We start from the raw sequence: 144,179 nt of genomic DNA on the forward strand, positions 1-144,179 counted from the left end.
TTCTGTCCTGTTTGTCTTTCTGTCTTCCTTGCCTGTTCCCAGCCCCATCCCCTCTCGCTGTATCTTCCCTGTCCAGCTGGCTCTGCCTTTTCTTGGTCTTCTCATCCTCTTTCCTGCTCCTCAGCCCTCTTTTCCTCTTCCTCCAGCTCATTGCTGCATGTTTTCCCTTTCCAGTCTCTTCATTTTGATCTAAACTTTGCTTGTTTCTCAGTCCCTTTGTTCTCTTCCCTTCCTGTTGCCTCTCAGTGGGCAGTGACGACCTGGTTCAGAGACAGCACGGCGACCACATCCCAGGTCGCTCGCTCCATCAGCACACAGACGCCACTGTGCTGGACAGCAAATGGCGTTTATTAACAAGTAACACAGCGTTATATACCTTAGGTTTGCAATGACACGTCCATCTGCTTGCCTCACATACTCCTACCTACCTAGGGAGGGGCTACTATCTTTCTGTACAGCGCGAGATCTTCCGGCCTCCAGACCCTAAATACCTACAGGTATGCGTCACAACCCCCCCTGGACACCGTTTGTGTCACAAACGCCCCTGGACAGGGTGTGTCTCACAAACCCCATTGGACAGCATGTGTCACAACCCCCCCTGGAAACTGTGTGTGTCACAAACACCCCTGGACAACGTGTATGTCACAAACCCCATTGGACAGCGTGTGTGTCACAAACCCCATTGGACAGCGTGTGTGTCACAAACCCCATTGGACAGCATGTGTCACAAGCCCCCCTGGAAACTGTGTGTGTCCAAAATATCCCTGGACAGCGTGTGTGTCACAAACCCCGTTGGACAGCGTGTGTGTCACGAACCCCCCTGGACAGCGTGTGTGTCACAAACACCCTTAGACAGGATGTGTGTCACAAACTCCATTGGAGACTGTGTCTCTCACAAACCCCATTGGAAAGGGTGTGTGTCACAAACCCCATTGGAAAGGGTGTGTGTCACAAACACCCCTGGACAGTGTGTGTGTCACAAACACCCCTGGACAGGGTGTTTGTCACATACCCCATTGGACAGTGTGCATGTCACAAACCCCATTGAACAACGTGTGAGTCACAAAGCCCATTGGACACGGCGTGTGTCACAAACCCCATTGGACAGCGTGTGTGTCATAAACACCATTGGACAGTGTGTGTGTCACAAACCCCACTGGACACACAGATGACTACAGTAAAAAACCAACACTGAACGTATGCAGGTCTTTATTTCTTCTAGTTGAGGGGATCAATAAGAGATTTAGCTGCTTGCACTGTTTTTGTTACTCACACACTGATGATCTAGTATAGAAGCTACAAACCTCACAAGAAGCAGACCCAGAACCTCATTTAAGTGCCCTAAGGTCAAATTAAGAAGTCATTTAGCTGGTTTTCTCAGTGACCCCCCTGCTCTGAGGTTCCTCCTTGCACAGTGACTATCAACGCCAGAAGGAAAATTTACTTTAATCCCGCACGCAGGTGAATTGTGGGTTTTTAAGTTTCTTTCCTTAAATGAATGATGTATTTCTCTCTTATATGGTTAAGTAAAGGTTCACAAAAAAACCGCATTTCTTTGCTGGGCTTTTGTTTCTTTTCAGTGGCAAAATTTGTCACTGTACAAATATTGGATCAGATGGCAACTAAAATATCATGAAGTTAGTTGACATTCCTCCAATACCCATCTATAGAAACAGATTGTTATCAGTTACTAAAATGGTTAAAAATCAGTCTTACTGCTCGTCAGTTGTTATTAATGAGAAAACTGTTTTACATAACTGACCTAAAATGCAGATGAATCCAGAAGGAAAAAAAGCCTCATTGTATGAAGACAAGTTATCTGTTTGGGCATAAACTGCATAAATGGACGTATGAGAACAAGAGCATTCCACATAGTCTGATGTGTCGTCAACCACTTTGCAGAACCCGCTGTCGGACAGCCAGCTGCAAAACAAAATGTTCACAAAGCTGGAAATCGACTTGTCTAATTCACGCGGTAAACAGGCTTGAAAATTGTTGTATCTCTGAAAACACCAGGTTTTCTAAACTACTGCATAAGTTTATCTTCATCTATTGCACATCTTTCCTGTGCAGTTTTTAGAATAGCATATTTACATGAAATTAAAACAGCTTTAAAAAAAATATATTATTAAAAAAATATAAGTATATAGTAATGAACTTTGTTTTTCTGCTAGAAATTTTTTTTGTGGCCATGTTTTAAAACTTACACAAGATTCACAGTCCCATCTGAATTTTTAACTAGTGTGTTGCTTATACTTGCACAGTGCTTTAGCCCATTCTGAAGAACACTTGCTGTTTGCTGTTTTGAAACTAAAATACATGTTCTCCTTCAGTATTGCTGAAAATTTTGGAAAGGGATACTACAGGTGACATCCTAAGCCATTTCTAGTGGAAACCACATTGTTCTGTGATACAATGTCTAGATAAAAGCAGAGTATGCAGGTAAATTCTGCTGCATCTCCTTCCTGAATAGTTTATATCAGTGACAGACTGATAGAATCCAGACCATCTAATGAAATCATATCTAAACTAACTAGTTGTCTGCAGGATATAGAATGTAACTCTCTCTAATTTCATTTATACTGTGTGAACAGGAAAGAAATAGGCAAATCAAATAATAGGACATTGAAGGGAATACACAGAAAACTTTAGCACATCACTTGCAATGGTGTGAGTAGCAATAAGAATGGAAAATGATCAGCAGTTCACCACTTCTGAAAAGCAGGATACATCAAGTCAAGCTAGCAGCAGCAATATTAAAAACTACCAGGAGATGGCTTTTCTGTCAAAAAGTAAGAGCCCTACAGAGATCATCGTCAAAAGTTATGCCAAAATTCTGGATATTAGCAAATAAGGAATATTCTGTTTCAGTGACTTGAAGCAATACCAGAGACGCAGGTTTAATTCTTTGTAAGAATGGACTCGAAATGTTGTCTGATAACAACTGTAAAGAGTACAAAAGACGCTAATATTAATGAAGTGATGCCATTCTGGAATTTATGGCCTCTCAGCATTGCCCAACACATCATTACGTAAACTAAACAGTACTGTGATGAAAAAAATCAATAGTAGAAGTCTGAGAAATCTCTAAGTTAGAATAACTACACATTTTATTATACAGAATGTTTTACGTGCTGGTACAAAGGCCAGAAAAGTTAAGGGAAAAAGATGGATAAGAAATAGATCAGTTTCGTACTTGCAGGCGATCTGATCGGACTTGATGGGATTTTATACAAATACACATGGTAGAAACTGGAAAACTAAACAGATTAATAAAACAACCTTTCAGCAGCTTGGCTCCAGAGGAGACATAGAGACTTTTGTGGAACAATCCGACTTCCTGTAGCATAAATCCGATAAACAACTTCATTGTTATCTTTCAAAGGGTATGAACTCCGACCCTTCAAACTCATCGAAAAAGCCTGAAACAATACACACAACATAAACACAAACTTAATATTAAAATTCAACAGTCAGTGCTCATTTTAACCACAAACACACTAAAACGCTCACATTATTTTAAAGATATTTAAGATGGTTCGAGTAATATATAAATTAATTTATTGAAAAAATAAATTGCATTATCTTCCAACCTTGTTCTTCAAGGCAAGCTCTTTGTCTCCAGTAAGGAACCACTGCTGACTGCTATATTCTGTGAACTGTACAGATTCACAGCTCTCTTCTTGAAGAGGGGATAACACAACAGAGACCTTTAACAAATGTTCAGGTACTTGAATAAAATCTCCATCTTTTCCATCAAATCTGTGTCCGTTGATTTGCTAAGGAAACCAGTTGTGAGCCATTATTGCAATGTACGGGCAGCTGTCAAGGCTATTTTTACCTCTGTTGAAGAGGAAAAGCAACAGGGCTGGTAAGTGGAACTGAACTTTCACTATGCTTCACATAATTACTCTAAAATGTATGCGTAATTAATATTTTATTCCTTCATCATTTTAGGCTTTGTTACATTTAATAAAAAGACAGCTTCCGTTTCTGTGAAAAAAGGAGGGGCGGAATTATGATGTATTTTGGCTTCTCCATTTCTCCTCTGGATTTTGCTCACTATGATCTGTAAGAAAAACCATCCCATGGTAAAAGAGGTTATCATAATATTCATCTTTATAACTTGATGTAGAGAAGAGTCAATAACAAGGAGAAGCATTAAAATGGATGATCTAGCTCTTATTCCCAAGAGATGACACAAAAAACTTGCAATAAGGAATTTGAACTTTCAAGTTCTGGACACTGTTCCAGATAGCACTGTTATTTATGCCATTTACTGTCTTTTGGCTGAGATGGGCATCTTAACCCCTATAACTTATGCAATGTCACAGAAAGTTACATCTCCAAAAGAAACTGAGAAAGAAATCTAAAGCATGCTGATTTTCACCTGACGGGAAAAAAGAAAAAAGGTATTTTTTTATTCTAGATTCAACTACCAGTTTTTTAATAGGTTCACAGTGGGAGAAACCCACTGTTGAGAAGTGTTTGTGTCATAAAACTGTCATTTGTTTCTGCAGTCATCTATTTTCCCTGCCCATTAGCCTGGCCATAGCTTATGATGCACTTGCAGAAAAAACTAGGAATTTGAAACTACATGTGAAAACTATGAGTTGCTTTCAGGCAATTCTAAATAATGTTCAAGTGAGCAAAACCATGTACACAGAAATTAGAGAACGCCAGTAGAAATTTTGGGTTACTTACTGTCACCTACATCTTAAAGCATAGCTCTCCATCATATAATTACGTTATTTTCTTAGCAAGATTAATTAATCCTTTTCTAAGCAATATTTAAGCTAATGGTGACTTAATACATCCCAGATCTCCTGACTTCTACTCTCAGAGCTACCCCGCATTTGTGACACCAGCTCTTAGAGCTTTGTAAGATTCCGACAGAGTGCAACACGTTTTCATACAGGTAACAAGTCCCTTTTCTAAAAAATATCATTTACATTTTTACTGTATTAGCTTTCTGGTATTTTCAAAACATATTTTGAATTCAAGGTTACTTACCTTTCTCCCGGTGACCCACACATCACCCCTGTCAACAGGGAAAAGGCAAATTTCTCGGTCACCGCAGCAAGCAGGCTATATCCTCGTGTGTCCTCGCGCTTTGGGCTAGCCAGGGTGCAGAGTGTCTCATAGAAAAGGCTTCTACTTTTATCAGTGAGTAACTGTTTCTCACCAACATCTGTCACCTAAAGGGAGGAGAAGAAATGGAACATTTTATGCACACAAGTCTGCTTGTAACATTTCCTCATAAAACGAACATTTATCCCAGTGTTCATTCTGAAAGTTCAGCATATTTTTCATTTCTTGATCACTGCGGCCAAGGCATCAGGTGCAGTCTGTGTCAAAACTACACAAAGATATCCTTACTAATGTGGATTTATTAAAGAAACCATGTGGGACTTTTCATTCCTTCGCAAGTCAAAGATCGTTGCGCCCTGAGGATTCTTGATATGATTTCTGTGTCAAAATGGCAACAGTCACAAATGAATTATTCTTCATTAATGTTTTTATACTTTTTTGTGTCTAGGTATTTAAACATTTTCCAGCTCCACATTTAAACACTTTCCAGATGCATTTTGCATTGCTCCACAAGTCCAGAAGAGCCAGGAAGCCACAAAACTAGTCCCAGGGTTTTCACAGAACTCAGGGCAATGCTGAAGTGCTCAGGTACTTGCCAGCCCGATTGCCAGAGATAATGCAGAGGGGAAAAAAAGGAAAAGAATATGCAGGCCTGGTTAAGACAACAGCAGAAGACTCCGGCTGGTCCTGGTAGGACTTGCTGGTGTGTTGACTGTATTCAAATGTGAAGATAAGAACAACCTATCAGAGAGCAGTGTAGGGGAAAGGGACCTGGGGGTCCTGGGGACAGCAGGGTGACCATGAGCCAGCACTGGGCCCTTGTGGCCAGGAAGGCCAATGGGACCTGAGGTGGGTTAGAAGGGGGTGGTCAGTAGGTCAGAGAGGTTCTCCTGCCCCTCTGCTCTGCCCTGGGGAGACCACACCTGGAATCTTGTGTCCAGTTGTGGCCCCTCAGTTCCAGCAGGACAGGGAACTGCTGGAGGGAGTCCAGCGCAGCCACCAAGATGCTGAAGGGAGTGGAGCATCTCCCGTGTGAGGAAAGGCTGAGGGAGCTGGGGCTCTGGAGCTGGACAAGAGGACACTGAGGGGTGACTCATTCATGGGGATCAATATGGAAAGGGGGAGCGTCAGGAGGATGGAGCCAGGCTCTTCTCGGTGACAACCAATGGTGGGACAAGGGGTAATGTGTGGAACACAGGAGTTTTGGAGGTTCTGCTTAAATTTGAGAAGAAACTTGTTCCCGGTGAGGGTGGCAGAGCCTGGCCCAGGCTGCCCAGGGAGCTTGTGGAGTCTCCTTCTCTGCAGACATTCCAACCCACCTGGACACCTTCCTGTGTAACCTCATCTGAGTGTTCCTGCTCCATGGGGGGATTGCACTGGATGAGCTTTCCAGGGCCCTGCAACCCCTGACATTCTGTGAATCTGTGATTCTGTGAACCCTGAGCCTCACTGCCTTGTGCCAGGGCTAAAACCAACAAAGGTATGCCCTGAGAATCAAGAAATCGTAACAAGCTCTGTGAAAGCGTGACACCGAAGGGAAAATGTGGCACAGCACAAAACATCGTGCTATAGGTACATACACAAAATCAATACCAGTTGTTCTTTTCAACCTATTTGATTGTTGATTGCCGGCCACCATCCTAACTTGTAGCAGGCAAACGTCTTCCATGACTGGGACTTCACAGCTTCTATTTTTACCTTTGTCTGTGTCCCTGGATCCCTGGGTCCCTGCTGTGGATGCTGTCCTTGATCTTATCACAGGCCTGTGTGTTATTTTACTCTTATTAAAGTCATTGGTCATTCAAGAAAGAGCAGGAAAGGTTTACCTTATCTATTATATGCATCACAGCAGTAAGCTGCTCTTCTGTGGTTTCTGTAGCCACTTTGACATTCAGATTCTGGAGGACTCTGTGTAAGATGGTGTCATCAAGAGGCTGATGGAGTTGATCAATGAGCCCCCAAGCTGGCAAGGAGTCCAAATCTGACACAATGGTGACCTTAGCAATGCCATACACGTCATCTGCCCTGGCACCGCCTGTGGGATTAGCAAGTACAACCTGGAAACGCTTTGGAAATGGGTTTAAAGATCCTGTCTTTGGAGTCAGGGTCACATCCAGGAACATATTTCTCTGTCCAGGTTCAAAAGTCAATAAACCCTCAGATCTGGCAAAATCTTGTCCTGCCACAGCTGGAGATATGAAGGTCCGGCCAATAGGTTCAGGTTTCTGTAGCTCCTTAAAACAAATCAGAAGAGTTTGGGGTAACATTATGATAGATACAATCGTTCAAAAACAGCTGCTGTAGAACTCCTGTTGTAAATAGGTAAAATTTAAGTGTGTAAAAAAAGAAACCCTCTTTCAAAATGCAGTTAAGAATTATATAACAATTACCTTAAATGAAATATCTCCCTGAAGTAGCAATCTGTCACCTGTAATCACTGACTACCCAGGGAAAGAATTATATATATTGTCGATAGTGTACAGGATCCCTCTCGTTCTTTTGCAAAACAAAAATCACAAAGCTTTTTCTGGGTGAACAGATGTTACAGAAACGTCAGCACATCTGTAAGGTGAATTCCAGAGGGCAACAATGTAAGTTTAGGTCTGTAGCATGAAATTCCCTCGGTTCAGGGTACAGGCAGGCGTTACAGATACATAAAAACTAAACAAAAGGAAAAAAATAAACCACTCTGGAAACCTGTGCCCAAATTAATATCAGTTCATGATATTTTTAGTCCCAGTAAAGATACCTAGGAATGCTATAGGGCCTCATTTCTTCTGTGAAGTAGCACTCTTTTCACCTTCCACGAGGTCTGCAGATTCTTCATATCCCTACTGGTTTTGTCAGTTGCCATAACCCTGGTATTATATCTCGTAATATAACAAACTTTCCTTAAGTGGGCTATTATTCAAATTCAATAGTATTTCTTAATTTAGTAAGAACTGATTGTATACTGACTATTAAGCAAAGGTGTTTATTTGTGAAATACTAGACCGCTTTTGAAAACATTTTGCTTTAATTAGTAGAGTTTACTTATGGAATAAATCAGAATTTTTTTTTGAGTTCAGAGAACTTAGTAAATCAATGCAGTGTGTATCTCTTTCAAAATTGCTCTAGAACAAAATCACATCATCTGTGCAAATTTCAGTAAGAAGTTGCCTTTTGTTTACCCCTTCCAATCGAGAACTAGGAAATGGAGCAATAAGTGGTAATAAAAGCACCAGTGGCAACAGCATTGTTTAAGAAACCTTTGTAGAAATGAGATAAACATCTGTTTCCTGTCTGCCACGGCTTCTTATTTTACAGGTACCAAGAGCACCAATAATTTGGTGTGTGGTCACGCACACTCATTACCTAAAAATATCCAAAGAAGGGTTGCTATATAGAAATTATAAACAGGTAAAGAAATGCTCCCTATATTTCAGCCTAAATATACACTGGACAGTAGCAATTTCTTCTCCATTTAACATCTAAATTATAATGAACTTTTGGCTGGAAAGAATGTGAAAATTTGTTATCACGCAATTCAACAAAAATTGTACTGGTCAGCTATAAGAAATGGATGGAAATATCACGTAATCCCATGCAGTTGAAATAAATACGCATCCAATACAGCAATAGAATGCAAAGCATTTTATTGTAAAGGTTGATGGAATTACACCCCTCTTGCAGCCTGTTCCTTGACATTGAAATCAAGGAAGGAATCATGTTTTTGCAGTTGTGTTACTTCTGCTAAAGGAGAATCTTCATAATCTGTCAGTTAATAATGAGGTAGTCATTTAGAGATAAAAGGGTCCCAAATTAGAAGTGTCTGATGTTACAGCTGTAAACATAACCAAAAAAATGAAAGGGGATGGTAAAATAGGCTTAAGCACGTGAGATTTTTTAATCAGATAATTTTAGTTTAGAACTTCAAGAAAATGCAATAAAATCTGATGAAAGCGCTCCTTCTCTTTTCCTCAGTGTGCTCTGTGTATTAATACATTTTCCACCTAAAACAGCAAGTGTGTTGGCACCTGAATCTTGACAGGCATACATATAATAAAAACTTAATTTGAGAGAAAAAAGCCTCAAAAATTTGAGTATTTCAAGAACTTTAGGACAAAGAAAGAAATGTATTTAATGCCTGCCTGCCCGTTGTCTTTGAGGTAACTGAAAGGTACTATGAAACAAATCACTCTTGATAATACAAGAGTGAACAAGGCCTTTTTACTAGTGGAAAACAAACAAAATTATAATGTATGGGCCCAGCAAATGCTTGACGGCTTCCTGAAAAAAATGCTAATTACAGCCAGATTCACTTTACAGAATGAACGATTTACTAGCAAAAAAATAAGTTAAATTATAAAAGCAGCAACAGACGCTTTACCTGCATGCTGGAGCTGACCACTGTGGTGACCGATGTACTAGAATCTCTATGCACTTGCAGGCTGATTAAAGTTGTCTTCTTGTGAGCCACAGCAAAACGAGATCCCACAGCAAAATACACTAAACCACGAGGAGCGTCGCTTTCAAGGACGGTTATAAAAGCAAATCTGGCACTGCTGTTCAATGCAGCTCCTGTGCTTACAGCATAAAGCTCAACAAAAAAATACGTCTCAAATTCAGGTACCTGTAAAGGAGGGATGATTTTCATGTCATTATAAGACCCACTAATTATTTGTTTTTAAAAAGTTTGCATTATTTTGTATGCACAATGGATACTAACACCATAAGCATGCCTCTTGAAATGTGCAGTAAGTGCAAGGAAGTATTAATATATCCTAAAAATAATAATGTTGCAGCAATGCCACGTGCAATAATGACATTGTGAATTTTTGCATGGGACTCTACCGCAATAAAACAGCTATTTGTATACTACACGTATTGTTACCGTAAATTTGCCATAAGACAAGATGGTAAATGCTTTAAGAGCTCAATTTTCCAGATTATGGAGTTACACAGCTGTACATTTTGTAAGGAATTTGCTCTTTCACTTAATTTTTGCCCTATGAAAAGGCATGTACCCACCTTCTTACCTGTGTAAAAAACTCCATAGAAGAGTGAGTATGCAGTTTTGAATCTTCAGTTAATATTGACTGTATTTTTATATTGAACTCTGCTAACCACAGTTTTGAATAGTCTGGAAATACAGGCTATTGAATTTCAGCGTTCACATGTCAAAGAATTAGTCTAGGAATTTCTACAAACTGAATGCCTGTTTATTGAAAATAAGGTAGCAATATTAAATTACACTATGACGTGTTGCCCTACCTTTGATTTTCTATCTACACTACAGATATAACATGTTTAGAAATAGATATCCGATTCCTGAGATTCCATAAATAATTGGAAATATGGCATCCGAACCTATTAGATGCACTGAGGAAGCAGCAAACCAGCAAAAAAACCTCCATAGTTCTTTACAAGACAACAGCATTATAAAAAAAAGTTGGTAATTGAAGACGATTTCAAGTCTAGATTTTTGTTCCGGGTCTGGATTTTTGGAAATTCTACTGTAATTCTAGGAAAGCAGGATCCAGCTCTTAGCAAATGAAGTCAGTGCAACTGACCAAGCAAAAACTTTCTAAAAGCTAGATGTCACACCGTACGCCATAAAAACGTAAAATATTTATTGAATGCATTTATTACTTCGTCATTTCATAATGTATTTGTTGCTAATTTATAAGCTATTTTATGGAAGAAGAACTGGAAGAAGAATTAAAGAATATTTGGGGGGGCTAAACAGCATATATTTTTAATCGAGTAGTCATCAAGTAATTATTTACATGGAATGATCTTGACTAATGGATGACAGGCACAAATTCACTGTAGCGCCACAGAGAACTAACCTTCCATTAGCACCTGTTTGAGTGGCACACGCTTGTGCTTCATGTGGTATAAATGCATGTTTCTAACGCTGCCAGTCCGCTGTCATTAAATAATGAAGACACTCCTCTGGAATAAACAGGTTCAAAATCCCAGTTTGCTCAGCGAGGCCACCTGTGATCCACTCATGCATATATTTTATTCCTTGGCTCTGTAATTTAAAAATTACATCCGAAGATGCAGAAGGAAAATAGCCCTCTGAGCTAAGGGAATGCACACAGTTCCCTAGTGGGAAATGATTGTTTCCCACATCCTACATCTTGCGTTGTTTTCTAAAGTGTAGTCAGACAAACTGTAGAAACCTTCTCATATTGTCTTTCTTCCATTCCCCAGACCTCAGCTTTGCCACTAGCCTGACGGTTCAGATAGTTTATCGGAAAATTTCAAACTCTTCACTCTGAAAGAATGACAAACATTAATCTTTCCTTTCTTAAGGGACTGTTCTAAGCACCAGGTGTTCAAACAAAATTATTTTTTCCTTTTGTTTCCAGTAAAAATTGTTGCAATAAAAGTGTTTTGGTTTTTTTTTTGTAGAATGAGGTGGTGTTAGTCGCAGGATATGCTTTCTATAAAACACCCTAAGAAGTCCTTTAACTGATTAAAAATTTACTGTGTGGAGGATAAGAATGCAGCAAATGAATACACATCTCACTGAGATAACTCCATTCTTTTTTCTTATGGTTCTATAAAAGATCTGCATTTTACTCTTCAAATTAAATACTCATCTTCCCAAGTTTTTAGCAGTCACCATGGACGCAGCACAAGCCTGTAAATAAACATGTATTTGCAGAGGAGCTGAGCAGATGTCAAGTTACCATCTCCAGACTGTGTCCCACACATCACTTCCTCCAGATCAGAGGGTTTTTTCAGTCTTGATAAGCTGCAATTCAACACCACAGGGCTATACACAAATGAGTAATAATTACTTACATTCTCAGGCTTTAGTTCAATGGAGATGTTGCACAACGTTTGACCTGCCATGCAGGTAGTGGATCCCACCACGGATACAAGTTCATTCTCCAAGTTCACGCCATCCTTCAGAAGGACAACAGCTGTTTTATTAAAGGTCACACGCCAAAAGATCTTCACCTCTTCAAAAGCCCGATAAGCAAATCGAGAGTATATATGTACTGAAGGAGATCACTATTGTTTTAGGAAACATAAACCACGGAGGTAACACACGTTTTCTGTTATGATTCAAAGCTTATCACCAGGGAACAAACTGCTGTAGGATGAAAACTTCTCTTTTTTAATTTAAATTCCTTCACCTGACATGTGTTTAGATCACAAAAACATCACACAGGAAGAAAATAAAGCAATTACACGGAGCTAGATTATTCTCAAGTTTTATTTCAGAAAACATGACATTAGCTGCATAAGAGACACTGGTTCTTGGAAGGGAGTTGCCCGTGTACCTTCCTTAATACTACAGTGACCGTTCGCCTGGAAAACCAGGTAGGATTTGTCTTTCCTCTAAGTTTAAGGAACGTGAAGTACTTGAGCATATTTGATTAAAAGTACACATCAATGTGCAACATATATAGATATACATATACGTGCTAATTAGAAAAAATATAGTGTCTGTGTGACTGAAAACATTATCATAGTGCTGACACTCAGGTGCCTTCTTAATTGCTCATTTTAGTATTCATACCTACATTGTACTACACGGGGAGTTGAGAATTTGAATTACACCTCGAGCAGGGCAAATATTTTAACTCAAGCAAATCTTTCACACTTGTAGCCTTATAGTGTAAGTTGGAAAATACTTGTTTTTCCTGTCTCTGCTTTATCACAGTAGAGTGACAGACCTAATCACATTCACAACTTAAAGCCAGTTCATCAACTTCTGAGAAGTTACTAAAGCAGCTGAAAGGCAGATTTATTTTAAAACTCTTTGATAAACTCTTCCACTAACAGCAGCTCCTGTGGTTAACAACACAGCACGTTACAACATGTGGGAAGCACACTGGAATCGGCTGTTGCCTGCACCTGTTTGGTTGCCTTGTGACAATCAGCAGCACCTCTCTGTTCTCCGAGTCTTCATCAAGTACGAGAGCGCTTTGTACTTCTGGAACAAATCCCAAAATGCCATTCTGGAGATCACTTCCTATAGAGGAAACAGTCCATGAAAGTAAGCAAGAAAGTTAAGCTGAGACTAAATTATAACCTTCATGTGAATAACCACTAAAAAAAATTTAAAATAGGTATCAAAACAATGCTACAAAGTATCATCTGGGGACACCTTGAGAAAATTTATTATAATATTTCTGGGTTTAATTTACACTACATAGTTATCCAGAACTTTAAATGTTGGCATTTCTAAATTTTATTTTAACCAGTAGAATAAGTACTTTTGAAAGCAGATATAGTAGGGTACGGGATGAAGATGGGCTTCCAAGGACAGCTTTCTTATTCGTCCCACTCATACTCTTGTTGAAGCCATTAATTTTTCCAAATTGTCACATCAGCTTTTCTTCTGCATCTTTAATTCCGTGTGTGCAAGTATGGAGCTGCACAATACTTCACTGTTCTCATGGGAATGTAAACATCTTTGGCAAAACAGCAGTGTATGGAAAAAAAATCCAGGTTTCATGAGGGGAAGCTAATGTCTTCACAGTGTCCCATTAAATCTTGTTACTAAAGGATTTCTCCTTTACAGGTAGCAATGGCTTTACTTACCAGTGCATGCTGAATGTCAATATAGAGACTGATACTTTGCACAAACCCCATTGTATGTAAAAGTGACAAAATGGCAAAAGTAAAAATCTAAAATGCCTGCAATGCTACTGGATCTACATAAAAACTACTCAAGATTAGTCTTTTCCCTTAAAGAGTAAAACAGGGCAAGAACAGAGAGAAGCATAATCTCTAAATGTATTTTGAGCTACGTTGCTAAGGGACGCGTAGTAGCTTTGTACATTAGATGCTTCCTCTGCTCTGGAAAACTCAAGATTTCACAATAGAATACCCTGCTTATCGTCAAATAGATTGCCAATCTTTACATGAAAATTGCTATGAAAACATAGTCATGTACTGTTATTAATTTTCCCAGGGAAATAATATTACCTGCAATAATTACTGTTGCAAAAGCAGCAAATCCATATTCATCCTTTCCTTCTACAATCTGAGCTCCATATTCAGGATTTGAGAGGAAAACATAAAACAATTCCTGTCCTTCAGGCTCATCATCGTCAAAAATCTTTATGGACACCCTGCTTTCTCTTTGTCCATCCAGCAAAGTCAAAGAGACTGACTGTTCCTCAAAATCTTCCCCTTCCATTGCCCAAGTGAAGTTGGATCTTCCATAAACGGAAGGAAATCCTTCATAAAAGGATATGAATCTGCTCCCCTTTGTGCACTCACTCCCCCAAAGGTTTTAATGGTTACTTCAACATCACCAGTAAAACCCTTGGTCCTTCTGATATGAAGTATCGCTGTGTTGGGGGTACTGTTGTTGGCATCTTCTTCAACATAAATAAACTCTGGCCCCAAACTTAGTATTCCATGAAGAATATCATTAGCGAGGATATTAACGGCTGCAACACTGAAAGCTGGATTCAGACGTGGACTCCAGGCAAGGTTCACAGGTTGAACATCCAAAATTTCCACACAAGTCAAATTTACAAAAAAAAATTCCTCAATTTCAGAGACAGAGTCATCAATTATTGATATTTCTATCACAGCGTTTGTCTGAAAATGTAAAAACGTAAGCTCTCCATTGTAGATGGGTACAAAGTCCTCTAGTGGTTTGGCACTTCCTGGAATGGTCTGATATGTCAATTTAGTGAGATTACTTTGAAAACCAATCAATCTTTGGACATGTAGTGTGACTGCCCAAACATCATCTTCAACTGAAACAGACCTTGAGTTAAGAGGAAACTGGAAGATCCCCATTGGCTCAATTTCAGCTGTTGTAAAACCCGATCTGAAACAGAAAAGACACCAAAGTTGACAGAGGAAATACGAAGCGTGAAGAAAAGTAAAACACTGAAGCAGAATAATTTCCAGTGAACAATCAATGATGGCTGTAAGAAAGCGGATTAAACAAATGTCTAATAGCAGAGGGAAGAAATAGCAACCATACCAAAGCAAGATGTAACATGATTGCCTGAAAAATGATTTTGTAATAATAGGATCGAACAGCCCTCCTCAGATGCAATGCACCCAAATCAGCACAGGATACAGAGTAAAGTTTAAATAAAATAAAGTCTTCCTGAGAAAACGGAGAAGCAAAGTAAAGTATGATGTTTTTCCGTTGTGGACACAATGAAAGAAGATACATTACAATACAGCCACCCCGAGTAACACCAGTTTTATCTATAGAACAAACTTCCCATTTCAAAGGAAAACTGAGGGATAGACAGATCCTAACAGATCTACAGTTAGAGCCAGGAAGCTAGAGAATGAGAGGAAGTTATTTTAAAACTTACAGTGGGGCTTTGAAATACTAACTGCCCCCTCACAGGAATTTTTTTTCCAGATCTGAGCCCTGTGATCAATATAAACTTAAGCTCTACTTCATTCATATTAAATAGATCCCTTTCTTATTAGAAAATAAGCATAGAGGCAAAACTCTTCGTTAAATCTTGTGTCTTATACCTGTCTGCAGAGCTGACCTATTATTCAGTGCTAGAGGCTATCAAATGGCACTAAAATTACAGTGATTTTGGTCAAAAAACTAGACCATTTCCACCACTAAGGGAGCCAAAAGCTCTTCAAAGTCACCTTTACCCTCCATGGGATGTCATCTTCAGTTTTCTAGGAAAGGTCATTCTCACATACTTAATGTATTTGATTCACAGGGTAAATAGGGGCTCTGAGGACACCAGTCCACAGGACAGACAAGCCCAGGAGAAGGGCTCAATCTCAGGATTTATCCATCCATTTCACTCCTGACTTCCTTCAGATTTGCCACTGTAATTGTAACATGGCGAAGCCAAAACTTTTCTCCATACGTGGTGTTACTCCATGTCCATTCTTTTTATACCACTTCTAGCTATCAATGGCTAAGGATGAATGAAAATAAAATAGCTTGAAGAATAGATAACTTATCTGAGATGGAAAACTACATTAAACGTAATGGTTTTGTTTTTTTAAAAAATAAAAAGGAGGTTTATATAAATTAGGTATTTTCAGAACATTTCTTGTTTTATTTTTCTTATTATAAATAATTTGTTATGTAAGACCTTCTAAATATGGATTTTTAGGGACACGAATGAAAACTGTTAAGAGTTGCTTTCAGTCTTCAGCTTCCCGGCTAAAACTGTTGATCTTCATTGTCTTGACTGTCTCCGTTATTCTAGGCACCTATGAAATAGACTGGAGTTGGATAAAAGCCTCAGTTCTGAACAGGTCAGATCTAGATCACTTTGTTCTCACCTGAGACAAGCTATACAAATTTATCAAAGAATGGACTACAAGTTACTAGCTGCCTATAATAATAACAACAGGGATTTGTATAAGTTTTGTATCTGTACACAGGTCATAATTCTTATGGCATTGGTGCGACTCAAAAATACAAGTAGCATCCTTACCTCAGGCGAGCCCCACCAGACACATTGCTGTGCGCTGCTGTTAAAGTGATGGCAAATGACTCACATTTATTTAGGCTTGGAGTGGCCTGAAATGAAATCACTTTACTTTGCTCACCAGAGGAAAATGCAACAGTACCTGAAGGAAAGAGAGAGTGAGAGAGAGCAAAAGTCAAAATAATCCAATAGGAATCCTCTTTTTATCTGAGAATGCGCTAAAGTACAGACTTTAATCACAATTCCACTCCATTTAGGAAGAAGAAAACTGGATAAGGGTCTTTCCTATATGAAGCTGTCCTTCATGGCCACAGCATCGTGCCTGCCTCCCAGACATGTATCTATGGAGTTGAAGGGTTTTTTTGCTTATAAAATGCACACATCCCTTATAGCTAAAAATTAGACCATACCATTTCAATCTAATGACGCTTTATTAATAGAGAGAGCATACAGAGGTATATATAACTAAAAGGTGGTATCATCACTTATGCAACTTTCGTAGCTGTTTCCTCAGACTGTTACTCACCAAACAGAGGAGTAATATTGCCTGACTGAGCAAAGTCAGTGATCAGGTCTGCTGGGTATCCTGAGATCCAGCTCACGATGACAGAGCCATAAGCTCCTTTTCTGGTGATGACAGCCTGGCCTGTCCCTGCTATAATGTCTGTAAGTCGTAAAATCACAGATTCAAAGCCAACCTGTGGAAACATAATGGATTTTGTTATAGAAAATGGAATAAAAGTGGACAATAACATATATGAAAGAGTACTATATTTTGTAAGGTAGGCATCTTAACAGTAGTTACACATGCATATAAATACATGTATGTACATGTCTATATATGTTTGTGTATATATATATATAAATGCTTTCTTCACAACTCTTCAACATTTCTAAATCTTAGACTTCTGAGAATTAGATATCAGGGAAAAAAAGGAACCAGTATGAATGACATTTTGGTACTGAAAACACTGACTATAGCATTTTGTGTCTGTCATTCAAAAGGAAAACAAACCAACCTGCCCTTAATGCTCACATGCAATGGCTGTGGTACCATACAGATACACACAGGTCTAAAATAAAGTATCATTTGTCTATCCAGTGAAAGTAAGTTGTTGTCACATTACATTGTTCACAAAAACATTCTTGATAGTATGATGTACTTTTCTTTCTTTGACCAAAAAATGGGAATGAAAAGATAATTCACACATTCTAAAATGATAAGTGGATGTATGGTAGTAAACAATGTTTACAGAAAGACCATTTGAATTAAGTTCAATTCCAAATTGAAAGACAAAACAGTGTGTCAAGAGAATTAAAATCATTACATAAAGACTTCAATAAAATTTAAGAGACAAAAACTCAGCATGCTGTTGTCTTTGCTTGCCACATAAAAAGGGAACTGTAGCACATATGCCATATTGGAACAGGTATAGTATATTTTTTCTGTCTCATACAAAGCAGACAAATGGAAAATTCCCCACTCAGTGATTAGTCAAAGGTACTGTCAACTGCACTAAAACGCAGCATGACCTCCACTTCTTTTTGCACGTGATACTGCATGCATGCTCTTATCTACTTTGGGGCTGCTGTACTTAAAGGAATAACATCGTCCAGAACTAGCTATTTTCCTCTAAGTCTCAGAACTTCCACTTCATGTAAACAAAAGCATAAGTAAATCATCATATTTATGCTATTTACATTTTATAGATGAAGAGACCTTTTCAAACTGCATTTACACATCTCTATATGAATTTGTATCAGAGAAAAGACAATATACAGTACAAGTAATAACTGGAACAGTCTTGTTGGTCATTAAATTGGTTGCAATGATGAAAACTTTAAGGAGCAAACTGAATTCTTATAGCGGCTGACTTTTGTAATGAAGCGTACCTTCCTTCTGCGGTAGAAAATTACACTGCAGTCAGTCTACTGACCTGTGAATTGGCAGCTTCCTCAGGAACAACCAGAATGGCTGACTTCGCTTTTCCTAATATTTTGGCACATCCTTGGCACTTGTCCCAACCAGGCTTACGTTAGTCAGTTCCAGGGTAAAATTCAAGCCCAGTACAATAAACGCCTTTGAGAGGAAGAATGCAATTAAAATGGTGGCAATGGAATTCCACTGAAAACACGATAACCACCAGTTCAAAGAGTTAAGTGGCAGAAAAATCAGCAGATTTTGTTGTTTGCATGAAAAAGCAGTGTTTTCAAGTCAAGCATTTTGTTGATTATCTTTCTATAAAGAAACACAGTTAAAACAGCAATATTGTGATTGTAATTTACCAGCAGTTAATTGAAAGGTGAGTTTATAGAGCAAGTATTGCCATTTTACTGAACTGTATCTAACATAGTGGGTCTCAGCTTGATCTTAACTCTTAGGGTTAATAAGAATATTTGAATACATAAAATAACAAAATATTGAACTGATAGTAACACAAAGCAATGATGGAAGGAAACACTGGATATTTGAACGCATGCATAGAGTGATTTTGCAGTTATTACCTGAAAATGTGATATTTGAACCCACTTCTAGTCCATAAATAGGAAATTCATTATACCAAAACTCTCTTTTCTGCTTCTTGACAGTGGACAGTATTGAGAGTTCAGTATCTTATTCCAGCACATTTGTATTGTGATGAACACAAATGGAAACAATAGATACCACGTGACTTAAAAGGATAATACAGACCTGGTTGCTTATTGGCACTCTTTTCACTCCAAAGCTGGCACCGTCTTTTATTGTGAGGTATCCCACCTCATTCTCAGGCTCAATTAGTGCTTCTTCACAATGAGATGTGATATGGTACTCCACAATTGCTTCTCCAAATGCCCCAGCATGCCGAGTTACATTGATCTGAACATACCGACGATCCAGGTTCCTCTCTACGAGTACTGACTGCTGGTCAGAGTACAGGGCGAACACTCCATAGGGGTCATCATTTGCAAACACATTGATTTCCGAAATTCTTTTCTCTTGGTCTAAATCTGCTCCACCTTCTACTGAAATCAGCTGCACCACATAGTTCTCAAGCAGTCCTGGAACATCGTCAGGTAACAGGTAGATGATTATCTCAGCTGTGCTCTCCTGGTCAGCAACGACAACAGATCCCTCTGTCCTAAGAAAGTCACCCGTGATGTCAGATTCACTACGTATTTCCCAGTAAACCTGAAATTTATTTAGAAAATGCACAAAATGAAGGCAATATCACCCACAGAGTCGGAAACTTTCACATTCATGGTTCAGTATAGATTGCATACGGAATAGGTTGGGTTTAAATGGGTAAAATAAAAATTTGTTTAAGTATGCATAGAAAGAAGCACATAGACTATCTTACAAAGTGGTGTGTTGTTCTTCCAGCAGTACTGTGAATGCAAAGATTACCTTTGTATATCTTCTGGACACCTACGTAAAACTATACGGAATCTCTGAACAATTGCTTGAAATTATTTCTATTTTTACACCAAGATATCCTTGCTGTTTTTCCAGTTTCCAGAATTCCTCACGACAGAAAGGTGTGAAGAGTTCTCATTAAACACATTAGATGCTTTTTATTAATTTTTTTTTTTTTAAATAAATGAGTACTTGTGAAAATGCTGACTCGCAAACAACTTTAGGTAAAGACAATGTAAGTGATGATTCTAAAATGTCTGATTCTTACCTTTACATATGGCTGAAAAAGAGTAAATTGTGAGGATCTCAAAGAAAGCTCACTATGAAAGTCTGGTCTCTCCTGTTCTCCCATCAAAAGCACAGGAGCAGAGGGAGAGAGAAAGCAAGACAAGCACTCCAGTGCTGGTTTTCTGGTTTTTTCACTGACCAGGGGAGACTGAATCTGACTCTACAAACCACAACTACTAGAGCTGAGCCCTTGCTAAACTCAGTCTAAAAGGCGACATTTCAAAATTTGAGAAATACGCAATTGAAAGGCACAGAATAAGATCTCCCTCCATGCATTGATACAGAGGATTATTTCAGATTATAATGTTGATTAGGAAGAGAGTGAGAATACCGTTACGTTTCCCATGGTGCCCTGGATTCGTCTGACAAACAGTGTAATACTTTGTGGCCCTTCCACTGCAGAGGGTTCTGTGAAGTTTTTCTCAGTTAACGATTCAGGAGCAAACTGTACCATTCCGTTGGGATCACCAAACTTCTGTATCTTTAAGGAAGTAATTGAATAAAAAAAAATTAAACAATCAGAAATGTAAAGTGAATAGTATTATTCTTTGAAACATTGAGATTTTCATTGCTAGATGCTATAGGGAATGTATCAATTAGTTCTTCCTCTTGAGTTTTCTCCTCTTAAGAAGACTCAAGAGTACATCAGTATTTAGAAGAGAGTCTGAGAGAGTCTGCTCTCTAATAGGTCATTTCCCAACTTATACTGCAACCTGGGGTTGTTCCTGCCCAGACACAAGACTCTACACTTGCCCTTGTTCTATTTCATTAAATTTCTCCCTGCCCAACTCTCCAGCCTGTCCAGGTCTCCCAATGGCAGCACAGCTTCCAGGGTCAGCCACTCCTCTCAGCTTGGTGTCATCAGCAAACTTGCTGACAGTCACTCTGTTCCCTCATCCAAGTCATTGATGAATATATTGAATAATACAGGCCCCAGTACTGACTCTTGAGGGACTGCACTAGATACAGGCCCCAACTGGACTCTGCCCCGTTGACCACGACCATCAAACCCATGTAGTAGGGGAGGCAAAAGAAAAAGAGGCAAATGACAAGCTATTCAATCATTATGATTACCCTTCAAAGCTTTGCAGGATAAATACCAATACCAGAGATCTCAAGAGGAAGAAAAGCAATAATGACTTACTATTAGTGTAATGCTGTTTGCCTTAGGATCTAGTTCTGCTTCACCTTTCATAAGGCTCAGCCTAATAATGAAGATCTCCTGAACTTCAACTTCTTCACGAGGATGGATTTGTAGATTAATAGTTCTCAGCCCTCCTTCCCCTTCTCCAAAATAGAATGATCCGTTCACAGGGTCACCAATGTCACTATTCGGGGGAGATAAAACCTCTTCTGCATTGGGTCCCAAGATGTCCCAATTAATCTGTGGAAGATACCAGTTTCAGATTTACAGTAGTGACATATTATAACTGCCTCCCAGGTCGGGGGAAGTGACAGAGTAACACAAGCGACATAAAAATTCTTGCATCTGCTAACAAGCTACATTTAAATATGTGCTCTTTTTACAGAACACAACATATTAATAATTGATTATATGTGGGAAAATATAGAATCCTTTGGAGAAAAATAAACATTCAAAATAGAAATTCTGAAGTGCTAGTTAGCCACAATGCCATTTTATTAAATTCTAGATATTAGTTACAGAAAAGAAAATAAACTGAGGTTTCTGTAGCACGTAACAGGAAATGCACACAAATACTTTTATTTTCTGACAGTTACCACTGAAGATTTTTGGTCACACTTTTTCAAACTATATCTGCAAAACTGGCAGTTTTTTCACAGAAATGTGGGTCTTTCGCTTTTTCTTTCACATTTTATCTTCTTCTTTGAGTTTCATGTGATTTGACAACTTCTATGTAATGGATGGACTTTCAGCTTTAATAAATCTGAATCAGCAAAATCTTAAAATTAATGTTGAAAGAATTTGGATTGCCATACATCCAATTTGTATTATTATTACTATTATAGCTGCCATATGAAATTTTACAGTAAAACACCTGAAATCCAGCGGTGCCTTTATGCAGGTAGATCAGATTCCAAATACAGTTTGATCTCCTGCTTTTAATTAATTTTATCTTATAATTAATTTTATCTTGACCTTCCTTGGAGTTCCACTTTGGTAATCATCACTGAAAAGTCTTCAGGACCTTCAGGAAAGTCGTCACCATGAATTTCAACCGAAATCATTCTACTCTCCTCATGTGGTTCAAATAACAGTTCCCTTACTGTGGGGGTGAAATCAACTCCCTCCTCTGCAGTCCCATTTATTCTCTGCAAGCAAAGACGCACTTTGCCATAGGATCCCCTTGAACGCAAAACAGTGATGTTAACCTGAGGGAGAGAGGACATTTGCTTTAAAAAATGGCTTTGCTTTTCTGTTACCATTCTGAGACTGTTCTATAGGCACCTTCTCAACGGTTCTGCCAGGTGACAATTTGCTGCAGTAAGTGCAGAATACACATAATTTAACAGACAGGCATCTTCCTCAGAGTATTAAAAACACCAAAAGCCTCAGATGGGCTATGCTATGATAAATGCAGAATAAATCTCTGCCTTTTTTTTTTTTCCTAAAGTTAAGTATAAATCTACCGACAATATTGATATCTATCGCTATTTTACGTAAGAAGGAATTTTAACCATATACCCATTTTTCTTCTTCTGTTGTCAGCAATATTTCTCGTGAAAATGTAAACTCTCCGTATGGAAAATCACTGGAGGCCATGGTAATATTTGCTGTGCTGCTAGATTCATTTATGAGTCCTCCATCACTGATCCCAGTTAATACAAATGAGTAGTAACGCTTCTCCTCAGGACGGTTATCATCGACAGCCTAGGGAGAAGAACCAATTAACCATTTCCAGGTAGAGAGGTATAACTAATTTCTAATCAAGATGCTGGCTAGATAAAAGGAAGAACCTGAAAGAGCTACTGGTGTAAAATCTCTTGTACCTGTATCAGAACCACTGCTGCACACTGCCTGTCTCGCATTGTCAAGGTCCCCGACGTCTCAATAAATTCTGTGTGATGACGGAGTGTTATATTCCAATATATTATGATTTCACCAAAAATCCCTGGGCCACGTGTCAGGCTGCAGAATGCAAACACAGATTTAATCTTCTACCTTTAATATTTGATACCAAATCCAGAGATATAAAGCATAGATATTGTTGTGCACGGAAGAAATGTTACCAGCACTGTGAAGCTTGAATTTTAATCTATTAAGTCACTATTAAGATCTTTACCGTAACCTCTTCAGAGCAATAACGTGTCTGCAGTTCTGATTTACTTCCCCGTGTTGGGAGGCATCTTGAGCTGTATTTTTACCCAGAGCACTTTATAGTTTCTTTGTGCATACAGCCCAAAGTTGGCAGCTGAAAACTGAGCTGTCTTTCTGCTTTTCAGGAAACAGACATGCAAAACAGAAGGGAAATGGGACTTACGGGTAGCACCCAGAGGTAATTTGGTTTTGAAGGCAGAAAGATACGAGAATAGTACTATGAGATCACTTGAGAAATGTTCTGTGTGCTGCTTGTCTAAAAAGCTAGAGGCTAATCCTACTCATGACATTCTCGGTGAACTGAAGCATGGCAAGAAATTGTCTATACCATGATCTAGTACATGTTCTAAACTGGTGCTGCACAAAGCATCCCTTTGTCTGTTGGGATTCTCAGGGCAGCATGAGAATCTGTTTTCTTGCTTCTATTTGCTGTTTCACTAAGGGAAAGTGTTGTAATACTTTTTCTCCAATTCTGTTAGAAGGTATGGTAACATTGTGATTTCTTCATCTTGTTTTCAGCTGACTGAATGCAGTGAAAGAATTGCATCTTGTTTCAACTAAGACCCAGTGCTGCTTTGGTTATGCTGATCATCGTAACAATGTACCGAATTTCAGCTCAAGCACCAATCCTGAACTGAATCCTGAAAAGCACAAAGCATCTTCAAATATAATTGACTGCCTTCCCCTATTCCTTTGATTAGAATCCTCTTTCCTTTAATGAATCTATGTTGTAAATAATTGGAAGACATATCTAAAGCTCCTCAGCAATACTGAAAAGACACCTACGTAGTATGTTCTGCCCTTCTTAAAAAACAAGCATCTAATTTTAAAAATACTTATGATTTTAGAAGTGATAATGAAATGCAGCATTCAATTAATTCTTGCCAAATGTGGAGCCTCATAGCTTTTGAAACAGAGCTGTTTTGGATAAATGAGTGATGTACTCACCTAATAAGAGCAGTCCCATTATAATTTCCTGAAGGTTCTCCAATCAGAACATGCTGGGATGAATGTGCTATCCCAACCACCCCAGAAGCTCCTTCATCACCCACAATAATGATGGTTGCAACACCTAGGAAGAGAACAAAAGCTTCTCATGGTAAAACAAAGCTAACTAGTGAGGTATTTTTTTAGCATGTTTGGTGACACAAATGGTTAAGCACCAGCTTCCCGGGGAGCCCATGGAATCCCCAACCTTGGAGATACTCAGAATTTCAGTAGACAAGGCATTCAGTGACCTGATCTCATTGTGAAGGCAATTCAACAAGGTGACCCCCCTAGATGGTCTCTTACAAACGAAATTATTCTATGCTTCTTACAGGTCTGAACCTGGTTTTGGTTTCTGCTTGTTTTGGTTAAACAATTCTTTACAGACAATGTTGATTATCTGAACACAAAAGTCTACGCCAACACTTGATTTAGACGGAAAAAATACCATCTAAAATTCTCTTTGATTTCTTCAGATAAGGAAAAAACTGAGGGAAAAATACTGACCTCCTTTTGTCACAGGAGCTCTGCTAGCTCGTTTCTTCTCTGTTGTTTCTGGGGGGAGTTGGGTTTTATTTACGGGGGGGACGTTTGAGTCGATTCATGTGAAGATACACAATGCTGCACTAGCTTTTAAGAAATGTGTCTTTTTTTCAGGCCACTTCACTCCTTCACAGAATATCAGTTCTAACTATAACATTCAGCACATATTCGGCTCCTCTCTTTGACTTGTAGAACGAATCCCAAAAGACACATCTCCTTAGGACTGAGGGCGTCTAGCACACAGACAGCCGCGGCGCGAAAGCCGCGCCCACAGGACACAGAACCCGTCGCGCCTCGCCCCGAGCTCCCGCCGAAGCGGCGCCCCGCTCGCCACGCCACCGGCTCTGCTTTTCAACGTCCCCCCGACTAACGGGGGCTGCGCCGCTCCCGGAGGGACCGCCGGACCGGGCACGGGCGCTGCGCCGGAGGGAGACACGGCTCCAGACCGCCAGCCTTCGGCGCACCTGCCCGCAGGGTCACACGCCTCCCGCCAGCTTCGCCCGCTCGGCGGGGGGGAACCGGAGACGAACGCCTCCGCGCCGCGCCGGCAAATCCCGCCCCCCCCGTTCCACCGGCACGGTCACCCCCGCCGCGGCCGCACTCACCTGCCGCCTCTTTCGCCGCTCCGCTCCGGCCAGGCGCTCGTGCTTTGGGCATGCGCGGTAGCGAGACCGCAGCACCCGCCCCTTGCCGCGTCCCGGTTGGCTGCCTAGGACACGTCAATCACCTCTCTCGCCGCCTAGCAGCGCTCGCGAGTCGGGCATGCGCAGTACGGAGACCTCAACGCCCGCCCCTCTGGCAACCTAATAGGCGGACAGAGTGGCGACTGACGTGCCTGGGCAGCCAACCAGCGCTCCGCCCCTCCAGCCCTCCAGCCCTCCCGCGCCAGCAGCCGCGTTGCAAGGGGAACAATAAACCGCGCTCCCCTGCTTTCCGCTGAAAAGGGGGGCGGCTGGGTCCCCGCAGCAGAAGAAACCCTTCCGTCCTGCATTGCCCTTCGCCAGTACAACTGCACAGCTGGGAACTCGGCAACGTCAAGCGGCCGTCTGACAGACGCACACTCGGAACTTGACTCGGCTGGCGATTTTGGCTGGCTTACACACACGGACTTGCACTTCTCTGAGGAAACTAATTCTTTTTTAAGCACAGCCTCTCCCTGGGGAAGAAAAAACGCCCCCTCCGAGCTCCCAAACACTAGGCAGCCGTGGGGAAACCACCGAAAGCCAAGACCGACAGCAGCAACGTCGAGTGCAATCTGGCTTCAATTCTGATCACGCACTTAATGGCCTCTCCCAGGCCTACCAATGACTGCTCCTTTTCTGGAAGGACAAACTGAACGTCCTAAACTGAAGACTGCACGGAACACAGCTCCACTGGCAGCCAATTCGCCTCTTCTCCGGCTTCCACGGGGAATATCTTGTAGCGTCCTCCAACTCGCAAACGTTCTTCCTCAGTCCACGGCCCCAGACGCGGAATCTCCTGAGCAGCGAGCGGAAACAACCGCGCGGGATTTTCTTCACGGCACCGAGAAGGCGGCGCTGGCAAAAAAGCAGGCCAAAGCACCTGAACCCGTCTGCCAGCCCCAGCCTGCGGCCAAGAGACCGGGAGCACCCTGCCCGAGGGGCCGCGCACCCCGCAGCTGTACTTGGACGACCGTGTGCGTGAAAGCATGTGTGTCTACAAACGATTGTCTGTCCACATGAGTGTGCCTTTTTGCAGGCTCCATTCGTGCTTAAGCGCGAGTGAGTGCACAGCTGCGCCGTTTGTTGGCAAAGCTCCCCGTGTCGCACGACGTTGCCCAGTCCTGCATTTCTCACGCAGACAGATACACGGGAGCTCTGCTAGTAAAGGAGCAAAGACAGTCGTAGGCACAACTGAATGCTGCTCCGAGCTACTTCTCACCTATGGCAAACGCTTCACAGAGGCCCGAGGAAAGGCGCTCAGCAGCCGATCTACAAGAGAAACGAAACAGATCATGCCTTAACGCGAAAGAGCAACAAGACGTCACTGCGCAAGCTTGTCCCTGATCTACAGCTGAGAGCGAACACTTGTGTGCTTGTCGGAGAGATTGTGTCTTGCCTGTAAGTGTCTGGGAGTTTGGGGCAGGTCAGTGTGGCTGGTTCGATAATCAACGTCTAGGATAGCTGCAGAGCGGTCCCTGTTGGTGTGGGGACAGTGTGCCTGTAGGTCAGTCTGTGTTCCTGGCGCCTGCTGTATCGATCCGTCGCTCCACACGCGTGTGAGTCCATGTCTTTCTCTCCACAAGCATGTGTGCTGATTTCGTCGAACATGTGCATCTGTGCTAGTGTTGAGCTCAGCGGAGTGTGTCTCTGGACACTTGGTGTGCGTTGGCTGTGCCTGTGTGTAACGCAGCACAGCCACGACTGTTCCGGTGAAGAGAGACCAGGGAAATCATCTAGGCAGAGTCAACAAAGGAAAACCGAAGACGCGTTGACGTGTGCTCGACAGAGACGGATTCCCTGCGCTGACATTTCTCAGTAACGCCAGAAGAAAGCTGAGCGGTAGATCGACCGGAGAAATGCTTCCCTAGACGACATTTAGCGAATGAACTGCATTGTGCGCGGCTTTCGGGATTGTGCCTGAAAAGTGCGAAAACCAGCAGAGCCTGTGCTCAAAAGCTGGTGGCTGTGTGGCTGCATTGATGCACCTTCGCGTGTCTGCGAGTGTATAGACGGCTGTTTCACGTTCACACAAATGCATCTAGTCGGGTTTTTCTTCTGTGCGTGCACACGCGTTTCCGTTGTCTCTTCGGAACAGACGTAGCTCTCTGCATGCTGAACGACGTGGTAAAACGCGTCTGCCTATATTTTGGTAAACAATCGAGGGTGCGTGTTCCGTCAGCGGCATTTCCGCAGACGACTCCGCAGAGCCAGTTCTGAAAGCTCCGCACACCAGGACTGAATGTAGAACCAAGCAATTGCACCGGTGCGCTCGTAACATATTCTGACGGACGTCTTTTATGCCATAGCATTATGAACGTATTAGCGTTCAAGCAAGTATCACAAACAACGTGTGAACCGAGGATCTGTGGGTATTTTCTCCGTACGGCATGCTTCGTGGTAGCTTACTTGCCGATCGCAGGCTTAGCGGTTTCTATACAGGAATCCATAAAGGGAGAGAAAGAGAGTGCATCGGAAAACTTGCGTTTTCTGAGCTGGAACTGAGTTGCTATGCATTGTTTTTGTCCACGTGAACACACACGATTTCGCACTGAAAACCAAGCAGAAACCATTCCACAAGCTCCCAGGTAGGCGCACCCACCACCTCGTGCACGCGAACGCAGCTAGAGAAAAGCACCTAATTTTCCACACTGATGCTTAAGCAAACGCCTGGCCACACACAAGCACACATCCGCAAGCGCGCCCACTCCCATCTATGCACAGAGAGAGGTGCGAGAAACGTGCTTACATGCTGGAGGGTAAACAGGTGTGCTTTGATGGTTGGCGTACTGCATCACGCATACGTGGCTGCACGAGAATATTCTTTTGGAGGGTACGTGCAGATACGTCCCTGTACTTGGACGACTGTGTACATGGAAGCATATGTGTCTACAAACGATTTTCTGACCACATGCGTGTGCCTTTTTGGAGGCTCATTTCGTGCTCAAGATGCAGTGAGTGCAGAGCTGCGCCGTTTGTTGGCAAAGCTCCGCGTGTCGCACGACGTTGCCCAGTCCTGCATTTCTCACGCGGACAGATGCAAGGGAGCTCTGCTAGTAAAGGAACAAAGACAGTCGCAGGCAGAATTGAATGCTGCTCCAAACAACTTCTCACCCTTGGCAAATGCTTCACAGTGGCGCAAGGAATAGTGTTCCGCAGCCGATGGACAAGAGAAACGAAAGAGATCATGCCTTAACGCGAAAGAGAAACAGGACGTCACTGCGCAAGCTTGTCCCTGATCTACAGCTGAGAGCGAACACTTGTGTGCTTGTCGGAGAGATTGTGTCTTGCCTGTGTCTGGGAGTCTGGCGCAGGTCAGTGTGGCTGGTTCGATAATCAACGTCTAGGATAGCTGCAGAGAGGTCCCTGTTGGTGTGGGGACAATGTGCCTGTAGGTCAGTCTGTGTTCCTAGCGCCTGCTGTATCTATTCGTCACTCCAGACGCGTGTGAGTCCATGTCTTTCTCTCCACAAGCATGTGTGCTGATTTCGTCGCACATATGCATCTGTGCTAGTTTTGAGCTCCGCGGAGTGTGTCTCTCGACATTGGTGTGCGTTGGCTGTGCCTGTGTGTAACGCAGCACAGCCACGACTGTTCCGGTGAAGAGAGACCAGGGAAATCATCTAGACAGAGTCAACAAAGGAAAACCGAAGAGGGATTGACATGTGCTCGACAGAGACGGATTCCCTGCGTTGACATTTCTCAGTGACGCCAGAAGAAAGCTGAGCGGTAGATCGACCGGAGAAATGCTTCCCTAGACGACATTTAGCGAATGAACTGCATTCTGCGCGGCTTTCGGGATTGTGCCTGAAAAGTGCGAAAACCAGCAGAGCCTGTGCTCAAAAGCTAGTGGCTGTGTGGCTGCATTGATGCACCTTCCCGTGTCTGCGAGTGTACAGACGGCTGTTTCACGTTCACACAAAGGCACCTGGTCGGGTTTTTCTTCTGTGCGTGCACACGCGTTTCCGTTGTCTCTTCGGAATAGACGTAGCTCTCTGCATGCTGAACGACGTGGTAAAACGCGTCTGCCTATATTTTGGTAAACAATCGAGGGTGCGTGTTCCGTCAGCGACATTTCCGCAGACGACTCCACAGAGCCAGTTCTGAAAGCTCCGCACACCAGGACTGAATGTAGAACCAAGCAATTGCACAGGTGCGCGCAATCACATATTCTGAGGGACGTCATTTATGCCACAGCAGCACGAAGGTATTTGAGTTCAGGCACGTATCAGAAACAATGTGTGGACCGAGGATGTGTTGGTATTTTCTCCGTACGGCACGCTTCGTGGTAGCTTACTTGCCGATCGCAGGCTTAGCGGTTTCTATACACGACTCGGTATAGGGAGAGAAAGAGAGCGCATCGGAAAACTTGCGTTTTCTGCGCTGGAACCTAGTTGCTACGCATTGTTTTTGTCCACGTAAACACACACGATTCCCCACTGAAAACCAAGCAGAAACCTTTCCACAAACTCCCAGGTATGTGCACCCAAGACCTCGAGCGCACTAACGCAGCTAGAGAAAAGCACCTACGTTTTCACACACTGATGCTTAAGCAAACGCTTGGCCATACACATGAACATATCCGCAAGCGCGCCCACTCCCATCTTTGGACAGAGAGAGGTGCGAGAAACGTGCTTACATGCTGGAAGGTAAACAGGTGTGCTTTGATGGTTGGCGTACTGCATCACGCATACGTGGCTGCACGAGAATATTCTTTTGGAGGGTACGTGCAGATACGTCCCTGTACTTGGACGACCATGTGCGTGAAAGCATGTGTGTCTACAAACGATTGTCTGTCCACATGCGTGTGCCTTGATGCAGGCTCCATTCGTGCTTAAGCGCGAGTGAGTGCACAGCTGCGCCGTTTGTTGGCAAAGCTCCGCGTGTTGCACGACGTTACCCAGTCCTGCATTTCTCACGCAGACAGATACACGGGAGCTCTGCTAGTAAAGGAGCAAAGACAGTCGTAGGCACAACTTAATGCTGCTCCGAGCTACTTCTCACCCTTGACAAATGCTTCACAGGGGCGCGAGGAAAGGCGTTCAGCAGCCGATGTACAAGAAAAACGAAACAGATCATGCCTTAACGCGAAAGAGCAACAAGACGTCACTGCGCTAGCTCTTCCCTGATCTACAGCTGAGAGCGAACACTTGTGTGCTTGTCGGAGAGATTGTGTCTTGCCTGTAAGTGTCTGGGAGTTTGGGGCAGGTCAGTGTGGCTCTTTCGATAATCAACGTCTAGGATAGCTGTAGAGCGGTCCCTGTTGGTGTGGGGACAGTGTACCTGTAGGTCAGTCTGTGTTCCTAGCGCCTGCTGTATCGATCCGTCGTTTCATACGCGTGTGAGTCCATGTCTTTCTCTCCACAAGCATGTGTGCTGATTTCGTCGAAATTGTGCATCTGTGCTAGTGTTGAGCTCAGCGGAGTGTGTCTCTGGACACTTGGTGTGCGTTGGCTGTGCCTGTGTGTAACGCAGCACAGCCACTACTGTTCCGGTGAAGAGAGACCAGGGAAATCATCTAGGCAGAGTCAACAAAGGAAAACCGAAGATGCATTGACGTGTGCTCGACAGAGACGGATTCCCTGCGCTGACATTTCTCAGTAACGCCAGAAGAAAGCTGAGCGGTAGATCGACCGGAGAAATGCTTCCCTAGACGACATTTAGCGAATGAACTGCATTGTACGCGGCTTTCTGGATTGTGCCTGAAAAGTGCGAAAATCAGCAGAGCCTGTGCTCAAAAGCTGGTGGCTGTGTGACTGCATTGATGCACCTTCCCGTGTCTGCGAATGTACAGACGGCTGTTTCACGTTCACACAAAGGCACCTGGTCGGGTTTTTCTTCTGTGCGTGCACATGCGTTTCCGTTGTCTCTTCGGAACAGACGTGGCTCTCTGCATGCTGAACGACGTGGTAAAACGCGTCTGCCTATATTTTGGTAAACAATCGAGGGTGCGTGTTCCGTCAGCGACATTTCCGGAGACGACTCCGCAGAGCCAGTTCTGAAAGCTCCGCACACCAGGACTGAATGTAGAACCAAGCAATTGCACAGGTGCACACAATCACATATTCTGAGGGACGTCTTTTATGGCACAGCAGCACGAAGGTATTTGCGTTCAGGCACGTATCAGAAACAATGTGTGGACCGAGGATGTGTTGGTATTTTCTCCGTACGGCATGTTTCGTGCTAGCTTACTTGCCGACCGCAGTCTTAGCGGTTTCTATACACGACTCGGTATAGGGAGAGAAAGAGAACGCATCGGAAAACTTGCGTTTTCTGCGCTGGAACCTAGTTGCTACGCATTGTTTTTGTCCACGTGAACACACACGATTCCGCACTGAAAACCAAGCAGAAACCTTTCAACAAGCTCCCAGGTATGTGCACCCACCACCTCGTGCGCACGAACGCAGCTAGAGAAAAGCACCTACATTTTCACACACTGATGCTTAAGCAAACGCTTGGCCACACGCATGCACACATCCGCAAGGGCGCCCACTCCCATCTTTGGACAGAAAGACGTAAGCGAAACGTGCAGACATGCATGAGAGTAAACAGGTGTGCGTTGATGGTTTGCGTACTGCATCACGCATACGTGGCTGCACAAGAATATTCTTTTGGAGGGTACGTGCATATACGTCCCTGTGCTTGGACGACCGTGTGCGTGAAAGCGTGTGTGTCTACAAACGATTTTCTGTCCACATGAGTGTGCCTTTTTGCAGGCTCCATTCGTGCTTAAGCGCGAGTGAGTGCACAGCTGCGCCGTTTGTTGGCAAAGCTCCCCGTGTCGCACGACGTTGCCCAGTCCTGCATTTCTCATGCGTACAGAGGCACGGGAGCTCTTCTAGTAAAGGAGCAAAGACAGTCGCAGGCACAACTGAATGCTGCTCCGAGCTACTTCTCACCCTTGACAAATGCTTCACAGTGCGCGAGGAATAGCTTTCCGCAGCCGAAATACAAGAGAAACGAAACAGATCATGCCTTAACGCGAAAGAGCAACATCAGGGCGTCACTGCGCAAGCTTCTCCCTGATCTACAGTTGAGAGCGAATACTTGTGTGCTTGTCGGAGAGATTGTGTCTTGCCTGTAATAGTCTGGGAGTTTCGCGCAGGTCAGTTTGACTAGTTCTATAATCAACTTCTAGGATAGCTGCAGACCAGGGAAATCATCTAGGCAGAGTCAAAAAAGGAAAACCGAAGACGGATTGACGTGTGCTCGACAGAGACGGATTCCCTGCGCTGACATTTCTCAGTATCACGAGAAGAAAGCTGAGCGGTAGATTGACAGGAGAAATGCTTCCCTAGACGACATTTAGCGAATGAACATTGTGCATTGTGCGCGGCTTTCGGGATTGTGCCTAGAAGTGCGAAAACCAGCAGAGCCTGTGCTCAAAAGCTGTGTGACTGCATTGATGCACCTTCCCGTGTCTGCGAGTGCACAGACGGCTGTTTCACGTTCATACAAAGGCACCTGGTCGGGTTTTTCTTCTGTGCGTGCACACGCATTTTTGTTGTCTCTTCGGAGCAGACGTAGCTCTTTGCATGCTGAACGACGTGGTAAAACGCGTCTGCCTATATTTTGGTAAACAATCGAGGGTGCGTGTTCCGTCAGCGACATTTTCGCAGACGACTCCACAGAGCCAGTTCTGAAAGCTCCGCACACCAGGACTGAATGTAGAACCAAGCAATTGCACAGGTGCATGCAATCACATATTCTGAGGGACGTCATTTGTGCCACAGCAGCACGAAGGTATTTGAGTTCAGGCACGTATCAGAAACAATGTGTGGACCGAGGATGTGTTGGTATTTTCTCCGTACGGCACGCTTCGTGGTAGCTTACTTGCCGATCGCAGTCTTAGCGGTTTCTATACACGACTCGGTATAGGGAGAGAAAGAGAGCGCATCGGAAAACTTGCGTTTTCTGCGCTGGAACCTAGTTGCTACGCATTGTTTTTGTCCACGTGAACACACACGATTCTCCACTGAAAACCAAGCAGAAACCTTTCCACAGGCTCCCAGGTAGGTGCACCCACCACCTCGCGCGTGAAAGAACGTGTGTCTACAAACGATTGTTTGTCCACATGCTTGTGCCTTGGTGCAGGCTGCATTCGTGCTTAAGCTGGAGTGAGTGCACAGCTGCGCTGTTTGTTGGCCAGGTTCCGCGTGTTTCACGACGTTGCCCCGTCCTGCATTTCTCACGCGGACAGATTCAAGGGAGCTCTGTATAGACGGCTGTTTCATGTTCACACAAAGGCACCTGGTCGGGTGCATCCCAGATTCAGCATCCCCGATACAGCTTCCCGGATACAGCATCCCAAATACAGCGTCCTAGATACAGTATCCTAGATACGGCATCCTAGATACGGCATTCTGGATACAGTATCCCGGATACAGCATCCCAGATACGCCATCCCAGATACAGCATCCCAGGTATAGCATCCTAGGTACAGCGTAATAGATACAGCATCCCAGATACAACATGTCGAGCTGTGCTCCTCTCCCACACCAAGTGCTGATCGTGGGGCTCAGGGTGAGGGGGGGCAGCGAGGGGGTCCGTGGACTGGAATAAGTTTTGTTTGGGGTTTTTCAAACGCCTCTGCTGACACGTCGTATAAAAACCGATTGCTGCAGGGCTAAGGAATGAACAGGAGGTTGAGCAACAGACTGCAGAAACTGCTTGCGTTTTGGTTTATTGAAAAATTCTTATTGAACTCAAAAAGCAATACGATCTTGCAGTGGTCTTCTAATACCTAGTGACAGCTTTTAATGTACTGGTTTGGAACTTGGAGATGAGATTTGAGATGAAGGGCTGTTCCATTGTGGAATATTGCAGGAGTAAATTTCAGGCATTTCAGCATGCCTGGCAGATCTGCAGCTTGCTAAAGACCTCAGGCTGTTTGGTTTAATCAGACTTTTGTAGATGCCACCTTCACTGGTCAAAGCACCGGCTGCCAATGTGTTTTCTGGTGTTGTCACTTCTTTCTGACCAAAGACGGCAGAGGCAGCAGCTCTACTGGTGGTGTCTGTTTTATTGAAACATGGGGATCTACAGGAACTTTAACCCGAAAGCTCAGGAAGCTGTGGTCCGTGGTCTATCTTTGTAAGGTTTGTAGATTGTTCTGCAACGTTTGTGAGTGTGAACTGCTGTGCAGGTAGAAGGAAGAAAGCTGTGTGAGCTAAAGCAGCAGGAAGGCTGCAGCCGTGTAAGGCGGGGGTGCAAGCGGCACGAAACGGGCTGCAGCGGCGGAGCCCTCGGTCCCGGGCCGTCCCGGGCAGGCGCAGCCCGAGCGCTCCCGGCCCCGCTGCCGCTGCCCCGCCGGGGCCGGGGCCGCGCTGCGGGCGGACAGCGCCGCTCTGCGGCCGCCGGCGGCTCCGGGCCGGGAGGGGGGGCGGGGCCCGGTGGCGGGCGCGGACGGGATTGGCTCCTGCGCCGGATGGGCGGGGCCACGCTGCGTAAGTGCGGGGGCGGGGGAGTGCGTGCCGCCGGTGCGGCGGCGGGAGGAGCGCGCGAGGAGCGGCGGGGCCGGCGGTGAGCGAGGGGCGGGCGGACAGACACCGGGGAGACCGGCCGGGGCCGCCCCGGTCCCGGCTGAGGGGGGAGGCTGGAGGGGGAGGGACGGGCTGGTTTGGGCAGGAGGAAGGCGAGGGGCAGGCAGCCGCAAGAGCGCGGCCCCGGGCCGGGCCGAGCAAGGGGCGAGGGGGAAACACGCGGGCGGCTGTGAGGGAAGGGAGCCCCGGGCTGAGCGCTGCGCGGGGCTCGGGCGGGGCCGTGGGGCGGAGGGGGGAGCCCATGGTGCCACAGGGCAGAGGGAGGAAGGCGAGCGGGAGGGGGCGGCGCCAGGGGGCGCGAGGGGCGGGGGAGGTGCGAGGGGCGGGGGCGGTGCGAGGGGCGGGGGCGGCGCTGCCGCCGGGAGGGGCCGGGAACGGGGGGAGCGGCGGAGGAGCCTGAGGGCGGGACGACGCGGAAGGAGCTTGGGCGGGAAAGGCTGAGGGACCTCAGGGAGAGGGTGACATCGGGGAGGCTTTGGCGGGAAAGGCTGAGGGACCTCAGGGAGGGGGTGACATCGGGGAGGCTTTGGCGGGAAAGGCTGAGGGACCTCAGGGAGGGGGTGACATCGGGGGGGCTTTGGCGGGAAAGTCTGAGGGACCTCAGGGAGGGGGTGACATCGGGGAGGCTTTGGCGGGAAAGGCTGAGGGACCTCGGGGAGGGGGTGACATCGGGGGGGCTTTGGCGGGAAAGGCTGAGGGACCTCGGGGAGGGGGTGACATCGGGGAGGCTTTGGTGGGAAAGGCTGAGGGACCTCGGGGAGGGGGTGACATCGGGGGGGCTTTGGCCGGAAAGGCTGAGGGACCTCGGGGAGGAGATGACGTCGGAGAGGCTGCAGAGGGCAATGCTGAGGGAGCTCAGGACGGGATGGCACTCAGGTCTGGTTTCAAAGGGAAATGCTGAGGTACCTTGAGGAATGGACGCTGGGCTGGGAGCTATGAACACATCAGACTGGTTAAGAGAGTGTTCATGACAGAAATTTGTGCAGTGAAGTATTCCAGCAAAGAGCGGGAGAAGAGCCAAACTTAGATCAGGCCTCCTAGGACGCCTGCAGGTTTGGGGACAGGGATGACGAGGTTGTTAATCCGGTCCTAACTGTTTCTTTCTCTGTCCCTCTCTTGCAGCACCTGACTGAATGGAGGAGCAAGCGGACGGGAAGTTCCTGCGCCACACACAGATCACATTTATCGCTCTCGCCCTCAGAGACCCGGAGATCCAAACCGCTCGCATCGTGCCTTGAAGCAGCCTGTGCTCATGCGCTTCTCCCAGGGAGAAGGCGGAATGGCAGTGACTGGCCACGTTAAGCCACAGGGTGCACGCTGTGCAGCTGTCAAGCCCAGCTCTGCGTTAGCTCACACCTGCGGTTTTGCGCCGCACACGCACATTTGAGTTGTCGCTGGTTGTTGCAGCGTTTGGCTTTGGTGAGGACAGCGTGTGTTTGTCAGCAGTTGGTGTAGGTGGGATCTGGAGGAGAAAGCGATATTTCCGTGCCAGAACCGTTTGGTGTTTGCATGGTATTGTGGCGGTTGTTCCCGCAGGCGATGAGTGCTGTAGTATTATTGCAGGATGAGGGGATTTTGGAGGCTTGTCTGTGAGATGCACTAGAGGCAGCAGTTGAAAGCGAAAGGCTGAGATTTGGAGGGTTTGTCGGTGGGTTTTGGACGGTTGTCAGCTGAAGAGTTGGCTGTTTGCAGGTGAGGTGTAGGGCAGAGGGTGAAGCTGACTTTGCCTGGGCGGCGCAACTGGCTGGGTGTGCAGAGCTGAGGAGAGCGGGCTGCTGCGGGTGACCCTAAAGCTGGAGAACCAGCCGGCAGCTCCAGACGCTCCCGCTGCCGGGCAGGGCCGTGCAGGCCAGTGCCCTGGGGCACAGCGACGTGACCCTCCGCAAGTACCAAAGAGCAGGTGAGGACCGTGGGCATTTGTACTGAGCTGTGACATCTCTAACCCGTGACATTGGGGTCCAGCCTGAGCAGGGCACGTGCGGAAGCTGTGCTGCAGGGAGGGCAGAGCTGAGGGGAAGGGCTGTGCCAGGGGCTGGTGCCAAGGCAAGGTGGGCGCGCTGTGGGGTGTGGGGAGGTGTCAGCCCCGGACTCAGCCCCTGTTGACTGTAGTGCCCTTGGGCTGGTGTAGCTCAGTCCTCTGTGTGTTTCTCTTCAGGGGGAGCAGCATGCAAAGGAAAAGCAAGGAAGGAGGTGAACCCATGAGGAAGAGTGATGGATAAAGAGAGTTGGAGCGCACCTGCCAGTCAAGAGGGATCAAGAAAGAAGACACCAGTGGTGGAACCGCAGGTCAGGAGAGCTCAAGGAGGGAGAAAGGTGACTGTGGCCGTATGGGTTTTTCTAGCTCACACACCAATGAAAACAGTTTGGATAATAAAAGAAATGTATGCAAAACCGATAATTAAAGGCAGAGAACGTTTATATGCTATGTATGGGGTAGACCTGAAGGTATATTTCTTCCTACAACGAAGGAGAATTCGCAATACATGCTGCTGTCAGCAACGACCAGTAAGCGACAAGACTCTATTTACTGATGCCTCTGGTCGCTCACATAAAGTTGTAATTACATGGCTAAACTCAGATACCCAGTGCTGCAAACACAAGGTAGAAAAAGAGACCAAGAGTCAAACAAGTTCTTGAGCTGACAGCTGTTAGGATCGCTTTGAGGTGTTCTGTAACAAGCCTTTGAATGTTGTAACTGGCTCATATTATGCGGCTGGCATACTTAACGGCCTGGAAGCTTCTTTTCTTAAGGAAGAGGATAATCCTCTTTTGATGGCTGAATTGAGAATGCTATGGTTTCTAATAAATCATAGACATCATAGGTATTATGCAATGCACACCCGCTCTCGCAGTGGCCCTTCCAGGACCACTTGCGGAAGGCAGTAGGAGGGCCGATGCACGAGCTGTGCCGCTCACTGTGCCTAAAGCCTTGGAGCAAGCTAAATGATCACATAAATTCTTTCACCAGAGTGCAAAGGCGTTAAAACGACAACTTCAAATGACAGTGGATCAGGCCAGGAGCGTTCTTATGTCCTGCCCTGATTGCCAACAGTTGGCACCCGCGCCATCCACAGAGGGTGTTAATCCAGGAGGGGTTACTGCCAATGAAGTACGGCCAGCGGATGTAACGCATTGTTCTGAATTGGGTAAATACGTACGTGTTTCTGTAGACGCTCATTCCAGATTTCTCGTTGCTGCTGCACACGCTGGTGAAAGAGCACGAGACGTCTGTAACATTGGTTGGCATGTTTTGCTGTTTGAGGAGTTCCACGATCTGTAAAACCAGAGGAGAGCGGAACGCACACTCGATTAGAGGAGCGATCCCCCAGCGCGCTGTAATAGAAGTGCCTGCTTTTTAACACTTTCAAAACAGTGTTAAAGAGTCTGTTTGACGACTTTTCGGTATCATTTCTGGCGACGAGGATGGGATAATCTGCCTGACCTCCCGTGGATCCCAGGATCTCTGGGACCTTGTGCCGGCACCGGGGAATTCCTGGAAGGGACCACAGCTCCTCGGACCAGCTCGGGACGCGGGTAAAACCCCATCAATGAGATAAGGCACTTTCATTGTCTGGTTGCGTTGGCACGCTGCCTGCGCGAGACGTGCGCGACAGCAGCGCGTTGGGTCTGCGCATTCGCGTCTGCGCATTTTGGTAAACTGGGTAACTTAAAAAAAGAAAGAAATACAAAATTAAAGAGGAAAATGAGAAAACAATAAAGAGAAAAACGAGGGAACAGCAATTTGATAAAGGTACCTTTAATGATTTTGCTGTTTGTGCCTTAGCAATTGTATAATTGTTTCTGGCTTTAGTGGTTTGTTGTTGTTGTTACTTGTGTCTTGGGGGATTTTATAGTCCAGTACTTAGGGTTCACCAATTGTCTGTTATTGTGATTGTGAAGTAGGTAGTGGACAATCGGCAGGAGGATTCGTGAGAAATCCCCCCCAGGCTGTGTTTTCTGACATTGGAAAAGGATCGTTTGCTGTTCAACAGGGCGTCAACCAGGGAGAATCTGATTGAATATTGTAATTAATGGTGGCCACTGTAAATAATATTAATATGCTTCACAGGTCTAGGTGGGTATACTTTGAGATCTGTAGTATAGTAATGTGCTGCATGTAATATGTAGTAAGATATCTATTTTAAATCATATATTGCCTATTACATAAGGCATATTACACAATATATAATGTTACATATGCATTGTCTTTATCCTCTTCAGATCCATTTGTTTTGAAAAAGGATAATCAGGGAAAGAAATGCAAACCAGTAAAAGGTTTGTTGAAGAACAGCTATTGGTGTAGAATACACAGAGAACATGAGATCAAAACTGTCCCTCGGTCAGTCCAGGGTGGGATCCTGATATCCTTATATCGGGGCACAGGCTGCATTGGTATCGCCAGTGCATTTTATACGGGATTAGACACGCTGCGCCTAAAGCTGTAAATATGCCAAAACCTTCTGAGATTAAACAGGATTGTGAGGAGTCTCCCACTGAGTTTTTACACGGTCTTAAACCGACAGCTCAGAAATATATTAATATAGATCCTGACTTGGAGAACAGAGAAATAGAATTCTTAGTTGACTGGGAGCTCATTATTCTGTGTTAAACACTATGCAGGGAATATTAAGTAGCGATTCTGTAACAGTTATGGGTGCCACAAAAATTGCAAGACACGGCCCTTTAACCTGCTGCTTAGAATGTTTGTATGTGGAGTCTGTACTTATTGATTGTGTACCATGTGTCTTCTCTTGTGCACAACGAATGGTTGAAAAAAGCTTTAATGGTGCAATGGCTGTGCAGTTACACGCTGCTGTGGCTGCAATTGTTAAACAAAGAAGGGGAGATGTGGCAGGGTTGTGACATCAGGCCCGTGAGAAATTGCAAGAGTCACAGTGTGAGAACAAGCGCTGGTGGAACAACACAAGCAGCAAGGACTGTGTGGGACATGAATCATCAGGGACAGAGGGATTGGTACATCAGGGACAGAGGGATTGATACGCGGTGGGTACATCAGGGACAGAGGGATTGATACGCAGTGGATACATCAGGGACAGAGGGATTGATACAGGATCGGTACATCAAGGACAGAGGTCCGCGATGTTTCAAATGCAAACCTGAGTTTGTATTAAATGTCTCTCTGCATCCTAAAGAGAGTCTGTGCCTCATCTGCTACACCCCTTTATCTGTTTCCCAAATTACGATTTAGACTGTATTTACCGTTGTAAAAACAAAGCTTTCCCCCCTTAATTTTTGTCACGCGTTGTAGTTAGAATTAATAGAGATATTGGAGCCCATCGTAGCTAAACTGGAAAAAGACAGCAGCCGTGTGTATTTTTAAATAAAGACTAAATCAAGTGTGCTAGCTCATTATCTTTAAGTGTTTTACTGTGATCACCTCTCTCCCAAGGTTTTGTGTCTGTTGTATCAAGGCCTGACACCCACGGCCACAGTGGATGAATCACCATGGGCACAACACCAGGAACCTGCCTGTTCGTGTCCAGGATATCCACTCCAGCAGACACGTTTTAATTGGTACTTGCATTATGGATTAGATGCAACAAAAATCCATACTTTCTTTTGTCCTTTGCTATAGAGGAGGGGGTTGAACTTTTCTATAGCAGATTCAATCACTTGTTGTAAAGCAATGAAATAAATAACTTAGGCTTTTTCTATGGATAAACAACGTTTAATTCAATTCCTTAATTGTATTCCTTAAACACTTGTTCGTTAGACCATAAGCAAAACAGCGCTGGGTGTTAGTTCGTTAGTAGGCCCTTATTATGTGGTTGGTTAACCCTGAAAATGTTAGTTCCCTCTATCAATATAACCTCATAAACAAGTTTCAAAATTTTTATGTAGAACTTACCCACCTTTTCCTTTTTGCAGGTTCAGAGCCCGAGCCTCATTTGGTTGTATCTGTAAACATCAAACGTCTCAGCACAAATCACAACTGCATTTCTCACAGACAGAAGTGCCTGATCTCCACAGCTTGCCTGGCAGTGCAGAGAGCAGGAAGTGCGGTGAGTCCTGGGCCTTTGGGGACATTTCACCCTGTTTTGTGTCCCAGTCCCTCCCTGCTCCCTCCTCTTTCCTGCTGTGCCCTTCTTCCTCTTCATCTCTTCTCCCTCTGTTCCTCTGCTGCTTCCTCACCTATTCCCCCACCCTTCTGAATCTCTGTGCAGGGTTTCTCGTATCTCCCTCTCCGTCTCCACCCCTCTGTGTTCTCATCATCCCCGGTTTCTCTTTGTCGTCATTCTTGTCTGTTGCTCTGTCCCGCTCCGTGCCCCATCATTTCTCACTGTATCCCTCTGTCCTGCTCCCTGCGCCTATTCCTGCCCCTCTTCTTTTTTACTCCCTCTTCCTCTGGCTGCCCACCCCAGGATTTTTTTCCAATCTCTATCCTGCCCCAACCCTTATTGTTCTTTCTCTCTCTTGCTCCCTCTCTGTCTTTCTGCCTGTCTGCCCTTTGCCTGCTGCTTCTTTCTCCATCTCTGTCCAGATTACTGCCCCTTTTCCTTCTTGATGTCTTTCTGTCCTGTTTGTCTTTCTGTCTTCCTTGCCTGTTCCCAGCCCCATCCCCTCTCGCTGTATCTTCCCTGTCCAGCTGGCTCTGCCTTTTCTTGGTCTTCTCATCCTCTTTCCTGCTCCTCAGCCCTCTTTTCCTCTTCCTCCAGCTCATTGCTGCATGTTTTCCCTTTCCAGTCTCTTCATTTTGATCTAAACTTTGCTTGTTTCTCAGTCCCTTTGTTCTCTTCCCTTCCTGTTGCCTCTCAGTGGGCAGTGACGACCTGGTTCAGAGACAGCACGGCGACCACATCCCAGGTCGCTCGGTCCATCAGCACACAGACGCCACTGTGCTGGACAGCAAATGGCGTTTATTAACAAGTAACACAGCGTTATATACCTTAGGTTTGCAATGACACGTCCATCTGCTTGCCTCACATACTCCTACCTACCTAGGGAGGGGCTACTATCTTTCTGTACAGCGCGAGATCTTCCGGCCTCCAGACCCTAAATACCTACAGGTATGCGTCACAACCCCCCCTGGACACCGTTTGTGTCACAAACGCCCCTGGACAGGGTGTGTCTCACAAACCCCATTGGACAGCATGTGTCACAACCCCCCCTGGAAACTGTGTGTGTCACAAACACCCCTGGACAACGTGTATGTCACAAACCCCATTGGACAGCGTGTGTGTCACAAACCCCATTGGACAGCGTGTGTGTCACAAACCCCATTGGACAGCATGTGTCACAAGCCCCCCTGGAAACTGTGTGTGTCCAAAATATCCCTGGACAGCGTGTGTGTCACAAACCCCGTTGGACAGCGTGTGTGTCACGAACCCCCCTGGACAGCGTGTGTGTCACAAACACCCTTAGACAGGATGTGTGTCACAAACTCCATTGGAGACTGTGTCTCTCACAAACCCCATTGGAAAGGGTGTGTGTCACAAACCCCATTGGAAAGGGTGTGTGTCACAAACACCCCTGGACAGTGTGTGTGTCACAAACACCCCTGGACAGGGTGTTTGTCACATACCCCATTGGACAGTGTGCATGTCACAAACCCCATTGAACAACGTGTGAGTCACAAAGCCCATTGGACACGGCGTGTGTCACAAACCCCATTGGACAGCGTGTGTGTCATAAACACCATTGGACAGTGTGTGTGTCACAAACCCCACTGGACACACAGATGACTACAGTAAAAAACCAACACTGAACGTATGCAGGTCTTTATTTCTTCTAGTTGAGGGGATCAATAAGAGATTTAGCTGCTTGCACTGTTTTTGTTACTCACACACTGATGATCTAGTATAGAAGCTACAAACCTCACAAGAAGCAGACCCAGAACCTCATTTAAGTGCCCTAAGGTCAAATTAAGAAGTCATTTAGCTGGTTTTCTCAGTGACCCCCCTGCTCTGAGGTTCCTCCTTGCACAGTGACTATCAACGCCAGAAGGAAAATTTACTTTAATCCCGCACGCAGGTGAATTGTGGGTTTTTAAGTTTCTTTCCTTAAATGAATGATGTATTTCTCTCTTATATGGTTAAGTAAAGGTTCACAAAAAAACCGCATTTCTTTGCTGGGCTTTTGTTTCTTTTCAGTGGCAAAATTTGTCACTGTACAAATATTGGATCAGATGGCAACTAAAATATCATGAAGTTAGTTGACATTCCTCCAATACCCATCTATAGAAACAGATTGTTATCAGTTACTAAAATGGTTAAAAATCAGTCTTACTGCTCGTCAGTTGTTATTAATGAGAAAACTGTTTTACATAACTGACCTAAAATGCAGATGAATCCAGAAGGAAAAAAAGCCTCATTGTATGAAGACAAGTTATCTGTTTGGGCATAAACTGCATAAATGGACGTATGAGAACAAGAGCATTCCACATAGTCTGATGTGTCGTCAACCACTTTGCAGAACCCGCTGTCGGACAGCCAGCTGCAAAACAAAATGTTCACAAAGCTGGAAATCGACTTGTCTAATTCACGCGGTAAACAGGCTTGAAAATTGTTGTATCTCTGAAAACACCAGGTTTTCTAAACTACTGCATAAGTTTATCTTCATCTATTGCACATCTTTCCTGTGCAGTTTTTAGAATAGCATATTTACATGAAATTAAAACAGCTTTAAAAAAAATATATTATTAAAAAAATATAAGTATATAGTAATGAACTTTGTTTTTCTGCTAGAAATTTTTTTTGTGGCCATGTTTTAAAACTTACACAAGATTCACAGTCCCATCTGAATTTTTAACTAGTGTGTTGCTTATACTTGCACAGTGCTTTAGCCCATTCTGAAGAACACTTGCTGTTTGCTGTTTTGAAACTAAAATACATGTTCTCCTTCAGTATTGCTGAAAATTTTGGAAAGGGATACTACAGGTGACATCCTAAGCCATTTCTAGTGGAAACCACATTGTTCTGTGATACAATGTCTAGATAAAAGCAGAGTATGCAGGTAAATTCTGCTGCATCTCCTTCCTGAATAGTTTATATCAGTGACAGACTGATAGAATCCAGACCATCTAATGAAATCATATCTAAACTAACTAGTTGTCTGCAGGATATAGAATGTAACTCTCTCTAATTTCATTTATACTGTGTGAACAGGAAAGAAATAGGCAAATCAAATAATAGGACATTGAAGGGAATACACAGAAAACTTTAGCACATCACTTGCAATGGTGTGAGTAGCAATAAGAATGGAAAATGATCAGCAGTTCACCACTTCTGAAAAGCAGGATACATCAAGTCAAGGTAGCAGCAGCAATATTAAAAACTACCAGGAGATGGCTTTTCTGTCAAAAAGTAAGAGCCCTACAGAGATCATCGTCAAAAGTTATGCCAAAATTCTGGATATTAGCAAATAAGGAATATTCTGTTTCAGTGACTTGAAGCAATACCAGAGACGCAGGTTTAATTCTTTGTAAGAATGGACTCGAAATGTTGTCTGATAACAACTGTAAAGAGTACAAAAGACGCTAATATTAATGAAGTGATGCCATTCTGGAATTTATGGCCTCTCAGCATTGCCCAACACATCATTACGTAAACTAAACAGTACTGTGATGAAAAAAATCAATAGTAGAAGTCTGAGAAATCTCTAAGTTAGAATAACTACACATTTTATTATACAGAATGTTTTACGTGCTGGTACAAAGGCCAGAAAAGTTAAGGGAAAAAGATGGATAAGAAATAGATCAGTTTCGTACTTGCAGGCGATCTGATCGGACTTGATGGGATTTTATACAAATACACATGGTAGAAACTGGAAAACTAAACAGATTAATAAAACAACCTTTCAGCAGCTTGGCTCCAGAGGAGACATAGAGACTTTTGTGGAACAATCCGACTTCCTGTAGCATAAATCCGATAAACAACTTCATTGTTATCTTTCAAAGGGTATGAACTCCGACCCTTCAAACTCATCGAAAAAGCCTGAAACAATACACACAACATAAACACAAACTTAATATTAAAATTCAACAGTCAGTGCTCATTTTAACCACAAACACACTAAAACGCTCACATTATTTTAAAGATATTTAAGATGGTTCGAGTAATATATAAATTAATTTATTGAAAAAATAAATTGCATTATCTTCCAACCTTGTTCTTCAAGGCAAGCTCTTTGTCTCCAGTAAGGAACCACTGCTGACTGCTATATTCTGTGAACTGTACAGATTCACAGCTCTCTTCTTGAAGAGGGGATAACACAACAGAGACCTTTAACAAATGTTCAGGTACTTGAATAAAATCTCCATCTTTTCCATCAAATCTGTGTCCGTTGATTTGCTAAGGAAACCAGTTGTGAGCCATTATTGCAATGTACGGGCAGCTGTCAAGGCTATTTTTACCTCTGTTGAAGAGGAAAAGCAACAGGGCTGGTAAGTGGAACTGAACTTTCACTATGCTTCACATAATTACTCTAAAATGTATGCGTAATTAATATTTTATTCCTTCATCATTTTAGGCTTTGTTACATTTAATAAAAAGACAGCTTCCGTTTCTGTGAAAAAAGGAGGGGCGGAATTATGATGTATTTTGGCTTCTCCATTTCTCCTCTGGATTTTGCTCACTATGATCTGTAAGAAAAACCATCCCATGGTAAAAGAGGTTATCATAATATTCATCTTTATAACTTGATGTAGAGAAGAGTCAATAACAAGGAGAAGCATTAAAATGGATGATCTAGCTCTTATTCCCAAGAGATGACACAAAAAACTTGCAATAAGGAATTTGAACTTTCAAGTTCTGGACACTGTTCCAGATAGCACTGTTATTTATGCCATTTACTGTCTTTTGGCTGAGATGGGCATCTTAACCCCTATAACTTATGCAATGTCACAGAAAGTTACATCTCCAAAAGAAACTGAGAAAGAAATCTAAAGCATGCTGATTTTCACCTGACGGGAAAAAAGAAAAAAGGTATTTTTTTATTCTAGATTCAACTACCAGTTTTTTAATAGGTTCACAGTGGGAGAAACCCACTGTTGAGAAGTGTTTGTGTCATAAAACTGTCATTTGTTTCTGCAGTCATCTATTTTCCCTGCCCATTAGCCTGGCCATAGCTTATGATGCACTTGCAGAAAAAACTAGGAATTTGAAACTACATGTGAAAACTATGAGTTGCTTTCAGGCAATTCTAAATAATGTTCAAGTGAGCAAAACCATGTACACAGAAATTAGAGAACGCCAGTAGAAATTTTGGGTTACTTACTGTCACCTACATCTTAAAGCATAGCTCTCCATCATATAATTACGTTATTTTCTTAGCAAGATTAATTAATCCTTTTCTAAGCAATATTTAAGCTAATGGTGACTTAATACATCCCAGATCTCCTGACTTCTACTCTCAGAGCTACCCCGCATTTGTGACACCAGCTCTTAGAGCTTTGTAAGATTCCGACAGAGTGCAACACGTTTTCATACAGGTAACAAGTCCCTTTTCTAAAAAATATCATTTACATTTTTACTGTATTAGCTTTCTGGTATTTTCAAAACATATTTTGAATTCAAGGTTACTTACCTTTCTCCCGGTGACCCACACATCACCCCTGTCAACAGGGAAAAGGCAAATTTCTCGGTCACCGCAGCAAGCAGGCTATATCCTCGTGTGTCCTCGCGCTTTGGGCTAGCCAGGGTGCAGAGTGTCTCATAGAAAAGGCTTCTACTTTTATCAGTGAGTAACTGTTTCTCACCAACATCTGTCACCTAAAGGGAGGAGAAGAAATGGAACATTTTATGCACACAAGTCTGCTTGTAACATTTCCTCATAAAACGAACATTTATCCCAGTGTTCATTCTGAAAGTTCAGCATATTTTTCATTTCTTGATCACTGCGGCCAAGGCATCAGGTGCAGTCTGTGTCAAAACTACACAAAGATATCCTTACTAATGTGGATTTATTAAAGAAACCATGTGGGACTTTTCATTCCTTCGCAAGTCAAAGATCGTTGCGCCCTGAGGATTCTTGATATGATTTCTGTGTCAAAATGGCAACAGTCACAAATGAATTATTCTTCATTAATGTTTTTATACTTTTTTGTGTCTAGGTATTTAAACATTTTCCAGCTCCACATTTAAACACTTTCCAGATGCATTTTGCATTGCTCCACAAGTCCAGAAGAGCCAGGAAGCCACAAAACTAGTCCCAGGGTTTTCACAGAACTCAGGGCAATGCTGAAGTGCTCAGGTACTTGCCAGCCCGATTGCCAGAGATAATGCAGAGGGGAAAAAAAGGAAAAGAATATGCAGGCCTGGTTAAGACAACAGCAGAAGACTCCGGCTGGTCCTGGTAGGACTTGCTGGTGTGTTGACTGTATTCAAATGTGAAGATAAGAACAACCTATCAGAGAGCAGTGTAGGGGAAAGGGACCTGGGGGTCCTGGGGACAGCAGGGTGACCATGAGCCAGCACTGGGCCCTTGTGGCCAGGAAGGCCAATGGGACCTGAGGTGGGTTAGAAGGGGGTGGTCAGTAGGTCAGAGAGGTTCTCCTGCCCCTCTGCTCTGCCCTGGGGAGACCACACCTGGAATCTTGTGTCCAGTTGTGGCCCCTCAGTTCCAGCAGGACAGGGAACTGCTGGAGGGAGTCCAGCGCAGCCACCAAGATGCTGAAGGGAGTGGAGCATCTCCCGTGTGAGGAAAGGCTGAGGGAGCTGGGGCTCTGGAGCTGGACAAGAGGACACTGAGGGGTGACTCATTCATGGGGATCAATATGGAAAGGGGGAGCGTCAGGAGGATGGAGCCAGGCTCTTCTCGGTGACAACCAATGGTGGGACAAGGGGTAATGTGTGGAACACAGGAGTTTTGGAGGTTCTGCTTAAATTTGAGAAGAAACTTGTTCCCGGTGAGGGTGGCAGAGCCTGGCCCAGGCTGCCCAGGGAGCTTGTGGAGTCTCCTTCTCTGCAGACATTCCAACCCACCTGGACACCTTCCTGTGTAACCTCATCTGAGTGTTCCTGCTCCATGGGGGGATTGCACTGGATGAGCTTTCCAGGGCCCTGCAACCCCTGACATTCTGTGAATCTGTGATTCTGTGAACCCTGAGCCTCACTGCCTTGTGCCAGGGCTAAAACCAACAAAGGTATGCCCTGAGAATCAAGAAATCGTAACAAGCTCTGTGAAAGCGTGACACCGAAGGGAAAATGTGGCACAGCACAAAACATCGTGCTATAGGTACATACACAAAATCAATACCAGTTGTTCTTTTCAACCTATTTGATTGTTGATTGCCGGCCACCATCCTAACTTGTAGCAGGCAAACGTCTTCCATGACTGGGACTTCACAGCTTCTATTTTTACCTTTGTCTGTGTCCCTGGATCCCTGGGTCCCTGCTGTGGATGCTGTCCTTGATCTTATCACAGGCCTGTGTGTTATTTTACTCTTATTAAAGTCATTGGTCATTCAAGAAAGAGCAGGAAAGGTTTACCTTATCTATTATATGCATCACAGCAGTAAGCTGCTCTTCTGTGGTTTCTGTAGCCACTTTGACATTCAGATTCTGGAGGACTCTGTGTAAGATGGTGTCATCAAGAGGCTGATGGAGTTGATCAATGAGCCCCCAAGCTGGCAAGGAGTCCAAATCTGACACAATGGTGACCTTAGCAATGCCATACACGTCATCTGCCCTGGCACCGCCTGTGGGATTAGCAAGTACAACCTGGAAACGCTTTGGAAATGGGTTTAAAGATCCTGTCTTTGGAGTCAGGGTCACATCCAGGAACATATTTCTCTGTCCAGGTTCAAAAGTCAATAAACCCTCAGATCTGGCAAAATCTTGTCCTGCCACAGCTGGAGATATGAAGGTCCGGCCAATAGGTTCAGGTTTCTGTAGCTCCTTAAAACAAATCAGAAGAGTTTGGGGTAACATTATGATAGATACAATCGTTCAAAAACAGCTGCTGTAGAACTCCTGTTGTAAATAGGTAAAATTTAAGTGTGTAAAAAAAGAAACCCTCTTTCAAAATGCAGTTAAGAATTATATAACAATTACCTTAAATGAAATATCTCCCTGAAGTAGCAATCTGTCACCTGTAATCACTGACTACCCAGGGAAAGAATTATATATATTGTCGATAGTGTACAGGATCCCTCTCGTTCTTTTGCAAAACAAAAATCACAAAGCTTTTTCTGGGTGAACAGATGTTACAGAAACGTCAGCACATCTGTAAGGTGAATTCCAGAGGGCAACAATGTAAGTTTAGGTCTGTAGCATGAAATTCCCTCGGTTCAGGGTACAGGCAGGCGTTACAGATACATAAAAACTAAACAAAAGGAAAAAAATAAACCACTCTGGAAACCTGTGCCCAAATTAATATCAGTTCATGATATTTTTAGTCCCAGTAAAGATACCTAGGAATGCTATAGGGCCTCATTTCTTCTGTGAAGTAGCACTCTTTTCACCTTCCACGAGGTCTGCAGATTCTTCATATCCCTACTGGTTTTGTCAGTTGCCATAACCCTGGTATTATATCTCGTAATATAACAAACTTTCCTTAAGTGGGCTATTATTCAAATTCAATAGTATTTCTTAATTTAGTAAGAACTGATTGTATACTGACTATTAAGCAAAGGTGTTTATTTGTGAAATACTAGACCGCTTTTGAAAACATTTTGCTTTAATTAGTAGAGTTTACTTATGGAATAAATCAGAATTTTTTTTTGAGTTCAGAGAACTTAGTAAATCAATGCAGTGTGTATCTCTTTCAAAATTGCTCTAGAACAAAATCACATCATCTGTGCAAATTTCAGTAAGAAGTTGCCTTTTGTTTACCCCTTCCAATCGAGAACTAGGAAATGGAGCAATAAGTGGTAATAAAAGCACCAGTGGCAAGAGCATTGTTTAAGAAACCTTTGTAGAAATGAGATAAACATCTGTTTCCTGTCTGCCACGGCTTCTTATTTTACAGGTACCAAGAGCACCAATAATTTGGTGTGTGGTCACGCACACTCATTACCTAAAAATATCCAAAGAAGGGTTGCTATATAGAAATTATAAACAGGTAAAGAAATGCTCCCTATATTTCAGCCTAAATATACACTGGACAGTAGCAATTTCTTCTCCATTTAACATCTAAATTATAATGAACTTTTGGCTGGAAAGAATGTGAAAATTTGTTATCACGCAATTCAACAAAAATTGTACTGGTCAGCTATAAGAAATGGATGGAAATATCACGTAATCCCATGCAGTTGAAATAAATACGCATCCAATACAGCAATAGAATGCAAAGCATTTTATTGTAAAGGTTGATGGAATTACACCCCTCTTGCAGCCTGTTCCTTGACATTGAAATCAAGGAAGGAATCATGTTTTTGCAGTTGTGTTACTTCTGCTAAAGGAGAATCTTCATAATCTGTCAGTTAATAATGAGGTAGTCATTTAGAGATAAAAGGGTCCCAAATTAGAAGTGTCTGATGTTACAGCTGTAAACATAACCAAAAAAATGAAAGGGGATGGTAAAATAGGCTTAAGCACGTGAGATTTTTTAATCAGATAATTTTAGTTTAGAACTTCAAGAAAATGCAATAAAATCTGATGAAAGCGCTCCTTCTCTTTTCCTCAGTGTGCTCTGTGTATTAATACATTTTCCACCTAAAACAGCAAGTGTGTTGGCACCTGAATCTTGACAGGCATACATATAATAAAAACTTAATTTGAGAGAAAAAAGCCTCAAAAATTTGAGTATTTCAAGAACTTTAGGACAAAGAAAGAAATGTATTTAATGCCTGCCTGCCCGTTGTCTTTGAGGTAACTGAAAGGTACTATGAAACAAATCACTCTTGATAATACAAGAGTGAACAAGGCCTTTTTACTAGTGGAAAACAAACAAAATTATAATGTATGGGCCCAGCAAATGCTTGACGGCTTCCTGAAAAAAATGCTAATTACAGCCAGATTCACTTTACAGAATGAACGATTTACTAGCAAAAAAATAAGTTAAATTATAAAAGCAGCAACAGACGCTTTACCTGCATGCTGGAGCTGACCACTGTGGTGACCGATGTACTAGAATCTCTATGCACTTGCAGGCTGATTAAAGTTGTCTTCTTGTGAGCCACAGCAAAACGAGATCCCACAGCAAAATACACTAAACCACGAGGAGCGTCGCTTTCAAGGACGGTTATAAAAGCAAATCTGGCACTGCTGTTCAATGCAGCTCCTGTGCTTACAGCATAAAGCTCAACAAAAAAATACGTCTCAAATTCAGGTACCTGTAAAGGAGGGATGATTTTCATGTCATTATAAGACCCACTAATTATTTGTTTTTAAAAAGTTTGCATTATTTTGTATGCACAATGGATACTAACACCATAAGCATGCCTCTTGAAATGTGCAGTAAGTGCAAGGAAGTATTAATATATCCTAAAAATAATAATGTTGCAGCAATGCCACGTGCAATAATGACATTGTGAATTTTTGCATGGGACTCTACCGCAATAAAACAGCTATTTGTATACTACACGTATTGTTACCGTAAATTTGCCATAAGACAAGATGGTAAATGCTTTAAGAGCTCAATTTTCCAGATTATGGAGTTACACAGCTGTACATTTTGTAAGGAATTTGCTCTTTCACTTAATTTTTGCCCTATGAAAAGGCATGTACCCACCTTCTTACCTGTGTAAAAAACTCCATAGAAGAGTGAGTATGCAGTTTTGAATCTTCAGTTAATATTGACTGTATTTTTATATTGAACTCTGCTAACCACAGTTTTGAATAGTCTGGAAATACAGGCTATTGAATTTCAGCGTTCACATGTCAAAGAATTAGTCTAGGAATTTCTACAAACTGAATGCCTGTTTATTGAAAATAAGGTAGCAATATTAAATTACACTATGACGTGTTGCCCTACCTTTGATTTTCTATCTACACTACAGATATAACATGTTTAGAAATAGATATCCGATTCCTGAGATTCCATAAATAATTGGAAATATGGCATCCGAACCTATTAGATGCACTGAGGAAGCAGCAAACCAGCAAAAAAACCTCCATAGTTCTTTACAAGACAACAGCATTATAAAAAAAAGTTGGTAATTGAAGACGATTTCAAGTCTAGATTTTTGTTCCGGGTCTGGATTTTTGGAAATTCTACTGTAATTCTAGGAAAGCAGGATCCAGCTCTTAGCAAATGAAGTCAGTGCAACTGACCAAGCAAAAACTTTCTAAAAGCTAGATGTCACACCGTACGCCATAAAAACGTAAAATATTTATTGAATGCATTTATTACTTCGTCATTTCATAATGTATTTGTTGCTAATTTATAAGCTATTTTATGGAAGAAGAACTGGAAGAAGAATTAAAGAATATTTGGGGGGGCTAAACAGCATATATTTTTAATCGAGTAGTCATCAAGTAATTATTTACATGGAATGATCTTGACTAATGGATGACAGGCACAAATTCACTGTAGCGCCACAGAGAACTAACCTTCCATTAGCACCTGTTTGAGTGGCACACGCTTGTGCTTCATGTGGTATAAATGCATGTTTCTAACGCTGCCAGTCCGCTGTCATTAAATAATGAAGACACTCCTCTGGAATAAACAGGTTCAAAATCCCAGTTTGCTCAGCGAGGCCACCTGTGATCCACTCATGCATATATTTTATTCCTTGGCTCTGTAATTTAAAAATTACATCCGAAGATGCAGAAGGAAAATAGCCCTCTGAGCTAAGGGAATGCACACAGTTCCCTAGTGGGAAATGATTGTTTCCCACATCCTACATCTTGCGTTGTTTTCTAAAGTGTAGTCAGACAAACTGTAGAAACCTTCTCATATTGTCTTTCTTCCATTCCCCAGACCTCAGCTTTGCCACTAGCCTGACGGTTCAGATAGTTTATCGGAAAATTTCAAACTCTTCACTCTGAAAGAATGACAAACATTAATCTTTCCTTTCTTAAGGGACTGTTCTAAGCACCAGGTGTTCAAACAAAATTATTTTTTCCTTTTGTTTCCAGTAAAAATTGTTGCAATAAAAGTGTTTTGGTTTTTTTTTTGTAGAATGAGGTGGTGTTAGTCGCAGGATATGCTTTCTATAAAACACCCTAAGAAGTCCTTTAACTGATTAAAAATTTACTGTGTGGAGGATAAGAATGCAGCAAATGAATACACATCTCACTGAGATAACTCCATTCTTTTTTCTTATGGTTCTATAAAAGATCTGCATTTTACTCTTCAAATTAAATACTCATCTTCCCAAGTTTTTAGCAGTCACCATGGACGCAGCACAAGCCTGTAAATAAACATGTATTTGCAGAGGAGCTGAGCAGATGTCAAGTTACCATCTCCAGACTGTGTCCCACACATCACTTCCTCCAGATCAGAGGGTTTTTTCAGTCTTGATAAGCTGCAATTCAACACCACAGGGCTATACACAAATGAGTAATAATTACTTACATTCTCAGGCTTTAGTTCAATGGAGATGTTGCACAACGTTTGACCTGCCATGCAGGTAGTGGATCCCACCACGGATACAAGTTCATTCTCCAAGTTCACGCCATCCTTCAGAAGGACAACAGCTGTTTTATTAAAGGTCACACGCCAAAAGATCTTCACCTCTTCAAAAGCCCGATAAGCAAATCGAGAGTATATATGTACTGAAGGAGATCACTATTGTTTTAGGAAACATAAACCACGGAGGTAACACACGTTTTCTGTTATGATTCAAAGCTTATCACCAGGGAACAAACTGCTGTAGGATGAAAACTTCTCTTTTTTAATTTAAATTCCTTCACCTGACATGTGTTTAGATCACAAAAACATCACACAGGAAGAAAATAAAGCAATTACACGGAGCTAGATTATTCTCAAGTTTTATTTCAGAAAACATGACATTAGCTGCATAAGAGACACTGGTTCTTGGAAGGGAGTTGCCCGTGTACCTTCCTTAATACTACAGTGACCGTTCGCCTGGAAAACCAGGTAGGATTTGTCTTTCCTCTAAGTTTAAGGAACGTGAAGTACTTGAGCATATTTGATTAAAAGTACACATCAATGTGCAACATATATAGATATACATATACGTGCTAATTAGAAAAAATATAGTGTCTGTGTGACTGAAAACATTATCATAGTGCTGACACTCAGGTGCCTTCTTAATTGCTCATTTTAGTATTCATACCTACATTGTACTACACGGGGAGTTGAGAATTTGAATTACACCTCGAGCAGGGCAAATATTTTAACTCAAGCAAATCTTTCACACTTGTAGCCTTATAGTGTAAGTTGGAAAATACTTGTTTTTCCTGTCTCTGCTTTATCACAGTAGAGTGACAGACCTAATCACATTCACAACTTAAAGCCAGTTCATCAACTTCTGAGAAGTTACTAAAGCAGCTGAAAGGCAGATTTATTTTAAAACTCTTTGATAAACTCTTCCACTAACAGCAGCTCCTGTGGTTAACAACACAGCACGTTACAACATGTGGGAAGCACACTGGAATCGGCTGTTGCCTGCACCTGTTTGGTTGCCTTGTGACAATCAGCAGCACCTCTCTGTTCTCCGAGTCTTCATCAAGTACGAGAGCGCTTTGTACTTCTGGAACAAATCCCAAAATGCCATTCTGGAGATCACTTCCTATAGAGGAAACAGTCCATGAAAGTAAGCAAGAAAGTTAAGCTGAGACTAAATTATAACCTTCATGTGAATAACCACTAAAAAAAATTTAAAATAGGTATCAAAACAATGCTACAAAGTATCATCTGGGGACACCTTGAGAAAATTTATTATAATATTTCTGGGTTTAATTTACACTACATAGTTATCCAGAACTTTAAATGTTGGCATTTCTAAATTTTATTTTAACCAGTAGAATAAGTACTTTTGAAAGCAGATATAGTAGGGTACGGGATGAAGATGGGCTTCCAAGGACAGCTTTCTTATTCGTCCCACTCATACTCTTGTTGAAGCCATTAATTTTTCCAAATTGTCACATCAGCTTTTCTTCTGCATCTTTAATTCCGTGTGTGCAAGTATGGAGCTGCACAATACTTCACTGTTCTCATGGGAATGTAAACATCTTTGGCAAAACAGCAGTGTATGGAAAAAAAATCCAGGTTTCATGAGGGGAAGCTAATGTCTTCACAGTGTCCCATTAAATCTTGTTACTAAAGGATTTCTCCTTTACAGGTAGCAATGGCTTTACTTACCAGTGCATGCTGAATGTCAATATAGAGACTGATACTTTGCACAAACCCCATTGTATGTAAAAGTGACAAAATGGCAAAAGTAAAAATCTAAAATGCCTGCAATGCTACTGGATCTACATAAAAACTACTCAAGATTAGTCTTTTCCCTTAAAGAGTAAAACAGGGCAAGAACAGAGATAAGCATAATCTCTAAATGTATTTTGAGCTACGTTGCTAAGGGACGCGTAGTAGCTTTGTACATTAGATGCTTCCTCTGCTCTGGAAAACTCAAGATTTCACAATAGAATACCCTGCTTATCGTCAAATAGATTGCCAATCTTTACATGAAAATTGCTATGAAAACATAGTCATGTACTGTTATTAATTTTCCCAGGGAAATAATATTACCTGCAATAATTACTGTTGCAAAAGCAGCAAATCCATATTCATCCTTTCCTTCTACAATCTGAGCTCCATATTCAGGATTTGAGAGGAAAACATAAAACAATTCCTGTCCTTCAGGCTCATCATCGTCAAAAATCTTTATGGACACCCTGCTTTCTCTTTGTCCATCCAGCAAAGTCAAAGAGACTGACTGTTCCTCAAAATCTTCCCCTTCCATTGCCCAAGTGAAGTTGGATCTTCCATAAACGGAAGGAAATCCTTCATAAAAGGATATGAATCTGCTCCCCTTTGTGCACTCACTCCCCCAAAGGTTTTAATGGTTACTTCAACATCACCAGTAAAACCCTTGGTCCTTCTGATATGAAGTATCGCTGTGTTGGGGGTACTGTTGTTGGCATCTTCTTCAACATAAATAAACTCTGGCCCCAAACTTAGTATTCCATGAAGAATATCATTAGCGAGGATATTAACGGCTGCAACACTGAAAGCTGGATTCAGACGTGGACTCCAGGCAAGGTTCACAGGTTGAACATCCAAAATTTCCACACAAGTCAAATTTACAAAAAAAAATTCCTCAATTTCAGAGACAGAGTCATCAATTATTGATATTTCTATCACAGCGTTTGTCTGAAAATGTAAAAACGTAAGCTCTCCATTGTAGATGGGTACAAAGTCCTCTAGTGGTTTGGCACTTCCTGGAATGGTCTGATATGTCAATTTAGTGAGATTACTTTGAAAACCAATCAATCTTTGGACATGTAGTGTGACTGCCCAAACATCATCTTCAACTGAAACAGACCTTGAGTTAAGAGGAAACTGGAAGATCCCCATTGGCTCAATTTCAGCTGTTGTAAAACCCGATCTGAAACAGAAAAGACACCAAAGTTGACAGAGGAAATACGAAGCGTGAAGAAAAGTAAAACACTGAAGCAGAATAATTTCCAGTGAACAATCAATGATGGCTGTAAGAAAGCGGATTAAACAAATGTCTAATAGCAGAGGGAAGAAATAGCAACCATACCAAAGCAAGATGTAACATGATTGCCTGAAAAATGATTTTGTAATAATAGGATCGAACAGCCCTCCTCAGATGCAATGCACCCAAATCAGCACAGGATACAGAGTAAAGTTTAAATAAAATAAAGTCTTCCTGAGAAAACGGAGAAGCAAAGTAAAGTATGATGTTTTTCCGTTGTGGACACAATGAAAGAAGATACATTACAATACAGCCACCCCGAGTAACACCAGTTTTATCTATAGAACAAACTTCCCATTTCAAAGGAAAACTGAGGGATAGACAGATCCTAACAGATCTACAGTTAGAGCCAGGAAGCTAGAGAATGAGAGGAAGTTATTTTAAAACTTACAGTGGGGCTTTGAAATACTAACTGCCCCCTCACAGGAATTTTTTTTCCAGATCTGAGCCCTGTGATCAATATAAACTTAAGCTCTACTTCATTCATATTAAATAGATCCCTTTCTTATTAGAAAATAAGCATAGAGGCAAAACTCTTCGTTAAATCTTGTGTCTTATACCTGTCTGCAGAACTGACCTATTATTCAGTGCTAGAGGCTATCAAATGGCACTAAAATTACAGTGATTTTGGTCAAAAAACTAGACCATTTCCACCACTAAGGGAGCCAAAAGCTCTTCAAAGTCACCTTTACCCTCCATGGGATGTCATCTTCAGTTTTCTAGGAAAGGTCATTCTCACATACTTAATGTATTTGATTCACAGGGTAAATAGGGGCTCTGAGGACACCAGTCCACAGGACAGACAAGCCCAGGAGAAGGGCTCAATCTCAGGATTTATCCATCCATTTCACTCCTGACTTCCTTCAGATTTGCCACTGTAATTGTAACATGGCGAAGCCAAAACCTTTCTCCATACGTGGTGTTACTCCATGTCCATTCTTTTTATACCACTTCTAGCTATCAATGGCTAAGGATGAATGAAAATAAAATAGCTTGAAGAATAGATAACTTATCTGAGATGGAAAACTACATTAAACGTAATGGTTTTGTTTTTTTAAAAAATAAAAAGGAGGTTTATATAAATTAGGTATTTTCAGAACATTTCTTGTTTTATTTTTCTTATTATAAATAATTTGTTATGTAAGACCTTCTAAATATGGATTTTTAGGGACACGAATGAAAACTGTTAAGAGTTGCTTTCAGTCTTCAGCTTCCCGGCTAAAACTGTTGATCTTCATTGTCTTGACTGTCTCCGTTATTCTAGGCACCTATGAAATAGACTGGAGTTGGATAAAAGCCTCAGTTCTGAACAGGTCAGATCTAGATCACTTTGTTCTCACCTGAGACAAGCTATACAAATTTATCAAAGAATGGACTACAAGTTACTAGCTGCCTATAATAATAACAACAGGGATTTGTATAAGTTTTGTATCTGTACACAGGTCATAATTCTTATGGCATTGGTGCGACTCAAAAATACAAGTAGCATCCTTACCTCAGGCGAGCCCCACCAGACACATTGCTGTGCGCTGCTGTTAAAGTGATGGCAAATGACTTACATTTATTTAGGCTTGGAGTGGCCTGAAATGAAATCACTTTACTTTGCTCACCAGAGGAAAATGCAACAGTACCTGAAGGAAAGAGAGAGTGAGAGAGAGCAAAAGTCAAAATAATCCAATAGGAATCCTCTTTTTATCTGAGAATGCGCTAAAGTACAGACTTTAATCACAATTCCACTCCATTTAGGAAGAAGAAAACTGGATAAGGGTCTTTCCTATATGAAGCTGTCCTTCATGGCCACAGCATCGTGCCTGCCTCCCAGACATGTATCTATGGAGTTGAAGGGTTTTTTTGCTTATAAAATGCACACATCCCTTATAGCTAAAAATTAGACCATACCATTTCAATCTAATGACGCTTTATTAATAGAGAGAGCATACAGAGGTATATATAACTAAAAGGTGGTATCATCACTTATGCAACTTTCGTAGCTGTTTCCTCAGACTGTTACTCACCAAACAGAGGAGTAATATTGCCTGACTGAGCAAAGTCAGTGATCAGGTCTGCTGGGTATCCTGAGATCCAGCTCACGATGACAGAGCCATAAGCTCCTTTTCTGGTGATGACAGCCTGGCCTGTCCCTGCTATAATGTCTGTAAGTCGTAAAATCACAGATTCAAAGCCAACCTGTGGAAACATAATGGATTTTGTTATAGAAAATGGAATAAAAGTGGACAATAACATATATGAAAGAGTACTATATTTTGTAAGGTAGGCATCTTAACAGTAGTTACACATGCATATAAATACATGTATGTACATGTCTATATATGTTTGTGTATATATATATATAAATGCTTTCTTCACAACTCTTCAACATTTCTAAATCTTAGACTTCTGAGAATTAGATATCAGGGAAAAAAAGGAACCAGTATGAATGACATTTTGGTACTGAAAACACTGACTATAGCATTTTGTGTCTGTCATTCAAAAGGAAAACAAACCAACCTGCCCTTAATGCTCACATGCAATGGCTGTGGTACCATACAGATACACACAGGTCTAAAATAAAGTATCATTTGTCTATCCAGTGAAAGTAAGTTGTTGTCACATTACATTGTTCACAAAAACATTCTTGATAGTATGATGTACTTTTCTTTCTTTGACCAAAAAATGGGAATGAAAAGATAATTCACACATTCTAAAATGATAAGTGGATGTATGGTAGTAAACAATGTTTACAGAAAGACCATTTGAATTAAGTTCAATTCCAAATTGAAAGACAAAACAGTGTGTCAAGAGAATTAAAATCATTACATAAAGACTTCAATAAAATTTAAGAGACAAAAACTCAGCATGCTGTTGTCTTTGCTTGCCACATAAAAAGGGAACTGTAGCACATATGCCATATTGGAACAGGTATAGTATATTTTTTCTGTCTCATACAAAGCAGACAAATGGAAAATTCCCCACTCAGTGATTAGTCAAAGGTACTGTCAACTGCACTAAAACGCAGCATGACCTCCACTTCTTTTTGCACGTGATACTGCATGCATGCTCTTATCTACTTTGGGGCTGCTGTACTTAAAGGAATAACATCGTCCAGAACTAGCTATTTTCCTCTAAGTCTCAGAACTTCCACTTCATGTAAACAAAAGCATAAGTAAATCATCATATTTATGCTATTTACATTTTATAGATGAAGAGACCTTTTCAAACTGCATTTACACATCTCTATATGAATTTGTATCAGAGAAAAGACAATATACAGTACAAGTAATAACTGGAACAGTCTTGTTGGTCATTAAATTGGTTGCAATGATGAAAACTTTAAGGAGCAAACTGAATTCTTATAGCGGCTGCCTTTTGTAATGAAGCGTACCTTCCTTCTGCGGTAGAAAATTACACTGCAGTCAGTCTACTGACCTGTGAATTGGCAGCTTCCTCAGGAACAACCAGAATGGCTGACTTCGCTTTTCCTAATATTTTGGCACATCCTTGGCACTTGTCCCAACCAGGCTTACGTTAGTCAGTTCCAGGGTAAAATTCAAGCCCAGTACAATAAACGCCTTTGAGAGGAAGAATGCAATTAAAATGGTGGCAATGGAATTCCACTGAAAACACGATAACCACCAGTTCAAAGAGTTAAGTGGCAGAAAAATCAGCAGATTTTGTTGTTTGCATGAAAAAGCAGTGTTTTCAAGTCAAGCATTTTGTTGATTATCTTTCTATAAAGAAACACAGTTAAAACAGCAATATTGTGATTGTAATTTACCAGCAGTTAATTGAAAGGTGAGTTTATAGAGCAAGTATTGCCATTTTACTGAACTGTATCTAACATAGTGGGTCTCAGCTTGATCTTAACTCTTAGGGTTAATAAGAATATTTGAATACATAAAATAACAAAATATTGAACTGATAGTAACACAAAGCAATGATGGAAGGAAACACTGGATATTTGAACACATGCATAGAGTGATTTTGCAGTTATTACCTGAAAATGTGATATTTGAACCCACTTCTAGTCCATAAATAGGAAATTCATTATACCAAAACTCTCTTTTCTGCTTCTTGACAGTGGACAGTATTGAGAGTTCAGTATCTTATTCCAGCACATTTGTATTGTGATGAACACAAATGGAAACAATAGATACCACGTGACTTAAAAGGATAATACAGACCTGGTTGCTTATTGGCACTCTTTTCACTCCAAAGCTGGCACCGTCTTTTATTGTGAGGTATCCCACCTCATTCTCAGGCTCAATTAGTGCTTCTTCACAATGAGATGTGATATGGTACTCCACAATTGCTTCTCCAAATGCCCCAGCATGCCGAGTTACATTGATCTGAACATACCGACGATCCAGGTTCCTCTCTACGAGTACTGACTGCTGGTCAGAGTACAGGGCGAACACTCCATAGGGGTCATCATTTGCAAACACATTGATTTCCGAAATTCTTTTCTCTTGGTCTAAATCTGCTCCACCTTCTACTGAAATCAGCTGCACCACATAGTTCTCAAGCAGTCCTGGAACATCGTCAGGTAACAGGTAGATGATTATCTCAGCTGTGCTCTCCTGGTCAGCAACGACAACAGATCCCTCTGTCCTAAGAAAGTCACCCGTGATGTCAGATTCACTACGTATTTCCCAGTAAACCTGAAATTTATTTAGAAAATGCACAAAATGAAGGCAATATCACCCACAGAGTCGGAAACTTTCACATTCATGGTTCAGTATAGATTGCATACGGAATAGGTTGGGTTTAAATGGGTAAAATAAAAATTTGTTTAAGTATGCATAGAAAGAAGCACATAGACTATCTTACAAAGTGGTGTGTTGTTCTTCCAGCAGTACTGTGAATGCAAAGATTACCTTTGTATATCTTCTGGACACCTACGTAAAACTATACGGAATCTCTGAACAATTGCTTGAAATTATTTCTATTTTTACACCAAGATATCCTTGCTGTTTTTCCAGTTTCCAGAATTCCTCACGACAGAAAGGTGTGAAGAGTTCTCATTAAACACATTAGATGCTTTTTATTAATTTTTTTTTTTTTAAATAAATGAGTACTTGTGAAAATGCTGACTCGCAAACAACTTTAGGTAAAGACAATGTAAGTGATGATTCTAAAATGTCTGATTCTTACCTTTACATATGGCTGAAAAAGAGTAAATTGTGAGGATCTCAAAGAAAGCTCACTATGAAAGTCTGGTCTCTCCTGTTCTCCCATCAAAAGCACAGGAGCAGAGGGAGAGAGAAAGCAAGACAAGCACTCCAGTGCTGGTTTTCTGTTTTTTTCACTGACCAGGGGAGACTGAATCTGACTCTACAAACCACAACTACTAGAGCTGAGCCCTTGCTAAACTCAGTCTAAAAGGCGACATTTCAAAATTTGAGAAATACGCAATTGAAAGGCACAGAATAAGATCTCCCTCCATGCATTGATACAGAGGATTATTTCAGATTATAATGTTGATTAGGAAGAGAGTGAGAATACCGTTACGTTTCCCATGGTGCCCTGGATTCGTCTGACAAACAGTGGAATACTTTGTGGCCCTTCCACTGCAGAGGGTTCTGTGAAGTTTTTCTCAGTTAACGATTCAGGAGCAAACTGTACCATTCCGTTGGGATCACCAAACTTCTGTATCTTTAAGGAAGTAATTGAATAAAAAAAAATTAAACAATCAGAAATGTAAAGTGAATAGTATTATTCTTTGAAACATTGAGATTTTCATTGCTAGATGCTATAGGGAATGTATCAATTAGTTCTTCCTCTTGAGTTTTCTCCTCTTAAGAAGACTCAAGAGTACATCAGTATTTAGAAGAGAGTCTGAGAGAGTCTGCTCTCTAATAGGTCATTTCCCAACTTATACTGCAACCTGGAGTTGTTCCTGCCCAGACACAAGACTCTACACTTGCCCTTGTTCTATTTCATTAAATTTCTCCCTGCCCAACTCTCCAGCCTGTCCAGGTCTCCCAATGGCAGCATAGCTTCCAGGGTCAGCCACTCCTCTCAGCTTGGTGTCATCAGCAAACTTGCTGACAGTCACTCTGTTCCCTCGTCCAAGTCATTGATGAATATATTGAATAATACAGGCCCCAGTACTGACTCTTGAGGGACTGCACTAGATACAGGCCCCAACTGGACTCTGCCCCGTTGACCACGACCATCAAACCCATGTAGTAGGGGAGGCAAAAGAAAAAGAGGCAAATGACAAGCTATTCAATCATTATGATTACCCTTCAAAGCTTTGCAGGATAAATACCAATACCAGAGATCTCAAGAGGAAGAAAAGCAATAATGACTTACTATTAGTGTAATGCTGTTTGCCTTAGGATCTAGTTCTGCTTCACCTTTCATAAGGCTCAGCCTAATAATGAAGATCTCCTGAACTTCAACTTCTTCACGAGGATGGATTTGTAGATTAATAGTTCTCAGCCCTCCTTCCCCTTCTTCAAAATAGAATGATCCGTTCACAGGGTCACCAATGTCACTATTCGGGGGAGATAAAACCTCTTCTGCATTGGGTCCCAAGATGTCCCAATTAATCTGTGGAAGATACCAGTTTCAGATTTACAGTAGTGACATATTATAACTGCCTCCCAGGTCGGGGGAAGTGACAGAGTAACACAAGCGACATAAAAATTCTTGCATCTGCTAACAAGCTACATTTAAATATGTGCTCTTTTTACAGAACACAACATATTAATAATTGATTATATGTGGGAAAATATAGAATCCTTTGGAGAAAAATAAACATTCAAAATAGAAATTCTGAAGTGCTAGTTAGCCACAATGCCATTTTATTAAATTCTAGATATTAGTTACAGAAAAGAAAATAAACTGAGGTTTCTGTAGCACGTAACAGGAAATGCACACAAATACTTTTATTTTCTGACAGTTACCACTGAAGATTTTTGGTCACACTTTTTCAAACTATATCTGCAAAACTGGCAGTTTTTTCACAGAAATGTGGGTCTTTCGCTTTTTCTTTCACATTTTATCTTCTTCTTTGAGTTTCATGTGATTTGACAACTTCTATGTAATGGATGGACTTTCAGCTTTAATAAATCTGAATCAGCAAAATCTTAAAATTAATGTTGAAAGAATTTGGATTGCCATACATCCAATTTGTATTATTATTACTATTATAGCTGCCATATGAAATTTTACAGTAAAACACCTGAAATCCAGCGGTGCCTTTATGCAGGTAGATCAGATTCCAAATACAGTTTGATCTCCTGCTTTTAATTAATTTTATCTTATAATTAATTTTATCTTGACCTTCCTTGGAGTTCCACTTTGGTAATCATCACTGAAAAGTCTTCAGGACCTTCAGGAAAGTCGTCACCATGAATTTCAACCGAAATCATTCTACTCTCCTCATGTGGTTCAAATAACAGTTCCCTTACTGTGGGGGTGAAATCAACTCCCTCCTCTGCAGTCCCATTTATTCTCTGCAAGCAAAGACGCACTTTGCCATAGGATCCCCTTGAACGCAAAACAGTGATGTTAACCTGAGGGAGAGAGGACATTTGCTTTAAAAAATGGCTTTGCTTTTCTGTTACCATTCTGAGACTGTTCTATAGGCACCTTCTCAACGGTTCTGCCAGGTGACAATTTGCTGCAGTAAGTGCAGAATACACATAATTTAACAGACAGGCATCTTCCTCAGAGTATTAAAAACACCAAAAGCCTCAGATGGGCTATGCTATGATAAATGCAGAATAAATCTCTGCCTTTTTTTTTTTTTCCTAAAGTTAAGTATAAATCTACCGACAATATTGATATCTATCGCTATTTTACGTAAGAAGGAATTTTAACCATATACCCATTTTTCTTCTTCTGTTGTCAGCAATATTTCTCGTGAAAATGTAAACTCTCCGTATGGAAAATCACTGGAGGCCATGGTAATATTTGCTGTGCTGCTAGATTCATTTATGAGTCCTCCATCACTGATCCCAGTTAATACAAATGAGTAGTAACGCTTCTCCTCAGGACGGTTATCATCGACAGCCTAGGGAGAAGAACCAATTAACCATTTCCAGGTAGAGAGGTATAACTAATTTCTAATCAAGATGCTGGCTAGATAAAAGGAAGAACCTGAAAGAGCTACTGGTGTAAAATCTCTTGTACCTGTATCAGAACCACTGCTGCACACTGCCTGTCTCGCATTGTCAAGGTCCCCGACGTCTCAATAAATTCTGTGTGATGACGGAGTGTTATATTCCAATATATTATGATTTCACCAAAAATCCCTGGGCCACGTGTCAGGCTGCAGAATGCAAACACAGATTTAATCTTCTACCTTTAATATTTGATACCAAATCCAGAGATATAAAGCATAGATATTGTTGTGCACGGAAGAAATGTTACCAGCACTGTGAAGCTTGAATTTTAATCTATTAAGTCACTATTAAGATCTTTACCGTAACCTCTTCAGAGCAATAACGTGTCTGCAGTTCTGATTTACTTCCCCGTGTTGGGAGGCATCTTGAGCTGTATTTTTACCCAGAGCACTTTATAGTTTCTTTGTGCATACAGCCCAAAGTTGGCAGCTGAAAACTGAGCTGTCTTTCTGCTTTTCAGGAAACAGACATGCAAAACAGAAGGGAAATGGGACTTACGGGTAGCACCCAGAGGTAATTTGGTTTTGAAGGCAGAAAGATACGAGAATAGTACTATGAGATCACTTGAGAAATGTTCTGTGTGCTGCTTGTCTAAAAAGCTAGAGGCTAATCCTACTCATGACATTCTCGGTGAACTGAAGCATGGCAAGAAATTGTCTATACCATGATCTAGTACATGTTCTAAACTGGTGCTGCACAAAGCATCCCTTTGTCTGTTGGGATTCTCAGGGCAGCATGAGAATCTGTTTTCTTGCTTCTATTTGCTGTTTCACTAAGGGAAAGTGTTGTAATACTTTTTCTCCAATTCTGTTAGAAGGTATGGTAACATTGTGATTTCTTCATCTTGTTTTCAGCTGACTGAATGCAGTGAAAGAATTGCATCTTGTTTCAACTAAGACCCAGTGCTGCTTTGGTTATGCTGATCATCGTAACAATGTACCGAATTTCAGCTCAAGCACCAATCCTGAACTGAATCCTGAAAAGCACAAAGCATCTTCAAATATAATTGACTGCCTTCCCCTATTCCTTTGATTAGAATCCTCTTTCCTTTAATGAATCTATGTTGTAAATAATTGGAAGACATATCTAAAGCTCCTCAGCAATACTGAAAAGACACCTACGTAGTATGTTCTGCCCTTCTTAAAAAACAAGCATCTAATTTTAAAAATACTTATGATTTTAGAAGTGATAATGAAATGCAGCATTCAATTAATTCTTGCCAAATGTGGAGCCTCATAGCTTTTGAAACAGAGCTGTTTTGGATAAATGAGTGATGTACTCACCTAATAAGAGCAGTCCCATTATAATTTCCTGAAGGTTCTCCAATCAGAACATGCTGGGATGAATGTGCTATCCCAACCACCCCAGAAGCTCCTTCATCACCCACAATAATGATGGTTGCAACACCTAGGAAGAGAACAAAAGCTTCTCATGGTAAAACAAAGCTAACTAGTGAGGTATTTTTTTAGCATGTTTGGTGACACAAATGGTTAAGCACCAGCTTCCCGGGGAGCCCATGGAATCCCCAACCTTGGAGATACTCAGAATTTCAGTAGACAAGGCATTCAGTGACCTGATCTCATTGTGAAGGCAATTCAACAAGGTGACCCCCCTAGATGGTCTCTTACAAACGAAATTATTCTATGCTTCTTACAGGTCTGAACCTGGTTTTGGTTTCTGCTTGTTTTGGTTAAACAATTCTTTACAGACAATGTTGATTATCTGAACACAAAAGTCTACGCCAACACTTGATTTAGACGGAAAAAATACCATCTAAAATTCTCTTTGATTTCTTCAGATAAGGAAAAAACTGAGGGAAAAATACTGACCTCCTTTTGTCACAGGAGCTCTGCTAGCTCGTTTCTTCTCTGTTGTTTCTGGGGGGAGTTGGGTTTTATTTACGGGGGGGACGTTTGAGTCGATTCATGTGAAGATACACAATGCTGCACTAGCTTTTAAGAAATGTGTCTTTTTTTCAGGCCACTTCACTCCTTCACAGAATATCAGTTCTAACTATAACATTCAGCACATATTCGGCTCCTCTCTTTGACTTGTAGAACGAATCCCAAAAGACACATCTCCTTAGGACTGAGGGCGTCTAGCACACAGACAGCCGCGGCGCGAAAGCCGCGCCCACAGGACACAGAACCCGTCGCGCCTCGCCCCGAGCTCCCGCCGAAGCGGCGCCCCGCTCGCCACGCCACCGGCTCTGCTTTTCAACGTCCCCCCGACTAACGGGGGCTGCGCCGCTCCCGGAGGGACCGCCGGACCGGGCACGGGCGCTGCGCCGGAGGGAGACACGGCTCCAGACCGCCAGCCTTCGGCGCACCTGCCCGCAGGGTCACACGCCTCCCGCCAGCTTCGCCCGCTCGGCGGGGGGGAACCGGAGACGAACGCCTCCGCGCCGGCAAATCCCGCCCCCCCCGTTCCACCGGCACGGTCACCCCCGCCGCGGCCGCACTCACCTGCCGCCTCTTTCGCCGCTCCGCTCCGGCCAGGCGCTCGTGCTTTGGGCATGCGCGGTAGCGAGACCGCAGCACCCGCCCCTTGCCGCGTCCCGGTTGGCTGCCTAGGACACGTCAATCACCTCTCTCGCCGCCTAGCAGCGCTCGCGAGTCGGGCATGCGCAGTACGGAGACCTCAACGCCCGCCCCTCTGGCAACCTAATAGGCGGACAGAGTGGCGACTGACGTGCCTGGGCAGCCAACCAGCGCTCCGCCCCTCCAGCCCTCCAGCCCTCCCGCGCCAGCAGCCGCGTTGCAAGGGGAACAATAAACCGCGCTCCCCTGCTTTCCGCTGAAAAGGGGGGCGGCTGGGTCCCCGCAGCAGAAGAAACCCTTCCGTCCTGCATTGCCCTTCGCCAGTACAACTGCACAGCTGGGAACTCGGCAACGTCAAGCGGCCGTCTGACAGACGCACACTCGGAACTTGACTCGGCTGGCGATTTTGGCTGGCTTACACACACGGACTTGCACTTCTCTGAGGAAACTAATTCTTTTTTAAGCACAGCCTCTCCCTGGGGAAGAAAAAACGCCCCCTCCGAGCTCCCAAACACTAGGCAGCCGTGGGGAAACCACCGAAAGCCAAGACCGACAGCAGCAACGTCGAGTGCAATCTGGCTTCAATTCTGATCACGCACTTAATGGCCTCTCCCAGGCCTACCAATGACTGCTCCTTTTCTGGAAGGACAAACTGAACGTCCTAAACTGAAGACTGCACGGAACACAGCTCCACTGGCAGCCAATTCGCCTCTTCTCCGGCTTCCACGGGGAATATCTTGTAGCGTCCTCCAACTCGCAAACGTTCTTCCTCAGTCCACGGCCCCAGACGCGGAATCTCCTGAGCAGCGAGCGGAAACAACCGCGCGGGATTTTCTTCACGGCACCGAGAAGGCGGCGCTGGCAAAAAAGCAGGCCAAAGCACCTGAACCCGTCTGCCAGCCCCAGCCTGCGGCCAAGAGACCGGGAGCACCCTGCCCGAGGGGCCGCGCACCCCGCAGCTGTACTTGGACGACCGTGTGCGTGAAAGCATGTGTGTCTACAAACGATTGTCTGTCCACATGAGTGTGCCTTTTTGCAGGCTCCATTCGTGCTTAAGCGCGAGTGAGTGCACAGCTGCGCCGTTTGTTGGCAAAGCTCCCCGTGTCGCACGACGTTGCCCAGTCCTGCATTTCTCACGCAGACAGATACACGGGAGCTCTGCTAGTAAAGGAGCAAAGACAGTCGTAGGCACAACTGAATGCTGCTCCGAGCTACTTCTCACCTATGGCAAACGCTTCACAGAGGCCCGAGGAAAGGCGCTCAGCAGCCGATCTACAAGAGAAACGAAACAGATCATGCCTTAACGCGAAAGAGCAACAAGACGTCACTGCGCAAGCTTGTCCCTGATCTACAGCTGAGAGCGAACACTTGTGTGCTTGTCGGAGAGATTGTGTCTTGCCTGTAAGTGTCTGGGAGTTTGGGGCAGGTCAGTGTGGCTGGTTCGATAATCAACGTCTAGGATAGCTGCAGAGCGGTCCCTGTTGGTGTGGGGACAGTGTGCCTGTAGGTCAGTCTGTGTTCCTGGCGCCTGCTGTATCGATCCGTCGCTCCACACGCGTGTGAGTCCATGTCTTTCTCTCCACAAGCATGTGTGCTGATTTCGTCGAACATGTGCATCTGTGCTAGTGTTGAGCTCAGCGGAGTGTGTCTCTGGACACTTGGTGTGCGTTGGCTGTGCCTGTGTGTAACGCAGCACAGCCACGACTGTTCCGGTGAAGAGAGACCAGGGAAATCATCTAGGCAGAGTCAACAAAGGAAAACCGAAGACGCGTTGACGTGTGCTCGACAGAGACGGATTCCCTGCGCTGACATTTCTCAGTAACGCCAGAAGAAAGCTGAGCGGTAGATCGACCGGAGAAATGCTTCCCTAGACGACATTTAGCGAATGAACTGCATTGTGCGCGGCTTTCGGGATTGTGCCTGAAAAGTGCGAAAACCAGCAGAGCCTGTGCTCAAAAGCTGGTGGCTGTGTGGCTGCATTGATGCACCTTCGCGTGTCTGCGAGTGTATAGACGGCTGTTTCACGTTCACACAAATGCATCTAGTCGGGTTTTTCTTCTGTGCGTGCACACGCGTTTCCGTTGTCTCTTCGGAACAGACGTAGCTCTCTGCATGCTGAACGACGTGGTAAAACGCGTCTGCCTATATTTTGGTAAACAATCGAGGGTGCGTGTTCCGTCAGCGGCATTTCCGCAGACGACTCCGCAGAGCCAGTTCTGAAAGCTCCGCACACCAGGACTGAATGTAGAACCAAGCAATTGCACCGGTGCGCTCGTAACATATTCTGACGGACGTCTTTTATGCCATAGCATTATGAACGTATTAGCGTTCAAGCAAGTATCACAAACAACGTGTGAACCGAGGATCTGTGGGTATTTTCTCCGTACGGCATGCTTCGTGGTAGCTTACTTGCCGATCGCAGGCTTAGCGGTTTCTATACAGGAATCCATAAAGGGAGAGAAAGAGAGTGCATCGGAAAACTTGCGTTTTCTGAGCTGGAACTGAGTTGCTATGCATTGTTTTTGTCCACGTGAACACACACGATTTCGCACTGAAAACCAAGCAGAAACCATTCCACAAGCTCCCAGGTAGGCGCACCCACCACCTCGTGCACGCGAACGCAGCTAGAGAAAAGCACCTAATTTTCCACACTGATGCTTAAGCAAACGCCTGGCCACACACAAGCACACATCCGCAAGCGCGCCCACTCCCATCTATGCACAGAGAGAGGTGCGAGAAACGTGCTTACATGCTGGAGGGTAAACAGGTGTGCTTTGATGGTTGGCGTACTGCATCACGCATACGTGGCTGCACGAGAATATTCTTTTGGAGGGTACGTGCAGATACGTCCCTGTACTTGGACGACTGTGTACATGGAAGCATATGTGTCTACAAACGATTTTCTGACCACATGCGTGTGCCTTTTTGGAGGCTCATTTCGTGCTCAAGATGCAGTGAGTGCAGAGCTGCGCCGTTTGTTGGCAAAGCTCCGCGTGTCGCACGACGTTGCCCAGTCCTGCATTTCTCACGCGGACAGATGCAAGGGAGCTCTGCTAGTAAAGGAACAAAGACAGTCGCAGGCAGAATTGAATGCTGCTCCAAACAACTTCTCACCCTTGGCAAATGCTTCACAGTGGCGCAAGGAATAGTGTTCCGCAGCCGATGGACAAGAGAAACGAAAGAGATCATGCCTTAACGCGAAAGAGAAACAGGACGTCACTGCGCAAGCTTGTCCCTGATCTACAGCTGAGAGCGAACACTTGTGTGCTTGTCGGAGAGATTGTGTCTTGCCTGTGTCTGGGAGTCTGGCGCAGGTCAGTGTGGCTGGTTCGATAATCAACCTCTAGGATAGCTGCAGAGAGGTCCCTGTTGGTGTGGGGACAATGTGCCTGTAGGTCAGTCTGTGTTCCTAGCGCCTGCTGTATCTATTCGTCACTCCAGACGCGTGTGAGTCCATGTCTTTCTCTCCACAAGCATGTGTGCTGATTTCGTCGCACATATGCATCTGTGCTAGTTTTGAGCTCCGCGGAGTGTGTCTCTCGACATTGGTGTGCGTTGGCTGTGCCTGTGTGTAACGCAGCACAGCCACGACTGTTCCGGTGAAGAGAGACCAGGGAAATCATCTAGACAGAGTCAACAAAGGAAAACCGAAGAGGGATTGACATGTGCTCGACAGAGACGGATTCCCTGCGTTGACATTTCTCAGTGACGCCAGAAGAAAGCTGAGCGGTAGATCGACCGGAGAAATGCTTCCCTAGACGACATTTAGCGAATGAACTGCATTGTGCGCGGCTTTCGGGATTGTGCCTGAAAAGTGCGAAAACCAGCAGAGCCTGTGCTCAAAAGCTAGTGGCTGTGTGGCTGCATTGATGCACCTTCCCGTGTCTGCGAGTGTACAGACGGCTGTTTCACGTTCACACAAAGGCACCTGGTCGGGTTTTTCTTCTGTGCGTGCACACGCGTTTCCGTTGTCTCTTCGGAATAGACGTAGCTCTCTGCATGCTGAACGACGTGGTAAAACGCGTCTGCCTATATTTTGGTAAACAATCGAGGGTGCGTGTTCCGTCAGCGACATTTCCGCAGACGACTCCACAGAGCCAGTTCTGAAAGCTCCGCACACCAGGACTGAATGTAGAACCAAGCAATTGCACAGGTGCGCGCAATCACATATTCTGAGGGACGTCATTTATGCCACAGCAGCACGAAGGTATTTGAGTTCAGGCACGTATCAGAAACAATGTGTGGACCGAGGATGTGTTGGTATTTTCTCCGTACGGCACGCTTCGTGGTAGCTTACTTGCCGATCGCAGGCTTAGCGGTTTCTATACACGACTCGGTATAGGGAGAGAAAGAGAGCGCATCGGAAAACTTGCGTTTTCTGCGCTGGAACCTAGTTGCTACGCATTGTTTTTGTCCACGTAAACACACACGATTCCCCACTGAAAACCAAGCAGAAACCTTTCCACAAACTCCCAGGTATGTGCACCCAAGACCTCGAGCACGCGAACGCAGCTAGAGAAAAGCACCTACGTTTTCACACACTGATGCTTAAGCAAACGCTTGGCCATACACATGAACATATCCGCAAGCGCGCCCACTCCCATCTTTGGACAGAGAGAGGTGCGAGAAACGTGCTTACATGCTGGAAGGTAAACAGGTGTGCTTTGATGGTTGGCGTACTGCATCACGCATACGTGGCTGCACGAGAATATTCTTTTGGAGGGTACGTGCAGATACGTCCCTGTACTTGGACGACCATGTGCGTGAAAGCATGTGTGTCTACAAACGATTGTCTGTCCACATGCGTGTGCCTTGATGCAGGCTCCATTCGTGCTTAAGCGCGAGTGAGTGCACAGCTGCGCCGTTTGTTGGCAAAGCTCCGCGTGTTGCACGACGTTACCCAGTCCTGCATTTCTCACGCAGACAGATACACGGGAGCTCTGCTAGTAAAGGAGCAAAGACAGTCGTAGGCACAACTTAATGCTGCTCCGAGCTACTTCTCACCCTTGACAAATGCTTCACAGGGGCGCGAGGAAAGGCGCTCAGCAGCCGATGTACAAGAAAAACGAAACAGATCATGCCTTAACGCGAAAGAGCAACAAGACGTCACTGCGCTAGCTCTTCCCTGATCTACAGCTGAGAGCGAACACTTGTGTGCTTGTCGGAGAGATTGTGTCTTGCCTGTAAGTGTCTGGGAGTTTGGGGCAGGTCAGTGTGGCTCTTTCGATAATCAACGTCTAGGATAGCTGTAGAGCGGTCCCTGTTGGTGTGGGGACAGTGTACCTGTAGGTCAGTCTGTGTTCCTAGCGCCTGCTGTATCGATCCGTCGTTTCATACGCGTGTGAGTCCATGTCTTTCTCTCCACAAGCATGTGTGCTGATTTCGTCGAAATTGTGCATCTGTGCTAGTGTTGAGCTCAGCGGAGTGTGTCTCTGGACACTTGGTGTGCGTTGGCTGTGCCTGTGTGTAACGCAGCACAGCCACGACTGTTCCGGTGAAGAGAGACCAGGGAAATCATCTAGGCAGAGTCAACAAAGGAAAACCGAAGACGCGTTGACGTGTGCTCGACAGAGACGGATTCCCTGCGCTGACATTTCTCAGTAACGCCAGAAGAAAGCTGAGCGGTAGATCGACCGGAGAAATGCTTCCCTAGACGACATTTAGCGAATGAACTGCATTGTGCGCGGCTTTCTGGATTGTGCCTGAAAAGTGCGAAAATCAGCAGAGCCTGTGCTCAAAAGCTGGTGGCTGTGTGACTGCATTGATGCACCTTCCCGTGTCTGCGAATGTACAGACGGCTGTTTCACGTTCACACAAAGGCACCTGGTCGGGTTTTTCTTCTGTGCGTGCACATGCGTTTCCGTTGTCTCTTCGGAACAGACGTGGCTCTCTGCATGCTGAACGACGTGGTAAAACGCGTCTGCCTATATTTTGGTAAACAATCGAGGGTGCGTGTTCCGTCAGCGGCATTTCCGGAGACGACTCCGCAGAGCCAGTTCTGAAAGCTCCGCACACCAGGACTGAATGTAGAACCAAGCAATTGCACAGGTGCACACAATCACATATTCTGAGGGACGTCTTTTATGGCACAGCAGCACGAAGGTATTTGCGTTCAGGCACGTATCAGAAACAATGTGTGGACCGAGGATGTGTTGGTATTTTCTCCGTACGGCATGTTTCGTGCTAGCTTACTTGCCGACCGCAGTCTTAGCGGTTTCTATACACGACTCGGTATAGGGAGAGAAAGAGAACGCATCGGAAAACTTGCGTTTTCTGCGCTGGAACCTAGTTGCTACGCATTGTTTTTGTCCACGTGAACACACACGATTCCGCACTGAAAACCAAGCAGAAACCTTTCAACAAGCTCCCAGGTATGTGCACCCACCACCTCGTGCGCACGAACGCAGCTAGAGAAAAGCACCTACATTTTCACACACTGATGCTTAAGCAAACGCTTGGCCACACGCATGCACACATCCGCAAGGGCGCCCACTCCCATCTTTGGACAGAAAGACGTAAGCGAAACGTGCAGACATGCATGAGAGTAAACAGGTGTGCGTTGATGGTTTGCGTACTGCATCACGCATACGTGGCTGCACAAGAATATTCTTTTGGAGGGTACGTGCATATACGTCCCTGTGCTTGGACGACCGTGTGCGTGAAAGCGTGTGTGTCTACAAACGATTTTCTGTCCACATGAGTGTGCCTTTTTGCAGGCTCCATTCGTGCTTAAGCGCGAGTGAGTGCACAGCTGCGCCGTTTGTTGGCAAAGCTCCCCGTGTCGCACGACGTTGCCCAGTCCTGCATTTCTCATGCGTACAGATGCACGGGAGCTCTTCTAGTAAAGGAGCAAAGACAGTCGCAGGCACAACTGAATGCTGCTCCGAGCTACTTCTCACCCTTGACAAATGCTTCACAGTGCGCGAGGAATAGCTTTCCGCAGCCGAAATACAAGAGAAACGAAACAGATCATGCCTTAACGCGAAAGAGCAACATCAGGGCGTCACTGCGCAAGCTTCTCCCTGATCTACAGTTGAGAGCGAATACTTGTGTGCTTGTCGGAGAGATTGTGTCTTGCCTGTAATAGTCTGGGAGTTTCGCGCAGGTCAGTTTGACTAGTTCTATAATCAACTTCTAGGATAGCTGCAGACCAGGGAAATCATCTAGGCAGAGTCAAAAAAGGAAAACCGAAGACGGATTGACGTGTGCTCGACAGAGACGGATTCCCTGCGCTGACATTTCTCAGTATCACGAGAAGAAAGCTGAGCGGTAGATTGACAGGAGAAATGCTTCCCTAGACGACATTTAGCGAATGAACATTGTGCATTGTGCGCGGCTTTCGGGATTGTGCCTAGAAGTGCGAAAACCAGCAGAGCCTGTGCTCAAAAGCTGTGTGACTGCATTGATGCACCTTCCCGTGTCTGCGAGTGCACAGACGGCTGTTTCACGTTCATACAAAGGCACCTGGTCGGGTTTTTCTTCTGTGCGTGCACATGCGTTTCCGTTGTCTCTTCGGAACAGACGTGGCTCTCTGCATGCTGAACGACGTGGTAAAACGCGTCTGCCTATATTTTGGTAAACAATCGAGGGTGCATGTTCCGTCAGCGACATTTTCGCAGACGACTCCACAGAGCCAGTTCTGAAAGCTCCGCACACCAGGACTGAATGTAGAACCAAGCAATTGCACAGGTGCATGCAATCACATATTCTGAGGGACGTCATTTGTGCCACAGCAGCACGAAGGTATTTGAGTTCAGGCACGTATCAGAAACAATGTGTGGACCGAGGATGTGTTGGTATTTTCTCCGTACGGCACGCTTCGTGGTAGCTTACTTGCCGATCGCAGTCTTAGCGGTTTCTATACACGACTCGGTATAGGGAGAGAAAGAGAGCGCATCGGAAAACTTGCGTTTTCTGCGCTGGAACCTAGTTGCTACGCATTGTTTTTGTCCACGTGAACACACACGATTCTCCACTGAAAACCAAGCAGAAACCTTTCCACAGGCTCCCAGGTAGGTGCACCCACCACCTCGCGCGTGAAAACACGTGTGTCTACAAACGATTGTTTGTCCACATGCTTGTGCCTTGGTGCAGGCTGCATTCGTGCTTAAGCTGGAGTGAGTGCACAGCTGCGCTGTTTGTTGGCCAGGTTCCGCGTGTTTCACGACGTTGCCCCGTCCTGCATTTCTCACGCGGACAGATTCAAGGGAGCTCTGTATAGACGGCTGTTTCATGTTCACACAAAGGCACCTGGTCGGGTGCATCCCAGATTCAGCATCCCCGATACAGCTTCCCGGATACAGCATCCCAAATACAGCGTCCTAGATACAGTATCCTAGATATGGCATCCTAGATACGGCATTCTGGATACAGTATCCCGGATACAGCATCCCAGATACGCCATCCCAGATACAGCATCCCAGGTATAGCATCCTAGGTACAGCGTAATAGATACAGCATCCCAGATACAACATGTCGAGCTGTGCTCCTCTCCCACACCAAGTGCTGATCATGGGGCTCAGGGTGAGGGGGGGCAGCGAGGGGGTCCGTGGACTGGAATAAGTTTTGTTTGGGGTTTTTCAAACGCCTCTGCTGACACGTCGTATAAAAACCGATTGCTGCAGGGCTAAGGAATGAACAGGAGGTTGAGCAACAGACTGCAGAAACTGCTTGCGTTTTGGTTTATTGAAAAATTCTTATTGAACTCAAAAAGCAATACGATCTTGCAGTGGTCTTCTAATACCTAGTGACAGCTTTTAATGTACTGGTTTGGAACTTGGAGATGAGATTTGAGATGAAGGGCTGTTCCATTGTGGAATATTGCAGGAGTAAATTTCAGGCATTTCAGCATGCCTGGCAGATCTGCAGCTTGCTAAAGACCTCAGGCTGTTTGGTTTAATCAGACTTTTGTAGATGCCACCTTCACTGGTCAAAGCACCGGCTGCCAATGTGTTTTCTGGTGTTGTCACTTCTTTCTGACCAAAGACGGCAGAGGCAGCAGCTCTACTGGTGGTGTCTGTTTTATTGAAACATGGGGATCTACAGGAACTTTAACCCGAAAGCTCAGGAAGCTGTGGTCCGTGGTCTATCTTTGTAAGGTTTGTAGATTGTTCTGCAACGTTTGTGAGTGTGAACTGCTGTGCAGGTAGAAGGAAGAAAGCTGTGTGAGCTAAAGCAGCAGGAAGGCTGCAGCCGTGTAAGGCGGGGGTGCAAGCGGCACGAAACGGGCTGCAGCGGCGGAGCCCTCGGTCCCGGGCCGTCCCGGGCAGGCGCAGCCCGAGCGCTCCCGGCCCCGCTGCCGCTGCCCCGCCGGGGCCGGGGCCGCGCTGCGGGCGGACAGCGCCGCTCTGCGGCCGCCGGCGGCTCCGGGCCGGGAGGGGGGGCGGGGCCCGGTGGCGGGCGCGGACGGGATTGGCTCCTGCGGCGGATGGGCGGGGCCACGCTGCGTAAGTGCGGGGGCGGGGGAGTGCGTGCCGCCGGTGCGGCGGCGGGAGGAGCGCGCGAGGAGCGGCGGGGTCGGCGGTGAGCGAGCGGACACCGGGGAGACCGGCCGGGGCCGCCCCGGTCCCGGCTGAAGAGGGAGGCTGGAGGGGGAGGGACAGGCTGGTTTGGGCAGGAGGAAGGCGAGGGGCAGGCAGCCGCAACAGCGCGGCCCCGGGCCGGGCCGAGCAAGAGGCGAGGGGGAAACACGCGGGCGGCTGTGAGGGAAGGGAGCTCCGGGCTGAGCGCTGCGCGGGGCTCGGGCGGGGCCGTGGGTCGGAGGGGGGAGCCCGTGGTGCCACAGGGCAGAGGGAGGAAGGCGAGCGGGAGGGGGCGGCGCCAGGGGGCGCGAGGGGCGGGGGCGGTGCGAGGGGCGGGGGCGGTGCGAGGGGCGGGGGCGGTGCGAGGGGCGGGGGCGGTGCGAGGGGCGGGGGCGGTGCGAGGGGCGGGGGCGGTGCGAGGGGCGGGGGCGGTGCGAGGGGCGGGGGCGGTGCGAGGGGCGGGGGCGATGCGAGGGGCGGGGGCGGCGCTGCCGCCGGGAGGGGCCGGGAACGGGGGGAGCGGCGGAGGAGCCTGAGGGCGGGACGGCGCGGAAGGAGCTTGGGCGGGAAAGGCTGAGGGACCTCAGGGAGAGGGTGACATCGGGGAGGCTTTGGCGGGAAAGGCTGAGGGACCTCAGGGAGGCGGTGACATCGGGGAGGCTTTGGCGGGAAAGGCTGAGGGACCTCAGGGAGGGGGTGACATCGGGGGGGCTTTGGCGGGAAAGTCTGAGGGACCTCAGGGAGGGGGTGACATCGGGGAGGCTTTGGCGGGAAAGGCTGAGGGACCTCGGGGAGGGGGTGACATCGGGGGGGCTTTGGCGGGAAAGGCTGAGGGACCTCGGGGAGGGGGTGACATCGGGGAGGCTTTGGTGGGAAAGGCTGAGGGACCTCGGGGAGGGGGTGACATCGGGGGGGCTTTGGCGGGAAAGGCTGAGGGACCTCGGGGAGGAGATGACGTCGGAGAGGCTGCAGAGGGCAATGCTGAGGGAGCTCAGGACGGGATGGCACTCAGGTCTGGTTTCAAAGGGAAATGCTGAGGTACCTTGAGGAATGGACGCTGGGCTGGGAGCTATGAACACATCAGACTGGTTAAGAGAGTGTTCATGACAGAAATTTGTGCAGTGAAGTATTCCAGCAAAGAGCGGGAGAAGAGCCAAACTTAGATCAGGCCTCCTAGGACGCCTGCAGGTTTGGGGACAGGGATGACGAGGTTGTTAATCCGGTCCTAACTGTTTCTTTCTCTGTCCCTCTCTTGCAGCACCTGACTGAATGGAGGAGCAAGCGGACGGGAAGTTCCTGCGCCACACACAGATCACATTTATCGCTCTCGCCCTCAGAGACCCGGAGATCCAAACCGCTCGCATCGTGCCTTGAAGCAGCCTGTGCTCATGCGCTTCTCCCAGGGAGAAGGCGGAATGGCAGTGACTGGCCACGTTAAGCCACAGGGTGCACGCTGTGCAGCTGTCAAGCCCAGCTCTGCGTTAGCTCACACCTGCGGTTTTGCGCCGCACACGCACATTTGAGTTGTCGCTGGTTGTTGCAGCGTTTGGCTTTGGTGAGGACAGCGTGTGTTTGTCAGCAGTTGGTGTAGGTGGGATCTGGAGGAGAAAGCGATATTTCCGTGCCAGAACCGTTTGGTGTTTGCATGGTATTGTGGCGGTTGTTCCCGCAGGCGATGAGTGCTGTAGTATTATTGCAGGATGAGGGGATTTTGGAGGCTTGTCTGTGAGATGCACTAGAGGCAGCAGTTGAAAGCGAAAGGCTGAGATTTGGAGGGTTTGTCGGTGGGTTTTGGATGGTTGTCAGCTGAAGAGTTGGCTGTTTGCAGGTGAGGTGTAGGGCAGAGGGTGAAGCTGACTTTGCCTGGGCGGCGCAACTGGCTAGGTGTGCAGAGCTGAGGAGAGCGGGCTGCTGCGGGTGACCCTAAAGCTGGAGAACCAGCCGGCAGCTCCAGACGCTCCCGCTGCCGGGCAGGGCCGTGCAGGCCAGTGCCCTGGGGCACAGCGACGTGACCCTCCGCAAGTACCAAAGAGCAGGTGAGGACCGTGGGCATTTGTACTGAGCTGTGACATCTCTAACCCGTGACATTGGGGTCCAGCCTGAGCAGGGCACGTGCGGAAGCTGTGCTGCAGGGAGGGCAGAGCTGAGGGGAAGGGCTGTGCCAGGGGCTGGTGCCAAGGCAAGGTGGGCGCGCTGTGGGGTGTGGGGAGGTGTCAGCCCCGGACTCAGCCCCTGTTGACTGTAGTGCCCTTGGGCTGGTGTAGCTCAGTCCTCTGTGTGTTTCTCTTCAGGGGGAGCAGCATGCAAAGGAAAAGCAAGGAAGGAGGTGAACCCATGAGGAAGAGTGATGGATAAAGAGAGTTGGAGCGCACCTGCCAGTCAAGAGGGATCAAGAAAGAAGACACCAGTGGTGGAACCGCAGGTCAGGAGAGCTCAAGGAGGGAGAAAGGTGACTGTGGCCGTATGGGTTTTTCTAGCTCACACACCAATGAAAACAGTTTGGATAATAAAAGAAATGTATGCAAAACCGATAATTAAAGGCAGAGAACGTTTATATGCTATGTATGGGGTAGACCTGAAGGTATATTTCTTCCTACAACGAAGGAGAATTCGCAATACATGCTGCTGTCAGCAACGACCAGTAAGCGACAAGACTCTATTTACTGATGCCTCTGGTCGCTCACATAAAGTTGTAATTACATGGCTAAACTCAGATACCCAGTGCTGCAAACACAAGGTAGAAAAAGAGACCAAGAGTCAAACAAGTTCTTGAGCTGACAGCTGTTAGGATCGCTTTGAGGTGTTCTGTAACAAGCCTTTGAATGTTGTAACTGGCTCATATTATGCGGCTGGCATACTTAACGGCCTGGAAGCTTCTTTTCTTAAGGAAGAGGATAATCCTCTTTTGATGGCTGAATTGAGAATGCTATGGTTTCTAATAAATCATAGACATCATAGGTATTATGCAATGCACACCCGCTCTCGCAGTGGCCCTTCCAGGACCACTTGCGGAAGGCAGTAGGAGGGCCGATGCACGAGCTGTGCCGCTCACTGTGCCTAAAGCCTTGGAGCAAGCTAAATGATCACATAAATTCTTTCACCAGAGTGCAAAGGCGTTAAAACGACAACTTCAAATGACAGTGGATCAGGCCAGGAGCGTTCTTATGTCCTGCCCTGATTGCCAACAGTTGGCACCCGCGCCATCCACAGAGGGTGTTAATCCAGGAGGGGTTACTGCCAATGAAGTACGGCCAGCGGATGTAACGCATTGTTCTGAATTGGGTAAATACGTACGTGTTTCTGTAGACACTCATTCCAGATTTCTCGTTGCTGCTGCACACGCTGGTGAAAGAGCACGAGACGTCTGTAACATTGGTTGGCATGTTTTGCTGTTTGAGGAGTTCCACGATCTGTAAAACCAGAGGAGAGCGGAACGCACACTCGATTAGAGGAGCGATCCCCCAGCGCGCTGTAATAGAAGTGCCTGCTTTTTAACACTTTCAAAACAGTGTTAAAGAGTCTGTTTGACGACTTTTCGGTATCATTTCTGGCGACGAGGATGGGATAATCTGCCTGACCTCCCGTGGATCCCAGGATCTCTGGGACCTTGTGCCGGCACCGGGGAATTCCTGGAAGGGACCACAGCTCCTCGGACCAGCTCGGGACGCGGGTAAAACCCCATCAATGAGATAAGGCACTTTCATTGTCTGGTTGCGTTGGCACGCTGCCTGCGCGAGACGTGCGCGACAGCAGCGCGTTGGGTCTGCGCATTCGCGTCTGCGCATTTTGGTAAACTGGGTAACTTAAAAAAAGAAAGAAATACAAAATTAAAGAGGAAAATGAGAAAACAATAAAGAGAAAAACGAGGGAACAGCAATTTGATAAAGGTACCTTTAATGATTTTGCTGTTTGTGCCTTAGCAATTGTATAATTGTTTCTGGCTTTAGTGGTTTGTTGTTGTTGTTACTTGTGTCTTGGGGGATTTTATAGTCCAGTACTTAGGGTTCACCAATTGTCTGTTATTGTGATTGTGAAGTAGGTAGTGGACAATCGGCAGGAGGATTCGTGAGAAATCCCCCCCAGGCTGTGTTTTCTGACATTGGAAAAGGATCGTTTGCTGTTCAACAGGGCGTCAACCAGGGAGAATCTGATTGAATATTGTAATTAATGGTGGCCACTGTAAATAATATTAATATGCTTCACAGGTCTAGGTGGGTATACTTTGAGATCTGTAGTATAGTAATGTGCTGCATGTAATATGTAGTAAGATATCTATTTTAAATCATATATTGCCTATTACATAAGGCATATTACACAATATATAATGTTACATATGCATTGTCTTTATCCTCTTCAGATCCATTTGTTTTGAAAAAGGATAATCAGGGAAAGAAATGCAAACCAGTAAAAGGTTTGTTGAAGAACAGCTATTGGTGTAGAATACACAGAGAACATGAGATCAAAATTGTCCCTCGGTCAGTCCAGGGTGGGATCCTGATATCCTTATATCGGGGCACAGGCTGCATTGGTATCGCCAGTGCATTTTATACGGGATTAGACACGCTGCGCCTAAAGCTGTAAATATGCCAAAACCTTCTGAGATTAAACAGGATTGTGAGGAGTCTCCCACTGAGTTTTTACACGGTCTTAAACCGACAGCTCAGAAATATATTAATATAGATCCTGACTTGGAGAACAGAGAAATAGAATTCTTAGTTGACTGGGAGCTCATTATTCTGTGTTAAACACTATGCAGGGAATATTAAGTAGCGATTCTGTAACAGTTATGGGTGCCACAAAAATTGCAAGACACGGCCCTTTAACCTGCTGCTTAGAATGTTTGTATGTGGAGTCTGTACTTATTGATTGTGTACCATGTGTCTTCTCTTGTGCACAACGAATGGTTGAAAAAAGCTTTAATGGTGCAATGGCTGTGCAGTTACACGCTGCTGTGGCTGCAATTGTTAAACAAAGAAGGGGAGATGTGGCAGGGTTGTGACATCAGGCCCGTGAGAAATTGCAAGAGTCACAGTGTGAGAACAAGCGCTGGTGGAACAACACAAGCAGCAAGGACTGTGTGGGACATGAATCATCAGGGACAGAGGGATTGATACGCGGTGGGTACATCAGGGACAGAGGGATTGATACGCGGTGGGTACATCAGGGACAGAGGGATTGATACAGGATCGGTACATCAAGGACAGAGGTCCGCGATGTTTCAAATGCAAACTTGAGTTTGTATTAAATGTCTCTCTGCATCTTAAAGAGAGTCTGTGCCTCATCTGCTACACCCCTTTATCTGTTTCCCAAATTACGATTTAGACTGTATTTACCGTTGTAAAAACAAAGCTTTCCCCCCTTAATTTTTGTCACGTGTTGTAGTTAGAATTAATAGAGATATTGGAGCCCATCGTAGCTAAACTGGAAAAAGACAGCAGCCGTGTGTATTTTTAAATAAAGACTAAATCAAGTGTGCTAGCTCATTATCCTTAAGCGTTTTACTGTGATCACCTCTCTCCCAAGGTTTTGTGTCTGTTGTATCAAGGCCTGACACCCACGGCCACAGTGGATGAATCACCATGGGCACAACACCAGGAACCTGCCTGTTCGTGTCCAGGATATCCACTCCAGCAGACACGTTTTAATTGGTACTTGCATTATGGATTAGATGCAACAAAAATCCATACTTTCTTTTGTCCTTTGCTATAGAGGAGGGGGTTGAACTTTTCTATAGCAGATTCAATCACTTGTTGTAAAGCAATGAAATAAATAACTTAGGCTTTTTCTATGGATAAACAACGTTTAATTCAATTCCTTAATTGTATTCCTTAAACACTTGTTCGTTAGACCACAAGCAAAACAGCGCTGGGTGTTAGTTCGTTAGTAGGACCTTACTATGTGGTTGGTTAACCCTGAAAATGTTAGCTCCCTCTATCAATATAACCTCATAAACAAGTTTCAAAATTTTTATGTAGAACTTACCCACCTTTTCCTTTTTGCAGGTTCAGAGCCCGAGCCTCATTTGGTTGTATCTGTAAACATCAAACATCTCAGCACAAATCACAACTGCATTTCTCACAGACAGAAGTGCCTGATCTCCACAGCTTGCCTGGCAGTGCAGAGAGCAGGAAGTGCGGTGAGTCCTGGGCCTTTGGGGACATTTCACCCTGTTTTGTGTCCCAGTCCCTCCCTGCTCCCTCCTCTTTCCTGCTGTGCCCTTCTTCCTCTTCATCTCTTCTCCCTCTGTTCCTCTGCTGCTTCCTCACCTATTCCCCCACCCTTCTGAATCTCTGTGCAGGGTTTCTCGTATCTCCCTCTCCGTCTCCACCCCTCTGTGTTCTCATCATCCCTGGTTTCTCTTTGTCATCATTCTTGTCTGTTGCTCTGTCCCGCTCCGTGCCCCATCATTTCTCACTGTATCCCTCTGTCCTGCTCCCTGCGCCTATTCCTGCCCCTCTTCTTTTTTACTCCCTCTTCCTCTGGCTGCCCACCCCAGGATTTTTTCCCAATCTCTATCCTGCCCCAACCCTTATTATTCTTTCTCTCTCCTGCTCCCTCTCTGTCTTTCTGCCTGTCTGCCCTTTCCCTGCTGCTTCTTTCTCCATTTCTGTCCAGATTACTGCCCCTTTTCCTTCTTGATGTCTTTCTGTCCTGTTTGTCTTTCTGTCTTCCTTGCCTGTTCCCAGCCCCATCCCCTCTCGCTGTATCCTCCCTGTCCAGCTGGCTCTGCCTTTTCTTTGTCTTCTCATCCTCTTTCCTGCTCCTCAGCCCTCTTTTCCTCTTCCTCCAGCTCATTGCTGCATGTGTGTATCAGAAAAACCAATGAACAGTGTGTGTGTCACAGACCCCATTGTACAGGTTGTGTGTCACAAACGCCTCTGGACTGAGCATGTGTCACAAACCCCACTGTAGAGTGTGTGTGTCACAAACCCCATTAGACAGCGTGTGTGTCACAAATGCCCCTGGACAGCGTGTGTGTCACAAACCCCATTGGAGAGTCTGTATGTCACAACTCCATTGACACTGTGTGTGTCACAAACACCAGTGGACAGCCTGTGTGTCACAAACCCCATTGGACAGTGTGTGTGACACAAACCTCATTGGACAGGTTGTGTGTCACAAACACGCCTGGACACTGTTTGTGTCAGAAACGCCCCTGGACAGGTTGTGTGTCACAAACGCCCCTGGACAGCGTGTCTGTCACAAACCCCATTGGACAGGGTATGTGTCACAAACACCCCTGGACACCTTTTGTGTCAAAAACACCCCTGGACTGGGTGTGTGTCACAAACCCCATTGGAGAGTGTGTGTGTCACAAACGCCCCTGGACACCATTTGTGTCACAAATGCCCCTGGACATCGTGTGTGTCACAAACCCCTTTGGACAGCGTCTGTGTCACAAACCCCCTGGAAACTGTGTGTGTACAAAATACCCCTGGACAGCGTGTGTGTCACACAACCCATTGGATAGCCTGTGTGTCACAATCCCCATTGGACAGGGTGTGTGTCACAAACACCCCTGGACACCGTTTGTGTCACAAACACTCCTGGACAGGGTGTGTGTCACAACCGCCATTGGACAGTGTGTGTGACATAAACCCCATTGGACAGCGTGCATGTCAAAAACCCTTTGGACATTGTGTGTGTCACAAACCCCCTTGGAGAGGGTGTGTGTCACAAACCACATTGGACAGTGTGTATGTCACAACCCCATTGAACACTGTTTGTGTCACAATTCCCATTTGACAGCGAGTGTGTAAGAAATCCCATTGCACAGCGTGTGTGTCACAAACCCAATTGGACAGCGTGTGTCACAATCGCCCTGGAAACTGTGCGTGTCACAAACACCCCTGGACAAGGTGTGTGTAAAAATCCCATTGGACTGCATGTGTGTCACAAACCCCTTTGGACAGCGTGTGTGTCACAATCCACCTGGAAACTGGGTGTGTCACAAACACCCCTGGACAGGGTGTGTCTCACAAATGCCATTGGACAGCCTGTGTGTCACAAACCCCATTGGACAGCGTGTGTCTCACAAACCCCATTGCACTACCTGTGTGTCACAAACCCCATTGCACAGCATGTGTGTCACAAACGGCATTGGACAGCGTGTGTGTCACAAACCCCATTGAAGAGTGTATGTGTCAGAAACCCCATTAGACAGCGTGTGTGTCTCAAACCCCATTGGACAGCGTGTGTGTCACAAACCCCATTGAAGAGTGTATGTGTCAGAAACCCCATTAGACAGCGTGTGTGTCTCAAACCCCATTGGACAGCGTCTGTGTCACAAACCCCATTGGACAGGGTGTGTGTCACAAACACCCCTGGACAACGTGTGTGTCACAAACGCCCCCGTACAGGGTGTGTATTGCAAACACCCCTGCACAGAGTGCGTGTCATAAACCCCATTGCACTTTGTGTGTGTCACAAACGCCTTTGGACAGCGTGTGTGTCACAAACCCCCCTGGACAGAGTGTGTATCAGAAAAACCAATGGACAGTGTGTGTGTCACAGACCCCGTTGTACAGCTCGTGTGTCACAAACAGCCCTGGACATCTTTTGTGTCACAAATGCCCCTGGACTGAGTGTATGTCACAAACCCCACTGTAGAGTGTGTGTGTCACAAACCCCATTAGACAGTGTGTGTGTCACAAACACCCTTGGACACCGTTTGTGTCACAAATGCCCCTGGACAGCGTGTGTCACAAACCCCATTGGAGAGTGTGTATGTCACAACCCCATTGACATTGTGTGTGTCACAAACCCCAGTGGACAGCCTGTGTGTCACAAACCCCATAGTAAAGGGTGTGTGTCACAAACACGCCTGGACACCGTTTGTGTCAGAAACGCTCCTGGGCAGGTTGTGTGTCACAAATGCCCCTGGACAGCCTGTCTGTCACAAACCCCATTGGACAGCGTGTGTGACACAAACCCCATTGGACAGGGTATGTGTCACAAACACCTCTGGACACCTTTTGTGTCAAAAACGCCCCTGGACTGGGTGTGTGTCACAAACCCCATTGCACTTTGTGTGTGTCACAAACGCCCCTGGACACCATTTGTGTCACAGACGCCCCTAGACATCGTGTGTGTCTCAAACCCCATTGGACAGCGTCTGTGTCACAAACCCCATTGGACAGGGTGTGTGTCACAAACACCGCTGGACAGCGTGTGTGTCACAAACGCCCGCGTACAGGGTGTGTATCGCAAACACCCCTGGACAGAGTGCGTGTCATAAACCCCATTGCACTTTGTGTGTGTCACAAACACCATTGGACAGAGTGTGTGTCACAAACCCCATTGGACAGGGTGTATATCACAAACACCCCTGGACACCGTTTGTTTCACAAACGTTTCTGCACAGGATGTGTGTCACAAACCGTATTTGACAGTGCGTGTGTCACAAACCCCATTGGACAGCGTGTGTGTCACAAATCCCCTGGAAACTGTGTGTGTACAAAATACCCCTGGACAGCGTGTGTGTCACAAACCCCATTGGACAGCATGTGTCACAAGCCCCCCTGGAAACTGTGTGTGTCCAAAATATCCCTGGACAGCCTGTGTGTCACAAACCCCTTTGGACAGTGTGTGTGTCACGAACCCCATTGGACATTGTGTTTCACAAACCCCCCTGGACACTGTGTGTGTCACAAACACCCTTAGACAGGGTGTGTGTCACAAACCCCATTGGAGAGCGTGTCTGTCACAAACCCCATTGGATTGTGTGTGTATCACACACCCCATTGGACAGCATGTGTGTCACAAACCCCATTGGACAGCATGTGTCACAAGTCCCCCTGGAAACTGTGTGTGTCCAAAATATCCCTGAACAGCGTGTGTCGCAAACCCCTTTGGACAGTGTATGTGTCACAAACCCCATTGGACAGCATGTGTATCACAAACCCCATTGGAAAGGCTGTGTGTCACAAACACCCCTGGACAGTGTGTGTGTCACAAACAACCCTGGACAGGTTGTTTGTCACATACCCCATTGGACAGTGTGCATGTCACAAACCCCATTGAACAACGTGTGAGTCACAAAGCCCATTGGACACTGCGTGTGTCACAAACCCCATTGGACAGCGTGTGTGTCATAAACACCATTGGACAGGGTGTGTGTCACAAACACCCCTGGACAGAATGCGTGTTCACAAACCCCATTGCAAATTTTGTGTGTCACAGATCCCATTGGACAGCATTTATGTCACAAACCCCCTTGGACAGTGTGTGTGTCAGAAACCCCCTTGGACAGCGTGTGTGTCACAAACCCCTTTGGACAGTGTGTGTATAACAAACGTACCTGGACAAGGTGTGTGTTACAAACTGCGGTGGAGTTTATGTGTGTCACAAACCCCATTGCACATTGTGTGTGTCACAAAACCCATTGGTCAGCCTGTGTGTCACAAACCCCATTGGACAGCGTGTGTCACAACCCTCCCTGATCAGCGTGTGTGTCACAAACCTCATTGGAGAGTGTGTGTGTCACAAACCCAATTGGACAGCGTGTGTGTCACAAACTCCATTGGAAGGGTTTTGTGTCACAAACGCCCTGGACACCGTTTGTGTCACAAACGCCCCTGGACAGGGTGTGTCACAAACCCCATTGGACAGCATGTGTGTCACAAACCCATTGAACAGCCATTGTATCACAAACCCCATTGCACAGGGTGTGTGTAACATACACCCTGGACGCCGTTTATGTCAGAAACGCCCCTGGACAGCGTGTGTGTCACAAACTCCATTGGAGAGTGTGTGTGTCACAAACCCCATTGGACAGCGTGTGCCACAACCGCCCCTGGAAAATGTGTGTGTCACAAACACCTCTGGACAACGTGTGTGTCACAAACGCCCCTGGACAGCGTGTGTGTCACAAACCCCATTGCACAGCGTGTGTGTCACAAACCCCATTGGACAGGTTGTGTGTCACAAACACACCTGGACACCTTTTGTGTCACAAAAGGCCCTGGACTGCGTGTGTGTCACAAACCCCATTGCAGAGTGTGTGTGTCACAAACCCCATTGGAAAGCATGTGTCACAAGCCCCCATGGAAACTGTGTGTGTCCAAAATATCCCTGGACAGCCTGTGTGTCACAAACCCCTTTGGACAGTGTGTGTGTCACGAACCCCATTGGACATTGTGTGTCACAAACCCCCCTGGACACTGTGTGTGTCACAAACACCCTTAGACAGGGTGTGTGTCACAAACCCCATTGGAGAGCGTGTCTGTCACAAACCCCATTGGATTGTGTGTGTATCACACACCCCATTGGACAGCATGTGTGTCACAAACCCCATTGGACAGCATGTGTCACAAGCCCCCCTGGAAACTGTGTGTGTCCAAAATATTCCTGGACACCGTGTGTGTCAGAAACCCCATTGGACAAGGTGTGTTTCACAAACACCCCTGGACAGCGTGTGTGTCACAAACGCCCCTGTACAGGGTGTGTGTCACAAACACCCCTGGACAGAGTGCGTGTCATAAGCCCCATTGCACTTTGTGTGTGTCACAAACGCCTTTGGACAGTGTGTGTGTCTCAAACCCCCCTGGACAGCTTGTGTATCAGAAAAACCAATGGACAGTGTGTGTGTCACAGACCCCATTGTACAGGTTGTGTGTAACGAACACCCCCGGACATCTTTTGTGTCACAAACGCCCCTGGACTTAGCGTGTGTCACAAACCCGACTGTAGAGTGTGTGTGTCACAAATCCCATTAGACAGCGTGTGTGTCACAAACAACCCTGGACACCGTTTGAGTCACAAATGCCCCTGGACAGTGTGTGTGTCACAAACCCCATTGGACAGTGTGTGTGACACAAACCCCATTGGACAGGTTGTGTGTCACAAACACCCCTGGACACCGTTTGTGTCAGAAACACCTCTGGACAGGTTGTGTGTCACAAACGCCCCTGGCCAGCGTGTGTGTCACAACCCCATTGAACACTGTCTGTGTCACAATTCCCATTAGACAGCGAGTGTGTAAGAAATCCCATTGCGCATCGTGTGTGCCACAAAACCAATTGGACAGCGTGTGTCACAATCGCCTTGGAAACTGTGCACGTCACAAACACCCCTGGAGGGCTGTGTGTCCCAAACGCCATTGGACAGCCTGTGTGTCACACACCCCATTAGACAGCGTGTGTCTCACAAACCCCATTGGACAGCCTGTGTGTCACAAACCCCATTGCACAGCATGTGTGTCACAAAACCCATTAGACAGCGTGTGTGTCACAAACCACATTGGAAAGGCTGTGTGTCACAAACACCCCTGGACAGTGTGTGTGTCACAAACGCCCGTGGACAGGGTGTTTGTCAAATACCCCATTGGACAGTGTGCATGTCACAAACCCCATTGCAGAACGTGTGTGTCAGAAATCCATTGGACAGTCGTTGTTTTCCAAACCCCATTGTATGTGTGTGTGTGTGTGTCACAAACACCCCTGGACGCCGTTTGTGTCACAAATGCCCCTGGACAGCGTGTGTGTCACAAACCCCATTGCAGAGTGTGTGTGTCACAAACCCCATTGGACTGTGTGTGTGTCACAAACCCCTTTGGACAGCATGTGTGTCACAAACTGCATTGGACAGCCTGTGTGTCACAGCCCGCCCCGGACAGTGTGTGTATCACAAAGCCCATTGGACACTGTGTGTGGTACAAACACCATTGGACAGCGTGTGTGTCACAAACCCCATTGGAATGCGTTTGTCACAACCCCCACTGGAATCTATGTGTGTCTAAAACAGCCCTGGAGAGCGTGTGTGTCACAAACTCCATTGGAAGGGTTTTGTGTCACAAACACCCCTGGACACCGTTTGTGTAACAAACGCCCCTGGACAGGGTGTGTCGCAAACCCCATTGGACAGCGTGTGTGTCACAAACCCCATTGGAGAGTGTGTGTGTCACAAACCTCATTGGACAGAGTGTTTTTCACAAAAACCCCTGGACACCGTTTGTGTCACAAACGGCCCTGGACAGCGTGTCTGTCACAAACCCCATTGGACAGCGTGTTTAAAAAACCCCCCTGGACAGCATGTTTGTCACAAACCCCATTGGACAGTGTGTGTTTCACAAAGCTCATTGGACAGCGTTAGTGTCACAAACACCCTATGGACAGTTTGTGTGTCACAAACACCCCTGGACAGCGTGTGTGTCTACAAACGCCCCTGGACAGCCTGTGTGTCACAAACCCATTGGACAGCATGTGTGTCACCAACCCCATTGGACAGCGTGTGTGTCACAAACCTCCATGGGCAGTATGTGTGTAACAAACCCCATTGAACAGAGTGTTTGTCACAAACCCCATTGGACAGTGTGTGTGTCACTAACCCCATTGGACAGTGTGTGTGTCACAAACCCCATTGAAGAGCGTATGTGTCACTAACCCCATTGGACAGTGTGTGTGTCACAAACCCCATTGGACTGGGTGTGTGTCACAAACCCCATTGAAGAGCGTGTGTGTCACAAACCCCATTGGACAGCGTCTGTCTCACAAACCCCATTGGACTGGGTGTGTGTCACAAACACAACTGGACACCATGTGTGTAAGAACGGCCCCTGGACAGGATGTCTGTCACAATTGGAGAGTGTGTGTGTCACAAACTCCATTGGAGAATGTGTGTGTCACAAACACCCCTGGACACTATTTGTGTCACAAACGTTTCTTTACAGGATGTGTGTCAATAACCCCATTGGGCATCGTGTGTGTCACAAACACCCCTGGACACCGTGTGTGTCACAAACGCCCCTGGACAGCGTGTGTGTCACAAACCCCATAGCACAGCGTGTGTGTCACAAACCCCATTGGACAGGGCGTATCTAACAAACCCCATTGGACAGCCTGTGTTTCACAAACCCCATTGGACAGCGTGTGTCACAAACCCCATTGTACAGGGTGTGTGTCACAAAGCCCTGGACAGCGTGTGTGTCACAACTCCCCGTGGACAGTTTGTGAGTCACAAACCTGATTTGACAGTGTTTGTGTCACAAACCCCACTGGACAGCGTGAGTGTCAGAAACACCATTGGGCAGTGTATGTCAAAACCCTCCCTGGACAGTGTGTGTGTCACAAACCCCCCTGGACAGTGTGTTTTTCACAAACATCCCTGGACACCGTTTGTGTTACAATCGCCCCTGGACAGGGTGTGTGAAAACCACATTGGACACTGTGTGTGTCACAAACCCCATTGCACACTGTGTGTGTCACAAGCCCCATTGGACAGCGTGTGTGTCACAAGCCCTTTTGGACAGTGTGTGTGTAACAAACGTCCCTGAACAAGGTGTGTGTTACAAACCGTGGTGGAGTTTGTGTGTGTCACAAACCCCATTGGACAGCCTGTGTGTCACAAACCCCATTGGACAGGATGTGTGTCACAAACACCCCTGGACAACATTTGTGTCAGTAACGTCCCTGGACAGAGTGTGTGTAACAAACCCCATTGGACAGTGTGTGTGTCGCAAAACCGATTGGACAGCCTGTGTTTCACAAACCCCATTGGACATGGTGTGTGTCACAAACCCCATTGGACAGCGTGTTTCACAACCACCCCTGTACAGTGTGTTTTTCACAAACACCCCTGGACACCGTTTGTGTTACAGTCGCCCCTGGACAGGGTGTGTGTGACAAACCCCATTGGACACTGTGTGTGTCACAAACCCCATTGCACAAGGTGTCTGTCAGAAACACCCCTGGACACCGTGTGTGTCACAAATGCCCCTGGACAGGGTATGTGTCACAAACTTCGTTGGACAGCATGTGTGACAAAAACCCCACTGGACAGCGTGCATGTTACAAACCCCATTGGACATTGTGTGTGTCACAAACACCATGGGACAGCATGTGTGTCACAATCCCCCTTGGACAGTGTTTGTGTTACAAACACCTCTGGACAGCTTTTGTGTCACAAACCCCATTGGACAGTGTGTGTGTCTCAAAACCGATTCGAGCGCCTGTTTGTCACAAACCCCTTTGGACAGCGTGTGTGTTCACAAACCCCATTGGACAGGGTGTGTGTCACAAACACCCCTAGACACCGTTTGTCTCACAAACGTTTCTGAACAGGATGTGTGTCAGAAACCCCATTTGACAGTGCGTGTGTCACAAACCCCATTGGACAGCGTGTGTGTCACAAACCCCCTGGAAACTTTGTGTGTACAAAATACCCCTGGACAGCGTGTGTGTCACAAACCCCATTGGATCGCCTGTGTGTCACAATCCCCATTGGACAGGGTGTGTGTCACAAACACCCCTGGACACCGTTTGTGTCACAAACGCTCCTGGACAGAGTGTGTGTCACAACCGCCATTGGACAGTGTGTGTGACATAAACCTCATTGGACAGCGTCCATGTCACAAACCCTGTTGGACATTGTGTGTGTCACAAACCCCCTTGCACAGGGTGTGTGTCACAAACCACATTGGACAGTGTGTATGTCACAACCCCATTGAACACTGTCTGTGTCACAATTCCCATTCGACAGAGGGTGTGTAAGAAATCCCGTTGCACAGCGTGTGTGTCACAAACCCAGTTGGACAGCGTGTGTCACAATCACCCTGGAAACCGTGCGTGTCACAAACCCCCCTGGACAGGGTGTGTGTAAAAATCCCATTGGACTGCATGTGTGTCACAAACCCCTTTGAATAGCGTATGTGTCACAATCCACCTGGAAACTGGGTGTGTCATAAACACCCCTGGACAGGGTGCGTGTCACAAACTCCATTGGACAGCCTGTGTCTCACAAACCCCATTGGACAGCCTGTGTGTCACAAACCCCATTGCACAGCATGTGTGTTCACAAACCGCATTGGACAGCCTGTGTGTCACAACCCCTCTTGGACAGTGTGTGTGTCACTAACCCCCCTAAACAGTGTGTGTGTCACAAAACCCATTGGACACCGTGTTTGGTACAAACCCCGTTGGACAGCGTGTGTGTCACAAACCCCCTGGAAACTGTGTGTATACAAAATACCCCTGGACAACGTGTGTGTCACAAACGCCCCTGTACAGGGTGTGTATCACAAACACCCCTGGACTGAGTGTGTGTCATAAACCCCATTGCACTTTGTGTGTGTCACAAACGCCTTTGGACAACTTGCGTGTCACAAACCCCCCTGGACAGCGTGTGTATCAGAAAAACCAATGGACAGTGTTTGTGTCACAGACCACATTGTACAGGTTGTGTGTCACAAACACCCCTGGACATCTTTTGTGTCATAAACACCCGTGGACTGAGCGTGTGTCACAAACCCCACTATAGAGTGTGTGTGTCACAAACCCCATTAGACAGTGTGTGTGTCACAAACACCCCAGGACACCGTTTGTGTCACAAATGCCCCTGGAAAGCGTGTGTGTCACAAACCCCATAGGAGAGTCTGTATGTCACAACCCCATTGACATTGTGTGTGTCACAAACCCCAGTGGACAGCCTGTGTGTCACAAACCCCGTTGGGCAGTGTGTGTGACACAAACCCCATTGGACAGGTTGTGTGTCACAAACACCCCTGAACACCGTTTGTGTCAGAAACGCCCCTAGACAGGTTGTGTGTCACAAACGCCCCTGGACAGCGTGTCTGTCACAAACCCATTGGACAGCGTGTTTGACACAAACCCCATTGATCAGGGTATGTGTCACAAAGACCCCTGGACAACTTTTGTGTGAAAAACTCCCCTGGACAGCGTGTGTGTCACAAACCCCATTGGAAAGTGTGTGTGTCACAAACGGCCCTGGACACCATTTGTGTTACAGACGCCCCTGTACATCGTGTGTGTCTCAAACCCCATGGGACAGCGTCTGTGTCACAAACTGCATTGGACAGGGTGTGTGTCAAAACACCCCTGGACAGTGTGTGTGTCACAAACGCCCCCTTACAGGGTGTATATCACAAACACCCCTGGACAGAGTGCGTGTCATAAACCCCATTGCACTTTGTGTGTGTCACAAACGCCGTTGGAGAGCGTGTTTTTCACAAACCCCATTGGACAGGGTGTATGTCAAAAACACCCCTGGACACCGTTTGTTTCACAAACGTTTCTGGACAGGATGTGTGTCACAAACCCTATTTGACAGTGCATGTGTCACAAACCCGATTGGATAGCCTGTGTGTCAAAAACCCCTTTGGACAGCGTGTGTGTCACAATCCACCTGGAAACTGGGTGTGTCACAAACACCCCATTGGACAGCGTGTGTCTCACAAACTCCATTGGTCAGCCTGTGTGTCACAAACCCCATTGCACAGCATGTGTGTCAGAAACCGCATTGGACAGCCTGTGTGTCACAACCCCTCTTGGACAGTGTGTGTGTCACTAACCCCCCTAAACAGTGTGTGTGTTCACAAAACCCATTGGACACCGTGTTTGGTACAAACGCCATTGGACAGCGTGTGTGTCACAAAGCCATTGAAACACCGTTGTATCACAAACCCCATTGCACAGGGCGTGTGTAACATACAACCCTGGACGCCGTTTGTGTCAGAAACACCCCTGGACAGCGTGTGTGTCACAAGCTCCATTGGAGAGTGTGTGTGTCACAAACCCCATTGGACAGCGTGTGTCACAACCCCCCATGGAAAATGTGTGTGTCACAAACACCCCTGGACAACGTGTGTGTCACAAACGCCCCTGGACAGCGTGTGTGTCACAAACCCCATTGCACAGTGTGTTTGTCACAAACCCCATTGGACAGGGTGTGTGTCACAAACACACCTGGACACCTTTTGTGTCACAAAAGGCCCTGGTATGGGTGTGTGTCACAAACCCCATTGGAGAGTGTGTGTGTCACAAACCCCATTGGACAGCGTGTGTGTCACAAAGATCCCTGGACAACATTTGTGTCACAAACGCCCCTGGACAGCGTGTGTGTCATATACCCCATTGGAGAGTGTGTATGTCACAAACCCCATTGGACATTGTGTGTGTCACCAACCCCATTGGACAGGGTATGTTTCACAAACACCCCTGGACAGCGTGTGTGTCACAAACGCCCCTGTACAGGGTGTATATCACAAACACCCCTGGACAGAGTGCGTGTCATAAGCCCCATTGCACTTTGCGTGTGTCACAAAGCCCATTGGACAGCGTGTGTGTCACAAACCCCATTAGACAGCGTGTGTGTCACAAACCCCATTGGACAGCATGTGTCACAAGCCCCCCTGGAAACTGTGTGTGTCCAAAATATCCCTGGACAGCGTGTGTCACAAACCCCTTTGGACAGGGTGTGTGTCACGAACCCTATTGGACAGTGTGTGTCACAAACCCCCCTGGACAGTGTGCGTGTCACAAACACCCTTAGACAGGGTGTGTGTCACAAACCCCATTGGAGAGCATGTCTGTCACAAACCCCTTTGGATAGCGTGTGTGTCACAAACCCCATTGGACAGTGTGCATGTCACAAACCCCATTGAACAGCATGTGAGTCACAAAGCCCATTGGACACTGCGTGTGTCACAAACCCCATTGGACAGCGTGTGTGTCATAAACACCATTGGACAGGGTGTGTGTCACAAACACCCCTGGACAGAATGCGTGTTCACAAACCCCATTGCAAATTTTGTGTGTCACAGATCCCATTGGACAGCATTTATGTCACAAACCCCCTTGGACAGTGTGTGTGTCAAAAACCCCCTTGGATAGCGTGTGTGTCACAAACCCCTTTGGACAGTGTGTGTGTAACAAACATCCCTGGACAAGGTGTGTGTTACAAACCGCGGTGGAGTTTGTGTGTGTCACAAATCCCATTGCACATTGTGTGTGTAACAAACCCCAATGGACAGCCTGTGTGTCACAAACCCCATTGGACAGGGTGTGTGTCACAAACACCCGTGGACAACATTTGTGTCAGTAACGTCCCCGGACAGGGTGTGTGTCACAAAGCCCATTGGACAGTGTGTGTGTCGCAAACCCAATTGGACAGCCTGTGTGTCACAAACTTCATTGGAAAGCGTGTATGTCACAAACCCCATTGAACATGGTGTGTGTCACAAACCCCATTGGACAGCGTGTTTCACAACCACCCCTGTACAGTGTGTTTTTCACAAACACCCCTGGACACCCTTTCTATTACAATCGCCCCTGGACAGGGAGTGTGTCACATACCCCATTGAAGAGTGTGTGTGTCACATACCCCATGGGACAGCATATGTGTCACAAACCCCATTGGACTGTGTTTGTGTCACAAACACCTCTGGACAGCTTTTGTGTCACAAACCCCATTGCACAATCTGTGTGTCACAAACCCCTTCGGACAGTGTGTGTGTCACAAACCCATTGAACACTGTGTGTGTCAGAAACCCTATTGGACAGCGTGTGTGTAAGAAAACCCATTGGACAGCGTGTGTGTCACAACCCCCCGTGGAATCTGTGTGTGTCACAAACACCCCTGGACAGGGTTTGTGTCACAAACCCCATTGGAGAGTGTGTGTGTCACAAACTGTATTGCACAGCGTGTGTGTCACAAACCCCATTGGAGATTCTGTATGTCACAAACCCCATTGGACAGGGTGTGTGTCACAAACCCCATAGTAAAGGGTGTGTGTCACAAACGGCCCTGGACACCATTTGTGTCACAAAAGCCCCTGGACAGTGTGTGTGTCACAAACCGCATTGGACAGTGTGTGTGTCACAAACCCCATTGGACAGCGTGTGTCACAATCCCCCTGGAAACTGTGTGTGTACAAAATACCACTGGACAGTGTGTGTGTCACAAACCCCATTGGGTAACCTGTGTGTCACAATCCCCATTGGACGGGGTGTGTGTCACAAACACCCCTGGACAGCGTGTGTGTCACAAACCCCATTGCAGAGCGTGTGTGTCAGAAACCGCATTGGACAGCCTGTGTGTCACAACCCCTCTTGGACAGTGTCTGTGTTCACAAACCCCTATAAACAGTGTGTGTGTCACAAAGCTAATTGAACACCGTGTGTCGTACAAACGCCATTGCATAGCGTGTGTGTCACAAACCCATCGGACAGCCGTTGTTTCACAAACCCCATTGGACAGGGTGTGTGTCACAAACCTCATTGGACAGAGTGTTTTTCACAAACACCCCTGGACACCGTTTGTGTCACAAACGCTCCTGGACAGGGTGTGTGTCACAACCGCCATTGGACAGTGTGTGTGACATAAACCCCATTGGACAGCGTGCATGTCACAAACCCTGTTGGACATTGTGTGTGTCACAAACCCCCTTGCACAGGGTGTGTGTCACAAACCACATTGGACAGTGTGTATGTCACAACCCCATTGAACACTATCTGTGTCACAATTCCCATTAGACAGAGAGTGTGTAAGAAATCCCATTGCACAGCGTGTGTGTCACAAACCCATCGGACAGCCGTTGTTTCACAAACCCCATTGGACAGGGTGTGTGTCACAAACCTCATTGGACAGAGTGTTTTTCACAAACACCCCTGGACACCGTTTGTGTCACAAACGCTCCTGGACAGGGTGTGTGTCACAACCGCCATTGGACAGTGTGTGTGACATAAACCCCATTGGACAGCGTGCATGTCACAAACCCTGTTGGACATTGTGTGTGTCACAAACCCCCTTGCACAGGGTGTGTGTCACAAACCACATTGGACAGTGTGTATGTCACAACCCCATTGAACACTATCTGTGTCACAATTCCCATTAGACAGAGAGTGTGTAAGAAATCCCATTGCACAGCGTGTGTGTCACAAACCCAATTGGACAGCGTGTGTCACAATCGCCCTGGAAACCGTGCATGTCACAAACCCCCCTGGACAGGGTGTGTGTAAAAATCCCATTGGACTGCATGTGTGTCACAAACCCCTTTGGATAGCGTATGTGTCACAATCCACCTGGAAACTGGGTGTGTCATAAACACCCCTGGACAGGGTGCGTGTCACAAACTCCATTGGACAGCCTGTGTGTCACAAACCCCATTGGACAGCGTGTGTGTCACAAACCCCATTGGACAGCCTGTGTGTCACAAACCCCATTGCACAGCATGTGTGTTCACAAACCGCATTGGACAGCCTGTGTGTCACAACCCCTCTTGGACAGTGTGTGTGTCACTAACCCCCCTAAACAGTGTGTGTGTCACAAAACCCATTGGACACCGTGTTTGGTACAAACCCCTTTGGACAGCATGTGTGTCACAAACCGCATTGGACAGCCTGTGTGTCACAGCCCGCCCCGGACAGTGTGTGTATCACAAAGCCCATTGGACACTGTGTGTGGTACAAACACCATTGGACAGCGTGTGTGTCACAAACCCCATTGGAATGCATTTGTCACAACCCCCACTGGAATCTATGTGTGTCTAAAACAGCCCTGGACAGCGTGTGTGTCACAAGCTCCATTGGAAGGGTTTTGTGTCACAAATGGCCTGGACACCGTTTGTGTCACAAACGCCCCTGGACAGGGCGTGTCACAAACCCCATTGGACAGCGTGTCTGTCACAAACCCCATTGGAAAGTGTGTGTGTCACAGACCTCATTGGACAGAGTGTTTTTAACAAACACCCCTTGACACCGTTTGTGTCACAAACGGCCCTGGACAGCGTGTCTGTCACAAACCTCATTGGACAGCCCGTGTGTCACAAACCCCGTTGGACAGGGTGTGTGTCACAAACACCCGTGGACAACATTTGTGTCAGTAAGGTCCCTGGACAGGGTGTGTGTCACAAAGCCCATTGGACAGTGTGTGTGTCGCAAACCCGATTGGACAGCCTGTGTGTCACAAACCTCATTGGACTGCATGTGTGTCACAAACCCCATTGGACTGTGTTTGTGTCACAAACACCTCTGGACAGCTTTTGTGTCACAAACTCCATTGCACAGTCTGTGTGTCACAAACCCCTTCGGACAGTGTGTGTGTCGCAAACCCCATTGAACACTGTGTGTGTCAGAAACCCTATTGGACAGCGTGTGTGTAAGAAAACCCATTGGACAGCGTGTGTGTCACAACCCCCCGTGGAAACTGTGTGTGTCACAAACACCCCTGGACAGGGTTTGTGTCACAAACCCCATTGGAGAGTGTGTGGGTCATAAACTCTATTGCACAGCGTGTGTGTCACAAACCCGATTGGAGATACTGTATGTCACAAACCCCATTTGACAGCGTGTGTGTCACAAACCCCATAGTAAAGGGTGTGTGTCACAAACACCCCTGGACACCATTTGTGTCACAAACACCCCTGGACAGTGTGTGTGTCACAAACCCCATTGGACAGTGTGTGTGTCACAAACCCCATTGGACAGCGTGTATCACAATCCCTCTGGAAACTGTGTGTGTACAAAATACCACTGGACAGCGTGAGTGTCACAAACCCCATTGGATAATCTGTGTGTCACAAACCCCATTGGACAGCCTGTGTGTCACAAACCCCATTGCAGAGAGTGTGTGTTAGAAACCGCATTGGACAACCTGTGTGTCACAACCCCTCTTGGACAGTGTGTGTGTCACAAACCCCTATAAACAGTGTGTGTGTCACAAAGCCAATTGAACACCGTGTGTCGTACAAACGCCATTGGATAGCATGTGTGTCACAAACCCATTGGACAGCCGTTGTTTCACAAACCCCATTGGACAGGGTGTGTGTCACAAACACCCCTGGACAGCGTGTGTGTCACAAATGCCCCTGGACAGCGTGTGTGTCACAAACTCCATTGCAGAGTGTGTGTGTCACAAACCCCATTGGACAGCGTGTGTGTCACAAACCCCATTGGACTGTGTGTGTGTCACAAACCCCTTTGGACAGCATGTGTGTCACAAACCGCATTGGACAGCCTGTGTGTCACAGCCCCCCCCGGACAGTGTGTGTATCACAAAGCCCATTGGACACTGTGTGTGGTACAAACACCATTGGACAGCGTGTGTCACAACCCTCCCTGGAAAATGTGTGTTTCGCAAACACCCCTGGACAACGTTTGTGTCACAAATGCCCCTGGACAGCGTGTGTGTCACAAACCCCGTTCCACAGCGTGTGTGTCACAAACCCCATTGGACAGGGAGTGTGTCACAAAGACCCCTGGACACCGTTTGTGTCACAAACACCCCTGGACATCGTATGTGTCACAAACCCCATTGGAGAGTGTTTATGTCCAAACCCCATTGGACATCGTGTGTGTCACAAAACCCATTGAACAGGGTGTGTTTCACAAACACCCCTGGACAGCGTGTGTGTCACAAAAGCCCCTGTACAGGGTGTGTATCACAAACACCCCTGGACAGAGTGCGTGTCATAAGCCCCATTGCACTTTGTGTGTGTCACAAACGCCATTGGAAAACGTGTGTTTCACAAACCCCATTGGACAGGGTGTGTGTCGCAAACACCCCTGGACACCGTTTTTGTCACAAATGCCCCTGGACAGCGCGTGTGCCACAAACCCCATTGGACAGCACGTGTGTCACAAACCCCATTGGATAGTGTGTGTGTCAGAAACCCCATTGGACAGGGTATGTGTCACAAACACCTCTGGCAGAGTGTGTGTCACAAACACCCTTGCACAGGGTGTATATCACAAACACGCCTGAACGGAGTGTGTGTCACAAACCCCATTGCACTTTGTGTGTGTCACAAAGCCCATTGGACAGCGTGTGTGTCACAAACCCCATTGGACAGCATGTGTCACAAGCCCCCTGGAAACTGTGTGTGTCACGAACCCCATTGGACAGTGTGTGTCACAAACTCCATTGGAGAGCGTGTGTGTCACAAACCCCATTGGACAGATAGTGTCACAACCCTCCCTGGACAGCATGTGTGTCACAAACCTCATTGGAGAGTGTGTGTGTCACTAACCCCATTGGACAGCGTGTGTGTCACAAACCCCATTGGAAAGGGTGTGTGTCACAAACACCCCTGGACAGTGTGCATGTCACAAACCCCATTGAACAACGTGTGAGTCTAAAAGCCCATTGGACACTGCGTGTGTCACAAACCCCATTGGACAGCGTGTGTGTCATAAACACCATTGGACAGGGTGTGTGTCACAAACACCCCTGGACAGAATGCGTGTTCACAAACCACATTGCAAATTGTGTGTGTCACAAACCCCATTGGACAGTGTGTGTGTCACAAACCCCATTGGACTGCGTGTATCACAATCCCTCTGGAAACTGTGTGTGTACAAAATACCACTGGACAGCGTGAGTGTCACAAACCCCATTGGATAATCTGTGTGTCACAAACCCCATTGGACAGCCTGTGTGTCTCAAACCCCATTGCAGAGAGTGTGTGTTAGAAACCGCATTGGACAGCCTGTGTGTCACAACCCCTCTTGGACAGTGTGTGTGTCACAAACCCCTATAAACAGTGTGTGTGTCACAAAGCCAATTGAACACCGTGTGTCGTACAAACGCCATTGGATAGCATGTGTGTCACAAACCCATTGGACAGCCGTTGTTTCACAAACCCCATTGGACAGGGTGTGTGTCACAAACACCCCTGGACAGCGTGTGTGTCACAAATGCCCCTGGACAGCGTGTGTGTCACAAACTCCATTGCAGAGTGTGTGTGTCACAAACCCCATTGGACAGCGTGTGTGTCACAAACCCCATTGGACTGTGTGTGTGTCACAAACCCCTTTGGACAGCATGTGTGTCACAAACCGCATTGGACAGCCTGTGTGTCACAGCCCCCCCCGGACAGTGTGTGTATCACAAAGCCCATTGGACACTGTGTGTGGTACAAACACCATTGGACAGCGTGTGTCACAATCCCCATTGGAATGCGTTTGTCACAACCCCCACTGGAATCTATGTGTGTCTAAAACAGCCCTGGAGAGCGTGTGTGTCACAAACCCCATTGGACAGTGTGTGTGTCACAAACCTCATTGGACAGAGTGTTTTTCACAAACACCCCTGGACACCGTTTGTGTCACAAACGGCCCTGGACAGCGTGTCTGTCACAAACCTCATTGGACAGCCCGTGTGTCACAAACCCCATTGGACAGTGTGTTTAAAAAACCCCCCTGGACAGCATGTTTGTCACAAACCCCATTGGACAGTGTGTGTTTCACAAAGCTCATTGGACCGCGTTAGTGTCACAAACACCCTATGGACAGTGTGTGTGTCACAAACACCCCTGGACACCGTGTGTGTCTACAAACGCTCCTGGACAGCCTGTGTGTCACAAACCCATTGCACAGCGTGTGTGTCACCAACCCCATTGGACAGCATATGTGTCACAAACCCCCATGAGCAGTGTGTGTGTCACAAACACCATTGAACAGAGTGTTTGTCACAAACCCCATTGGACAGTGTGTGTCACAAACACCCCTGGACACCGTTTATGTCACAAAAGCCCCTGGAAAGTTCCTCTGTAACAAACTCCATTGGACAGTGTGTGTGTCACAAACCCCATGGACAGGGTGTGTGTCACAAAGACCACTGGACACTGTTTGTGTCACAAACGTTTCTGGACAGGATGTGTGACAAAAACCGCATTGGGCATCGTGTGTGTCACAAACACCCCTGGACACCGTGTGTGTCACAAACGCCCCTGGACAGGGTGTGTGTGACAAACCCCATTGGACAGCGTGTGTTTCACAAACCCCATTGGACAGGGTGTATGTCACAAACCCCATTGGACAGCCTGTGTTTCACAAACCCCATTGGACAGCGTGTGTGTCACAAACCCCATTGTACAGGGTGTGTGTCACAAAGCCCTGGACAGCGTGTGTGTCACAACTCTCCGTGGACAGTTTGTGAGTCACAAACCTGATTTTACAGTGTGTGTGTCACAAACCCCACTGGACAGCGTGTGTGTCAGAAACACCATTGGGCAGTGTATGTCAAAACCCTCCCTGGACAGTGTGTGTGTCACAAACCCCATTGAAGAGCGTGTGTGTCACAAACCCCATTGGACAGCGTCTGTCTCACAAACCCCATTGGACTAGGTGTGTGTCACAAACACAACTGGACACCATGTGTGTGAGAAATGCCCCTGGACAGTATGTCTGTCACAAGGACAATTGGAGAGTGTGTGTGTCAAAAACTCCATTGGAGAATGTATGTGCCACAAACGCCACTAGACAGCATGTGGGTCACAAACAACATTGGAGACTGTGTGTGTCACAAACCCCACTAGACATCATGTGTGTCGCAAACCCCATTAGACAGTGTGTGTCACACCGCCTCCTGGAAAATCTGTGTAATGACAAACCCAACTGGACAAAATGTGTGTCACAAACCGCACTAGACAGCATGTGTGTAACAAACCCCATTGGACAATGTGTGTGTCACAAACCCCATTAGACAGCGTGTGTGTAACAAACCCCATTGGACAGTGTGTGTGTCACAAACCTCATTGGACAGCGTGTGTGTCACAAACACCGTTGGACAGCGTGTGTCACAAACCCCCCTGTAGAGTGTGTGTTTCACATACCCCATTGGACAGTGTGTGTGTCACAAACCCCATTGGACAGCGTGTGTGTAACAAACCCTTTTGGACAGTGTGTGTGTAACAAATGTCCCCGGAAAAGGTGTGTATTACAAACAGCAGTGGAGTTTGTGTGTGTCACAAACCCCATTGCACACTGTGTGTGTCACAAACCCCATTGGACAGCCTGTGTGTCACAAACCCCTGGACAGCGTGTGTGTCACAACTCCCCGTGCACAGTTTGTGAGTCACAAACCTGATTTGACAGTGTGTGTGTCACAAACCCCCCTGGACAGTGTGTGTGTCACTAACCGCATTGGACAGTGTGTGTGTCACAAACCCCATTGAAGAGCGTGTGTGTCACAAACCCCATTGGACAGTGTCTGTGTCATAAACACCATTGGACTGGGTGTGTGTCACAAACACAACTGGAAACCTTGTGTGTAAAAAACGCCCCAGGACTCGATGTCTGTCACAAGGACAATTGGAGAGTGTGTGTGTCACAAACTCCATTGGAGAGTGTGTGTGTCACAAACCCCACTAGACATCATGTGTGTCACAAACCCCATTAGACAGTGTGTGTCACACCGCCCCCTGGAAAATCTGTGTAATGACAAACCCCACTGGACAGGGTGTGTATCACAAACCCCTGGACAGTTTCTGTGTCACAAACCCCAGTTGACAGCGTTTGTGTCACAAACCCCATTGGACAGTGTGTGTGTAACAAACCTCATTGGACAGTGTGTGTGTCACAAACACCATGGGACAGCGTGTGTCACAAACCCCCCTGTAGAGTGTGTGTTTCACATACCCCATTGGACAGTGTGTGTGTGACAAACCCCATTGGACAGCGTGTGTCACAACCCCATTGGACATGGTGTAGGTCACAAATCCCATTGGACAGCGTGTTTCAGAACCACCCCTGTACAGTGTGTTTTTCACAAACACCCCTGGACACCGTGTGTGTCACAAACGCCCCTGGACAGGGTGTGTGTGACAAACCCCATTGGACAGCGTGTGTTTCACAAACCCCATTGGACAGGGTGTATGTCACAAACCCCATTGGACAGCCTGTGTTTCACAAACCCCATTGGACAGCGTGTGTGTCACAAACCCCATTGTACAGGGTGTGTGTCACAAAGCCCTGGACAGCGTGTGTGTCACAACTCCCCGTGGACAGTTTGTGAGTCACAAACCTGATTTTACAGTGTGTGTGTCACAAACCCCACTGGACAGCGTGTGTGTCAGAAACACCATTGGGCAGTGTATGTCAAAACCCTCCCTGGACAGTGTGCGTGTCACAAACCCCATTGAAGAGCGTGTGTGTCACAAACCCCATTGGACAGCGTCTGTCTCACAAACCCCATTGGACTAGGTGTGTGTCACAAACACAACTGGACACCATGTGTGTAAGAAACGCCCCTGGACAGGATGTCTGTCACAAGGACAATTGGAGAGTTTGTGTGTCAAAAACTCCATTGGAGAATGTGTGTGTCACAAATGCCACTAGACAGCATGTGGGTCACAAACAACATTGGAGAGTGTGTGTGTCACAAACCCCACTAGACATCATGTGTGTCACAAACCCCATCAGACAGTGTGTGTCACACCGCCCCCTGGAAAATCTGTGTAATGACAAACCCAACTGGACAGGGTGTGTGTCACAAACCGCACTAGACAACATGTGTGTAACAAACCCCATTGGACAATGTGTGTGTCACAAACCTCATTGGACAGCGTGTGTGTCACAAACACCATTGGACAGCGTGTGTCACAAACCCCCCTGTAGAGTGTGTGTTTCACATACCCCATTGGACAGTGTGTGTGTCACAAACCCCATTGGACAGCGTGTGTGTAACAAACCCTTTTGGACAGTGTGTGTGTAACAAACGTCCCTGGACAAGGTGTGTGTTACAAACAGCGGTGGAGTTTGTGTGTGTCACAAACCCCATTGCACACTGTGTGTGTCACAAACCCCATTGGACAGCCTGTGTGTCACAAACCCCTGGACAGCGTGTGTGTCACAACTCCCCGTGCACAGTTTGTGAGTCACAAACCTGATTTGACAGTGTGTGTTTCACAAACCTCACTGGACAGTGTGTGTGTCAGAAACACCATTGGACAGTGTATGTCAAAACCCTCCCTGGACAGTGTGTGTGTCACAAACCCCCCTGGACAGTGTGTGTGTCACTAACCGCATTGGACAGTGTGTGTGTCACAAACCCCATTGAAGAGCGTGTGTGTCACAAACCCCATTGGACAGCGTCTGTGTCACAAACACCATTGGACTGGGTGTGTGTCACAAACACAACTGGAAACCGTGTGTGTAAAAAACGCCCCAGGACTCGATGTCTGTCACAAGGACAATTGGAGAGTGTGTGTGTCACAAACTCCATTGGAGAGTGTGTGTGTCACAAACCCCACTAGACATCATGTGTGTCACAAACCCCATCAGACAGTGTGTGTCACACCGCCCCCTGGAAAATCTGTGTAATGACAAACCCAACTGGACAGGGTGTGTGTCACAAACCGCACTAGACAGCATGTGTGTAACAAACCCCATTGGACAGTGTGTGTGTCACAAACCTCATTGGACAGCGTGTGTGTCACAAACACCATTGGACAGCGTGTGTCACAAACCCCCCTGTAGAGTGTGTGTTTCACATACCCCATTGGACAGTGTGTGTGTCACAAACCCCATTGGACAGCGTGTGTGTAACAAACCCTTTTGGACAGTGTGTGTGTAACAAACGTCCCTGGACAAGGTGTGTGTTACAAACAGCGGTGGAGTTTGTGTGTGTCACAAACCCCATTGCACACTGTGTGTGTCACAAACCCCATTGGACAGCCTGTGTGTCACAAACCCCTGGACAGCGTGTGTGTCACAACTCCCCGTGCACAGTTTGTGAGTCACAAACCTGATTTGACAGTGTGTGTTTCACAAACCTCACTGGACAGTGTGTGTGTCAGAAACACCATTGGACAGTGTATGTCAAAACCCTCCCTGGACAGTGTGTGTGTCACAAACCCCCCTGGACAGTGTGTGTGTCACTAACCGCATTGGACAGTGTGTGTGTCACAAACCCCATTGAAGAGCGTGTGTGTCACAAACCCCATTGGACAGCGTCTGTGTCACAAACACCATTGGACTGGGTGTGTGTCACAAACACAACTGGAAACCGTGTGTGTAAAAAACGCCCCAGGACTCGATGTCTGTCACAAGGACAATTGGAGAGTGTGTGTGTCACAAACTCCATTGGAGAGTGTGTCTGTCACAAACCCCACTAGACATCATGTGTGTCACAAACCCCATTAGACAGTGTGTGTCACACCGCCCCCTGGAAAATCTGTGTAATGACAAACCCCACTGGACAGGGTGTGTATCACAAACCCCTGGACAGTTTCTGTGTCACAAACCCCAGTTGACAACGTTTGTGTCACAAACCCCATTGGACAGCGTGTGTGTAACAAACCTCATTGGACAGTGTGTGTGTCACAAACACCATGGGACAGCGTGTTTCACAAACCCCCCTGTAGAGTGTGTGTTTCACATACCCCATTGGACAGTGTGTGTGTCACAAACCCCATTGGACATGGTGTAGGTCACAAACCCCATTGGACAGCGTGTTTCAGAACCACCCCTGTACAGTGTGTTTTTCACAAACACCCCTGGACACCGTTTGTGTTACAATCGCCCCTGGACAGGGTGTGTGTGACAAACCCCATTGGACACTGTGTGTGTCACAAACCCCATTGCACAAGGTGTCTGTCAGAAACACCCCTGGACACCGTGTGTGTCACAAATGCCCCTGGACAGGGTATGTGTAACAAACCCCATTGGACAGCATGTGTGACAAAAACCCCACTGGACAGCGTGCATGTTACAAATCCCATTGGACATTGTGTGTGTCACAAACACCATGGGACAGCATGTGTGTCACAATCCCCCTTGGACAGTGTTTGTGTCACAAACACCTCTGGACAGCTTTTGTGTCACAAACCCCATTGGACAGTTTGTGTGTCACAAACCCCTTCGGACAGTGTGTGTGTCGCTAAACCGATTGGACAGCCTGTGTTTCAAAAACCCCGTTGGACAGCCTGTGTGTTCACAAACCCCATTGGACAGCGTGTGTGTCACAAGCCCTTTTGGACAGTGTGTGTGTAACAAACGTCCCTAGACAAGGTGAGTGTTACAAACCGCGGTGGAGTTTGTGTGTGTCACAAACCCCATTGCACACTGTGTGTGCCACAAACCCCATTGGACAGCCTGTGTGTCACAAACCCCATTGGACAGGGTGTGTGTCACAAACACAACTGAACACCATGTGTGTAAGAAACGCCCCTGGACAGGATGTCTGTCACAAGGACAATTGGAGAGTTTGTGTGTCAAAAACTCCATTGGAGAATGTGTGTGTCACAAACGCCACTAGACAGCATGTGGGTCACAAACAACATTGGAGAGTGTGTGTGTCACAAACCCCACTAGACATCATGTGTGTCACAAACCCCATCAGACAGTGTGTGTCACACCGCCCACTGGAAAATCTGTGTAATGACAAACCCAACTGGACAGGGTGTGTGTCACAAACCGCACTAGACAGCATGTGTGTAACAAACCCCATTGGACAGTGTGTGTGTCACAAACCTCATTGGACAGCGTGTGTGTCACAAACACCATTGGACAGCGTGTGTCACAAACCCCCCTGTAGAGTGTGTGTTTCACATACCCCATTGGACAGTGTGTGTGTCACAAACCCCATTGGACAGCGTGTGTGTAACAAACCCTTTTGGACAGTGTGTGTGTAACAAACGTCCCTGGACAAGGTGTGTGTTACAAACAGCGGTGGAGTTTGTGTGTGTCATAAACCCCATTGCACACTGTGTGTGTCACAAACCCCATTGGACAGCCTGTGTGTCACAAACCCCTGGACAGCGTGTGTGTCACAACTCCCCGTGCACAGTTTGTGAGTCACAAACCTGATTTGACAGTGTGTGTTTCACAAACCTCACTGGACAGTGTGTGTGTCAGAAACACCATTGGACAGTGTATGTCAAAACCCTCCCTGGACAGTGTGTGTGTCACAAACCCCCCTGGACAGTGTGTGTGTCACTAACCGCATTGGACAGTGTGTGTGTCACAAACCCCATTGAAGAGTGTGTGTGTCACAAGCCCCATTGGACAGCGTCTGTGTCACAAACACCATTGGACTGGGTGTGTGTCACAAACACAACTGGAAACCGTGTGTGTAAAAAACGCCCCAGGACTCGATGTCTGTCACAAGGACAATTGGAGAGTGTGTGTGTCACAAACTCCATTGGAGAGTGTGTCTGTCACAAACCCCACTAGACATCATGTGTGTCACAAACCCCATTAGACAGTGTGTGTCACACCGCCCCCTGGAAAATCTGTGTAATGACAAACCCCACTGGACAGGGTGTGTATCACAAACCCCTGGACAGTTTCTGTGTCACAAACCCCAGTTGACAACGTTTGTGTCACAAACCCCATTGGACAGCGTGTGTGTAACAAACCTCATTGGACAGTGTGTGTGTCACAAACACCATGGGACAGCGTGTTTCACAAACCCCCCTGTAGAGTGTGTGTTTCACATACCCCATTGGACAGTGTGTGTGTCACAAACCCCATTGGACATGGTGTAGGTCACAAACCCCATTGGACAGTGTATTTCAGAACCACCCCTGTACAGTGTGTTTTTCACAAACACCCCTGGACACCGTTTGTGTTACAATCGCCCCTGGACAGGGTGTGTGTGACAAACCCCATTGGACACTGTGTGTGTCACAAACCCCATTGCACAAGGTGTCTGTCAGAAACACCCCTGGACACCGTGTGTGTCACAAATGCCCCTGGACAGGGTATGTGTAACAAACCCCATTGGACAGCATGTGTGACAAAAACCCCACTGGACAGCGTGCATTTTACAAATCCCATTGGACATTGTGTGTGTCACAAACACCATGGGACAGCATGTGTGTCACAATCCCCCTTGGACAGTGTTTGTGTCACAAACACCTCTGGACAGCTTTTGTGTCACAAACCCCATTGGACAGTTTGTGTGTCACAAACCCCTTCGGACAGTGTGTGTGTCGCTAAACCGATTGGACAGCCTGTGTTTCAAAAACCCCGTTGGACAGCCTGTGTGTTCACAAACCCCATTGGACAGCGTGTGTGTCACAAGCCCTTTTGGACAGTGTGTGTGTAACAAACGTCCCTAGACAAGGTGAGTGTTACAAACCGCGGTGGAGTTTGTGTGTGTCACAAACCCCATTGCACACTGTGTGTGCCACAAACCCCATTGGACAGCCTGTGTGTCACAAACCCCATTGGACAGGGTGTGTGTCACAAACACAACTGAACACCATGTGTGTAAGAAACGCCCCTGGACAGGATGTCTGTCACAAGGACAATTGGAGAGTTTGTGTGTCAAAAACTCCATTGGAGAATGTGTGTGTCACAAACGCCACTAGACAGCATGTGGGTCACAAACAACATTGGAGAGTGTGTGTGTCACAAACCCCACTAGACATCATGTGTGTCACAAACCCCATCAGACAGTGTGTGTCACACCACCCCCTGGAAAATCTGTGTAATGACAAACCCAACTGGACAAAATGTGTGTCACAAACCGCACTAGACAGCATGTGTGTAACAAACCCCATTGGACAATGTGTGTGTCACAAACCTCATTGGACAGCGTGTGTGTCACAAACACCATTGGACAGCGTGTGTCACAAACCCCCCTGTAGAGTGTGTGTTTCACATACCCCATTGGACAGTGTGTGTGTCACAAACCCCATTGGACAGCGTGTGTGTAACAAACTCTTTTGGACAGTGTGTGTGTAACAAACGTCCCTGGACAAGGTGTGTGTTACAAACAGCGGTGGAGTTTGTGTGTGTCACAAACCCCATTGCACACTGTGTGTGTCACAAACCCCATTGGACAGCCTGTGTGTCACAAACCCCTGGACAGCGTGTGTGTCACAACTCCCCGTGCACAGTTTGTGAGTCACAAACCTGATTTGACAGTGTGTGTTTCACAAACCTCACTGGACAGTGTGTGTGTCAGAAACACCATTGGACAGTGTATGTCAAAACCCTCCCTGGACAGTGTGTGTGTCACAAACCCCCCTGGACAGTGTGTGTGTCACTAACCGCATTGGACAGTGTGTGTGTCACAAACCCCATTGAAGAGCGTGTGTGTCACAAACCCCATTGGACAGCGTCTGTGTCACAAACACCATTGGACAGTGTCAGTGTCATAAACACCATTGGACTGGGTGTGTGTCACAAACACAACTGGAAACCGTGTGTGTAAAAAACGCCCCAGGACTCGATGTCTGTCACAAGGACAATTGGAGAGTGTGTGTGTCACAAACTCCATTGGAGAGTGTGTCTGTCACAAACCCCACTAGACATCATGTGTGTCACAAACCCCATTAGACAGTGTGTGTCACACCGCCCCCTGGAAAATCTGTGTAATGACAAACCCCACTGGACAGGGTGTGTATCACAAACCCCTGGACAGTTTCTGTGTCACAAACCCCAGTTGGCAACTTTTGTGTCACAAACCCCATTGGACAGCGTGTGTGTAACAAACCTCATTGGACAGTGTGTGTGTCACAAACACCATGGGACAGCGTGTTTCACAAACCCCCCTGTAGAGTGTGTGTTTCACATACCCCATTGGACAGTGTGTGTGTCACAAACCCCATTGGACATGGTGTAGGTCACAAACCCCATTGGACAGCGTGTTTCAGAACCACCCCTGTACAGTGTGTTTTTCACAAACACCCCTGGACACCGTTTGTGTTACAATCACCCCTGGACAGGGTGTGTGTGACAAACCCCATTGGACACTGTGTGTGTCACAAACCCCATTGCACAAGGTGTCTGTCAGAAACACCCCTGGACACCGTGTGTGTCACAAATGTCCCTGGACAGGGTATGTGTCACAAACCCCATTGGACAGCATGTGTGACAAAAACCCCACTGGACAGCGTGCATTTTACAAATCCCATTGGACATTGTGTGTGTCACAAACACCATGGGACAACATGTGTGTCACAATCCCCCTTGGACAGTGTTTGTGTCACAAACACCTCTGGACAGCTTTTGTGTCACAGACCCCATTGGACAGTTTGTGTGTCACAAACCCCTTCGGACAGTGTGTGTGTCGCTAAACCGATTGGACAGCCTCTGTGTCAAAAACCCCATTGGACAGCCTGTGTGTTCACAAACCCCATTGGACAGCGTGTGTGTCACAAGCCCTTTTGGACAGTGTGTGTGTAACAAACGTCCCTGGACAAGGTGAGTGTTACAAACCGCGGTGGAGTTTGTGTGTGTCACAAACCCCATTGCACACTGTGTGTGCCACAAACCCCATTGGACAGCCTGTGTGTCACAAACCCCATTGGACAGGGTGTGTGTCACAAACACCCCTGGACAACATTTGTGTCAGCAACGTCCCTGGACAGAGTGTGTGTCACAAACCCCATTGGACAGTGTGTGTGTCGCAAAACCGATTGGACAGCCTGTGTGTCACAAACCCCATTGGACAGCGTGTATGTCACAAACCCCATTGGACATGGTGTAGGTCAGAAACCCCATTGGACAGCGTGTTTCAGAACCACCCCTGTACAGTGTGTTTTTCACAAACACCCCTGGACACCGTTTGTGTTACAATCGCCCCTGGACAGGGTGTGTGTGACAAACCCCATTGGACACTGTGTGTGTCACAAACCCCATTGCACAAGGTGTCTGTCAGAAACACCCCTGGACACCGTGTGTGTCACAAATGCCCCTGGACAGGGTATGTGTCACAAACACCCCTGGACAGGGTGTGTGTAAAAATCCCATTGGACTGCATGTGTGTCAAAAACCCCTTTGGACAGCGTGTGTGTCACAATCCACCTGGAATCTGGGTGTGTCACAAACACCCCTGGACAGGGTGTGAGTCCCAAATGCCATTGGACAGCCTGTGTGACACACACCCCATTGGACAGCGTGTGTCTCACAAACCCCATTGGACAGCCTGTGTGTCACAAAACCCCATTGCACAGCATGTGTGTCACAAACCGCATTGAACAGTGTGTGTGTCACAACCCCTCTTGGACAGTGTGTGTGTCACTAACCCCCCTAAACAGTGTGTGTGTTCACAAAACCCATTGGACACCGTGTTTGGTACAAACGCCATTGGACAGCGTGTGTGTCACAAAGCCATTGAACTGCCGTTGTATCACAAACCCCATTGCACAGAGTGTGAGTAACATACACCCCTGGACGCCATTTGTGTCAGAAACGCCCCTGGACAACGTGTGTGTCACAAGCTCCATTGGAGAGTGTGTGTGTCACAAACCCCATTGGACAGCGTGTGTCACAACCCTCCCTGGAAAATGTGTGTTTCGCAAACACCCCTGGACAACGTTTGTGTCACAAATGCCCCTGGACAGCGTGTGTGTCACAAACCCCATTCCACAGCGTGTGTGTCACAAACCCCATTGGACAGGGAGTGTGTCACAAAGACCCCTGGACACCGTTTGTGTCACAAACACCCCTGGACATCGTATGTGTCACAAACCCCATTGGAGAGTGTTTATGTCCAAACCCCATTGGACATCGTGTGTGTCACAAAACCCACTGAACAGGGTGTGTTTCACAAACACCCCTGGACAGCGTGTGTGTCACAAACGCCCCTGTACAGGGTGTGTATCACAAACACCCCTGGACAGAGTGCGTGTCATAAGCCCCATTGCACTTTGTGTGTGTCACAAACGCCATTGGAAAACGTGTGTTTCACAAACCCCATTGGACAGGGTGTGTGTCGCAAACACCCCTGGACACCGTTTTTGTCACAAATGCCCCTGGACAGCGCGTGTGCCACAAACCCCATTGGACAGCACGTGTGTCACAAACCCCATTGGATAGTGTGTGTGTCAGAAACCCCATTGGACAGGGTGTGTGTCACAAACACCCCTGGCAGAGTGTGTGTCACAAACACCCTTGCACAGGGTGTATATCACAAACACGCCTGAACGGAGTGTGTGTCACAAACCCCATTGCACTTTGTGTGTGTCACAAAGCCCATTGGACAGCGTGTGTGTCACAAACCCCATTGGACAGCATGTGTCACAAGCCCCCTGGAAACTGTGTGTGTCACGAACCCCATTGGACAGTGTGTGTCACAAACTCCATTGGAGGGCGTGTGTGTCACAAACCCCATTGGACAGATAGTGTCACAACCCTCCCTGGACAGCATGTGTGTCACAAACCTCATTGGAGAGTGTGTGTGTCACTAACCCCATTGGACAGCGTGTGTGTCACAAACCCCATTGGAAAGGGTGTGTGTCACAAACACCCCTGGACAGTGTGCATGTCACAAACCCCATTGAACAACGTGTGAGTCTAAAAGCCCATTGGACACTGCGTGTGTCACAAACCCCATTGGACAGCGTGTGTGTCATAAACACCATTGGACAGGGTGTGTGTCACAAACACCGTTGGACAGTGTGTGTGGCACAAACACCATTGTACTCTGTGTGTGTCACAAACCCCATTGAACAGCATTTATGTCACAAACCCCCTTGGACAGTGTGTGTGTCAAAAACCCCCTTGGACAGCATGTGTGTCACAAACCCCTTTGGACAGTGTGTGTGTAACATACGTCCCTGGACAAGGTGTGTGTTACAAACCGCGGTGGAGTTTGTGTGTGTCACAAACCCCATTGGACAGTGTGTGTGTCGCAAACCCGATTGGACAGCCTGTGTGTCACAAACCTCATTGGACAGCGTGAGTGTCACAAACCCCATTGGACATGGTGTGTGTCACAAACCCCATTGGACAGCATGCTTCACAACCACCCCTGTACAGTGTGTTCTTCACAAACACCCCTGGACACCGTTTCTGTTACAATCGCCCCTGGACAGGGAGTGTGTCACATACCCCATTGGAGAGTGTGTGTGTCACAAACCCCATGGGACAGCATGTGTGTCACAATCCCCCTTGCACAGTGTTTGCGTCACAAACACCTCTGGACAGCTTTTGTGTCACAAACCCCATTGCACAGTCTGTGTGTCACAAACCCCTTCGGACAGTGTGTGTGTCACAGACCCCATTGAACACTGTGTGTGTCAGAAACCCTATTGGACAGCGTGTGTGTAAGAAAACCCATTGGACAGCGTGTGTGCCACAACCCCCCGTGGAAACTGTGTGTGTCACAAAACCCCCTGGACAGGGAGTGTGTCACAAACGCCATTGGACAGCCTGTGTGTCACACACCCCATTGGACAGTGTGTGTGTCACAAACCCCATTGGAAATTCTGTATGTCACAAACCCCATTGGACAGCGTGTGTCACAAACCCCATAGTAAAGGATGTGTGTCACAAATACCCCTGGACACCATTTGTGTCACAAACGCCCCTGGACAGGGTGTGTGTCACAAACCTCATTGGTGTCAGAAACCCTATTCTACAGCGTGTGCGTAAGAAAACCCATTGGACAGCGTGTGTGTCACAATCCCCCTGGAAACTCTGTGTGTACAAAATACCACTGGACAGCGTGTGTGTCACAAACCCCATTGGATAACCTGTGTGTCACAATCCCCATTGGACAGGGTGTGTGTCACAAACACCCCTGGACAACGTGTGTGTCACAAACCCCATTGGACAGCCTGTGTGTCACATACCCCATTGGACAGCGTGTGTCTCCAAAACCCCATTGGTCAGCCTGTGTGTCACAAACCCCATTGCAGAGCATGTGTGTCAGAAACCGCATTGGACAGCCTGTGTGTCACAACCCCTCTTGGACATTGTGTGTGTCACAAACCCCTATAAACAGTGTGTGTGACACAAAGCCAATTGAACACCATGTGTCGTACAAACACCATTGGATAGCGTGTGTGTCACAAACCCATTGGACAGCCGTTGTTTCACAAACCCCATTGGACAGGGTGTGTGTCACAAACACCCCTGGACGCCGTTTGTGTCACAAATGCCCCTGGACGGCGTGTGTGTCACAAACTCCATTGGAGTGTGTGTGTATCACAAACCTCATTGGACAGCGTGTGTGTCACAAACCCCATTGGACTGTGTGTGTGTCACAAACCCCTTTGGACAGCATGTGTGTCACAAACCGCATTGGACAGCCTGTGTGTCACACCCCCCCCCGGACAGTGTGTGTATCACAAAGCCCATTGGACACTGTGTGTGGTACAAACACCATTGGACAGTGTGTGTGTCACAAACCCCTTTGGAATGCATTTGTCACAACCCCAACTGGAATCTATGTGTGTCTAAAACAACCCTGGAGAGCGTGTGTGTCACAAACTCCATTGGAAGGGTTCTGTGTCACAAACACCCCTGGACACCGTTTGTGTCACAAACGCCCCTGGACAATGTGTGTGTGTCACGAACCCCATTGGACAGTGTGTGTCACAAACCCCATTGGAGAGCGTGTGTGTCACAAACCCCATTGGCAGTGTGTGTGTCACAAACCCCATTGGAGAGTGTGTGTGTCACAAACCTCATTGGACAGCCTGTGTGTCACAAACCCCATTGGACAGCGTGTGTAAAAAACCCCCCTGGACAGCATGTTTGTCACAAACCCCATTGGACAGTGTGTGTTTCACAAACCTCATTGGACAGCGTTAGTGTCACAAACACCCTATGGACAGTTTGTGTGTCACAAACACCCCTGGACACCATGTGTGTCTACAAACGCCCCTGGACAGCCTATGTGTCACAAACCCCTTCGGACAGTGTGTGTGTCAGCAACCCCATTGCACAGCGTGGGTGTCACAAACCCCCATGGGTAGTGTGTGTGTCACAAACCCCATTGAACAGAGTGTTTGTCACAAACCCGATTGGACAGTGTGTGTCACAAACATCCCTGGACAGTTTCTGTGTCACAAACACCCCTGGACACCGTTTATGTCACAAAAGCCCCTGGACAGTTCCTCTGTCACAAACCCCTTTGGACAGTGTGTGTGTCACAAACCCCATTGGACAGGGTGTGTGTCGCAAACACACCTGGACACTGTTTGTGTCACAAACGTTTCTGGACAGGATGTGTGTCAAAAACCCCATTGGGCATCGTGTGTGTCACAAACACCCCTGGACACCGTGTCTGTCACAAACCCCAGTGGACAGCGTGTGTGTCACAAACCCCATTGGACAGCGTGTGTTTCACAAACCCCATTGGACAGGGTGTGTCTCACAAACACCCCTAGACACTTTTTGTGTCACAAACGCCCCTGGACTGGGTGTGTGTCACAAACCCCATTGGAGAGTGTGTGTGTCATAAAGACCCCTGGACACCGTTTGTTTCACAAACGCCCCTGGACATCGTGTGTGTCACAAACCCCATTGGACAGCGTCTGTGTCACAAACCCCATTGTACAGGGTGTGTGTCACCAACACCCCTGGACAGCGTGTGTATCAGAAATGCCCCCGTACAGGTTGTGTATCACAAACACCCCTGGACAGATTGCGTGTCATAAATCCCATTACACTTTGTGTGTGTCACAATCGCCATTGGACAGCGTGTTTTTCACAAACCCCATTGGACAGGGTGTACGTCACAAACACCCCTGGACAACGTGTGTGTCACAAACGCCCGTGGACAGTATGTGTGTGTCACAAACCCAATTGGACAATGAGTCTGTCTCAAATCCCCGTGGATATTGTGTGTGTCAAAACACCACTGGACAGTGTGTGTGTCACAAACCCCATTGCACAGCGTGTGTGTCACAAACCCCATTGGACAGCGTGTGTGTCACAAACCCAGTTGGACAGCGTGTGTCAAAACCCCCCTTGACAGTGTGTGTATCACAAACACCGTTGGACAGTGTGTGTGGCACAAACACCATTGTACTCTGTGTGTGTCACAAACCCTCCCGGACAGGGTGTGTGTCACCAATCGCATTGGACATCGTGTGGGTCACAAACCCCATTGGACAAAGTATGTGTCAGAAATCCCATAGGACAGTGTGTGTGACACCAACCCCATTGGACAGTGTGTGTGTCACAAACCTCCTTGGACAGGGTGTGTGTCACAAACCTCCTTGGACACCATGTGTGTGTCACAAACCCCATTGGACAGGGTATGTGTCACCAGCCCCATTGGACAGCCTGTGTGACACAAACCCCTTTGGACAGCGTGTGTGTCACAAACCCCATTGGACAGGCTGTGTGTCACAAACTCCCCTGGACAGCATGGTTGTCACAAACCTCATTGGACAGCGTGTGTGTCACGCACCCCTCTGGACAGTCTGTGTGTCACAAACCCCATTGGACAGTTTGTGTCACAATCCCCCCTGGACATTGTGTGTGTCACAAAACTCTCCTGGACAGTGTGTGTGTCACAAACCCCACTGGACACACAGATGACTACAGTAAAAAACCAACACTGAAGGTATGCAGTTCTTTATTTCTTCTAGTTGAGGGGATCAATAAGAGATTTAGCTGCTTACACTGTTTTTGTTACTCACACACTGATGATCTAGTATAGAAGCTACAAACCTCACAAGAAGCAGACCCAGAACCTCATTTAAGTGCCCTAAGGTCAAATTAAGAAGTCATTTAGCTGGTTTTCTCAGTGATCCCCCTGCTCTGAGGTTCCTCCTTGCACAGTGACTATCAACTCCAGAAGGAAAATTTACTTTAATCCCGCACGCAGGTGAATTGTGGGTTTTTAAGTTTCTTTCCTTAAATGAATGATGTATTTCTCTCTTATATGGTTAAGTAAAGGTTCAAAAAAAAACCGCATTTCTTTGCTGGACTTTTGTTTCTTTTCAGTGGCAAAATTTGTCACTGTACAAATATTGGATCAGATGGCAACTAAAATATCATGAAGTTAGTTGACATTCCTCCAATACCCATCTATATAAACAGATTGTTATCAGTTACTAAAATGGTTAAAAATCAGTCTTACTGCTCGTCAGTTGTTATTAATGAGAAAACTGTTTTACATAACTGACCTGAAATGCAGATGAATCCAGAAGAAAAAAAAGCCTCGTTGTATGAAGACAAGTTATCTGTTTGGGCATAAACTGCATAAATGGACGTATGAGAACAAGAGCATTCCACATAGTCTGATGTGTCGTCAACCACTTTGCAGAACCCGCTGTCGGACAGCCAGCTGCAAAACAAAATGTTCACAAAGCTGGAAATCGACTTGTCTAATTCACGCGGTAAACAGGCTTGAAAATTGTTGTATCTCTGAAAACACCGGGTTTTCTAAACTACTGCATCAGTTTATCTTCATCTATTGCACATCTTTCATGTGCAGTTTTTAGAATAGCATATTTACATGAAATTAAAACAGCTTTTAAAAAATTATTATTAAAAAAATATAAGTATATAGTAATGAACTTTGTTTTTCTGCTAGAAATTTTTTTTGTGGCCATGTTTTAAAACTTACACAAGATTCACAGTCCCATCTGAATTTTTAACTAGTGTGTTGCTTATACTTGCACAGTGCTTTAGCCCATTCTGAAGAACACTTGCTGTTTGCTGTTTTGAAACTAAAATACATGTTCTCCTTCAGTATTGCTGAAAATTTTGGAAAAGGATACTACAGGTGACATCCTAAGCCATTTCTAGTGGAAACCACATTGTTCTGTGATACAATGTCTAGATAAAAGCAGAGTATGCAGGTAAATTCTGCTGCATCTCCTTCCTGAATAGTTTATATCAGTGACAGACTGATAGAATCCAGACCATCTAATGAAATCATATCTAAACTAACTAGTTGTCTGCAGGATATAGAATGTAACTCTCTCTAATTTCATTTATACTGTGTGAACAGGAAAGAAATAGGCAAATCAAATAATAGGGCATTGAAGGGAATACACAGAAAACTTTAGCACATCGCTTGCAATGGTGTGAGTAGCAATAAGAATGGAAAATGATCAGCAGTTCACCACTTCTGAAAAGCGGGATACATCAAGTCAAGCTAGCAGCAGCAATATTAAAAACTACCAGGAGATGGCTTTTCTGTCAAAAAGTAAGAGCCCTACAGAGATCATCGTCAAAAGTTATGCCAAAATTCTGGATATTAGCAAATAAGGAATATTCTGTTTCAGTGACTTGAAGCAATACCAGAGACGCAGGTTTAGTTCTTTGTAAGAATGGACTCGAAATGTTGTCTGATAACAACTGTAAAGAGTACAAAAGACGCTAATATTAATGAAGTGATGCCATTCTGGAATTTATGGCCTCTCAGCATTGCCCAACACATCATTACGTAAACTAAACAGTACTGTAATGAAAAAAATCAATAGTAGAAGTCTGAGAAATCTCTAAGTTAGAATAACTACACATTTTATTATACAGAATGTTTTACGTGCTGGTACAAAGGCCAGAAAAGTTAAGGGAAAAAGATGGATAAGAAATAGATCAGTTTCGTACTTGCAGGCGATCTGATCGGACTTGATGGGATTTTATACAAATACACATGGTAGAAACTGGAAAACTAAACAGATTAATAAAACAACCTTTCAGCAGCTTGGCTCCAGAGGAGACATAGAGACTTTTGTGGAACAATCCGACTTCCTGTAGCATAAATCCGATAAACAACTTCATTGTTATCTTTCAAAGGGTATGAACTCCGACCCTTCAAACTCATAGAAAAAACCTGAAACAATACACACAACATAAACACAAACTTAATATTAAAATTCAACAGTCAGTGCTCATTTTAATCACAAACACACTAAAACGCTCACATCATTTTAAAGATATTTAAGATGGTTCGAGTAATATATAAATTAATTTATTGAAAAAATAAATTGCATTATCTTCCAACCTTGTTCTTCAAGGCAAGCTCTTTGTCTCCAGTAAGGAACCACTGCTGACTGCTATATTCTGTGAACTGTACAGATTCACAGCTCTCTTCTTGAAGAGGTGATAACACAACAGAGACCTTTAACAAATGTTCAGGTACTTGAATAAAATCTCCATCTTTTCCATCAAATCTGTGTCCGTTGATTTGCTAAGGAAACCAGTTGTGAGCCATTATTGCAATGTACGGGCAGCTGTCAAGGCTATTTTTACCTCTGTTGAAGAGGAAAAGCAACAGGGCTGGTAAGTGGAACTGAACTTTCACTATGCTTCACATAATTACTCTAAAATGTATGCGTAATTAATATTTTATTCCTTCATCATTTTAGGCTTTATTACATTTAATAAAAAGACAGCTTCCGTTTCTGTGAAAAAAGGAGGGGCGGAATTATGATGTATTTTGGCTTCTCCATTTCTCCTCTGGATTTTGCTCACTATGATCTGTAAGAAAAACCATCCCATGGTAAAAGAGGTTATCATAATATTCATCTTTATAACTTGATGTAGAGAAGAGTCAATAACAAGGAGAAGCATTAAAATGGATGATCTAGCTCTTATTCCCAAGAGATGACACAAAAAACTTGCAATAAGGAATTTGAACTTTCAAGTTCTGGACACTGTTCCAGATAGCACTGTTATTTATGCCATTTACTGTCTTTTGGCTGAGATGGGCATCTTAACCCCTATAACTTATGCAATGTCACAGAAAGTTACATCTCCAAAAGAAACTGAGAAAGAAATCTAAAGCATGCTGATTTTCACCTGACGGGAAAAAAGAAAAAAGGTATTTTTTTATTCTAGATTCAACTACCAGTTTTTTAATAGGTTCACAGTGGGAGAAACCCACTGTTGAGAAGTGTTTGTGTCATAAAACTGTCATTTGTTTCTGCAGTCATCTATTTTCCCTGCCCATTAGCCTGGCCATAGCTTATGATGCACTTGCAGAAAAAACTAGGAATTTGAAACTACATGTAAAAACTATGAGTTGCTTTCAGGCAATTCTAAATAATGTTCAAGTGAGCAAAACCATGTACACAGAAATTAGAGAACGCCAGTAGAAATTTTGGGTTACTTACTGTCACCTACATCTTAAAGCATAGCTCTCCATCATATAATTACGTTATTTTCTTAGCAAGATTAATTAATCCTTTTCTAAGCAATATTTAAGCTAATGGTGACTTAATACATCCCAGATCTCCTGACTTCTACTCTCAGAGCTACCCCGCATTTGTGACACCAGCTCTTAGAGCTTTGTAAGATTCCGACAGAGTGCAACACGTTTTCATACAGGTAACAAGTCCCTTTTCTAAAAAATATCATTTACATTTTTACTGTATTAGCTTTCTGGTATTTTCAAAACATATTTTGAATTCAAGGTTACTTACCTTTCTCCCGGTGACCCACACATCACCCCTGTCAACAGGGAAAAGGCAAATTTCTCGGTCACCGCAGCAAGCAGGCTATATCCTCGTGTGTCCTCGTGCTTTGGGCTAGCCAGGGTGCAGAGTGTCTCATAGAAAAGGCTTCTACTTTTATCAGTGAGTAACTGTTTCTCACCAACATCTGTCACCTAAAGGGAGGAGAAGAAATGGAACATTTTATGCACACAAGTCTGCTTGTAACATTTCCTCATAAAACGAACATTTATCCCAGTGTTCATTCTGAAAGTTCAGCATATTTTTCATTTCTTGATCACTGCGGCCAAGGCATCAGGTGCAGTCTGTGTCAAAACTACACAAAGATATCCTTACTAATGTGGATTTATTAAAGAAACCATGTGGGACTTTTCATTCCTTCGCAAGTCAAAGATCGTTGCGCCCTGAGGATTCTTGATATGATTTCTGTGTCAAAATGGCAACAGTCACAAATGAATTATTCTTCATTAATGTTTTTATACTTTTTTGTGTCTAGGTATTTAAACATTTTCCAGCTCCACATTTAAACACTTTCCAGATGCATTTTGCATTGCTCCACAAGTCCAGAAGAGCCAGGAAGCCACAAAACTAGTCCCAGGGTTTTCACAGAACTCAGGGCAATGCTGAAGTGCTCAGGTACTTGCCAGCCCGATTGCCAGAGATAATGCAGAGGGGAAAAAAAGGAAAAGAATATGCAGGCCTGGTTAAGACAACAGCAGAAGACTCCGGCTGGTCCTGGTAGGACTTGCTGGTGTGTTGACTGTATTCAAATGTGAAGATAAGAACAACCTATCAGAGAGCAGTGTAGGGGAAAGGGACCTGGGGGTCCTGGGGACAGCAGGGTGACCATGAGCCAGCACTGGGCCCTTGTGGCCAGGAAGGCCAATGGGACCTGGGGTGGGTTAGAAGGGGGTGGTCAGTAGGTCAGAGAGGTTCTCCTGCCCCTCTGCTCTGCCCTGGGGAGACCACACCTGGAATCTTGTGTCCAGTTGTGGCCCCTCAGTTCCAGCAGGACAGGGAACTGCTGGAGGGAGTCCAGCGCAGCCACCAAGATGCTGAAGGGAGTGGAGCATCTCCCATGTGAGGAAAGGCTGAGGGAGCTGGGGCTCTGGAGCTGGACAAGAGGACACTGAAGGGTGACTCATTCATGGGGATCAATATGGAAAGGGGGAGCGTCAGGAGGATGGAGCCAGGCTCTTCTCGGTGACAACCAATGGTGGGACAAGGGATAATGGGTACAAACTGGAACACAGGAGTTTTGGAGGTTCTGCTTAAATTTGAGAAGAAACTTGTTCCCGGTGAGGGTGGCAGAGCCTGGCCCAGGCTGCCCAGGGAGCTTGTGGAGTCTCCTTCTCTGCAGACATTCCAACCCACCTGGACACCTTCCTGTGTAACCTCATCTGAGTGTTCCTGCTCCATGGGGGGATTGCACTGGATGAGCTTTCCAGGGCCCTGCAACCCCTGACATTCTGTGAATCTGTGATTCTGTGAACCCTGAGCCTCACTGCCTTGTGCCAGGGCTAAAACCAACAAAGGTATGCCCTGAGAATCAAGAAATCGTAACAAGCTCTGTGAAAGCGTGACACCGAAGGGAAAATGTGGCACAGCACAAAACATCGTGCTATAGGTACATACACAAAATCAATACCAGTTGTTCTTTTCAACCTATTTGATTGTTGATTGCCGGCCACCATCCTAACTTGTAGCAGGCAAACGTCTTCCATGACTGGGACTTCACAGCTTCTATTTTTACCTTTGTCTGTGTCCCTGGATCCCTGGGTCCCTGCTGTGGATGCTGTCCTTGATCTTATCACAGGCCTGTGTGTTATTTTACTCTTATTAAAGTCATTGGTCATTCAAGAAAGAGCAGGAAAGGTTTACCTTATCTATTATATGCATCACAGCAGTAAGCTGCTCTTCTGTGGTTTCTGTAGCCACTTTGACATTCAGATTCTGGAGGACTCTGTGTAAGATGGTGTCATCAAGAGGCTGATGGAGTTGATCAATGAGCCCCCAAGCTGGCAAGGAGTCCAAATCTGACACAATGGTGACCTTAGCAATGCCATACACGTCATCTGCCCTGGCACCGCCTGTGGGATTAGAAAGTACAACCTGGAAACGCTTTGGAAATGGGTTTAAAGATCCTGTCTTTGGAGTCAGGGTCACATCCAGGAACATATTTCTCTGTCCAGGTTCAAAAGTCAATAAACCCTCAGATCTGGCAAAATCTTGTCCTGCCACAGCTGGAGATATGAAGGTCCGGCCAATAGGTTCAGGTTTCTGTAGCTCCTTAAAACAAATCAGAAGAGTTTGGGGTAACATTATGATAGATACAATCGTTCAAAACCAGCTGCTGTAGAACTCCTGTTGTAAATAGGTAAAATTTAAGTGTGTAAAAAAAGAAACCCTCTTTCAAAATGCAGTTAAGAATTATATAACAATTACCTTAAATGAAATATCTCCCTGAAGTAGCAATCTGTCACCTGTAATCACTGACTACCCAGGGAAAGAATTATATATATTGTCGATAGTGTACAGGATCCCTCTCGTTCTTTTGCAAAACAAAAATCACAAAGCTTTTTCTGGGTGAACAGATGTTACAGAAACGTCAGCACATTTGTAAGGTGAATTCCAGAGGGCAACAATGTAAGTTTAGGTCTGTAGCATGAAATTCCCTCGGTTCAGGGTACAGGCAGGCGTTACAGATACATAAAAACTAAACAAAAGGAAAAAAATAAACCACTCTGGAAACCTGTGCCCAAATTAATATCAGTTCATGATATTTTTAGTCCCAGTAAAGATACCTAGGAATGCTATAGGGCCTCATTTCTTCTGTGAAGTAGCACTCTTTTCACCTTCCACGAGGTCTGCAGATTCTTCATATCCCTACTGGTTTTGTCAGTTGCCATAACCCTGGTATTATATCTCGTAATATAACAAACTTTCCTTAAGTGGGCTATTATTCAAATTCAATAGTATTTCTTAATTTAGTAAGAACTGATTGTATACTGACTATTAAGCAAAGGTGTTTATTTGTGAAATACTAGACCGCTTTTGAAAACATTTTGCTTTAATTAGTAGAGTTTACTTATGGAATAAATCAGAATTTTTTTTTGAGTTCAGAGAACTTAGTAAATCAATGCAGTGTGTATCTCTTTCAAAATTGCTCTAGAACAAAATCACATCATCTGTGCAAATTTCAGTAAGAAGTTGCCTTTTGTTTACCCCTTCCAATCGAGAACTAGGAAATGGAGCAATAAGTGGTAATAAAAGCACCAGTGGCAAGAGCATTGTTTAAGAAACCTTTGTAGAAATGAGATAAACATCTGTTTCCTGTCTGCCACGGCTTCTTATTTTACAGGTACCAAGAGCACCAATAATTTGGTGTGTGGTCACGCACACTCATTACCTAAAAATATCCAAAGAAGGGTTGCTATATAGAAATTATAAACAGGTAAAGAAATGCTCCCTATATTTCAGCCATTGAACATGCTGTCCAAAGGGGTTTGTGACACACACACAGTCCAATGGGGTTTGTGACACACATGCTGTGCAATGGGGTTTGTGATACACACACTCTCCAAAGGAGTTTGTGACACACACGCTGTCCAGGGGCATTTGTGACACAAACGGCGTCCAGGGGTGTTTGTGACACACACCCTGTCCAATGGGGTTTGTGAAACAACGGCTGTCCAATGGGTTTGTGACACACACGCTATCCAATGATGTTTGTACGACACATGGTGTTCAATTGGTTTTGTGTCACACACACTGTTTATAGGGGTTTGTGACACACACAATGTCCAAGAGGGGTTGTGACACACAGGCTGTCCAATGCGGTTTATGACACACATGCTCTGCAATGGGGTTTGTGACACACAGGCTGACCAATGGGGTTTTGGAGACACACGCTGTCCAATGGGGTATGTGACACACACACTGTCCAATGAGGTTTGTTACACACACGCTGTCCAATGGGGTTTGTGACACAAACGCTGTCAACTGGGGTTTGTGACACAGAAACTGTCCAGGGGTTTGTGATACACATCCTGTCCAGTGGGGTTTGTCATTACACAGATTTTCCAGGAGGCGGTATGACACACACTGTCGAATGGGGTTTGTGACACACATGATGTCTAGTGGGGTTTGTGACACACACACTCTCCAATGGAGTTTGTGACACACACACTCTCCAATTGTCCTTGTGACAGACATCGAGTCCAGGGGCGTTTTTTACACACAAGGTTTCCAGTTGTGTTTGTGACACACACCCAGTCCAATGGTGTTTATGACACAGACGCTGTCCAATGGGGTTTGTGACACACACACTCTTCAATGGGGTTTGTGACACACACACTGTCCAATGCGGTTAGTGACACACACACTGTCCAGGGGGATTTGTGACACACACACTGTCAAATCAGGTTTGTGACTCACAAACTGTGCACGGGGAGTTGTGACACACACGCTGTCCAGGGGTTTGTGACACACAGGCTGTCCAATGGGGTTTGTGACGCATACCCTGTCCAGGGGCATTTGTGACACACACGGTGTCCAGGGGTGTTTCTGACAGACACCTTGTGCAATGGGGTTTGTGACACACACAGTGTCCAATGGGGTTTGTCACACACACCCTGTCCAGGGGCGATTGTAACACAAACGGTGTCCAGGGGTGTTTGTGAAAAACACACTGTACAGGGGTGGTTCTGAAACATGCTGTCCAATGGGGTTTGTGACCTACACCATGTCCAATGGGGTTTGTGACACACACACTGTCCAATGGGGTATGTGAAACACACACTCTACAGGGGGGTTTGTGAAACACGCTGTCCCATGGTGTTTGTGACACACACACTGTCCAATGAGGTTTGTTACACACACGCTGTCCAATGGGGTTTGTGACACAAACGTTGCCAACTGGGGTTTGTGACACAGAAACTGTCCAGGGGTTTGTGATACACACCCTGTCCAGTGGGGTTTGTCATTACACAGATTTTCCAGGGGGCGGTGTGACACACACTGTCTAATAGGGTTTGTGACACACATGATGTCTAGTGGGGTTTGTGACAGACACACTTTCCAATGGAGTTTGTGACACACACACTCTCCAATTGTCCTTGTGACAGACATCCAGTCCTGGGGCATTTTTTACACACACGGTTTCCAGTTGTGTTTGTGACACACACCCAGTCCAATGGTGTTTGTGACACAGACACTGTCCAATGGGGTTTGTGACACACACACTCTTCAATGGGGTTTGTGACACACACACTGTCCAATGCGGTTAGTGACACACACACTGTCCAGGGAGGGTTTTGACATACACTGTCCAATGGTGTTTCTGACACACACGCTGTCCAGTGAGGTTTGTGAAACACACACTGTCAAATCAGGTTTGTGACTCACAAACTGTGCACGGGGAGTTGTGACACACACGCTGTCCAGGGGTTTGTGACACACAGGCTGTCCAATGGGGTTTGTGACACACACACTGTCCAATGGGGTATGTGAAACACACACTCTACAGGGGGGTTTGTGACACACGCTGTCCAATGGTGTTTGTGACACACACGCTGTCCAATGAGGTTTGTGACACACACACTGTCCAATGTGGTTTGTTACACACATGCTGTCTAGTGGGGTTTGTGACACACACCCTGTCAACTGGGGTTTGTGACACACACCCTGTCCAGGGGTTTGTGACACACACCCTGTCCAGTTGGGTTTGTCATTACACAGATTTTCCAGGGGGCGGTGTGACACACACTGTCTGATGGGGTTTGTGACACACATGATGTCTAGTGGGGTTTGTGACACACACACTCTCCAATGTTGTTTGTGACCCACATGCTGTCTAGTGACGTTTGTGACACACACATTCTCTAATGGAGTTTTTGACACACAAACTCTCCAATTGTCCTTGTGACAGACATCCTGTCCAGGGGCGTTTCTTACACACATGGTGTCCAGTTGTGTTTGTGACACATACCTAGTCCAATGGGGTTTGTGAGACAGACGCTGTCCAATGGGGTTTGTGACACACACGCTCTTCAATGGGGTTTGTGACACGCACAGTGTCCAGGGAGGGTTTTGACATACACTGCCCAATGGTGTTTCTGACACACACGCTGTCCAGTGGGGTTTGTGACACACACACTGTCAAAACAGGTTTGTGACTCACAAACTGTCCACGGAGAGTTGTGACACACACGCTGTCCAGGGCTTTGTGACACACACCCTGTACAATGGGGTTTGTGACACACACGCTGTCCAATGGGGTTTGTGAAACACGGGCTGTCCAATGGGGTTTGTGACATACACCCTGTCCAATGGGGTTTGTGAAACACACGCTGTCCAATGGGGTTTGTCACACACACCCTGTCCAGGGGCGATTGTAACACAAACGGTGTCCAGGGGTGTTTGTGAAAAACACACTGTACAGGGGTGGTTCTGAAACACGCTGTCCAATGGGGTTTGTGACCTACACCATGTCCAATGGGGTTGTGACACACGCTGTCCAATGGGGTTTGTGACACACACACTGTCCAATGGTGTATGTGAAACACACACTCTACAGGGGGGTTTGTGACACACGCTGTCCCATGGTGTTTGTGACACACACACTGTCCAATGAGGTTTGTTACACACACGCTGTCCAATGGGGTTTGTGACACAAACGCTGTCAACTGGGGTTTGTGACACAGAAACTGTCCAGGGGTTTGTGATACACATCCTGTCCAGTGGGGTTTGTCATTACACAGATTTTCCAGGAGGCGGTATGACACACACTGTCGAATGAGGTTTGTGACACACATGATGTCTAGTGGGGTTTGTGACACACACACTCTCCAATGGAGTTTGTGACACACACACTCTCCAATTGTCCTTGTGACAGACATCCAGTCCAGGGGCGTTTTTTACACACAAGGTTTCCAGTTGTGTTTGTGACACACACCCAGTCCAATGGTGTTTATGACACAGACGCTGTCCAATGGGGTTTGTGACACACACACTGTCAAATCAGGTTTGTGACTCACAAACTGTCCACGAGGAGTTGTGACACACACGCTGTCCAGGGCTTTGTGACACACACCCTGTACAATGGGGTTTGTGACACACACGCTGTCAAATGGGGTTTGTGAAACACAGGCTGTCCAATGGGGTTTGTGACATACACCCTGTCCAATGGGGTTTGTGAAACACACGTTGTCCAATGGGGTTTGTCACACACACCCTGTCAACTGGGGTTTGTGACACACACGGTGTCCAGGGGTGTTTGTGACACACATGATGCCCAATGGGGTTTTTGTCACACATCCTGTCCAGAAACGTTTGTGACACAAACAGTGTCCAGTGGTCTTTGTGACACACACCCTGTCCATGGGGTTTGTGACACACACACTGTCCAATGGGGTTTGTTACAGAGGAACTTTCCAGGGGCTTTTGTGACATACACGGTGTCCAGGGGTGTTTGTGACACACACTGTCCAATGGGGTTTGTGACAAACACTCTGTTCAATGGTGTTTGTGACACACACACTGCTCATGGGGGTTTGTGACACATATGCTGTCCAATGGGGTTGGTGACACACACGCTGTGCAATGGGTTTGGGACACACAGGCTGTCCAGGGGCGTTTGTAGACACACACGGTGTCCAGGGGTGTTTGTGACACCACACTGTCCATAGGGTGTTTGTGACACTAACGTGGTCCAATGAGCTTTGTGAAACACACACTGTCCAATGGGGTTTGTGACAAACATGCTGTCCAGGGGGGTTTTTTAAACACGCTGTCCAATTGGGTTTGTGACACACGGGCTGTCCAATGAGGTTTGTGACAGACACGCTGTCCAGGGCCGTTTGTGACACAAACGGTGTCCAGGGGTGTTTGTGAAAAACACTCTGTCCAATGAGGTTTGTGACACACACACTGTCCAATGGGGTTTGTGACACACACGCTCTCCAGGGCTGTTTTAGACACACATAGATTCCAGTGAGGGTTGTGACAAACGCATTCCAATGGGGATTGTGACACACACGCTGTCCAATGGTGTTTGTAACACACACAGTGTCCAATGGGCTTTGTGATACACACACTGTCCGGGGGGGGCTGTTACACACAGGCTGTCCAATGCAGTTTGTGACACACATGCTGTCCAAAGGGGTTTGTGACACACACACAGTCCAATGGGGTTTGTGACACACACGCTGTCCAATGGGGTGTGTGACACACACACTCTGCAATGGAGTTTGTGACACACACGCTGTCCAGGGGCATTTGTGACACAAATGGTGTCCAGGGGTGTTTGTGACACACACCCTTTACTATGGGGTTTGTGACACACACGCTGTCAAATGGGGTTTGTGACATACAGTATCTCCAATCGGGTTTGTGACACACACGCTGTGCAATAGAGTTTATGACTCACACACTCTCCAATGGGGTTTGTGACACAAACCCTGTCCAGGGGTGTTTGTGACACACACAGTTTCCACGGGGGGTTGTGACACACACACTGTCCAATGGGTTTTCTTACACACACGCTGTCCAATAGGGTTTCTGACACACACAGTGTTCAATGGGGTTTGTGACACACACACTGTCCGAAGGGGTTTGTGACACACAGACTGTGCAATGGAGTTTGTGACACAAAAGCTGTCCAGAGGTGTTTGTGACACAAACACAGTCCAATGGGGTTTGTGACACACATGCAGTCCAATGAGGTTTGTGACACACAGGCTGTCCAATCGGGCTTGCGACACACACACTGTCCAATGGTCTTTGTGACACACTCCCTGTCCAGGGACCTTACTGACACAAATGTTGTCCATGGGTGTTTGTGACACACACCCTGTCCAATGGGGTTTGTGACACACCCTGTCCAGGGGCGTTTGTGACACAAACGGTGTCCAGGCCATTTGTGACACAAAACCCTTCCAATGGAGCTTGTGACACACACGCTGTCCAGGACTGTTTTAGACACACATAGATTCCAGTGAGGGTAGTGACAAATGCATTCCAATGGGGTTTGTGACACACACGCTGTCCAATGGTGTTTGTACCACACACAGTTTCCAATGGGCTTTGTGATACACACACTGTCCGGGGCGGGCTGTGACACACAGGCTGTTCAATGCGGTTTGTGACACACATGCTGTCCAAAGGGGTTTGTACCAAACACGGTGTCCAATGGGTTTTGTGACACACACACTGTTTAGGGGGGTTAGTGACACACACACTGTCCAAGAGGGGTTGTGACACACAGGCTGTCCAATGCGGTTTGTGAACACACATGTTGTGCAATGGGGTTTGTGAGACACACGCTGTCCAATGGGGTTTGTGACACACACACTATCCGAAGGGGTTTGTGACACACAGACTGTGCAATGGGGTTTGTGACACAAAAGTTGTCCAGAGGTGTTTGTGACACAAACACAGTCCAATGGAGTTTGTGACACATATGCTGTCCCATGGGGTATGTGACACACACACTCTTCAATGGGGTATGTGACACACTCCCTGTCCAGGGGCGATTGTAATAGAAAGGGTGTCCAGGGGTGTTTGTGAAAAACACACTGTACAGGGGTGGTTGTGAAACACGCTGTCCAATGGGGTTTGTGACACACACCATGTCCAATGGGGTTTGTGACATACACGCTTTCCAATGAAGTTTGTGACACACAGGCTGTCCAATGGGGTTTGTGAGACACACACTGTCCAATGGGGTTTGTGACACACAGGCTGTCCAATGGCGTTTGTGACACGCACCCTGTCCAGGGGTGTTTATGACACACCCAGTTTCCAGGTGGATTGTGACACATACGCTATCCAAAGGGGTTTGTGACACACATGCAGTCCAATGGGATTTTTACACACACCCTGTCCAGGGGGGTTTGTTACACGCACGGTTTCCAGGGCGATTGTGACACACGCTGTCCAATTGGGTTTGTGACACACACGCTGTGCAATGGGATTTCTTACACACCCTCTGTCTAATGGGAATTGTGACACAGACAGTGTTCAATGGGGTTGTGACATACACACTGTCCAATGTGGTTTGTGACACACACCCTGTGCAAGGGGGTTTGTGATACACACAATGTCCAACAGGGTTTATGACATGCACGCTGTCCAATGGCGGTTGTGACACACACTCTGTCCAGGAGCGTTTGTGACACAAACGGTGTCCAGGGGTGTTTGTGACACACATCCTGTTCAATGGGGATTGTGACACACAGGCAATCCAATGGGGTTTGTGACACACACGCTTTCCAGGGGCGTTTGTGACACACACGTTGTCCAGGGGTGTTTGTGACACACACATTTTCCAGGGGGGGTTGTGGCACACGTTGTCCAATGGGGTTTGTGACACACACACTCTCCAATGGAGCTTGTGACACACACGCTGTCCAGGGGTGTTTCTGACACAAACGGCGTCCAGGGTTGTATGTTACACACGCCCTGTGCAATGGGGTTTGTGATACAACGGTTGTTCAATGGGTTTGTGACACACACGCTGTCCAATGGCGTTTGTACCAAACACGGTGTCCAATGGGTTTTGTGAACACACACACTGTTTAGGGGGGTTAGTGACACACACACTGTCCAAGAGGGGTTGTGACACACAGGCTGTCCAATGTGGTTTCTGACACACATGCTGTGCAATGAGGTTTGTGACACACAGGCTGTCCAATGGGGTTTGTGAGACACACGCTGTCCAATGGGGTGTGTGACACACAGGCTGTCCAATGGCTTTTGGGACACGCACCCTGTCCAGGGGTGTTTGTGACACACCCAGATTCCAGGTGGATTGTGACACACACGCTGTCCAAAGGGGTTTTTGACACACAGGCTATCCAATCGGGTTTGTGACACACGCACTGTCAAATAGGGTTTGTGACACACATCCTGTCCAGAAACGTTTGTGAAACAAACGGTGTCCAGGGGTGTTTTTGACATACACCCTGTCCAATGGGGTTTGTGAAAAACACGCTGTCCAACGGCGTTTGTGACACACACAAAGTGCAATGGGGTTTATGACACGCACTCTGTCCAGGGGTGTTTGTGATATACACCCTGTAATGGGGCGTTTGTGACACACACACTGTCCAGGGGTGTTTTGACACACACCCTGTCCAATGCAGTTTGTGACACAGACGCTGTCCCATGGGGTTTGAGACACACACGATGTACAGGGGCGTCTGTGACACAAATGGTGTCCAGGGCCGTTTGTGACACACACACTTTCCAATGGGGTTTGTGACACACACGCTGTCCAGGGGAGTTTTTCACACAAAAGTTGTCCAGGGGTCTTTGTGACACATACCCTGATCAACGGGGTTTGTGTCAAACACGCTGTCCAATGGGTTTGTGACAGACACGCTGTCCAGGGGCGTTTGTGACACACAACCTGTCTAGGGGCGTTTCTGACACAAACGGTGTTCAGGGGTGTTTGTGACACACAATCTGTCCAATGGGGTTTATGTCACACACACTGCCCAACGGGGTTTGTGACACACAGGCTGTCCACTGGGGTTTGTGACACACACAATGTCAATGGGGTTGTGACATACAGACTCTCCTATGGGGTTTGTGACACACACACTTTCCAGGGGCATTTGTGACACAAACGGTGTCCCGGGGTGTTTGTGACACACACACTGTCTAATGGGGTTTGTGACACACACACTCTATAGTGGGGCTTGTGACACACGCTCAGTCCAGGGGCGTTTGTGAGACAAAAGATGTCCAGGGGTGTTTGTGACACACAACCTGTACAATGTGGTCTGTGACACAAACACTGTCCATTGGTTTTTCTGATACACACGCTGTCCAGGGGGGTTTGTGACACACAAGCTGTCCAAAGGCGTTTGTGACACACACAAAGTGCAATGGGGTTTATGACACACACTCTGTCCAGGGGTGTTTGTGATACACACCCTGTACAGGGGCGTTTGTGACACACACGTTGTCCAGGGGTATTTTGTAAACACACAGTTTCCAGGGGGTTTGTGACACACACGCTGTCCAACGGGGTTTGTACCAAACACGGTGTCCAATGGGTTTTGTGACACACACACTGTTTAGGGGGGTTAGTGACACACACACTGTCCAAGAGGGGTTGTGACACACAGGCTGTCCAATGCGGTTTGTGAACACACATGCTGTGCAATGGGGTTTGTGACACACAGGCTGTCCAATGGGGTTTGTGAGACACACGCTGTCCAATGGGGTTTGTGACACACAGGCTGTCCAATGGAGTTTGTGACACGCACCCTGTCCAGGGGTGTTTATGACACACCCAGTTTCCAGGTGGATTGTGACACATACGCTATCCAAAGGGGTTTGTGACACACATGCAGTCCAATGGGATTTTTACACACACCCTGTCCAGGGGGGTTTGTGACACGCACGGTTTCCAGGGCGATTGTGACACACGCTGTCCAATTGGGTTTGTGACACACACGCTGTGCAATGGGATTTCTTACACACCCTCTGTCTAATGGGAATTGTGACACAGACAGTGTTCAATGGGGTTGTGACATACACACTGTCCAATGTGGTTTGTGACACACACCCTGTGCAAGGGGGTTTGTGACACACACAATGTCCAACAGGGTTTGTGACATGCACGCTGTCCAATGGGGTTTATGTCACACACACTGTCCAATGGCGGTTGTGACACACACTCTGTCCAGGAGCGTTTGTGACACAAACGGTGTCGAGGGGTGTTGGTGACACACACCCTGTCCAATGGGGATTGTGACACACAGGCGATCCAATGGGGTTTGTGACACACACGCTGTCCAGGGATATTTTGTACACACAAAGTTTCCAAGGGGTTTGTGACACACACGCTGTCCAACGGGGTTTGTGACACACGCACTGTCAAATGGGGTTTGTGACACACATCCTGTTCAGAAACGTTTGTGAGACAAACGGTGTCTAGGGGTGTTTGTGACACACACCCTGTCCAATGGGGTTTGTGAACACATACGCTGTCCAAAGGGGTTTGTGACAAACAGGCGCTCGAATCGGTTTTGAGACACACACACTGTCCAATGGGGTTTGTGACACAAAAGCTGTCCAGAGGTGTTTGTAACACAAACACTGTCCAAGGGGGATTGTGACACACATGCTGTCCCATGGTGTTTGTGACACACGCAATGTCCAATGGGTTTTGTAACATGCATGCTGTCCAGTGGGGTTTTTGTCACACATGCTGTCCAACGGGGTTTGTGACACATACCCTGTCCAGGGGTATTTGTGACACACACGGTGTCCAGGGGTGTTTCTGAGAGACACCTTGTGCAATGGGGTTTGTGACACACACAGTGTCCAATGGGGTTTGTCACACACACCCTGTCCAGGGGCGATTGTAACACAAACGGTGTCCAGGGGTGTTTGTGAAAAACACACTGTACAGGGGTGGTTGTGAAACACGCTGTCCAATGGGGTTTGTGACACACACCATGTCCAATGGGGTTTGTGAAACACAGGCTGTCCAATCGGTTTTGCGACACACACACTGTCCAATGGGGTTTGTGACACACACTCTGTCCAGGGACGTTACTGACACAAATGTTGTCCAGGGGTGTTTGTGACACACACCCTGTCCAATGGGGTTTGTGACACACAGGCTGTCCAATGGGGTTTGTGACACACACAAACTCCACCACGGTTTGTAACACACACCTTGTCCAGGGACGTTTGTTACACACACACTGTCCAAAAGGGCTTGTGACACACACGCTGTCCAATGGGGTTTGTGACACACACACAGTCCAATGGGGTTTGTGACACACACAGTGTCCAATGGGGTTTGTGACACACCCTGTCCAGGGGCGATTGTAACACAAACGGTGTCCAGGGATGTTTGTGAAAAACACACTGTCCAGGGAGGGTTTTGACATACACTGGCCAGTGGTGTTTCTGACACTCACGCTGTCCAGTGGGGTTTGTGACACACACACTGTAAAATCAGGTTTGTGACTCACAAACTGTCCACGGGTAGTTGTGACACACACGCTGTCCAGGGCTTTGTGACACACACCCTGTACAATGGGGTTTGTGACACACACGCTGTCAAATGGGGTTTGTGAAACACAGGCTGTCCAATGGGGTTTGTTAGATACACCCTGTCTAATGGGGTTTGTGAAACACACGCTGTCCAATGGGCATTGTGACACACACACTGTCCAGGGGCGTTTGTGACACACACGGTGTCCAGGGGTGTTTGTGACACACATGATGCCCAATGGGGTTATTGACACACATCCTGTCCAGAAACGTTTGTGACACAAACAGTGTCCAGGGGTGTTTGTGACACACACATTCTCCAATGGAGTTTGTGACACACACACTCTCCAATTGTGACAGACATCCTGTCCAGGGGCCGTTCTTACACACATGGTGTCCAGTTGTGTTTGTGACACACACCCAGTCCAATGGGGTTTGTGAGACAGACGCTGTCCAATGGGGTTAGTGACACATACGCTCTTCAATGGGGTTTGTGACACACACCCAGTCCAATGGGGTTAGTGACACACACACTGTCCAATGGGGTTTGAGACAAACACTCTGTTCAATGGGGTTTGTTACACACATACTGCCCATGGAGGTTTGTGACACACACGCTGTCCAGTGGGGTTGGTGACACACACGTTGTCCAATGGGTTTGTGACACACAGGCTGTCCAGGGACGTTTGTAGACACACACGCTGTCCAGGAGTGTTTGTGACACACAAACTGTCCATAGGGTGTTTGTGACACTAACGCTGTCCAATGAGCTTTGTGAAACACACACTGTCCAATGGGGTTTGTGACAAACATGCTGTCCAGGGGGGTTTTTTAAACACGCTGTCCAATGGGGTTTGTGACAGACACGCTGTCCAGGGCCGTTTGTGACACAAACGGTGTCCAGGGGTTTTTGTGAAAAACACTCTGTCCAATGAGGTTTGTGACACACACACTGTCCAATGGGGTTTGTGACACACACGCTGTCCAATGGGGTTTGTGACACACCCTGTCCAGGGGCGTTTGTGACACAAACGGTGTCCAGGCCATTTGTGACACAAAACCCTTCCAATGGAGTTTGTGACACACACGCTGTCCAGGGCTGTTTTAGACACACATAGATTCCAGTGGGGGTTGTGACAAACGCATTCCAATGGGGTTTGTGACACACACGCTGTCCAATGGTGTTTGTAACACACACAGTGTCCAATGGGCTTTGTGATACACACACTGTCCGGGGCGGGCTGTGACACACAGGCTGTCCAATGCAGTTTGTGACACACATGCTGTCCAAAGGGATTTGTGACACACACACAGTCCAATGGGGTTTGTGACACACACAGTCTGCAATGGGGTTTGTGACACACACGCTGTCCAGGGGCATTTGTGACACAAACGGCGTCCAGGGGTGTTTGTGACACACACACACACATACAATGGGGTTTGGAAAACAACGGCTGTCCAATGGGTTTCTGACACACACGTTCTGCAATGGGGTTTGTGACATGCACACTGTCCAATGGGGTATTTGACAAACACCCTGTCCACGGGCGTTTGTGACACACACACTGTCCAGGGGTGTTTGTGACACACAGCCTTTCCAATGCGGTTTGTGACACACATGCTGTCTAATGGGTTTTGTGACACACATGCTGTGCAATGGGGTTTGTGACACACAGGCTGTCCAATGGGGTTTGTGAGACACACGCTGTCTAATGGGGTGTGTGACACACAGGCTGTCCAATGGCGTTTGGGACACACAGCCCTCCAGGGGTGTTTGTGACGTGCACAGTTTCCAAGGCGATTGTGACACACGCTGTCCAATTGGTTTTGTGACACACACGCTGCGCAATGGGATTTCTTACACACTCGCTGTCTAATGGGAATTGTGACACAGACAGTGTTCAATGGGGTTGTGACACACACGCTGGCCAGGGACGTTTGTGACACACAACCTGTCCAGAGGTGTTTCTGACACAAACGGTGTCCAGGGGTGTTTGTGACACACAACCTGTCCAATGGGGTTTGTGTCGCACACACTGTCCAATGGAGTTTGTGACACACACACTCTACAGTCGGGTTTGTGACACACGCTCAGTCCAGGGGCGTTTGTGACACAAAAGATGTCCGGGGGTGTTCGTGACACACAACCTGTACAATGGGGTCTGTGACACACACACTGTCCATTGGTTTTTCTGATACACAAGCTGTCCAGGGGGGTTTGAGACACACACACTGTCCAAAGGCGTTTGTGACACACACAAAGTGCAATGGGGCTTATGACACGCACTCTGTCCAGGGGTGTTTGTGATACACACCCTGTACAGGGGCGTTTGTGACACACACGCTGTCCAGGGGTGTTTGTGAAACACACCTTGTCCAAAGGGGTTTGTGACACACACGCTGTCCAGGGATATTTTGGACACACACAGTTTCCAGGGGGGCTTGTGACACATGCTGTCCAATGGGGTTTGTGACACACATGCTGTCCAATGGGGTGTGTGATACACACACAATCCAATGGGGTTTGTGACATACACGCTCTCCAATGGGGTTTGTGACACACATGCTCTCCAATGGGGTGTGTGACACACACGCTGTCTGGTTGGGTTTCTGACACACACCCTGTCCAGGGGTGTTTGTGACACACACAGGTTCCAGGGTGGGTTGTGACACACGCTGTCCAATGGGGTTTGTGACACACAGGCTGTGCAGGGAACTCTGTGACACACACGCTGTCCAATGGGGTTTGTGAAACACATGCTGTCCAATGGGGTTTGTGACACACACAATGTCCAGGAGGGTTTGTGACACACATGCTGTCCAATGAGGTTTGTGACACACACACTGTCCAATGGGGTTTGTGACGCACACCCTGTCCAGGGACGTTTGAGACACACACAGGTTCAAGGGGGGGTTGTGACACACACCCTGACCAGTTGGGTTTGTGACACACATGCTGTCCAGGGGGGGTTGTGACACACAGACTGCAGCGAGTTTGTGATATACACACTTTCCAATGGGGTTTGTGACACACAAGCTGTCCAGGGCTGTTAGTGACACAGACACTGTCCAATGGAGTTTGTGACACACACGCTGTCCAGGGGCCTTTGTGACACACACACTTTCCAATAAGGTTTGTGACACAGACACGGTCCAGGAGGGCTTGTGACACACATGCTGTCCAATGGTGTTTGTGACACACACCCTGTCCAGGGGTGTTTGTGACACACACAGGTTCCAGGGTGGAGTGTGACACATGCTGTCCAATGGGGTTTGTGACACACACACTGTCCACCAATGTTTGTGACACACACACTGTCCAATGGGGTTTGTGACACACACAATGTCCAATGAGGTTTGTGACACACACACCGTCCAATGGGATTTGAGACACACACCCTGTCCAGGGGTGTTTGTGACACACACAGGTTCCAGGGGGGCTTGTGACAGACGCTGTCCAATGGGGTTTGTGACACACACGCTGTCTGGTTGGGTTTCTGACACACACCCTGTCCAGGGGTGTTTGTGACACACACAGGTTCCAGGGGGGCTTGTGACAGACGCTGTCCAATGGGGTTTGTGACACACACGCTGTCCGGTTGGGTTTCTGACACACACGCTGTCCAGGGGGGGTTGTGAGACCCACGCTGTTCAATGGGGTTTGTGATACACAGACTGCAACGGGTTTATGATACACACACTGTCCAATGGGGTTTGTGCACACAAGCTGTCCAGGGCTGTTAGTGACACAGACACTGTCCAAGGGGGGTTGTGACACACACACTGTCCTATGGAGTTTGTGACACACACACGCTGTCCAATGGGGTTTGTGACACACACACTGTACAATGGGATTTGTGACACACACCTTGTCCAGGGGTGTTTGTGACACACACAGTTTCCAGGGTGGGTTTTCACACACGTTGTCCAATGGGGTTGGTGACAATCACACTGTCCAATGGGGTTTGTGACACACACACAATCCAAAGGGGTTTGTGACACACACACTCTCCAATGGCGTTTGTCACACACACACTGTCCAGGAGAGTCTGTGACACATACACAGTCCAAAGGGGTTTGTGACACACACGCTGTTCAGGGGTATTTGTGACACACATAGGTTCCAGGGGGGGTTGTGACACAGGCTGTCCAATGGGGTTTGTTACACACACGCTGTCCAGTGGGGATTGTGACACACACCCTGTTCAATGGGTTTGTGACACACACACTGTCCAATGGAGTTTGTGACACAGATGCTGTCCAGCGGTATTTGTGATACACACACACTGTCTAGAGGGGTTTGTGACACACACCCTGACCCATGGGGTTTGTGACACACACACGCTGTCCAATGGGGTTTGTGACACACACGCTGTCCAAAGGGGTTTCGAACACACACGCTATCCAATGAGGTTTGTGACACACACACTGTCCAATGGGATTTTTGACACACACCCTGTCCAGGGGTGTTTGTGACACACACAGGTTGCAGGGGGGTTGTGACACATGCTGTGCAATGGGGTTTGTTACACATAGGCTGTCCAGGGAGCTTTGTGACACACAGACTGTCCAATGGGGTTTGTGACACACACACTGTCCAATCGGATTTGTGACACACACGCTTTCCAATGGTGTTTGTGACACACACGCTGTCCAACGGGGTTTGTGACACACACAGTGTCCAGGGGGGGTTGTGACACACACGCAGTCCAGGCGGGTTTGTGACACACACACTCTCCAATGGGGTTTGTGAGACACATACAGTCCAATGGGGTTTGTGACACACACGCTGTCCAGGGCTGTTAGTGACACACACACTATCCAGGGAGGCTTGTGACACGCACACTGTCCAATGGGGTTTGTGATACACACACTGTCCAGGGTTGTTTGTGACACACACAGTTTCCAGGGTGGGTTGTCACTCACGTTTTCCAATGGGGTTGGTGACAATCACACTGTGCAATGGGGTTTGTGACACACACAGTGTCCAGAGTGGGTTGTCACACACGCTGTCCAGTGGGGTTGGTGACAATCACACTCTTCAATGGCGTTTGTTACACACACACACTGTCTAATGGGTTTTGTGATACACACACTCTCCAATGGGAGTTGTGACACATACGCTGTCCAATGGTGTTTTTGACACACACGCTCTCCAATGGGTTTTCGAACACAGACGCTGTCTAATGGGGTTTTTGACACACACAGTTTCCAGGGGGGGTTTTGACACACGCTGTCCAATGGGGTTTGTGACGGACACGCTCTCCAATGAGGTTTGTGACACACACGCTGTCCAGGGGGGCTTGTGACACACACGCTGTCCAGGAGGGGTTGTGACACACACTCTCTCCAATGAGTTTTTTGACACACACGCTGTCCAATGGTGTTTGTGACACACACACTGTCCAAAGGGGTTTTTGACACACAGGCTGTCCAGGGGTGTTTGTGACACACACAGGTTCCAGGGGGGGTTGTGACACATACGCTGTCCAGGGGGATTTGTGACAGACACGCTGTCCAGGGGCGTTTGTGACACATACCCTGTCCGGGGTGGGTTGTGACAGAAACTGTCCAATGGGGTTTGTGACACACACGCTGTCCAACGGGGTTTTGACACACACTCTGTCCAATGGTTTTTGTGACATACATGCTGTCCAGGGGGTTTTGTGACACACAGACTGTCCAATGCTGTTTGTGACACACGCGCTGTCCAATGATGTTTGTGATATACACGCTGTCCAGTGGGGGCTGTCACACACACACTCTCCAATGTGGGTTGTGACACACACACTCTCCAATGGGGGTTGTGACACATACGCTGTACAGGGGTGTTTGTGATACACACAGGTTCCAGAGGGGGTTGTGACACACACTGTCCAATGGGGTTTGTGACACACACACTGTCCAAAGGGGTTTTTAACACACATGCTGTCCAAAGGGGTTTTTGACACACACGCTGTCCAGTGGTGTTTGTGACACACACAGGTTCCAGGGGGGGTTGTGACACTCGCTGTCCAATGAGGTTTGTTACACACACACACATTCCAGGGGGGCTTGTGACACACATGCTGTCCAGGGGAGTTTGTGACACACACGCTGTCCAATGGGGTTTGTGACACATACCCTGTCCAGGGGCGTTTGTGACACACACCCTGTCCAATGGGGTTTGTGACACTCACGCTCTTCAATGGGGTTTGTGACACTCATGCTCTTCAATGGGCTTTGTGACACACACACTTTCCAACGGGGTTTGTAACATGCACACTGTCCAATGCCATCAGAACAGCAAAGGAAGAAGCAGCGATCAGGTGCCTCAGCAAATACACTGGAAAGCTCTCGCCTGCTTTGGGGCACAGGCTTCCACAGTCAGAAGTCCCAGTGCTGGGGTCAGTATAACGTCTCATTGCCTTCTCCAAAAAGCCACGGAAACAGAATGGCCTCCCTGTCACTGCTCACTGCCAGCACCAACAGAACCCTCAGGAAGCCCAGTATTTCTGGTCTCTAACTGGCAGATCAGCAGTCCCGCATCCTACGGGATGTGGCCGCTTGTGTGCACTTGGGGTCCAGACAGTCAAGCTGATTCCAGCTTCAACTGTGGCGCTTCTAAGCACTGAAGTTTAACCCCAAAATGAAAGAGAAGACGGCAGTGCAGCCATCCGCCACCAGGCAGTTAAAGCAGAAGAAAGGCAGCGTGGCACTCGCTCAAGGACAGAGCTGCCTGTACCCTTTGGCAGGGAAGTCTCTCCCCATCCAGCCGCATTTCTCCTCCTCTCCTGCAGTTCTCCTCCCTCTGTGTCCCCATACCTTCAGCTGGAAGGTCTGACTGGGATTCAGCGCCGCCAGGAAAGTGAACTGTCCCAGGAACGTTCCCTGCTCCTCGTGTTCTTCCTTGAAGCCCTACAGAACAACAGTGGTGGAGAAAATAGAGCGTCTGGTGCACCATAGGAGATTGAACTTCAGCCGGTGAAGTACGGGGTTATTTCAGCTACGGAGTCCAAGGACCATGAGCACAAGGACAAGACGAGAAGCTGCAGGTGGGCAGCATGTCACTCTTGCCCACTCAACGAGTCCAGGCTGCCTGTCAGAAAAGGAGCAGATGCTCCCAGTGAGAGGGAAGTGACCTGAGGATCACAAATGCACTGGGACTGGAAGACAAGAAGGTCTAGGACCATGCACTGTCCAGCTCCTTCTCCCTGTGGCTCCTGGAGTAGCATCTTGCCCCAGGAGATTTTTTTTTTGAGTGGTATATTGAATAAAAGAGGAATACAATGGGAAGGAAGCAACACCGAGGAGCCTGTTTGTTCTGAGAGACAGGAGGAAGCTTCAGGCCACCAGAATCTTTGACCCAACTTCATTCCCTGCTCAGAAATGCTGTGCAACTCCCTGGCCCCGACTCCAGAGAAATCACTTACATAGACAGCAAAGTCCTTGGGAGCTCCGGAGATGCTTTCTCCATGGAACGCTGTCCCTGAGACATGGGCCATGGTGACGGCTCTGGGAACGACTGGCATGGACAGCTTGATGAACATGTGTCCCTGACTCCCTGGGAAGGGCCAGCAGTTGCCAGGATGATTGTCCTGCTGAAAGGACAAGAAACACTCAGCAGGGAGACACAGGAGGAGAGCAGCTCCATGCGGGAAGGGGGTAGGAGAAGAAGCTTCGAGGAGCAAAGACTGGTGGGAAGGACACTCGGAGCAGCGTGTGTGGTTCATTCTCCCAGCCTTAGTTTTACTGCTTCTTGGTGCTCCTACCTCCAGAATCAGCTCAGGAGACCTCATGTAATCCATCACCGGCAGGGAGTACAAGAACACCTTTGCTTTGGCATCCCGGAGGGATGGAGAAGTCTTGGACCGAATGATGGCTGCCCCTGGAAATTCAAACATGAGTGTGATCATCAGGCAGTGTCAGGAGGAATATTACACTGTTGACTTGGAAAAGGCTTCTCAGTTGTCATCCATGCCCTACAGTGGGTTCCCCTCTGTCTTGCTGGCACGACCCCTCTGGAACACACAGTAGTGAGTCATCAAACTGTCGCATTTGGCCGTGGAAATAGGCAAGAATGTGAACCAGCCTTTCTGTGCTTCCCATGGGTTCTGGCCCGTTACAGGCTCTGTCACTGGGGGCACTTTTAGGGCACGAGGTGACCCGTGACTTCTCACCCCTTCTCTCCTACCCCTGGGCACGTTCCAATGCCCTTCTTTTCAATCTGGACAGGAGGCGCTTTGGAACTGATTTGTTTGTACAATGTCACGGCACCTGCTGATTTCAGGGCATCATCCGGCATCGGGACCTGCATTTCTTCCAGCTTCTCCAAAGCTTGATTAATGATCTTGTGAACAGCCTGGGAAGGAGCACAAAGGAGAGCGCCTGTTGGAAGGAGAAGGACCGGGGCAAGCAGCTCCCCTGCAAGGCCAGCCAAGGTGAGCAGGGACAAGGCCCATTTCAGATGGAGGGAATGCCCACATTGCCTGGAAGCCTCCCAGGTTTGCTCTGCTCTGATTGTCAGGATCAGAAAGGCGGGGCTGCTCACTCCAGTGCTCTGAATGCTGGAGCTGCGGGAAGGGGCTGTTCCTGTGCAGAGGCCCCAGGCCAGGCG

This window comes from Nesoenas mayeri (assembly GCF_963082525.1).
Source record: "Nesoenas mayeri genome assembly, chromosome: 29".
NCBI classification, from domain to species: Eukaryota; Metazoa; Chordata; class Aves; order Columbiformes; family Columbidae; genus Nesoenas; species Nesoenas mayeri.